The 144,179-nt window shown below is 46.5% G+C and overlaps 1 long non-coding RNA gene and 3 pseudogenes across 3 annotated transcripts; 1 reads left to right on the top strand and 3 right to left on the bottom strand.

The window, feature by feature from the left end:
* Window positions 1–32,289: 32,289 nt before the first annotated feature.
* Window positions 32,290–122,721, bottom strand: LOC136794360 (uncharacterized). Of its 3 annotated transcripts, XR_010841020.1 has the most exons (5): window positions 122,623–122,721; window positions 121,394–121,491; window positions 114,281–114,357; window positions 36,031–36,123; window positions 32,290–32,531 (listed from the first exon to the last, which is right to left on the bottom strand). It is a non-coding gene; the product is annotated as an uncharacterized lncRNA (long non-coding RNA). The 3 variants fall into 3 exon arrangements; XR_010841019.1 differs by lacking the exon at window positions 114,281–114,357; XR_010841021.1 differs by lacking the exons at window positions 114,281–114,357; window positions 121,394–121,491; window positions 122,623–122,721 and adding an exon at window positions 106,426–106,473.
* A 6,480-nt stretch (window positions 122,722–129,201) lies between these two features.
* Window positions 129,202–139,261, top strand: LOC136794377 (cytochrome c oxidase subunit 2-like; annotated as a pseudogene).
* A 48-nt stretch (window positions 139,262–139,309) lies between these two features.
* Window positions 139,310–139,821, bottom strand: LOC136794422 (cytochrome c oxidase subunit 2-like; annotated as a pseudogene).
* A 3,545-nt stretch (window positions 139,822–143,366) lies between these two features.
* Window positions 143,367–144,179, bottom strand: part of LOC136794421 (NADH-ubiquinone oxidoreductase chain 1-like) — an 840-nt pseudogene continuing 27 nt past the window's right edge.

Genomic DNA, 144,179 nt, shown 5'->3' with positions numbered 1-144,179 from the left:
GCCGCTAGAGGGCACAGAGTTCTCTAAAACACCTTGAGCATTTATTCTTTGTAGACTCTGTGGCTGATGATCATTCTGACGACGGTGGGTGAACGTTTCTGTCGACTGGATTTGCATGGCTTTATTAATTCCTGATGTTGAGCATTTTTCCATGCCCTTTTATTTATCACAAGAGAAAGAAAGAAAGAGGAGACAAAATGTGCACAAAATATGCCTCTTGAAATTGTCGTTTTGAAATGTGCACGTCTTTTGAGTTTTTTTCCTAGATTGACGACCCAAGAATCGTTTTTGAGGGCAGGTGTCATTTATAGGCCTGCAATGATTTTGAATATCAAGTGACCATTAGCACTGGGTTTAAAGCTGCTGTTTTGAGAAACGGCCACAAGGCGGCAGCAGGTCTCCTTTACCAAACCTGGTTACTCGGGCAACAGAGCCTCCGTGGAAGTCGTATTCTCGGTTGTCAATTAGAATGGACTGTGCCAGGAAAAAGCCCCTTATGTTTGTGCCTCACGACTGACTTGTTCGTTTTTTAATTCAATGTTTATTGTTTCTCACAGCAAGTTTGATTACAATGTTTTGCTTGTTGTAGGTGTGAAAGATGTGGCTCTTTTACACATAAACATGTATCTAGTCTTCTTTGGATCCTTTTCCCATGTAGCTTATGACACAATGTTGAGTACTCTTCTCTTGGTATTCCGTAGGCCTTTGGTGATTTTGTATTTCACCTGTGTTTGTATCTCTCTCTTAAACCCAATTTCCTAATGTACACAATTCTCACACCTGTCCATGGGTGAACCATAAATCTGTTTATTGCATCTGTGATTGCCTTTCTCTGTGGAAATATCTTCAGTGATATCAATTTTTAGGGAACACCTATAACTGATATCGTAGGCTATGTATCTTTCGCTCTGTGACTTACTGCAAGGTGCGTGATGAACTCTAGCCTCACCGATGGTGCTGTTGATGGCATTGTTTCCTTTTGTTCCTTGGCTAATATGCCATCTGTACAGGTCCCTGTTCTTCTTTGTCCACTCATCTGTTGATGGGCTTTCTGCTTGCTTCCATGTCCTGGCTATTGTAATACTCCTGCAATGCAGATTTGCCTGCCTGTGTCTTTCCACTTCTGTCTTCTTTCTTAGGTTATAGGCCCAGGAGTGGGCCTGCTGGATCATATCGTAACTCAGTGTTTACCTTGTAAAGGCACCTCCATTCTGTTCCCATTAGTGCCTCTTACCAGGTGAAGTCCTGTGGCGAGCATTGCCCTCTGAGGAAGGCGCCACTAAGACCCTCCTAAGCCTCAGGGCCCGACTGTACTCTCCTTGGTATGCATCCTGGACTTTATGGTATGAACATACAAAAGGAGATGGTCTTTGGCCAAATCGCTCCAGGGACCTGCTCAGTTACTGGGAGTCCCTGGTTGTTCCCTAAAGCTAGGAAAAGCAACCCTGGAGGGGAAATTGGTGCCTTTGAGGGAGAAGCCGAGCAGCCAACCAACCAGCTGATGCTGATAAGGTGTGACTAAGCCGAGAAGCCAACCAACCAGCTGATGCCGATAAGGCGTGACGAAGCAAAGTCCCTGCTTTAGGGGTATATATACGGCTAGGCTTTGTTATTAAACTTGCCTTGCAAGCGTCAGTTGCTTGTGCCCTTCTGATCCCATACCTTGGTGCGTTCAGTTCCCTACCCCCTCTCGTCGGTTGTTGCTACACTTTGAGGACCCGCCGCGGCTGGCGGCAAAGTCCCACTTAACCTAGAGGGTATGCACTTCTCCACAACCCCTTCAGCATGAATTGTTGGTAGTTTTGTTGCTGATGGTTCTTCTGACTGGTGTGAGCCCATACCTCTGTGGTTGGATTTGCATGCGTCTCATAAAGCCTTGAAATTGAGCTTTCAGGGATGTCCTTTTTTCTTCAAACTGTGTGTGTAGCTTACCTCATCACATTCTTTTCTTGAAGTATGTGCCACCTTTTGAAATATTTTGGCCACTACCTCCCTCAAGACATTTTGAGGGCAGGTTTCATTGACAGCCCTCCAGAACTTGTGCACATGAAGTGACCATTAGCACGGGTTTTCAAGCTGCCGTTGCACGTAACGGCCAGAGGGCTGCAGCATTTCTGCGTTTCCCACTCTGGTAACTAGTGAAGCAGACCTTCCTGCCAGTGGTGTTCCTCGGTTATCAATGACGGTGGGATGTGTCTGGAGAAACCCCCCAAAGCTGATGTCTCCTTACTTATATCTGTTTTTAAAATGGAATTTCTACTTTTCACTGGAGCACTCTTCCATTGTGTCCATGGACCACTTCTCCTTTCTGCATTCCTCTGTGGCTGGGCATTTTCATTGCTTCCAAGTGTTGGCTACGGTAAACATTGCTGGATTGCAGGATTGCCAGCCCGTGTCTTTTTTGATTCTCATCCTCTCAGGTGATAGACCCAGCAGTGGCTATGCTTGATTGAACGGTCGCTCAATGTTGACCCTTTCCAGGCAACTCCACTGTGTTTTCCTTAGGGGCTCTTAACACGTCCCACTTAGAACCGAGGGTACGCATTTCTTCACCACCCCGTCAGCATTTCTTGTTTGCAGAAGTTTTGCTGCTGGCCATGCTGAGTCGTGTGACATGATAGGTTTTTGTAACGTGTATTTTCGTGTCTAATAATTCCTAAGGTTCAGCATTTTTCCACGCCTTTTTTTATTCTGTTAAACAAAAACAGAAAAAAAAAAAACCGTGAGTACAATAAACCTCTCGAAATTGTCTTCTTGGAAGGTTGCCCTCTTTGGACTTTTTTGGTCGATTTTCGACCCCAGGATTTTGTTTTGGAGGGCAGGTGTCATTTACAAGTCTGCAATGGGTGTGAATATTGAGTGACCATTAGCACTGACTTTAAAGCTGCTGCTGTGGGAAACGGCCACAAGGCGTCAGCATTGCTACATTCCCACATCTGGTTACTAGGGCAGCAGAGCCTTCTGGAAGTCCTGTTCCCAGGTTGTCAATTAGAATGGAATGTGCCAGGAAAAAACCCCAGATGTGTATGTCACATTACTTCTTCTTCGCTCTTTTAATTTGTTTAAATCGGGGTAATGATTAGAATACAGTTGGTCCTATATGTACAGAATCTGGTTCATTTGTACGTTTTATATATATATATATATATATATATATATATATATATATATATATATATTCTTGTACAGATCCTCTTCCCATGTAAATTATTGCAGAGTGTTCTGGTGACCTCCCTTGCTATATGGTCGGTCTGTTTGATATATATATTTAATACGTATTTGTACACATATGGTGACACTAATCTTAATTTATCCATTCCCCCCACCTTTCATTTTACTTTAGCTTAGTTTGTTTTCTAAGTGTGTGAGTGTCTTTCTTTGTGGAAATATGTTCATTTGTGTCAGCTGTTAGATAACGCCTATACGTGATGTCATACGGTATGCCTTTTGCTTTCCGACTTAACTCATGTTCTGTGATGATCTCTAGGCTCATCTCGGGTGCCTCAAAGAGCAGTGTTTCCTTGTTTTCCATGGCTAATAGTCCACTGTGTCCACGGACCAGCTCTTCTTATCCATTCATCTGTTGATGGACATTTGGGTTGCTTCGGTGTCTTGGCTACTGTGAAAACTCGTGGAGTGCAGCTCTTGCAGCCTGTCTTCTCAGGTGAGAGGCTCGGCTGTGGGTGTTCTGGATGGAAGGGTGGCTCAATTTTTAATTGAAAACGCAGCTCCTTTCTGTTCTCATTATTGGCTGTTACAACTAGACATGTCCTCCGGAGACAGAGGGAGCAGAGTTCTCTAAAACCCCTTCAGCATTTATTGTTTGTAGTCTTTTGGCTGACGGTAGTTAACTTGGGTGAGCTGAAAGCTTTTTGTAGCTTAGAGGAGTCTGATCATTCCTGAGGTTGAGCTTTTCTCCATTTTGCTTTTTTTGATAAAGAGTGAGTAAAACTTACCTCTTCATACTATCTCTTTGACACATTTGCCTGCTTTGAATTTTTTTCGCCACTGCCGAGCTCAGGACATTTTTTTTTTTGAGGGCAGGTGTCTTTTAGAGGCCTGAGTCCTTGTGAATGTTAAGTGACCCATAGCTATGAGTTTGAAGCCGCTCTTGCGGGAAACGGCCACAAGGCGGCAGCATTTCTCCATTTCCAACTCTGGGTTTTCCTGCAACAGAGGCTTCCTGGAAATTGTGTTCGTAGGCTGCAAATGAGAGTGCAGTGTGCCAGGGCAAACCCCCAAGAGCTTATATCTCCTTACTTCTTGTGTGTTTTTTAAAATTTAATTGTTATCTAGTATCACAGCCAATTGGATAAAAATGTGGTGTGTGTTCTAGGTGTACTGCATCTGGTTCATCATATGTATGTATCAATCTATTCATCTTTGGATCCTTTCCCGTGTAGGATATTACAGAGTGTTGAGTCGACCTCTCTTGGTATTCCTTAGGTATTTTGTGATTATATATTTCATATGTATCAGTACATGTCTGTAAACCCCCATATCCAAATTCATACATTCCTTACACCTTTCCACTTGGTTAAGCATAGTTGGTTTTCTGCATCTATGCACGGCCTTCTCTTGGAAATGACTTCATGGGTATCAATGTTGAAGTAACAGCTATAAGTGATGTCATAGGATATTTCTATTTCGGTTTCTTTCGTACTTCCTTTTGGGTGGGTATCTCTAGATCCTTCTACGGTGGTGCCAGCGGCACTGTTGCATGCTCTTCCGTGGCTCATGTTCCATTGTGCGCATGGGCCCCCTTCTTCTTGGTGCATTGTTCTGTTGATGGACATTTGGGTTTCTTCCAAGTCTTGGCGATGGTACATGTTGCTGCAGTGCAGGATGGCCAGCCTGTGTCTTTTTGATTTTGGTCTACTCGGGAGATAGGCCCATCAGGGGGCCTACCCGATTACAGGTTAGCTCAATTTTTACCTTTCAACGCACCTCCACGGTGTCCTCACTACTAGCTGTTCCCAGGTTACGTCCCAGCGGCAGCTAGAGGGCACAGAGTTCTCTAAAACACCTTGAGCATTTATTCTTTGTAGACTCTGTGGCTGATGATCATTCTGACGACGGTGGGTGAACGTTTCTGTCGACTGGATTTGCATGGCTTTATTAATTCCTGATGTTGAGCATTTTTCCATGCCCTTTTATTTATCACAAGAGAAAGAAAGAAAGAGAAGACAAAATGTGCACAAAATATGCCTCTTGAAATTGTCGTTTTGAAATGTGCACGTCTTTTGAGTTTTTTTCCTCGATGGACGACCCAAGAATCGTTTTTGAGGGCAGGTGTCATTTATAGGCCTGCAATGATTTTGAATATCAAGTGACCATTAGCACTGGGTTTAAAGCTGCTGTTTTGAGAAACGGCCACAAGGCGGCAGCAGGTCTCCTTTACCAAACCTGGTTACTCGGGCAACAGAGCCTCCGTGGAAGTCGTATTCTCGGTTGTCAATTAGAATGGACTGTGCCAGGAAAAAGCCCCTTATGTTTGTGCCTCACGACTGACTTGTTCGTTTTTTAATTCAACGTTTATTGTTTCTCACAGCAAGTTTGATTACAATGTTTTGCTTGTTGTAGGTGTGAAAGATGTGGCTCTTTTACACATAAACACGTATCTAGTCTTCTTTGGATCCTTTTCCCATGTAGCTTATGACACAATGTTGAGTACTCTTCTCTTGGTATTCCGTAGGCCTTTGGTGATTTTGTATTTCACCTGTGTTTGTATCTCTCTCTTAAACCCAATTTCCTAATGTACACAATTCTCACACCTGTCCATGGGTGAACCATAAATCTGTTTATTGCATCTGTGATTGCCTTTCTCTGTGGAAATATCTTCAGTGATATCAATTTTTAGGGAACACCTATAAGTGATATCGTAGGCTATGTATCTTTCGCTCTGTGACTTACTGCAAGGTGCGTGATGAACTCTAGCCTCACCGATGGTGCTGTTGATGGCATTGTTTCCTTTTGTTCCTTGGCTAATATTCCATCTGTTCAGGTCCCTGTCCTTCTTTGTCCACTCATCTGTTGATGGACTTTCTGCTTGCTTCCATGTCCTGGCTATTGTAATACTCCTGCAATGCAGATTTGCCTGCCTGTGTCTTTCCACTTCTGTCTTCTTTCTTAGGTTATAGGCCCACGAGTGTGCCTGCTGGATCATATCGTAACTCAGTGTTTACCTTGTAAAGGCACCTCCATTCTGTTCCCATTAGTGCCTCTTACCAGGTGAAGTCCTGTGGCGAGCATTGCCCTCTGAGGAAGGCGCCACTAAGACCCTCCTAAGCCTCAGGGCCCGACTGTACTCTCCTTGGTATGCATCCTGGACTTTATGGTATGAACATACAAAAGGAGATGGCCTTTGGCCAAATCGCTCCAGGGACCTGCTCAGTTACTGGGAGTCCCTGGTTGTTCCCTAAAGCTAGGAAAAGCAACCCTGGAGGGGAAATTGGTGCCTTTGAGGGAGAAGCCGAGCAGCCAACCAACCAGCTGATGCTGATAAGGTGTGACTAAGCCGAGAAGCCAACCAACCAGCTGATGCCGATAAGGCGTGACGAAGCAAAGTCCCTGCTTTAGGGGTATATATACGGCTAGGCTTTGTTATTAAACTTGCCTTGCAAGCGTCATTTGCTTGTGCCCTTCTGATCCCATACGTTGGTGCGTTCAGTTCCCTACCCCCTAACGTCGGTTGTTGCTACACTTTGAGGACCCGCCGCGGCTGGCGGCAAAGTCCCACTTAACCTAGAGGGTATGTATGCACTTCTCCACAACCCCTTCAGCATGAATTGTTGGTAGTTTTGTTGCTGATGGTTCTTCTGACTGGTGTGAGCCCATAACTCTGTGGTTGGATTTGAATGCGTCTCATAAAGCCTTGAAATTGAGCTTTCAGGGATGCCCTTTTTTTCTTCAAACTGTGTGTGTAGCTTACCTCATCACATTCTTTTCTTGAACTATGTGCCGCCTTTTGAAATATTTTGGCCACTACCTCCCTCAAGACATTTTGAGGGCAGGTTTCATTGACAGCCCTCCAGGACTTGTGCACACGAAGTGACCATTAGCACGGGTTTTCAAGCTGGCGTTGCAGGTAACGGCCACAGGGCTGCAGCATTTCTGCGTTTCCCACTCTGGTAACTAGTGAAACAGGCCTTCCTGCCAGTGGTGTTCCTTGGTTATCAATGACGGTGGGATGTGTCTGGAGAAACCCCCCAAAGCTGATGTCTCCTTACTTATATCTGTTTTTAAAATGGAATTTCTACTTTTCACTGGAGTACTCTTCCATTGTGTCCATGGACCACTGCTCCTTTCTGCATTCCTCTGTGGCTGGGCATTTTCATTGCTTCCAAGTGTTGGCTATGGTAAACATTGCTGGATTGCAGGATTGCCAGCCCGTGTCTTTTTGATTCTCATCCTCTCAGGTGATAGACCCAGCAGTGGCTATGCTTGATTGAACGGTCGCTCAATGTTGACCCTTTCCAGGCAACTCCACTGTGTTTTCCTTAGGGGCTCTTACCACGTCCCACTTAGAACCGAGGGTACGCATTTCTTCACCACCCCGTCAGCATTTCTTGTTTGCAGAAGTTTTGCTGCTGGCCATGCTGAGTCGTGTGACATGATAGGTTTTTTTAACGTGTAGTTTCGTGTCTAATAATTCCTAAGGTTCAGCATTTTTCCACGCCTTTTTTTATTCTGTTAAACAAAAACAGAAAAAAAAAACCGTGAGTACAATAAACCTATCGAAATTGTCTTCTTGGAAGGTTGCCCTCTTTCGACTTTTTTGGTCGATTTTCGACCCCAGGATTTTGTTTTGGAGGGCAGGTGTCATTTACAAGCCTGCAATGGGTGTGAATATTGAGTGACCATTAGCACTGACTTTAAAGCTGCTGCTGTGGGAAACGGCCACAAGGCGTCAGCATTGCTACATTCCCACATCTGGTTACTAGGGCAGCAGAGCGTTCTGGAAGTCCTGTTCCCAGGTTGTCAATTAGAATGGAATGTGCCAGGAAAAAACCCCAGAAGTGTATGTCACATTACTTCTTGTTCGCTCTTTTAATTTGTTTAAATCGGGGTAATGATTAGAATACTGTTGGTCCTATATGTACAGAATCTGGTTCATTTGTACGTTTTATATATATATATATATATATATTCTTGTACAGATCCTCTTCCCATGTAAATTATTGCAGAGTGTTCTGGTGACCTCCCTTGCTATATGGTCGGTCTGTTTGATATATATATTTAATACGTATTTGTACACATATGGTGACACTAATCTTAATTTATCCATTCCCCCCACCTTTCATTTTACATAAGCTTAGTTTGCTTTCTAAGTCTGTGAGTGTCTTTCTTTGTGGAAATATGTTCATTTGTGTCAGCTGTTAGATAACGCCTATAGGTGATGTCATACGGTATGCCTTTTGCTTTCCGACTTAACTGATGTTCTGTGATGATCTCTAGGCTCATCTCGGGTGCCTCAAAGAGCAGTGTTTCCTTGTTTTCCATGGCTAATAGTCCACTGTGTCCACGGACCAGCTCTTCTTATCCATTCTTCTGTTGATGGACATTTGGGTTGCTTCGGTGTCTTGGCTACTGTGAAAACTCGTGGAGTGCAGCTCTTGCAGCCTGTCTTCTCAGGTGAGAGGCTCGGCTGTGGGTGTTCTGGATGGAAGGGTGGCTCAATTTTTAATTGAAAACGCAGCTCCTTTCTGTTCTCATTATTGGCTGTTACAACTAGACATGTCCTCCACAGACAGAGGGAACAGAGTTCTCTAAAACCCCTTCAGCATCTATTGTTTGTAGTCTTTTGGCTGACGGTAGTTAACTTGGGTGAGCTGAAAGCTTTTTGTAGGTTAGAGGAGTCTGATGATTCCTGATGTTGAGCTTTTCTCCATTTTCCTTTTTTTGATAAAGAGTGAGTAAAACTTACCTCTATCATACTATCTCTTTGACACATTTGCCTGCTTTGAATTTTTTTGGCCACGGCCGAGCTCAGGACATTTTTTTTTTTTGAGGGCAGGTGTCTTTTAGAGGCCTGAGTCCTTATGAATGTTAAGTGACCCATAGCTATGCGTTTGAAGCCGCTCTTGCGGGAAACGGCCACAAGGCGGCAGCATTTCTCCATTTCCAACTCTGGGTTTTCCTGCAACAGAGGCTTCCTGGAAATTGTGTTAGTAGGCTGCAAATGAGAGTGCAGTGTGTCAGGGCAAACCCCCAAGAGCTTATATCTCCTTACTTCTTGTGTGTTTTTTAAAATTTAATTGTTATCTAGTATCACAGCCAATTGGATAAAAATGTGGTGTGTGTTCTAGGTGTACTGCATCTGGTTCATCATATGTATGTATCAATCTATTCATCTTTGGATCCTTTCCCGTGTAGGTTATTACAGAGTGTTGAGTCGACCTCTCCTGGTGTTCCTTAGGTATTTTGTGATTATATATTTCATATGTATCAGTACATGTCTGTAAACCCCCATATCCAAATTCATACATTCCTTACACCTTTCCACTTGGTTAAGCATAGTTGGTTTTCTGCATCTATGCACGGCCTTCTCTTGGAAATGACTTCATGGGTATCAATGTTGAAGTAACAGCTATAAGTGATGTCATAGGATATTTCTATTTCGGTTTCTTTCGTACTTCCTTTTGGGTGGGTATCTCTAGATCCTTCTACGGTGGTGCCAGCGGCACTGTTGCATGCTCTTCCGTGGCTCATGTTCCATTGTGCGCATGGGCCCCCTTCTTCTTGGTGCATTGTTCTGTTGATGGACATTTGGGTTTCTTCCAAGTCTTGGCGATGGTACATGTTGCTGCAGTGCAGGATGGCCAGCCTGTGTCTTTTTGATTTTGGTCTACTCGGGAGATAGGCCCATCAGTGGGCCTACCCGATTACAGGTTAGCTCAATTTTTACCTTTCAGTGCACCTCCACGGTGTTCTCACTACTAGCTGTTCCCAGGTTACGTCCCAGCGGCCGCTAGAGGGCACAGAGTTCTCTAAAACACCTTGAGCATTTATTCTTTGTAGACTCTGTGGCTGATGATCATTCTGACGACGGTGGGTGAACGTTTCTGTCGACTGGATTTGCATGGCTTTATTAATTCCTGATGTTGAGCATTTTTCCATGCCCTTTTATTTATCACAAGAGAAAGAAAGAAAGAGAAGACAAAATGTGCGCAAAATATGCCTCTTGAAATTGTCGTTTTGAAGTGTGCACATCTTTTGAGTTTTTTTCCTCGATTGACGACCCAAGAATCGTTTTTGAGGGCAGGTGTCATTTATAGGCCTGCAATGATTTTGAATATCAAGTGACCATTAGCACTGGGTTTAAAGCTGCTGTTTTGAGAAACGGCCACAAGGCGGCAGCAGGTCTCCTTTACCAAACCTGGTTACTCGGGCAACAGAGCCTCCGTGGAAGTCGTATTCTCGGTTGTCAATTAGAATGGACTGTGCCAGGAAAAAGCCCCTTATGTTTGTGCCTCACGACTGACTTGTTCGTTTTTTAATTCAATGTTTATTGTTTCTCACAGCAAGTTTGATTACAATGTTTTGCTTGTTGTAGGTGTGAAAGATGTGGCTCTTTTACACATAAACACGTATCTAGTCTTCTTTGGATCCTTTTCCCATGTAGCTTATGACACAATGTTGAGTACTCTTCTCTTGGTATTCCGTAGGCCTTTGGTGATTTTGTATTTCACGTGTGTTTGTATCTCTCTCTTAAACCCAATTTCCTAATGTACACAATTCTCACACCTGTCCATGGGTGAACCATAAATCTGTTTATTGCATCTGTGATTGCCTTTCTCTGTGGAAATATCTTCAGTGATATCAATTTTCAGGGAACACCTATAAGTGATATCGTAGGCTATGTATCTTTCGCTCTGTGACTTACTGCAAGGTGCGTGATGAACTCTAGCCTCACCGATGGTGCTGTTGATGGCATTGTTTCCTTTTGTTCCTTGGCTAATATTCCATCTGCTCAGGTCCCTGTTCTTCTTTGTCCACTCATCTGTTGATGGACTTTCTGCTTGCTTCCATGTCCTGGCTATTGTAATACTCCTGCAATGCAGATTTGCCTGCCTGTGTCTTTCCACTTCTGTCTTCTTTCTTAGGTTATAGGCCCAGGAGTGGGCCTGCTGGATCATATCGTAACTCAGTGTTTACCTTGTAAAGGCACCTCCATTCTGTTCCCATTAGTGCCTCTTACCAGGTGAAGTCCTGTGGCGAGCATTGCCCTCTGAGGAAGGCGCCACTAAGACCCTCCTAAGCCTCAGGGCCCGACTGTACTCTCCTTGGTATGCATCCTGGACTTTATGGTATGAACATACAAAAGGAGATGGTCTTTGGCCAAATCGCTCCAGGGACCTGCTCAGTTACTGGGAGTCCCTGGTTGTTCCCTAAAGCTAGGAAAAGCAACCCTGGAGGGGAAATTGGTGCCTTTGAGGGAGAAGCCGAGCAGCCAACCAACCAGCTGATGCTGATAAGGTGTGACTAAGCCGAGAAGCCAACCAACCAGCTGATGCCGATAAGGCGTGACGAAGCAAATTCCCTGCTTTAGGGGTATATATACGGCTATGCTTTGTTATTAAACTTGCCTTGCAAGCGTCAGTTGCTTGTGCCCTTCTGATCCCATACCTTGGTGCGTTCAGTTCCCTACCCCCTCTCGTCGGTTGTTGCTACACTTTGAGGACCCGCCGCGGCTGGCGGCAAAGTCCCACTTAACCTAGAGGGTATGCACTTCTCCACAACCCCTTCAGCATGAATTGTTGGTAGTCTTGTTGCTGATGGTTCTTCTGACTGGTGTGAGCCGATACCTCTGTGGTTGGATTTGCATGCGTCTCATAAAGCCTTGAAATTGAGCTTTCAGGGATGCCCTTTTTTTCTTCAAACTGTGTGTGTAGCTTACCTCATCACATTCTTTTCTTGAACTATGTGCCGCCTTTTGAAATATTTTGGCCACTACCTCCCTCAAGACATTTTGAGGGCAGGTTTCATTGACAGCCCTCCAGGACTTGTGCACACGAAGTGACCATTAGCACGGGTTTTCAAGCTGGCGTTGCAGGTAACGGCCACAGGGCTGCAGCATTTCTGCGTTTCCCACTCTGGTAACTAGTGAAACAGGCCTTCCTGCCAGTGGTGTTCCTTGGTTATCAATGACGGTGGGATGTGTCTGGAGAAACCCCCCAAAGCTGATGTCTCCTTACTTATATCTGTTTTTAAAATGGAATTTCTACTTTTCACTGGAGTACTCTTCCATTGTGTCCATGGACCACTGCTCCTTTCTGCATTCCTCTGTGGCTGGGCATTTTCATTGCTTCCAAGTGTTGGCTATGGTAAACATTGCTGGATTGCAGGATTGCCAGCCCGTGTCTTTTTGATTCTCATCCTCTCAGGTGATAGACCCAGCAGTGGCTATGCTTGATTGAACGGTCGCTCAATGTTGACCCTTTCCAGGCAACTCCACTGTGTTTTCCTTAGGGGCTCTTACCACGTCCCACTTAGAACCGAGGGTACGCATTTCTTCACCACCCCGTCAGCATTTCTTGTTTGCAGAAGTTTTGCTGCTGGCCATGCTGAGTCGTGTGACATGATAGGTTTTTTTTAACGTGTAGTTTCGTGTCTAATAATTCCTAAGGTTCAGCATTTTTCCACGCCTTTTTTTATTCTGTTAAACAAAAACAGAAAAAAAAAACCCGTGAGTACAATAAACCTCTCGAAATTGTCTTCTTGGAAGGTTGCCCTCTTTCGACTTTTTTGGTCGATTTTCGACCCCAGGATTTTGTTTTGGAGGGCAGGTGTCATTTACAAGCCTGCAATGGGTGTGAATATTGAGTGACCATTAGCACTGACTTTAAAGCTGCTGCTGTGGGAAACGGCCACAAGGCGTCAGCATTGCTACATTCCCACATCTGGTTACTAGGGCAGCAGAGCCTTCTGGAAGTCCTGTTCCCAGGTTGTCAATTAGAATGGAATGTGCCAGGAAAAAACCCCAGAAGTGTATGTCACATTACTTCTTGTTCGCTCTTTTAATTTGTTTAAATCGGGGTAATGATTAGAATACTGTTGGTCCTATATGTACAGAATCTGGTTCATTTGTACGTTTTATATATATATATATATATATATTCTTGTACAGATCCTCTTCCCATGTAAATTATTGCAGAGTGTTCTGGTGACCTCCCTTGCTATATGGTCGGTCTGTTTGATATATATATTTAATACGTATTTGTACACATATGGTGACACTAATCTTAATTTATCCATTCCCCCCACCTTTCATTTTACATAAGCTTAGTTTGCTTTCTAAGTCTGTGAGTGTCTTTCTTTGTGGAAATATGTTCATTTGTGTCAGCTGTTAGATAACGCCTATAGGTGATGTCATACGGTATGCCTTTTGCTTTCCGACTTAACTCATGTTCTGTGATGATCTCTAGGCTCATCTCGGGTGCCTCAAAGAGCAGTGTTTCCTTGTTTTCCATGGCTAATAGTCCACTGTGTCCACGGACCAGCTCTTCTTATCCATTCATCTGTTGATGGACATTTGGGTTGCTTCGGTGTCTTGGCTACTGTGAAAACTCGTGGAGTGCAGCTCTTGCAGCCTGTCTTCTCAGGTGAGAGGCTCAGCTGTGGGTGTTCTGGATGGAAGGGTGGCTCAATTTTTAATTGAAAACGCAGCTCCTTTCTGTTCTCATTATTGGCTGTTACAACTAGACATGTCCTCCACAGACAGAGGGAACAGAGTTCTCTAAAACCCCTTCAGCATCTATTGTTTGTAGTCTTTTGGCTGACGGTAGTTAACTTGGGTGAGCTGAAAGCTTTTTGTAGGTTAGAGGAGTCTGATGATTCCTGATGTTGAGCTTTTCTCCATTTTCCTTTTTTTGATAAAGAGTGAGTAAAACTTACCTCTATCATACTATCTCTTTGACACATTTGCCTGCTTTGAATTTTTTTGGCCACGGCCGAGCTCAGGACATTTTTTTTTTTTGAGGGCAGGTGTCTTTTAGAGGCCTGAGTCCTTATGAATGTTAAGTGACCCATAGCTATGCGTTTGAAGCCGCTCTTGCGGGAAACGGCCACAAGGCGGCAGCATTTCTCCATTTCCAACTCTGGGTTTTCCTGCAACAGAGGCTTCCTGGAAATTGTGTTAGTAGGCTGCAAATGAGAGTGCAGTGTGTCAGGGCAAACCCCCAAGAGCTTATATCTCCTTACTTCTTGTGTGTTTTTTAAAATTTAATTGTTATCTAGTATCACAGCCAATTGGATAAAAATGTGGTGTGTGTTCTAGGTGTACTGCATCTGGTTCATCATATGTATGTATCAATCTATTCATCTTTGGATCCTTTCCCGTGTAGGTTATTACAGAGTGTTGAGTCGACCTCTCCTGGTATTCCTTAGGTATTTTGTGATTATATATTTCATATGTATCAGTACATGTCTGTAAACCCCCATATCCAAATTCATACATTCCTTACACCTTTCCACTTGGTTAAGCATAGTTGGTTTTCTGCATCTATGCACGGCCTTCTCTTGGAAATGACTTCATGGGTATCAATGTTGAAGTAACAGCTATAAGTGATGTCATAGGATATTTCTATTTCGGTTTCTTTCGTACTTCCTTTTGGGTGGGTATCTCTAGATCCTTCTACGGTGGTGCCAGCGGCACTGTTGCATGCTCTTCCGTGGCTCATGTTCCATTGTGCACATGGGCCCCCTTCTTCTTGGTGCATTGTTCTGTTGATGGACATTTGGGTTTCTTCCAAGTCTTGGCGATGGTACATGTTGCTGCAGTGCAGGATGGCCAGCCTGTGTCTTTTTGATTTTGGTCTACTCGGGAGATAGGCCCATCAGTGGGCCTACCCGATTACAGGTTAGCTCAATTTTTACCTTTCAGTGCACCTCCACGGTGTTCTCACTACTAGCTGTTCCCAGGTTACGTCCCAGCGGCCGCTAGAGGGCACAGAGTTCTCTAAAACACCTTGAGCATTTATTCTTTGTAGACTCTGTGGCTGATGATCATTCTGACGACGGTGGGTGAACGTTTCTGTCGACTGGATTTGCATGGCTTTATTAATTCCTGATGTTGAGCATTTTTCCATGCCCTTTTATTTATCACAAGAGAAAGAAAGAAAGAGAAGACAAAATGTGCGCAAAATATGCCTCTTGAAATTGTCGTTTTGAAGTGTGCACATCTTTTGAGTTTTTTTCCTCGATTGACGACCCAAGAATCGTTTTTGAGGGCAGGTGTCATTTATAGGCCTGCAATGATTTTGAATATCAAGTGACCATTAGCACTGGGTTTAAAGCTGCTGTTTTGAGAAACGGCCACAAGGCTGCAGCAGGTCTCCTTTACCAAACCTGGTTACTCGGGCAACAGAGCCTCCGTGGAAGTCGTATTCTCGGTTGTCAATTAGAATGGACTGTACCAGGAAAAAGCCCCTTATGTTTGTGCCTCACGACTGACTTGTTCGTTTTTTAATTCAATGTTTATTGTTTCTCACAGCAAGTTTGATTACAATGTTTTGCTTGTTGTAGGTGTGAAAGATGTGGCTCTTTTACACATAAACACGTATCTAGTCTTCTTTGGATCCTTTTCCCATGTAGCTTATGACACAATGTTGAGTACTCTTCTCTTGGTATTCCGTAGGCCTTTGGTGATTTTGTATTTCACGTGTGTTTGTATCTCTCTCTTAAACCCAATTTCCTAATGTACACAATTCTCACACCTGTCCATGGGTGAACCATAAATCTGTTTATTGCATCTGTGATTGCCTTTCTCTGTGGAAATATCTTCAGTGATATCAATTTTCAGGGAACACCTATAAGTGATATCGTAGGCTATGTATCTTTCGCTCTGTGACTTACTGCAAGGTGCGTGATGAACTCTAGCCTCACCGATGGTGCTGTTGATGGCATTGTTTCCTTTTGTTCCTTGGCTAATATTCCATCTGCTCAGGTCCCTGTTCTTCTTTGTCCACTCATCTGTTGATGGACTTTCTGCTTGCTTCCATGTCCTGGCTATTGTAATACTCCTGCAATGCAGATTTGCCTGCCTGTGTCTTTCCACTTCTGTCTTCTTTCTTAGGTTATAGGCCCAGGAGTGGGCCTGCTGGATCATATCGTAACTCAGTGTTTACCTTGTAAAGGCACCTCCATTCTGTTCCCATTAGTGCCTCTTACCAGGTGAAGTCCTGTGGCGAGCATTGCCCTCTGAGGAAGGCGCCACTAAGACCCTCCTAAGCCTCAGGGCCCGACTGTACTCTCCTTGGTATGCATCCTGGACTTTATGGTATGAACATACAAAAGGAGATGGTCTTTGGCCAAATCGCTCCAGGGACCTGCTCAGTTACTGGGAGTCCCTGGTTGTTCCCTAAAGCTAGGAAAAGCAACCCTGGAGGGGAAATTGGTGCCTTTGAGGGAGAAGCCGAGCAGCCAACCAACCAGCTGATGCTGATAAGGTGTGACTAAGCCGAGAAGCCAACCAACCAGCTGATGCCGATAAGGCGTGACGAAGCAAATTCCCTGCTTTAGGGGTATATATACGGCTATGCTTTGTTATTAAACTTGCCTTGCAAGCGTCAGTTGCTTGTGCCCTTCTGATCCCATACCTTGGTGCGTTCAGTTCCCTACCCCCTCTCGTCGGTTGTTGCTACACTTTGAGGACCCGCCGCGGCTGGCGGCAAAGTCCCACTTAACCTAGAGGGTATGCACTTCTCCACAACCCCTTCAGCATGAATTGTTGGTAGTCTTGTTGCTGATGGTTCTTCTGACTGGTGTGAGCCGATACCTCTGTGGTTGGATTTGCATGCGTCTCATAAAGCCTTGAAATTGAGCTTTCAGGGATGCCCTTTTTTTCTTCAAACTGTGTGTGTAGCTTACCTCATCACATTCTTTTCTTGAACTATGTGCCGCCTTTTGAAATATTTTGGCCACTACCTCCCTCAAGACATTTTGAGGGCAGGTTTCATTGACAGCCCTCCAGGACTTGTGCACACGAAGTGACCATTAGCACGGGTTTTCAAGCTGGCGTTGCAGGTAACGGCCACAGGGCTGCAGCATTTCTGCGTTTCCCACTCTGGTAACTAGTGAAACAGGCCTTCCTGCCAGTGGTGTTCCTTGGTTATCAATGACGGTGGGATGTGTCTGGAGAAACCCCCCAAAGCTGATGTCTCCTTACTTATATCTGTTTTTAAAATGGAATTTCTACTTTTCACTGGAGTACTCTTCCATTGTGTCCATGGACCACTGCTCCTTTCTGCATTCCTCTGTGGCTGGGCATTTTCATTGCTTCCAAGTGTTGGCTATGGTAAACATTGCTGGATTGCAGGATTGCCAGCCCGTGTCTTTTTGATTCTCATCCTCTCAGGTGATAGACCCAGCAGTGGCTATGCTTGATTGAACGGTCGCTCAATGTTGACCCTTTCCAGGCAACTCCACTGTGTTTTCCTTAGGGGCTCTTACCACGTCCCACTTAGAACCGAGGGTACGCATTTCTTCACCACCCCGTCAGCATTTCTTGTTTGCAGAAGTTTTGCTGCTGGCCATGCTGAGTCGTGTGACATGATAGGTTTTTTTAACGTGTAGTTTCGTGTCTAATAATTCCTAAGGTTCAGCATTTTTCCACGCCTTTTTTTATTCTGTTAAACAAAAACAGAAAAAAAAAACCCGTGAGTACAATAAACCTCTCGAAATTGTCTTCTTGGAAGGTTGCCCTCTTTCGACTTTTTTGGTCGATTTTCGACCCCAGGATTTTGTTTTGGAGGGCAGGTGTCATTTACAAGCCTGCAATGGGTGTGAATATTGAGTGACCATTAGCACTGACTTTAAAGCTGCTGCTGTGGGAAACGGCCACAAGGCGTCAGCATTGCTACATTCCCACATCTGGTTACTAGGGCAGCAGAGCCTTCTGGAAGTCCTGTTCCCAGGTTGTCAATTAGAATGGAATGTGCCAGGAAAAAACCCCAGAAGTGTATGTCACATTACTTCTTGTTCGCTCTTTTAATTTGTTTAAATCGGGGTAATGATTAGAATACTGTTGGTCCTATATGTACAGAATCTGGTTCATTTGTACGTTTTATATATATATATATATATATATATTCTTGTACAGATCCTCTTCCCATGTAAATTATTGCAGAGTGTTCTGGTGACCTCCCTTGCTATATGGTCGGTCTGTTTGATATATATATTTAATACGTATTTGTACACATATGGTGACACTAATCTTAATTTATCCATTCCCCCCACCTTTCATTTTACATAAGCTTAGTTTGCTTTCTAAGTCTGTGAGTGTCTTTCTTTGTGGAAATATGTTCATTTGTGTCAGCTGTTAGATAACGCCTATAGGTGATGTCATACGGTATGCCTTTTGCTTTCCGACTTAACTGATGTTCTGTGATGATCTCTAGGCTCATCTCGGGTGCCTCAAAGAGCAGTGTTTCCTTGTTTTCCATGGCTAATAGTCCACTGTGTCCACGGACCAGCTCTTCTTATCCATTCATCTGTTGATGGACATTTGGGTTGCTTCGGTGTCTTGGCTACTGTGAAAACTCGTGGAGTGCAGCTCTTGCAGCCTGTCTTCTCAGGTGAGAGGCTCAGCTGTGGGTGTTCTGGATGGAAGGGTGGCTCAATTTTTAATTGAAAACGCAGCTCCTTTCTGTTCTCATTATTGGCTGTTACAACTAGACATGTCCTCCACAGACAGAGGGAACAGAGTTCTCTAAAACCCCTTCAGCATCTATTGTTTGTAGTCTTTTGGCTGACGGTAGTTAACTTGGGTGAGCTGAAAGCTTTTTGTAGGTTAGAGGAGTCTGATGATTCCTGATGTTGAGCTTTTCTCCATTTTCCTTTTTTTGATAAAGAGTGAGTAAAACTTACCTCTATCATACTATCTCTTTGACACATTTGCCTGCTTTGAATTTTTTTGGCCACGGCCGAGCTCAGGACATTTTTTTTTTTTGAGGGCAGGTGTCTTTTAGAGGCCTGAGTCCTTATGAATGTTAAGTGACCCATAGCTATGCGTTTGAAGCCGCTCTTGCGGGAAACGGCCACAAGGCGGCAGCATTTCTCCATTTCCAACTCTGGGTTTTCCTGCAACAGAGGCTTCCTGGAAATTGTGTTAGTAGGCTGCAAATGAGAGTGCAGTGTGTCAGGGCAAACCCCCAAGAGCTTATATCTCCTTACTTCTTGTGTGTTTTTTAAAATTTAATTGTTATCTAGTATCACAGCCAATTGGATAAAAATGTGGTGTGTGTTCTAGGTGTACTGCATCTGGTTCATCATATGTATGTATCAATCTATTCATCTTTGGATCCTTTCCCGTGTAGGTTATTACAGAGTGTTGAGTCGACCTCTCCTGGTATTCCTTAGGTATTTTGTGATTATATATTTCATATGTATCAGTACATGTCTGTAAACCCCCATATCCAAATTCATACATTCCTTACACCTTTCCACTTGGTTAAGCATAGTTGGTTTTCTGCATCTATGCACGGCCTTCTCTTGGAAATGACTTCATGGGTATCAATGTTGAAGTAACAGCTATAAGTGATGTCATAGGATATTTCTATTTCGGTTTCTTTCGTACTTCCTTTTGGGTGGGTATCTCTAGATCCTTCTACGGTGGTGCCAGCGGCACTGTTGCATGCTCTTCCGTGGCTCATGTTCCATTGTGCACATGGGCCCCCTTCTTCTTGGTGCATTGTTCTGTTGATGGACATTTGGGTTTCTTCCAAGTCTTGGCGATGGTACATGTTGCTGCAGTGCAGGATGGCCAGCCTGTGTCTTTTTGATTTTGGTCTACTCGGGAGATAGGCCCATCAGTGGGCCTACCCGATTACAGGTTAGCTCAATTTTTACCTTTCAGTGCACCTCCACGGTGTTCTCACTACTAGCTGTTCCCAGGTTACGTCCCAGCGGCCGCTAGAGGGCACAGAGTTCTCTAAAACACCTTGAGCATTTATTCTTTGTAGACTCTGTGGCTGATGATCATTCTGACGACGGTGGGTGAACGTTTCTGTCGACTGGATTTGCATGGCTTTATTAATTCCTGATGTTGAGCATTTTTCCATGCCCTTTTATTTATCACAAGAGAAAGAAAGAAAGAGAAGACAAAATGTGCGCAAAATATGCCTCTTGAAATTGTCGTTTTGAAGTGTGCACATCTTTTGAGTTTTTTTCCTCGATTGACGACCCAAGAATCGTTTTTGAGGGCAGGTGTCATTTATAGGCCTGCAATGATTTTGAATATCAAGTGACCATTAGCACTGGGTTTAAAGCTGCTGTTTTGAGAAACGGCCACAAGGCTGCAGCAGGTCTCCTTTACCAAACCTGGTTACTCGGGCAACAGAGCCTCCGTGGAAGTCGTATTCTCGGTTGTCAATTAGAATGGACTGTGCCAGGAAAAAGCCCCTTATGTTTGTGCCTCACGACTGACTTGTTCGTTTTTTAATTCAATGTTTATTGTTTCTCACAGCAAGTTTGATTACAATGTTTTGCTTGTTGTAGGTGTGAAAGATGTGGCTCTTTTACACATAAACACGTATCTAGTCTTCTTTGGATCCTTTTCCCATGTAGCTTATGACACAATGTTGAGTACTCTTCTCTTGGTATTCCGTAGGCCTTTGGTGATTTTGTATTTCACGTGTGTTTGTATCTCTCTCTTAAACCCAATTTCCTAATGTACACAATTCTCACACCTGTCCATGGGTGAACCATAAATCTGTTTATTGCATCTGTGATTGCCTTTCTCTGTGGAAATATCTTCAGTGATATCAATTTTCAGGGAACACCTATAAGTGATATCGTAGGCTATGTATCTTTCGCTCTGTGACTTACTGCAAGGTGCGTGATGAACTCTAGCCTCACCGATGGTGCTGTTGATGGCATTGTTTCCTTTTGTTCCTTGGCTAATATTCCATCTGCTCAGGTCCCTGTTCTTCTTTGTCCACTCATCTGTTGATGGACTTTCTGCTTGCTTCCATGTCCTGGCTATTGTAATACTCCTGCAATGCAGATTTGCCTGCCTGTGTCTTTCCACTTCTGTCTTCTTTCTTAGGTTATAGGCCCAGGAGTGGGCCTGCTGGATCATATCGTAACTCAGTGTTTACCTTGTAAAGGCACCTCCATTCTGTTCCCATTAGTGCCTCTTACCAGGTGAAGTCCTGTGGCGAGCATTGCCCTCTGAGGAAGGCGCCACTAAGACCCTCCTAAGCCTCAGGGCCCGACTGTACTCTCCTTGGTATGCATCCTGGACTTTATGGTATGAACATACAAAAGGAGATGGTCTTTGGCCAAATCGCTCCAGGGACCTGCTCAGTTACTGGGAGTCCCTGGTTGTTCCCTAAAGCTAGGAAAAGCAACCCTGGAGGGGAAATTGGTGCCTTTGAGGGAGAAGCCGAGCAGCCAACCAACCAGCTGATGCTGATAAGGTGTGACTAAGCCGAGAAGCCAACCAACCAGCTGATGCCGATAAGGCGTGACGAAGCAAATTCCCTGCTTTAGGGGTATATATACGGCTATGCTTTGTTATTAAACTTGCCTTGCAAGCGTCAGTTGCTTGTGCCCTTCTGATCCCATACCTTGGTGCGTTCAGTTCCCTACCCCCTCTCGTCGGTTGTTGCTACACTTTGAGGACCCGCCGCGGCTGGCGGCAAAGTCCCACTTAACCTAGAGGGTATGCACTTCTCCACAACCCCTTCAGCATGAATTGTTGGTAGTCTTGTTGCTGATGGTTCTTCTGACTGGTGTGAGCCGATACCTCTGTGGTTGGATTTGCATGCGTCTCATAAAGCCTTGAAATTGAGCTTTCAGGGATGCCCTTTTTTTCTTCAAACTGTGTGTGTAGCTTACCTCATCACATTCTTTTCTTGAACTATGTGCCGCCTTTTGAAATATTTTGGCCACTACCTCCCTCAAGACATTTTGAGGGCAGGTTTCATTGACAGCCCTCCAGGACTTGTGCACACGAAGTGACCATTAGCACGGGTTTTCAAGCTGGCGTTGCAGGTAACGGCCACAGGGCTGCAGCATTTCTGCGTTTCCCACTCTGGTAACTAGTGAAACAGGCCTTCCTGCCAGTGGTGTTCCTTGGTTATCAATGACGGTGGGATGTGTCTGGAGAAACCCCCCAAAGCTGATGTCTCCTTACTTATATCTGTTTTTAAAATGGAATTTCTACTTTTCACTGGAGTACTCTTCCATTGTGTCCATGGACCACTGCTCCTTTCTGCATTCCTCTGTGGCTGGGCATTTTCATTGCTTCCAAGTGTTGGCTATGGTAAACATTGCTGGATTGCAGGATTGCCAGCCCGTGTCTTTTTGATTCTCATCCTCTCAGGTGATAGACCCAGCAGTGGCTATGCTTGATTGAACGGTCGCTCAATGTTGACCCTTTCCAGGCAACTCCACTGTGTTTTCCTTAGGGGCTCTTACCACGTCCCACTTAGAACCGAGGGTACGCATTTCTTCACCACCCCGTCAGCATTTCTTGTTTGCAGAAGTTTTGCTGCTGGCCATGCTGAGTCGTGTGACATGATAGGTTTTTTTAACGTGTAGTTTCGTGTCTAATAATTCCTAAGGTTCAGCATTTTTCCACGCCTTTTTTTATTCTGTTAAACAAAAACAGAAAAAAAAAACCCGTGAGTACAATAAACCTCTCGAAATTGTCTTCTTGGAAGGTTGCCCTCTTTCGACTTTTTTGGTCGATTTTCGACCCCAGGATTTTGTTTTGGAGGGCAGGTGTCATTTACAAGCCTGCAATGGGTGTGAATATTGAGTGACCATTAGCACTGACTTTAAAGCTGCTGCTGTGGGAAACGGCCACAAGGCGTCAGCATTGCTACATTCCCACATCTGGTTACTAGGGCAGCAGAGCCTTCTGGAAGTCCTGTTCCCAGGTTGTCAATTAGAATGGAATGTGCCAGGAAAAAACCCCAGAAGTGTATGTCACATTACTTCTTGTTCGCTCTTTTAATTTGTTTAAATCGGGGTAATGATTAGAATACTGTTGGTCCTATATGTACAGAATCTGGTTCATTTGTACGTTTTATATATATATATATATATATTCTTGTACAGATCCTCTTCCCATGTAAATTATTGCAGAGTGTTCTGGTGACCTCCCTTGCTATATGGTCGGTCTGTTTGATATATATATTTAATACGTATTTGTACACATATGGTGACACTAATCTTAATTTATCCATTCCCCCCACCTTTCATTTTACATAAGCTTAGTTTGCTTTCTAAGTCTGTGAGTGTCTTTCTTTGTGGAAATATGTTCATTTGTGTCAGCTGTTAGATAACGCCTATAGGTGATGTCATACGGTATGCCTTTTGCTTTCCGACTTAACTGATGTTCTGTGATGATCTCTAGGCTCATCTCGGGTGCCTCAAAGAGCAGTGTTTCCTTGTTTTCCATGGCTAATAGTCCACTGTGTCCACGGACCAGCTCTTCTTATCCATTCATCTGTTGATGGACATTTGGGTTGCTTCGGTGTCTTGGCTACTGTGAAAACTCGTGGAGTGCAGCTCTTGCAGCCTGTCTTCTCAGGTGAGAGGCTCAGCTGTGGGTGTTCTGGATGGAAGGGTGGCTCAATTTTTAATTGAAAACGCAGCTCCTTTCTGTTCTCATTATTGGCTGTTACAACTAGACATGTCCTCCACAGACAGAGGGAACAGAGTTCTCTAAAACCCCTTCAGCATCTATTGTTTGTAGTCTTTTGGCTGACGGTAGTTAACTTGGGTGAGCTGAAAGCTTTTTGTAGGTTAGAGGAGTCTGATGATTCCTGATGTTGAGCTTTTCTCCATTTTCCTTTTTTTGATAAAGAGTGAGTAAAACTTACCTCTATCATACTATCTCTTTGACACATTTGCCTGCTTTGAATTTTTTTGGCCACGGCCGAGCTCAGGACATTTTTTTTTTTTGAGGGCAGGTGTCTTTTAGAGGCCTGAGTCCTTATGAATGTTAAGTGACCCATAGCTATGCGTTTGAAGCCGCTCTTGCGGGAAACGGCCACAAGGCGGCAGCATTTCTCCATTTCCAACTCTGGGTTTTCCTGCAACAGAGGCTTCCTGGAAATTGTGTTAGTAGGCTGCAAATGAGAGTGCAGTGTGTCAGGGCAAACCCCCAAGAGCTTATATCTCCTTACTTCTTGTGTGTTTTTTAAAATTTAATTGTTATCTAGTATCACAGCCAATTGGATAAAAATGTGGTGTGTGTTCTAGGTGTACTGCATCTGGTTCATCATATGTATGTATCAATCTATTCATCTTTGGATCCTTTCCCGTGTAGGTTATTACAGAGTGTTGAGTCGACCTCTCCTGGTATTCCTTAGGTATTTTGTGATTATATATTTCATATGTATCAGTACATGTCTGTAAACCCCCATATCCAAATTCATACATTCCTTACACCTTTCCACTTGGTTAAGCATAGTTGGTTTTCTGCATCTATGCACGGCCTTCTCTTGGAAATGACTTCATGGGTATCAATGTTGAAGTAACAGCTATAAGTGATGTCATAGGATATTTCTATTTCGGTTTCTTTCGTACTTCCTTTTGGGTGGGTATCTCTAGATCCTTCTACGGTGGTGCCAGCGGCACTGTTGCATGCTCTTCCGTGGCTCATGTTCCATTGTGCACATGGGCCCCCTTCTTCTTGGTGCATTGTTCTGTTGATGGACATTTGGGTTTCTTCCAAGTCTTGGCGATGGTACATGTTGCTGCAGTGCAGGATGGCCAGCCTGTGTCTTTTTGATTTTGGTCTACTCGGGAGATAGGCCCATCAGTGGGCCTACCCGATTACAGGTTAGCTCAATTTTTACCTTTCAGTGCACCTCCACGGTGTTCTCACTACTAGCTGTTCCCAGGTTACGTCCCAGCGGCCGCTAGAGGGCACAGAGTTCTCTAAAACACCTTGAGCATTTATTCTTTGTAGACTCTGTGGCTGATGATCATTCTGACGACGGTGGGTGAACGTTTCTGTCGACTGGATTTGCATGGCTTTATTAATTCCTGATGTTGAGCATTTTTCCATGCCCTTTTATTTATCACAAGAGAAAGAAAGAAAGAGAAGACAAAATGTGCGCAAAATATGCCTCTTGAAATTGTCGTTTTGAAGTGTGCACATCTTTTGAGTTTTTTTCCTCGATTGACGACCCAAGAATCGTTTTTGAGGGCAGGTGTCATTTATAGGCCTGCAATGATTTTGAATATCAAGTGACCATTAGCACTGGGTTTAAAGCTGCTGTTTTGAGAAACGGCCACAAGGCGGCAGCAGGTCTCCTTTACCAAACCTGGTTACTCGGGCAACAGAGCCTCCGTGGAAGTCGTATTCTCGGTTGTCAATTAGAATGGACTGTACCAGGAAAAAGCCCCTTATGTTTGTGCCTCACGACTGACTTGTTCGTTTTTTAATTCAATGTTTATTGTTTCTCACAGCAAGTTTGATTACAATGTTTTGCTTGTTGTAGGTGTGAAAGATGTGGCTCTTTTACACATAAACACGTATCTAGTCTTCTTTGGATCCTTTTCCCATGTAGCTTATGACACAATGTTGAGTACTCTTCTCTTGGTATTCCGTAGGCCTTTGGTGATTTTGTATTTCACGTGTGTTTGTATCTCTCTCTTAAACCCAATTTCCTAATGTACACAATTCTCACACCTGTCCATGGGTGAACCATAAATCTGTTTATTGCATCTGTGATTGCCTTTCTCTGTGGAAATATCTTCAGTGATATCAATTTTCAGGGAACACCTATAAGTGATATCGTAGGCTATGTATCTTTCGCTCTGTGACTTACTGCAAGGTGCGTGATGAACTCTAGCCTCACCGATGGTGCTGTTGATGGCATTGTTTCCTTTTGTTCCTTGGCTAATATTCCATCTGCTCAGGTCCCTGTTCTTCTTTGTCCACTCATCTGTTGATGGACTTTCTGCTTGCTTCCATGTCCTGGCTATTGTAATACTCCTGCAATGCAGATTTGCCTGCCTGTGTCTTTCCACTTCTGTCTTCTTTCTTAGGTTATAGGCCCAGGAGTGGGCCTGCTGGATCATATCGTAACTCAGTGTTTACCTTGTAAAGGCACCTCCATTCTGTTCCCATTAGTGCCTCTTACCAGGTGAAGTCCTGTGGCGAGCATTGCCCTCTGAGGAAGGCGCCACTAAGACCCTCCTAAGCCTCAGGGCCCGACTGTACTCTCCTTGGTATGCATCCTGGACTTTATGGTATGAACATACAAAAGGAGATGGTCTTTGGCCAAATCGCTCCAGGGACCTGCTCAGTTACTGGGAGTCCCTGGTTGTTCCCTAAAGCTAGGAAAAGCAACCCTGGAGGGGAAATTGGTGCCTTTGAGGGAGAAGCCGAGCAGCCAACCAACCAGCTGATGCTGATAAGGTGTGACTAAGCCGAGAAGCCAACCAACCAGCTGATGCCGATAAGGCGTGACGAAGCAAAGTCCCTGCTTTAGGGGTATATATACGGCTAGGCTTTGTTATTAAACTTGCCTTGCAAGCGTCATTTGCTTGTGCCCTTCTGATCCCATACGTTGGTGCGTTCAGTTCCCTACCCCCTCTCGTCGGTTGTTGCTACACTTTGAGGACCCGCCGCGGCTGGCGGCAAAGTCCCACTTAACCTAGAGGGTATGCACTTCTCCACAACCCCTTCAGCATGAATTGTTCGTAGTTTTGTTGCTGATGGTTCTTCTGACTGGTGTGAGCCGATACCTCTGTGGTTGGATTTGCATGCGTCTCATAAAGCCTTGAAATTGAGCTTTCAGGGATGCCCTTTTTTTCTTCAAACTGTGTGTGTAGCTTACCTCATCACATTCTTTTCTTGAACTATGTGCCGCCTTTTGAAATATTTTGGCCACTACCTCCCTCAAGACATTTTGAGGGCAGGTTTCATTGACAGCCCTCCAGGACTTGTGCACACGAAGTGACCATTAGCACCCGTTTTCAAGCTGGCGTTGCAGGTAACGGCCACAGGGCTGCAGCATTTCTGCGTTTCCCACTCTGGTAACTAGTGAAACAGGCCTTCCTGCCAGTGGTGTTCCTTGGTTATCAATGACGGTGGGATGTGTCTGGAGAAACCCCCCAAAGCTGATGTCTCCTTACTTATATCTGTTTTTAAAATGGAATTTCTACTTTTCACTGGAGTACTCTTCCATTGTGTCCATGGACCACTGCTCCTTTCTGCATTCCTCTGTGGCTGGGCATTTTCATTGCTTCCAAGTGTTGGCTATGGTAAACATTGCTGGATTGCAGGATTGCCAGCCCGTGTCTTTTTGATTCTCATCCTCTCAGGTGATAGACCCAGCAGTGGCTATGCTTGATTGAACGGTCGCTCAATGTTGACCCTTTCCAGGCAACTCCACTGTGTTTTCCTTAGGGGCTCTTACCACGTCCCACTTAGAACCGAGGGTACGCATTTCTTCACCACCCCGTCAGCATTTCTTGTTTGCAGAAGTTTTGCTGCTGGCCATGCTGAGTCGTGTGACATGATAGGTTTTTTTAACGTGTAGTTTCGTGTCTAATAATTCCTAAGGTTCAGCATTTTTCCACGCCTTTTTTTATTCTGTTAAACAAAAACAGAAAAAAAAAACCGTGAGTACAATAAACCTCTCGAAATTGTCTTCTTGGAAGGTTGCCCTCTTTCGACTTTTTTGGTCGATTTTCGACCCCAGGATTTTGTTTTGGAGGGCAGGTGTCATTTACAAGCCTGCAATGGGTGTGAATATTGAGTGACCATTAGCACTGACTTTAAAGCTGCTGCTGTGGGAAACGGCCACAAGGCGTCAGCATTGCTACATTCCCACATCTGGTTACTAGGGCAGCAGAGCGTTCTGGAAGTCCTGTTCCCATGTTGTCAATTAGAATGGAATGTGCCAGGAAAAAACCCCAGAAGTGTATGTCACATTACTTCTTGTTCGCTCTTTTAATTTGTTTAAATCGGGGTAATGATTAGAATACTGTTGGTCCTATATGTACAGAATCTGGTTCATTTGTACGTTTTATATATATATATATATATTCTTGTACAGATCCTCTTCCCATGTAAATTATTGCAGAGTGTTCTGGTGACCTCCCTTGCTATATGGTCGGTCTGTTTGATATATATATTTAATACGTATTTGTACACATATGGTGACACTAATCTTAATTTATCCATTCCCCCCACCTTTCATTTTACATAAGCTTAGTTTGCTTTCTAAGTCTGTGAGTGTCTTTCTTTGTGGAAATATGTTCATTTGTGTCAGCTGTTAGATAACGCCTATAGGTGATGTCATACGGTATGCCTTTTGCTTTCCGACTTAACTGATGTTCTGTGATGATCTCTAGGCTCATCTCGGGTGCCTCAAAGAGCAGTGTTTCCTTGTTTTCCATGGCTAATAGTCCACTGTGTCCACGGACCAGCTCTTCTTATCCATTCATCTGTTGATGGACATTTGGGTTGCTTCGGTGTCTTGGCTACTGTGAAAACTCGTGGAGTGCAGCTCTTGCAGCCTGTCTTCTCAGGTGAGAGGCTCAGCTGTGGGTGTTCTGGATGGAAGGGTGGCTCAATTTTTAATTGAAAACGCAGCTCCTTTCTGTTCTCATTATTGGCTGTTACAACTAGACATGTCCTCCACAGACAGAGGGAACAGAGTTCTCTAAAACCCCTTCAGCATTTATTGTTTGTAGTCTTTTGGCTGACGGTAGTTAACTTGGGTGAGCTGAAAGCTTTTTGTAGGTTAGAGGAGTCTGATGATTCCTGAGGTTGAGCTTTTCTCCATTTTCCTTTTTTTGATAAAGAGTGAGTAAAACTTACCTCTATCATACTATCTCTTTGACACATTTGCCTGCTTTGAATTTTTTTGGCCACGGCCGAGCTCAGGACATTTTTTTTTTTTTTGAGGGCAGGTGTCTTTTAGAGGCCTGAGTCCTTATGAATGTTAAGTGACCCATAGCTATGCGTTTGAAGCCGCTCTTGCGGGAAACGGCCACAAGGCGGCAGCATTTCTCCATTTCCAACTCTGGGTTTTCCTGCAACAGAGGCTTCCTGGAAATTGTGTTAGTAGGCTGCAAATGAGAGTGCAGTGTGTCAGGGCAAACCCCCAAGAGCTTATATCTCCTTACTTCTTGTGTGTTTTTTAAAATTTAATTGTTATCTAGTATCACAGCCAATTGGATAAAAATGTGGTGTGTGTTCTAGGTGTACTGCATCTGGTTCATCATATGTATGTATCAATCTATTCATCTTTGGATCCTTTCCCGTGTAGGTTATTACAGAGTGTTGAGTCGACCTCTCCTGGTATTCCTTAGGTATTTTGTGATTATATATTTCATATGTATCAGTACATGTCTGTAAACCCCCATATCCAAATTCATACATTCCTTACACCTTTCCACTTGGTTAAGCATAGTTGGTTTTCTGCATCTATGCACGGCCTTCTCTTGGAAATGACTTCATGGGTATCAATGTTGAAGTAACAGCTATAAGTGATGTCATAGGATATTTCTATTTCGGTTTCTTTCGTACTTCCTTTTGGGTGGGTATCTCTAGATCCTTCTACGGTGGTGCCAGCGGCACTGTTGCATGCTCTTCCGTGGCTCATGTTCCATTGTGCACATGGGCCCCCTTCTTCTTGGTGCATTGTTCTGTTGATGGACATTTGGGTTTCTTCCAAGTCTTGGCGATGGTACATGTTGCTGCAGTGCAGGATGGCCAGCCTGTGTCTTTTTGATTTTGGTCTACTCGGGAGATAGGCCCATCAGTGGGCCTACCCGATTACAGGTTAGCTCAATTTTTACCTTTCAGTGCACCTCCACGGTGTTCTCACTACTAGCTGTTCCCAGGTTACGTCCCAGCGGCCGCTAGAGGGCACAGAGTTCTCTAAAACACCTTGAGCATTTATTCTTTGTAGACTCTGTGGCTGATGATCATTCTGACGACGGTGGGTGAACGTTTCTGTCGACTGGATTTGCATGGCTTTATTAATTCCTGATGTTGAGCATTTTTCCATGCCCTTTTATTTATCACAAGAGAAAGAAAGAAAGAGAAGACAAAATGTGCGCAAAATATGCCTCTTGAAATTGTCGTTTTGAAGTGTGCACATCTTTTGAGTTTTTTTCCTCGATTGACGACCCAAGAATCGTTTTTGAGGGCAGGTGTCATTTATAGGCCTGCAATGATTTTGAATATCAAGTGACCATTAGCACTGGGTTTAAAGCTGCTGTTTTGAGAAACGGCCACAAGGCTGCAGCAGGTCTCCTTTACCAAACCTGGTTACTCGGGCAACAGAGCCTCCGTGGAAGTCGTATTCTCGGTTGTCAATTAGAATGGACTGTGCCAGGAAAAAGCCCCTTATGTTTGTGCCTCACGACTGACTTGTTCGTTTTTTAATTCAATGTTTATTGTTTCTCACAGCAAGTTTGATTACAATGTTTTGCTTGTTGTAGGTGTGAAAGATGTGGCTCTTTTACACATAAACACGTATCTAGTCTTCTTTGGATCCTTTTCCCATGTAGCTTATGACACAATGTTGAGTACTCTTCTCTTGGTATTCCGTAGGCCTTTGGTGATTTTGTATTTCACGTGTGTTTGTATCTCTCTCTTAAACCCAATTTCCTAATGTACACAATTCTCACACCTGTCCATGGGTGAACCATAAATCTGTTTATTGCATCTGTGATTGCCTTTCTCTGTGGAAATATCTTCAGTGATATCAATTTTCAGGGAACACCTATAAGTGATATCGTAGGCTATGTATCTTTCGCTCTGTGACTTACTGCAAGGTGCGTGATGAACTCTAGCCTCACCGATGGTGCTGTTGATGGCATTGTTTCCTTTTGTTCCTTGGCTAATATTCCATCTGCTCAGGTCCCTGTTCTTCTTTGTCCACTCATCTGTTGATGGACTTTCTGCTTGCTTCCATGTCCTGGCTATTGTAATACTCCTGCAATGCAGATTTGCCTGCCTGTGTCTTTCCACTTCTGTCTTCTTTCTTAGGTTATAGGCCCAGGAGTGGGCCTGCTGGATCATATCGTAACTCAGTGTTTACCTTGTAAAGGCACCTCCATTCTGTTCCCATTAGTGCCTCTTACCAGGTGAAGTCCTGTGGCGAGCATTGCCCTCTGAGGAAGGCGCCACTAAGACCCTCCTAAGCCTCAGGGCCCGACTGTACTCTCCTTGGTATGCATCCTGGACTTTATGGTATGAACATACAAAAGGAGATGGTCTTTGGCCAAATCGCTCCAGGGACCTGCTCAGTTACTGGGAGTCCCTGGTTGTTCCCTAAAGCTAGGAAAAGCAACCCTGGAGGGGAAATTGGTGCCTTTGAGGGAGAAGCCGAGCAGCCAACCAACCAGCTGATGCTGATAAGGTGTGACTAAGCCGAGAAGCCAACCAACCAGCTGATGCCGATAAGGCGTGACGAAGCAAATTCCCTGCTTTAGGGGTATATATACGGCTATGCTTTGTTATTAAACTTGCCTTGCAAGCGTCAGTTGCTTGTGCCCTTCTGATCCCATACCTTGGTGCGTTCAGTTCCCTACCCCCTCTCGTCGGTTGTTGCTACACTTTGAGGACCCGCCGCGGCTGGCGGCAAAGTCCCACTTAACCTAGAGGGTATGCACTTCTCCACAACCCCTTCAGCATGAATTGTTGGTAGTCTTGTTGCTGATGGTTCTTCTGACTGGTGTGAGCCGATACCTCTGTGGTTGGATTTGCATGCGTCTCATAAAGCCTTGAAATTGAGCTTTCAGGGATGCCCTTTTTTTCTTCAAACTGTGTGTGTAGCTTACCTCATCACATTCTTTTCTTGAACTATGTGCCGCCTTTTGAAATATTTTGGCCACTACCTCCCTCAAGACATTTTGAGGGCAGGTTTCATTGACAGCCCTCCAGGACTTGTGCACACGAAGTGACCATTAGCACGGGTTTTCAAGCTGCCGTTGCAGGTAACGGCCACAGGGCTGCAGCATTTCTGCGTTTCCCACTCTGGTAACTAGTGAAACAGGCCTTCCTGCCAGTGGTGTTCCTTGGTTATCAATGACGGTGGGATGTGTCTGGAGAAACCCCCCAAAGCTGATGTCTCCTTACTTATATCTGTTTTTAAAATGGAATTTCTACTTTTCACTGGAGTACTCTTCCATTGTGTCCATGGACCACTGCTCCTTTCTGCATTCCTCTGTGGCTGGGCATTTTCATTGCTTCCAAGTGTTGGCTATGGTAAACATTGCTGGATTGCAGGATTGCCAGCCCGTGTCTTTTTGATTCTCATCCTCTCAGGTGATAGACCCAGCAGTGGCTATGCTTGATTGAACGGTCGCTCAATGTTGACCCTTTCCAGGCAACTCCACTGTGTTTTCCTTAGGGGCTCTTACCACGTCCCACTTAGAACCGAGGGTACGCATTTCTTCACCACCCCGTCAGCATTTCTTGTTTGCAGAAGTTTTGCTGCTGGCCATGCTGAGTCGTGTGACATGATAGGTTTTTTTAACGTGTAGTTTCGTGTCTAATAATTCCTAAGGTTCAGCATTTTTCCACGCCTTTTTTTATTCTGTTAAACAAAAACAGAAAAAAAAAAACCCGTGAGTACAATAAACCTCTCGAAATTGTCTTCTTGGAAGGTTGCCCTCTTTGGACTTTTTTGGTCGATTTTCGACCCCAGGATTTTGTTTTGGAGGGCAGGTGTCATTTACAAGCCTGCAATGGGTGTGAATATTGAGTGACCATTAGCACTGACTTTAAAGCTGCTGCTGTGGGAAACGGCCACAAGGCGTCAGCATTGCTACATTCCCACATCTGGTTACTAGGGCAGCAGAGCCTTCTGGAAGTCCTGTTCCCAGGTTGTCAATTAGAATGGAATGTGCCAGGAAAAAACCCCAGAAGTGTATGTCACATTACTTCTTGTTCGCTCTTTTAATTTGTTTAAATCGGGGTAATGATTAGAATACTGTTGGTCCTATATGTACAGAATCTGGTTCATTTGTACGTTTTATATATATATATATATATATTCTTGTACAGATCCTCTTCCCATGTAAATTATTGCAGAGTGTTCTGGTGACCTCCCTTGCTATATGGTCGGTCTGTTTGATATATATATTTAATACGTATTTGTACACATATGGTGACACTAATCTTAATTTATCCATTCCCCCCACCTTTCATTTTACATAAGCTTAGTTTGCTTTCTAAGTCTGTGAGTGTCTTTCTTTGTGGAAATATGTTCATTTGTGTCAGCTGTTAGATAACGCCTATAGGTGATGTCATACGGTATGCCTTTTGCTTTCCGACTTAACTCATGTTCTGTGATGATCTCTAGGCTCATCTCGGGTGCCTCAAAGAGCAGTGTTTCCTTGTTTTCCATGGCTAATAGTCCACTGTGTCCACGGACCAGCTCTTCTTATCCATTCATCTGTTGATGGACATTTGGGTTGCTTCGGTGTCTTGGCTACTGTGAAAACTCGTGGAGTGCAGCTCTTGCAGCCTGTCTTCTCAGGTGAGAGGCTCAGCTGTGGGTGTTCTGGATGGAAGGGTGGCTCAATTTTTAATTGAAAACGCAGCTCCTTTCTGTTCTCATTATTGGCTGTTACAACTAGACATGTCCTCCTCAGACAGAGGGAACAGAGTTCTCTAAAACCCCTTCAGCATCTATTGTTTGTAGTCTTTTGGCTGACGGTAGTTAACTTGGGTGAGCTGAAAGCTTTTTGTAGGTTAGAGGAGTCTGATCATTCCTGATGTTGAGCTTTTCTCCATTTTCCTTTTTTTGATAAAGAGTGAGTAAAACTTACCTCTATCATACTATCTCTTTGACACATTTGCCTGCTTTGAATTTTTTTGGCCACGGCCGAGCTCAGGACATTTTTTTTTTTGAGGGCAGGTGTCTTTTAGAGGCCTGAGTCCTTATGAATGTTAAGTGACCCATAGCTATGCGTTTGAAGCCGCTCTTGCGGGAAACGGCCACAAGGCGGCAGCATTTCTCCATTTCCAACTCTGGGTTTTCCTGCAACAGAGGCTTCCTGGAAATTGTGTTAGTAGGCTGCAAATGAGAGTGCAGTGTGTCAGGGCAAACCCCCAAGAGCTTATATCTCCTTACTTCTTGTGTGTTTTTTAAAATTTAATTGTTATCTAGTATCACAGCCAATTGGATAAAAATGTGGTGTGTGTTCTAGGTGTACTGCATCTGGTTCATCATATGTATGTATCAATCTATTCATCTTTGGATCCTTTCCCGTGTAGGTTATTACAGAGTGTTGAGTCGACCTCTCCTGGTATTCCTTAGGTATTTTGTGATTATATATTTCATATGTATCAGTACATGTCTGTAAACCCCCATATGCTAATTCATGCATTCCTTACAGATGAAATGAGAATTCTCCACATTATACTAGTCATTTCAGAGAGTGGGAAAGGATGGCAAGTGGTAAAATATTATCTTTTCCCTTAATCTTTTTAAATTTCCCTTGTTACAACATAGGATTATTATCCCTGAATCATAATTCTGTCAGTACACCAGTATAGAGATTATTTCTTAATAGTTAGGTGAGAACCATTTCCTTCTGTTTTTGAGAAAAATTCTGTTACCTCCTTTCAGTAATGGCACTCTTCCCCAAATCAACGGTTTAACAAGGGAGATGGAAGCAGAATAATCATGCAAATACAAAACAATACAACAGCAAGAGAAAATGTGTAACTTCCAATAAGAGCTCAATTTAGAAGAGGGTTTATATCTTCAGAACAAAAGCATGCCTCCTTGACTTGCTAACCAGTCAAAATCTGTGTATTCTACAGAAAATCTGTGATGTTATTCCCATAAAACTACCCTTTACTGCTTCTGCCTCCAATAGATTTCCCAAGCACTAGTGTTTTAATGTACAGGTTACAAACAAAATCCTAATGAGATTTGGTTACAAACAAAATCCTAATGAGATTTATTTATAATGTGTGTGTTATTTGTCTTATCCTAGCGTCTATATTCTTCTCCATTCCTGGAGTCGAAATAATATTACTTTACCTGCTAAGTGATATCGGGAGAGTGGGAGAGGTTTCATAAATACCCCAACCCTAAAGCATACCCTAAACCTAACCCATACACTAACTCTAACCCATAGACATACCTTAAACTATACCCTAATCCTAACCCGTGCCCTAACCCTAAACTTAACTCTAACCTGTACGCTAATCCTAACTCGTACACTAACACGTATCCATACCCCAATCTTTACCCTAATCCTAACCTGTGCCCTAACCCTAACCCAAATGCTTAAACCTAAGCCATACCCTAATCCTAAACCATGCCCTAACCCTTAAAACCCTAACTGGTATCCATAGCCTAATCTTTACCCTAATCCTAACCTGTGCCCTAACCCTAACCCTAACTGACCCTTTCCCTAAGTAAGCCCTGACACTGTCCCGAAGTGAGGCCCTGAGGTTGTCCCTAACTCACATCCTCATGCTAGGCCTAACCCTGGCCTTGTCATTGTCCCTAACAAAGGCCCTGACCCTAGTCTTAGCCTAGGCCTTGATATTTGGTCTATCTCAGGTTCTGATGCTGTCCCTAACTAAGGCCCTAAAGCTGTCCCTAACATCAGCCTTGCTGCCGCCAATAACTAACGTGCTGACACTATCCTGAGCTAATATCTTGATCCATCTCTTACCATGGTCCTGACACTGTCCTTACTAAAGTCCTGATGCCATCCCAAAGTGTGCATCCCCTTAGGAATTCAGCAGAATAAGCCTGAAACCTGGTCTGGAACTGGCACTTCAGAGAGATTTCGTAGCAAGTTGTCTAATTCTACCTAAGTAGGTTTTAACTTCTGATGTAGTATTGACATATCCATAACAGGAGCTACTGAACACTACACATATGTCTCATCTTTCTAATAGTATCTGATCTAAAGTCACTGTTTGAAATTTAATAGTTAAGATAGGAGTCCTTGAAAACGTACGGTTGCAGCTACCAGCAGACATTGTTTTCAGAATGGCTAGTGGCATCCTGAGTCTGATGTAGCTCAGAAATTCAATTTCAACAATACAGTTATGCGGGGACTTACCTGGTGGCTCAATGGTTAAGACTTCGCCTTCTAACACAGAGGGTGCCGGTTTGAGCCCTGGGCAGGGAGCTAAGATCTCACATGCCTCGTGGCCTAAAAACCAAAACATGAAACAGAAACAATATTGTAACAAATTCAATAGACTTAAAAAATGGTCCACATCCAAAAAAAACTTAAAAAGAAAACAGAAAAAGAATTCAGGAATGCATCTAAATCACATCTACAAAGGTCACTTAGGTTTATCTTGGATGTCTGAACCATAGTTACTACTCCTTTTTGACTGTAAAATGCATTCCCTTCCTCAATGCCAAAGCAGATGTACAATTCGTATCTAAAAGGCCACAAAACAGGCCACTCTGGTCAGTATAATTTAAGTTAAACCATGTATAAGCCAGAGAGATTTCCTCACACCTCAATACGTGAAGTTTTTTTCCTTTTGATTCCAAGTCTTTCAATAGAAAGCACTGATGATCAAAATGTCAATCCCTCAGTGCCAGAATGATTCAGCTGTTTGGCCCTGGTGTAGATCATTTCCCTCAGTGCTAGGCCTCCTTGTTATTTGCCTAGTTAATCCACTTTGGGGGAATACTGATCAGGTATCGCGAACATGCTCAGAGGTATGTTAATGACAAAACGCTTTCTATAGGCCATACATTTTATTATTCATACCCAATTGTCACACAAGCATTGTACATGTGCTTTTAGCAGTAGACCTAAAGCAAACAGTGATACATCATGAGTCATTACATTCTGATAACTTCACTATGTAATTTTCCTTTCCTCTTAAACATCGGGGCAAAATGAAGCCAACACAGTAACTTTCATAAATACACACTTCAATACAGAGGTGTCATTTATCCAATTGCTCCAAGTCCTAAGTAGCTTGAGGGGAAGGACTTCCAATTTTACCAGGACATACTAGATTTTTAGGAATTCCATGTAATTTAATATACTAATCAAACATTTCTCTCTGAGATAGCTCAAGGGCCTTCTAAAGCATCCCAAAGTTAGCTGGAGATCAAAAGAACGGTTAGAATTGGCCAAAAAACACTTATTCACTGAACCAAAGTAAAGAGATTTCAAACAAAAATACAGATCACAGACACAGGCAAAGGAACTCACCAGCTGTTCACAATCAAAAGCAGCATTCTAAGAAAACTTTGGAGGGAGAAACAAAATGCAGGCTTGCCCTAACCCACTTCCAACAAAATCCATCTTAGAATATCGTGGTCAGGCACAACTCTTCCCTCCATGTTCCCTTTTCACAAATGTTCACCACCTTCTGTATCCATCTTATGTTGTCCCTTATTTTTTTCTGCATTCAGACACAACGAGCTCTAGTACAAAGTGACTTTCTTTTCTCTTTGTACCATCAGCCTGTTACCTAGCCGCTCACCTTCTTTATTACGTAGTTTCATAAATGCTTGAACGTATGGAATTTCTTTTGTCTTTCTCCTCCTGTGACAAAATAACTCTAGCTGAAGGGTAGTATAGTCATTTAGGCTATCATTCAAAGACCACCTTTCCTCATTTTTCAAGAATGTATCCATACATTGGCCAGACAAAATTACAATAGAATTTCATTCTTTTCTTACTCTTAGGTTTACAACTATAGGTTGACCAGTCTGCCAGGATTTTGCCCATTGGCTCTCAGATGGAACTGAAGAAGAAGCACTTCTTACGTTTGAACCATGGAACACTCACACCACGGACTAAGAACACAACAAAATCCTAAACACCAATGGAAGCCTCACACCAAAGGAACCAGAAACCAAAGAGAAACCAACAACCAAACAGCACAAGACTCAAATCAGCTTCCAAGTCTCAACTTAGCCTGTGACCTCTGTCCAAGTGGTTCAGCTTCCAAATGAGATTTCCTGGAATGAAAAGTCACCCAAATGGGAACCAAGGTTCCTCCAAATGTACAGGGCTAAAAGGACCTCAGACTGCTTGCCAGGGGAGTTACCACACACTGGCTGAGGTGCTGCAACATCCCAAATGCTATTTTTCTGGTTCCCCAAAATAATCCCTTGGAGTAGGACATTCAGGGCAGTCCAGGCAGGAGGAACAGAGGAACGTCCTCAAGGCAAAGACGGCCTCGGCAGCTGCTAGGGTGGTTCCTCTTCCACCATCTACTCCTGCCCTAGAGTTCTAACTGCTGGGATGACTGGGGCTTGGCCTTTCCAGGCAAGGGTCCCAGGTGGTTTGGCCTCTAAAGGAATTCTCCAACCTTACACTCTCTCGAAAGAGACTAGTGTGGAGAAAATCTCAGTGTCCGATCAAGTCAGGGGACCCACAGGGGGATCCCCAAGTCAGCCCCACATTGGGTACTAAATTTGATGTCGAAAACTCAACCTCTGTGCACCAGTGCCAAATCAAATCTCAGAGAGAGAGGTTTGCAGGAAGTAGAGAAGAATAGCTTTACTCCTTTGGCAGCCAAAGGGGGACACACAAAACTCCGACCCTCAAAAACCGTGTGTCCCAATGCAGGAGGATCTGGTGAGGAGTTTTACAGCAATGGTTTAAGGAGACAGGTGTCCTAAGGATTACTGTGTGTACAGGGCCTTAACTAAATATAACCTGACCTCAGATGGTCTCTTGAGGACCTTCTCTGGAATGAAGACTAAAATCTTCTATTTTGTGGGGGGGTTTAGGTTGCTAAAGAGCCCAAAGATGCTCTTAACTGTATCCCTTGAGGCAAAACCAGAATCTTGGCCCAAGGCTGCACTGTTCATTCTATTCTGTTCTTCTTTGGTCTGTGCAGTCCCTCCTTTCCATGATTAGCAACTGTTCGAATCAGCCCTTTAGAACTCAGGGAAGGTCTTGGAGTCTCTAGCATAACTAAGGCCCTGAAATTCTCCCTAACTCAGTCCCTGACGCTGTCATTAACTAAGGCCCAGATGCCAACAATATCTAAAGTCCTGACATTATCCTGAGCTAATATCCTGACCCAGGTCTTACCAAGCTCCTGAAACTGACCCAAAGTAAGCCTTGATGCTGTCCATAAATGGGGGCATGAGGCTATCCCTAATAGAATCCCTGATAATGTCTTCAAAGATCCTCACATTGATCCCACAGAGGCCCTTATGCTGCTCCTAAGACATGTCCTGACAGTGGCACTAACTCAGGCCCTAAAGACAGGCCTCACTTAGGCCCTTTAGCTGTACTTTAGATTGGCTCTGACGCTATCTGTATACAAAACGCTGGAAGACGTCCGGATTTAGGGCCCTGTCACTGGGCCTAACTAAGGTCCTGATGCTCTCAATAATTTTCTGGCACTATGCCTGGAACGGACCTAACTCTGTCCCAAGCTAATGTCCTGTCTTTTCCTAACTGAAACCCTAATACACTCCATGACAAAGGCACAGACTAATCCTAACTAAGGCCTTAACACTATATCTCACTACGGCCCAGAATCTGTCCCTAATGGTCCCTGCTGCAAACAATAACTAAAATGCGGACACTGTCCTGAGGTAATTTCCTGACACATTTCTATGCACCATCCTGACTGTCCCAAAAAAAGCCCTGTCGGTATCCTTAAGTGAAGACCTGAGGCTGTGCCTAACTCAGGCCCTGAAGCTTTCCTTAACCGAGGCCTTGATTCTGTGACTCACTCAAGCCCTGCTCATGTCTTTCACTATAACCTTTCGCTGACCCAACCAAGGCCCTGATGCTGCTCCTAAGTCATGCCCTGACAGTGTCTGCAGCTGGGGGGCTGACGCTAGGCCTCACTCAGGCCTTGACGTTCTACATAAGTCAGGTCTGAATCTGTCCCTGCCCAAAACACTGACCCAGATCCTAAATTAGGCCTTGATTCTCTAAGTAATTAAGGTCTTGACACCAAATCTAGGTCATTAACTGACACTACCCCTAGACCTTAATCTAATCTTGACTTTAGCTAATGTCAAGTTTAGGGAAAGAGATTCTTTACGATGAAATTCTTTCATCATATGAATATTGGTTTCTTAAAACAATAATTTTTAAACTCTTGTTAACCTTAAACAAAGTGTACTCAACTGCTGTGGAATATTCCTTCATAGCAGCGTGCATGGTTCACTTTTACATTCTTGTGTGTTGGCCTTCAGGGTTCTTGCAGGAATGGCTCCTCTTATGCTAACTAAATCATCCCTGATGCTGAACATAAATAAGGCGCTGAAATTACTCCCGATGCTCTGAACCTGTCCCTAACTACGGCCTGGAGACTCGTGCTAAACCAGGCCCTGACACTGTCCCAAACCAAGACCCTGACATTACACGTAACTCGGACCCTGACACTACTCCTAGCTCAGTCCCTGACACTATTACCTAACAAAGCCCATAATGATATTCCTAACTCAGACCCTGACACTGACTCTAACTAAGGCCCTACTGCCGCCAATATCTAAAGTCCTGATGCTATCCTGAGTTAATATCCTGACCCAGGTCTTACCAAGGTCCTGAAACTGACCCAAAGTAAGCCTTGATGCTGTCTGAAAATGAGGCCCTGAGGCTCTCCCTAACAGAGGCCCTGATAATGTCTTTAGTGAAGACCCTCACGCTGATCCCACAGAGGCCCTTCTGCTGCTCCTAAGTCATGCCCTGACAGTGTCCCGAACTCAGGCCCTAAACATAAGCCTCACTTAGGCCCTTTGGCTGTACCTTCCTTATGCTCTGACGCTGTCTGTATAGGAAGCCCTGGCAGTGGTCCTGATTTAGGCCCTCACGCTGGTCCTAAGTAAGGCCCTGAGGCTCTCAATAACGAAGGTCTTCACGCTTTTCCTGGGTCATTTCGTGACGCTATCCCTGGCCCGGAACCTGACTCTGTCCCAAGCTCATGTCCTGCATCTTATCCTAAATGAAACCCTAATAGTATCCCTAACTAAGCCCTGACTAATCCGAACAAAGGCCTTGACACTATCTCTCACTAAAGCCAAGAATCTGTCCCTAACATGGGACCTGTTGCAATCAATAACTAAAATCCGGACACTGTCCTGAGGTAATTTCCTGACACATTTCTATGCACCATCCTGACACTGTCCCAAACCTGTCGGTGTAATTAAATGAAGACCTGACGCTGTGCCTAACTCAGGCCCTGAAGCTTTCCTTAAGTGAGGCCTTGATTCTGTGACTCACTCAAGGCCTGCTCATGTCTTTCACTATGACCTTTCGCTGACCCAACCAAGGTGTTTCTGCTGCTCCTAAGTCATACCCTGACTGTGTCTGCAGCTAGGGGGCTGACGCTAGGCCTCACTCAGGCCTTGACGTTCTCCATAAGTCAGGTCTGAATCTGTCCCTACCGAAAATCTTGACGCAGGTCCTAAATTTTAGGCCTTGATTCTCTAAGTAACTAAGGTCTTGACACCAAATCCAGGTCATTAACTGACACTACCCCTAGACCTTAATCTAATCTTGACTTTAGCTAATGTCAAGTTTAGGGAAAGAGATTCTTTACGATGAAATTCTTTCATCATATGAATATTGGTTTCTTAAAACAATAATTTTTAAACTCTTGTTAACCTTAAACAAAGTGTACTCAACTGCTGTGGAATATTCCTTCATAGCAGCGTGCATGGTTCACTTTTACATTCTTGTGTGTTGGCCTTCAGGGTTCTTGCAGGAATGGCTCCTCTTATGCTAACTAAATCATCCCTGATGCTGAACATAAATAAGGCGCTGAAATTACTCCCGATGCTGTGAACCGCTCCCTAACTACGGCCTGGAGACTCGTGCTAAACCAGGCGCTGACACTGTCCCTAACCAAGACCCTGACATTACACGTAACTCGGACCCTGACACTACTCCTAGCTCACTCCCTGACACTATACCTGACAAAGGCCATAATGATATTCCTAACTCAGACCCTGACACTGACTCTAACTAAGGCCCTACTGCCGCCAATATCTAAAGTCCTGATACTATCCTGAGTTAATATCCTGACCCAGGTCTTACCAAGGTCCTGAAACTGACCCAAAGTAAGCCTTGATGCTGTCCGAAAATGAGGTCCTGAGGCTCTCCCTAACAGAGGCCCTGATAATGTCTTTAATGAAGACCCTCAGGCTGATCCCACAGAGGCCCTTCTGCTGCTCCTAAGTCATGCCCTGACACTTTCCCTAACTCAGATCCTAAAGATAGGCCTCACTTAGGCACTTGGGCTGTACCTTACTTAGGCTCTGATGCTGTCCTTATATGAAGCCAGGGCAGTGGTCGTGATTTAGGGCCTGACTCTGGTCCTAAGTCAGGCCCCGATGCTCTCAATAACTAAGGTTTTAACGCTTTCTCTTGGTCGTTTCCTGACACTATCCCTGGCCCGGAACCTGACTCTGTCCCAAGCTCATGTCCTGCATCTTATCCTAAATGAAACCCTAATAGTATCCCTAACTAAGCCCTGATTAAACCTAACAAGGGCCTTCACACTATCTCTCACCAACACCCAGAATATATCCCTAATGGTCCCTGCTGCAATCAATAACTAAAATCCGGACACTGTCCTGAGCTATTACCCTGACTCCTTTCTATCCACTGTCCTGATACTTTCCAAAAGAAAGCCTGTTGCCGTCCTTAGGTGAAGACCTGAGGCTGTGCCTAACTCAGGCCCTGAAACTTTCCCTAACTGAGGCCTTGATTCTGTGACTAACACAGGCCCTGCTCATTTCTTTCACTATGACCCGAATGCTGACCCAACAAAGGCCCTGATGCTATTCCTACGTCATGCCCTGTGTCTCCAGCTAGTGGGCTGACACTAGGCCGCACTCAGGCCTAGATGTTCTCCCTAAGTCAGGCTCTGACGCTGTCCCTACCCGAAACCCTGACACAGGTCCTAAATTAGGCCCTGATTCTCTAAGTAACTAAGGTCTTGACACCAACCCAGGTCATTGGCTGACACTATCCCTGGCTCGGATCGTGACTCTGTCCCAAGCTAATGTCCTGCATCTTATCCTAATTGAAACCCTAATACTCTCCCTAACTAAGTCGCTCACTGATCCTAACTAAGACTTTCACCCTATCTCTCACTAAGGCCCAGAATCTGTCCCTAACATGGGACCTTCTGCAGTCAATAATGAAAATCCGGACACTATCCTGAGCTAATATCCTGACACATTTCTATCCACCCACCAGACACAGTCCCAAAGAAAGGCCTGTCGCTGTCCTTAACTGAAGACGAGAGGCTGTGCCTAACTCAGGACCTCAAGATTTCCCTAACTGAGGCCTCGATTCTCTGACTCACTCAGGCCCTGCTCATGTCTTTCACCATGACCCGAATGCTGACTCCACAAACGCCCTGAATGCTGCTCCTAAGTCATGCCCTGACAGTGTCTGCATCTAGGGGCCTCACTCAGGCCCTCACCTTCTCCCTATATCAGGCTCTGACGCTGTCCCTACCCGAAGCCCTGGCACAGGTCTTAAATTAGGCCCTGATTCTCTAAGTACCTAAGGGCTTGATTCCAAACCTAGGTCATTACCTGACACTAGCCCTAGACCTGAATGTAACCTTGTCCGTTGCTAATGTCAAATTTATCTAAAGAGATTCTTTAGGATGAAATTCTTTCATCTTCTGAATAGAGTTTTCTGAAAAAAATAATGTTTAAACTCTTACTGACCTTAAACAAAATGTACTCAACTTCTGCGGAATATTCCTTTATACCAGCGTGTATGGTTTCCTTCTGCATCTGCGTGTGTTGGCTTAAAGGGTGCTTGTAGGAATGCCTACTGTTATGCTAACTAAATCCCTGATGCTGTCCCTAAATAACGTCCTGAAATTAGTCTCAAGGCTGTGAACCTGTCCCAAACTGAGGCCTGGAGGCTCATCCTAGCTCAGGCCCTGACACTGTCCCTAGCAAAGGCCCTCACACAACTCCGAGCTCAGTCCCTGACACTATACCTAACAAAGGCTATAATGCTAGTCCTAACTCAGGCCCTGACACTGTTTCTAACTAAAGCCCAGCTGCCGCCAATATCTAAAATCCTGATATTATCCTGAGTTAATATCCTGACCCAGGTCTTACCAAGGTCCTGAAACTGACTAAAACTAAGCCTTGATGCTGTCCATAAATAAGGCCCTGAGGCTCTCCCTAACAGAGGCCCTGATAATGTCTTTAATGAAGAACCTGACGCTGATCCCACAGAGGCCCTTCTGCTGCTCCTAAGTCATGCCCTGACAGTGTCCCGAACTCAGGCCCTAAAGATAAGCCTCACTTAGGCCCTTTGGCTGTACCTTCCTTATGCTCTGACGCTGTCTGTATAGGAAGCCCTGGCAGTGGTCCTGATTTAGGCACTCACGCTGGTCCTAAGTAAGGCCCTGAGGCTCTCAATAACGAAGGTCTTCACGCTTTTCCTGGGTCATTTCGTGACGCTATCCCTGGCCCGGAACCTGACTCTGTCCCAAGCTCATGTCCTGCATCTTATCCTAAATGAAACCCTAATAGTATGCCTAACTGACCAATCCGAACAAAGGCCTTGACACTATCTCTCACTAAAGCCCGGAATCTGTCCCTAACATGGCACCTGTTGCAATCAATAACTAAAATCCGGACACTGTCCTGAGATAATTTCCTGACACATTTCTATGCACGATCCTGACACTGTCCCAAACCGGTCGGTGTCTTTAAGTGAAGACCAGACACTGTGCCTAACTCAGGCCCTGAAGCTTTCCCTAAGTGAGGCCTTGATTCTGTGACTCACTCAAGGCCTGCTCATGTCTTTCACTATGACCTTTCGCTGACCCAACCAAGGTGTTTATGCTGCTCCTAAGTCATGCCCTGACTGTGTCTACAGCTACGGGGCTGACGATAGGCCTCACTCAGGCCCTGACATTCTCCATAAGTCAAGACTGACGCTGTCCCTACCGAAAATCTTGACGCAGGTCCTAAATTTTAGGCCTTGATTCTCTAAGTAACTAAGGTCTTGACACTAAATCTAGGTCATTAACTGACACTACCCCTAGACCTTAATCTAATCTTGACTTTAGCTAATGTCAAGTTTAGGGAAAGAGATTCTTTACGATGAAATTCTTTCATCATATGAATATTGGTTTCTTAAAACAATAATTTTTAAACTCTTGTTAACCTTAAACAAAGTGTACTCAACTGCTGTGGAATATTCCTTCATAGCAGCGTGCATGGTTCACTTTTACATTCTTGTGTGTTGGCCTTCAGGGTTCTTGCAGGAATGGCTCCTCTTATGCTAACTAAATCATCCCTGATGCTGAACATAAATAAGGCGCTGAAATTACTCCCGATGCTCTGAACCTGTCCCTAACTACGGCCTGGAGACTCGTGCTAAACCAGGCCCTGACACTGTCCCAAACCAAGACCCTGACATTACACGTAACTCGGACCCTGACACTACTCCTAGCTCAGTCCCTGACACTATTACCTAACAAAGCCCATAATGATATTCCTAACTCAGACCCTGACACTGACTCTAACTAAGGCCCTACTGCCGCCAATATCTAAAGTCCTGATGCTATCCTGAGTTAATATCCTGACCCAGGTCTTACCAAGGTCCTGAAACTGACCCAAAGTAAGCCTTGATGCTGTCTGAAAATGAGGCCCTGAGGCTCTCCCTAACAGAGGCCCTGATAATGTCTTTAGTGAAGACCCTCACGCTGATCCCACAGAGGCCCTTCTGCTGCTCCTAAGTCATGCCCTGACAGTGTCCCGAACTCAGGCCCTAAACATAAGCCTCACTTAGGCCCTTTGGCTGTACCTTCCTTATGCTCTGACGCTGTCTGTATAGGAAGCCCTGGCAGTGGTCCTGATTTAGGCCCTCACGCTGGTCCTAAGTAAGGCCCTGAGGCTCTCAATAACGAAGGTCTTCACGCTTTTCCTGGGTCATTTCGTGACGCTATCCCTGGCCCGGAACCTGACTCTGTCCCAAGCTCATGTCCTGCATCTTATCCTAAATGAAACCCTAATAGTATCCCTAACTAAGCCCTGACCAATCCGAACAAAGGCCTTGACACTATCTCTCACTAAAGCCCGGAATCTGTCCCTAACATGGGACCTGTTGCAATCAATAACTAAAACCCGGACACTGTCCTGAGCTAATATCCTGACTCATTTCTATCCACTGTTCTGATACTTTCCAAAAGAAAGCCTGTTGCCGTCCTTAAGTGAAGACCTGAGGCTGTGCCTAACTCAGGCCCTGAAGCTTTCCCTAACTGAGGCCTTGATTCTGTGACTAACACAGGCCCTGTTCATGTCTTTCACTATGACCTGCATGCTGACCCCACAAAGGCCCTGATGCTGTTCCTACGTCATGCCCTGACTGTGTCTCCAGCAGGTGGGCTGGCACTAGGCCTCACTCAGGCCTAGACGTTCTCCCTAAGTCAGGCTCTGACGCTGTCCCTACCCGAAGCCCTGACACAGGTCCTAAATTAGGCCCTGATTCTCTAAATAACTAAGGTCATGACACCAACCCAGGTCATTTTCTGACACTATCCCTGGCTCGGACCATGAGTCTGTCCCAAGCTCATGTCCTGCATCTTATCCTAAAAGAAACCCTAATAGTATCCCTAACTAAGCCCTGACTAATCCGAACAAAGGCCTTGATACTATCTCTCACTAAAGCCCGGAATCTGTCCCTAACATGGGACCTGTTGCAATCAATAACTAAAATCCGGAAACTGTCCTGAGGTAATTTCCTGACACATTTCTATGCACGATCCTGACACTGTCCCAAACCTGTCGGTGTAATTAAATGAAGACCTGACGCTGTGCCTAACTCAGGCCCTGAAGCTTTCCCTAAGTGAGGCCTTGATTCTGTGACTCACTCAAGGCCTGCTCATGTCTTTCACTATGACCTTTCGCTGACCCAACCAAGGTGTTTCTGCTGCTCCTAAGTCGTACCCTGACTGTGTCTGCAGCTAGGGGGCTGACGCTAGGCCTCACTCAGGCCTTGACGTTCTCCATAAGTCAGGTCTGAATCTGTCCCTACCGAAAATCTTGACGCAGGTCCTAAATTTTAGGCCTTGATTCTCTAAGTAACTAAGGTCTTGACACCAAATCCAGGTCATTAACTGACACTACCCCTAGACCTTAATCTAATCTTGACTTTAGCTAATGTCAAGTTTAGGGAAAGAGATTCTTTACGATGAAATTCTTTCATCATATGAATATTGGTTTCTTAAAACAATAATTTTTAAACTCTTGTTAACCTTAAACAAAGTGTACTCAACTGCTGTGGAATATTCCTTCATAGCAGCGTGCATGGTTCACTTTTACATTCTTGTGTGTTGGCCTTCAGGGTTCTTGCAGGAATGGCTCCTCTTATGCTAACTAAATCATCCCTGATGCTGAACATAAATAAGGCGCTGAAATTACTCCCGATGCTCTGAACCGCTCCCTAACTACGGCCTGGAGACTCGTGCTAACCCAGGCGCTGACACTGTCCCTAACCAAGACCCTGACATTACACGTAACTCGGACCCTGACACTACTCCTAGCTCACTCCCTGACACTATACCTAACAAAGGCCATAATGATATTCCTAACTCAGACCCTGACACTGACTCTAACTAAGGCCCTACTGCCGCCAATATCTAAAGTCCTGATACTATCCTGAGTTAATATCCTGACCCAGGTCTTACCAAGGTCCTGAAACTGACCCAAAGTAAGCCTTGATGCTGTCCGAAAATGAGGTCCTGAGGCTCTCCCTAACAGAGGCCCTGATAATGTCTTTAATGAAGACCCTCAGGCTGATCCCACAGAGGCCCTTCTGCTGCTCCTAAGTCATGCCCTGACTCTTTCCCTAACTCAGATCCTAAAGATAGGCCTCACTTAGGCACTTGGGCTATACCTTCCTTATGCTCTGACGCTGTCTGTATAGGAAGACCTGGCAGTGGTCCTGATTTAGGCCCTGACGCTGGTCCTAAGTAAGGCCCTGAGGCTCTCAATAACGAAGGTCTTCACGCATTTCCTGGGTCATTTCGCGACGCTATCCCTGGCCCGGAACCTGACTCTGTCCCAAGCTCATGTCCTGCATCTTATCCTAAATGAAACCCTAATAGTATCCCTAACTAAGCCCTGATTAAACCTAACAAGGGCCTTCACACTATCTCTCACCAACACCCAGAATATATCCCTAATGGTCCCTGCTGCAATCAATAACTAAAATCCGGACACTGTCCTGAGCTATTACCCTGACTCCTTTCTATCCACTGTCCTGATACTTTCCAAAAGAAAGCCTGTTGCCGTCCTTAGGTGAAGACCTGAGGCTGTGCCTAACTCAGGCCCTGAAACTTTCCCTAACTGAGGCCTTGATTCTGTGACTAACACAGGCCCTGCTCATTTCTTTCACTATGACCCGAATGCTGACCCAACAAAGGCCCTGATGCTATTCCTACGTCATGCCCTGTGTCTCCAGCTAGTGGGCTGACACTAGGCCGCACTCAGGCCTAGATGTTCTCCCTAAGTCAGGCTCTGACGCTGTCCCTACCCGAAACCCTGACACAGGTCCTAAATTAGGCCCTGATTCTCTAAGTAACTAAGGTCTTGACACCAACCCAGGTCATTGGCTGACACTATCCCTGGCTCGGATCGTGACTCTGTCCCAAGCTAATGTCCTGCATCTTATCCTAATTGAAACCCTAATACTCTCCCTAACTAAGTCGCTCACTGATCCTAACTAAGACTTTCACCCTATCTCTCACTAAGGCCCAGAATCTGTCCCTAACATGGGACCTTCTGCAGTCAATAATGAAAATCCGGACACTATCCTGAGCTAATATCCTGACACATTTCTATCCACCCACCAGACACAGTCCCAAAGAAAGGCCTGTCGCTGTCCTTAACTGAAGACGAGAGGCTGTGCCTAACTCAGGACCTCAAGATTTCCCTAACTGAGGCCTCGATTCTCTGACTCACTCAGGCCCTGCTCATGTCTTTCACTATGACCCGAATGCTGACTCCACAAACGCCCTGAATGCTGCTCCTAAGTCATGCCCTGACAGTGTCTGCATCTAGGGGCCTCACTCAGGCCCTCACCTTCTCCCTATATCAGGCTCTGACGCTGTCCCTACCCGAAGCCCTGGCACAGGTCTTAAATTAGGCCCTGATTCTCTAAGTACCTAAGGGCTTGATTCCAAACCTAGGTCATTATCTGACACTAGCCCTAGACCTGAATGTAACCTTGTCCGTTGCTAATGTCAAATTTATCTAAAGAGATTCTTTAGGATGAAATTCTTTCATCTTCTGAATAGAGTTTTCTGAAAAAAATAATGTTTAAACTCTTACTGACCTTAAACAAAATGTACTCAACTTCTGCGGAATATTCCTTTATACCAGCGTGTATGGTTTCCTTCTGCATCTGCGTGTGTTGGCTTAAAGGGTGCTTGTAGGAATGCCTACTGTTATGCTAACTAAATCCCTGATGCTGTCCCTAAATAACGTCCTGAAATTAGTCTCAAGGCTGTGAACCTGTCCCAAACTGAGGCCTGGAGGCTCATCCTAGCTCAGGCCCTGACACTGTCCCTAGCAAAGGCCCTCACACAACTCCTAGCTCAGTCCCTGACACTATACCTAACAAAGGCTATAATGCTAGTCTTAACTCAGGCCCTGACACTGTTTCTAACTAAAGCCCAGCTGCCGCCAATATCTAAAATCCTGATATTATCCTGAGTTAATATCCTGACCCAGGTCTTACCAAGGTCCTGAAACTGACTAAAACTAAGCCTTGATGCTGTCCATAAATAAGGCCCTGAGGCTCTCCCTAACAGAGGCCCTGATAATGTCTTTAATGAAGAACCTGACGCTGATCCCACAGAGGCCCTTCTGCTGCTCCTAAGTCATGCCCTGACAGTGTCCCGAACTCAGGCCCTAAAGATAAGCCTCACTTAGGCCCTTTGGCTGTACCTTCCTTATGCTCTGACGCTGTCTGTATAGGAAGCCCTGGCAGTGGTCCTGATTTAGGCACTCACGCTGGTCCTAAGTAAGGCCCTCACGCTGGTCCTAAGTAAGGCCCTGAGGCTCTCAATAACGAAGGTCTTCACGCTTTTCCTGGGTCATTTCGTGACGCTATCCCTGGCCCGGAACCTGACTCTGTCCCAAGCTCATGTCCTGCATCTTATCCTAAATGAAACCCTAATAGTATGCCTAACTAAGCCCTGACCAATCCGAACAAAGGCCTTGACACTATCTCTCACTAAAGCCCGGAATCTGTCCCTAACATGGCACCTGTTGCAATCAATAACTAAAATCCGGACACTGTCCTGAGATAATTTCCTGACACATTTCTATGCACGATCCTGACACTGTCCCAAACCGGTCGGTGTCTTTAAGTGAAGACCAGACACTGTGCCTAACTCAGGCCCTGAAGCTTTCCCTAAGTGAGGCCTTGATTCTGTGACTCACTCAAGGCCTGCTCATGTCTTTCACTATGACCTTTCGCTGACCCAACCAAGGTGTTTATGCTGCTCCTAAGTCATGCCCTGACTGTGTCTACAGCTACGGGGCTGACGATAGGCCTCACTCAGGCCCTGACATTCTCCATAAGTCAAGTCTGACGCTGTCCCTACCGAAAATCTTGACGCAGGTCCTAAATTTTAAGCCTTGATTCTCTAAGTAAGTAAGGTCTTGACACTAAATCTAGGTCATTAACTGACACTACCCCTAGACCTTAATCTAATCTTGACTTTAGCTAATGTCAAGTTTAGGGAAAGAGATTCTTTATGACGAAATTCTTTCATCATATGAATATTGGTTTCTTAAAAAAATAAATTTTAAACTCTTGTTAACCTTAAACAAAGTGTACTCAACTGCTGTGGAATATTCCTTCATAGCAGCGTGCATGGTTCACTTTTACATTCTTGTGTGTTGGCCTTCAGGGTTCTTGCAGGAATGGCTCCTCTTATGCTAACTAAATCATCCCTGATGCTGAACATAAATAAGGCGCTGAAATTACTCCCGATGCTCTGAACCTGTCCCTAACTACGGCCTGGAGACTCGTGCTAAACCAGGCCCTGACACTGTCCCAAACCAAGACCCTGACATTACACGTAACTCGGACCCTGACACTACTCCTAGCTCAGTCCCTGACACTATTACCTAACAAAGCCCATAATGATATTCCTAACTCAGACCCTGACACTGACTCTAACTAAGGCCCTACTGCCGCCAATATCTAAAGTCCTGATGCTATCCTGAGTTAATATCCTGACCCAGGTCTTACCAAGGTCCTGAAACTGACCCAAAGTAAGCCTTGATGCTGTCTGAAAATGAGGCCCTGAGGCTCTCCCTAACAGAGGCCCTGATAATGTCTTTAGTGAAGACCCTCACGCTGATCCCACAGAGGCCCTTCTGCTGCTCCTAAGTCATGCCCTGACAGTGTCCCGAACTCAGGCCCTAAACATAAGCCTCACTTAGGCCCTTTGGCTGTACCTTCCTTATGCTCTGACGCTGTCTGTATAGGAAGCCCTGGCAGTGGTCCTGATTTAGGCCCTCACGCTGGTCCTAAGTAAGGCCCTGAGGCTCTCAATAACGAAGGTCTTCACGCTTTTCCTGGGTCATTTCGTGACGCTATCCCTGGCCCGGAACCTGACTCTGTCCCAAGCTCATGTCCTGCATCTTATCCTAAATGAAACCCTAATAGTATCCCTAACTAAGCCCTGACTAATCCGAACAAAGGCCTTGACACTATCTCTCACTAAAGCCCGGAATCTGTCCCTAACATGGGACCTGTTGCAATCAATAACTAAAACCCAGACACTGTCCTGAGCTAATATCCTGACTCATTTCTATCCACTGTTCTGATACTTTCCAAAAGAAAGCCTGTTGCCGTCCTTAAGTGAAGACCTGAGGCTGTGCCTAACTCAGGCCCTGAAGCTTTCCCTAACTGAGGCCTTGATTCTGTGACTAACACAGGCCCTGTTCATGTCTTTCACTATGACCTGCATGCTGACCCCACAAAGGCCCTGATGCTGTTCCTACGTCATGCCCTGACTGTGTCTCCAGCAGGTGGGCTGGCACTAGGCCTCACTCAGGCCTAGACGTTCTCCCTAAGTCAGGCTCTGACGCTGTCCCTACCCGAAGCCCTGACACAGGTCCTACATTAGGCCCTGATTCTCTAAATAACTAAGGTCATGACACCAACCCAGGTCATTTTCTGACACTATCCCTGGCTCGGACCATGAGTCTGTCCCAAGCTCATGTCCTGCATCTTATCCTAAATGAAACCCTAATAGTATCCCTAACTAAGCCCTGACTAATCCGAACAAAGACCTTGATACTATCTCTCACTAAAGCCCGGAATCTGTCCCTAACATGGGACCTGTTGCAATCAATAACTAAAATCCGGAAACTGTCCTGAGGTAATTTCCTGACACATTTCTATGCACGATCCTGACACTGTCCCAAACCTGTCGGTGTAATTAAATGAAGACCTGACGCTGTGCCTAACTCAGGCCCTGAAGCTTTCCCTAAGTGAGGCCTTGATTCTGTGACTCACTCAAGGCCTGCTCATGTCTTTCACTATGACCTTTCGCTGACCCAACCAAGGTGTTTCTGCTGCTCCTAAGTCGTACCCTGACTGTGTCTGCAGCTAGGGGGCTGACGCTAGGCCTCACTCAGGCCTTGACGTTCTCCATAAGTCAGGTCTGAATCTGTCCCTACCGAAAATCTTGACGCAGGTCCTAAATTTTAGGCCTTGATTCTCTAAGTAACTAAGGTCTTGACACCAAATCCAGGTCATTAACTGACACTACCCCTAGACCTTAATCTAATCTTGACTTTAGCTAATGTCAAGTTTAGGGAAAGAGATTCTTTACGATGAAATTCTTTCATCATATGAATATTGGTTTCTTAAAACAATAATTTTTAAACTCTTGTTAACCTTAAACAAAGTGTACTCAACTGCTGTGGAATATTCCTTCATAGCAGCGTGCATGGTTCACTTTTACATTCTTGTGTGTTGGCCTTCAAGGTTCTTGCAGGAATGGCTCCTCTTATGCTAACTAAATCATCCCTGATGCTGAACATAAATAAGGCGCTGAAATTACTCCCGATGCTCTGAACCGCTCCCTAACTACGGCCTGGAGACTCGTGCTAACCCAGGCGCTGACACTGTCCCTAACCAAGACCCTGACATTACACGTAACTCGGACCCTGACACTACTCCTAGCTCACTCCCTGACACTATACCTAACAAAGGCCATAATGATATTCCTAACTCAGACCCTGACACTGACTCTAACTAAGGCCCTACTGCCGCCAATATCTAAAGTCCTGATACTATCCTGAGTTAATATCCTGACCCAGGTCTTACCAAGGTCCTGAAACTGACCCAAAGTAAGCCTTGATGCTGTCCGAAAATGAGGTCCTGAGGCTCTCCCTAACAGAGGCCCTGATAATGTCTTTAATGAAGACCCTCAGGCTGATCCCACAGAGGCCCTTCTGCTGCTCCTAAGTCATGCCCTGACTCTTTCCCTAACTCAGATCCTAAAGATAGGCCTCACTTAGGCACTTGGGCTATACCTTCCTTATGCTCTGACGCTGTCTGTATAGGAAGACCTGGCAGTGGTCCTGATTTAGGCCCTGACGCTGGTCCTAAGTAAGGCCCTGAGGCTCTCAATAACGAAGGTCTTCACGCATTTCCTGGGTCATTTCGCGACGCTATCCCTGGCCCGGAACCTGACTCTGTCCCAAGCTCATGTCCTGCATCTTATCCTAAATGAAACCCTAATAGTATCCCTAACTAAGCCCTGATTAAACCTAACAAGGGCCTTCACACTATCTCTCACCAACACCCAGAATATATCCCTAATGGTCCCTGCTGCAATCAATAACTAAAATCCGGACACTGTCCTGAGCTATTACCCTGACTCCTTTCTATCCACTGTCCTGATACTTTCCAAAAGAAAGCCTGTTGCCGTCCTTAGGTGAAGACCTGAGGCTGTGCCTAACTCAGGCCCTGAAACTTTCCCTAACTGAGGCCTTGATTCTGTGACTAACACAGGCCCTGCTCATTTCTTTCACTATGACCCGAATGCTGACCCAACAAAGGCCCTGATGCTATTCCTACGTCATGCCCTGTGTCTCCAGCTAGTGGGCTGACACTAGGCCGCACTCAGGCCTAGATGTTCTCCCTAAGTCAGGCTCTGACGCTGTCCCTACCCGAAACCCTGACACAGGTCCTAAATTAGGCCCTGATTCTCTAAGTAACTAAGGTCTTGACACCAACCCAGGTCATTGGCTGACACTATCCCTGGCTCGGATCGTGACTCTGTCCCAAGCTAATGTCCTGCATCTTATCCTAATTGAAACCCTAATACTCTCCCTAACTAAGTCGCTCACTGATCCTAACTAAGACTTTCACCCTATCTCTCACTAAGGCCCAGAATCTGTCCCTAACATGGGACCTTCTGCAGTCAATAATGAAAATCCGGACACTATCCTGAGCTAATATCCTGACACATTTCTATCCACCCACCAGACACAGTCCCAAAGAAAGGCCTGTCGCTGTCCTTAACTGAAGACGAGAGGCTGTGCCTAACTCAGGACCTCAAGATTTCCCTAACTGAGGCCTCGATTCTCTGACTCACTCAGGCCCTGCTCATGTCTTTCACTATGACCCGAATGCTGACTCCACAAACGCCCTGAATGCTGCTCCTAAGTCATGCCCTGACAGTGTCTGCATCTAGGGGCCTCACTCAGGCCCTCACCTTCTCCCTATATCAGGCTCTGACGCTGTCCCTACCCGAAGCCCTGGCACAGGTCTTAAATTAGGCCCTGATTCTCTAAGTACCTAAGGGCTTGATTCCAAACCTAGGTCATTACCTGACACTAGCCCTAGACCTGAATGTAACCTTGTCCGTTGCTAATGTCAAATTTATCTAAAGAGATTCTTTAGGATGAAATTCTTTCATCTTCTGAATAGAGTTTTCTGAAAAAAATAATGTTTAAACTCTTACTGACCTTAAACAAAATGTACTCAACTTCTGCGGAATATTCCTTTATACCAGCGTGTATGGTTTCCTTCTGCATCTGCGTGTGTTGGCTTAAAGGGTGCTTGTAGGAATGCCTACTGTTATGCTAACTAAATCCCTGATGCTGTCCCTAAATAACGTCCTGAAATTAGTCTCAAGGCTGTGAACCTGTCCCAAACTGAGGCCTGGAGGCTCATCCTAGCTCAGGCCCTGACACTGTCCCTAGCAAAGGCCCTCACACAACTCCTAGCTCAGTCCCTGACACTATACCTAACAAAGGCTATAATGCTAGTCTTAACTCAGGCCCTGACACTGTTTCTAACTAAAGCCCAGCTGCCGCCAATATCTAAAATCCTGATATTATCCTGAGTTAATATCCTGACCCAGGTCTTACCAAGGTCCTGAAACTGACTAAAACTAAGCCTTGATGCTGTCCATAAATAAGGCCCTGAGGCTCTCCCTAACAGAGGCCCTGATAATGTCTTTAATGAAGAACCTGACGCTGATCCCACAGAGGCCCTTCTGCTGCTCCTAAGTCATGCCCTGACAGTGTCCCGAACTCAGGCCCTAAAGATAAGCCTCACTTAGGCCCTTTGGCTGTACCTTCCTTATGCTCTGACGCTGTCTGTATAGGAAGCCCTGGCAGTGGTCCTGATTTAGGCACTCACGCTGGTCCTAAGTAAGGCCCTCACGCTGGTCCTAAGTAAGGCCCTGAGGCTCTCAATAACGAAGGTCTTCACGCTTTTCCTGGGTCATTTCGTGACGCTATCCCTGGCCCGGAACCTGACTCTGTCCCAAGCTCATGTCCTGCATCTTATCCTAAATGAAACCCTAATAGTATGCCTAACTAAGCCCTGACCAATCCGAACAAAGGCCTTGACACTATCTCTCACTAAAGCCCGGAATCTGTCCCTAACATGGCACCTGTTGCAATCAATAACTAAAATCCGGACACTGTCCTGAGATAATTTCCTGACACATTTCTATGCACGATCCTGACACTGTCCCAAACCGGTCGGTGTCTTTAAGTGAAGACCAGACACTGTGCCTAACTCAGGCCCTGAAGCTTTCCCTAAGTGAGGCCTTGATTCTGTGACTCACTCAAGGCCTGCTCATGTCTTTCACTATGACCTTTCGCTGACCCAACCAAGGTGTTTATGCTGCTCCTAAGTCATGCCCTGACTGTGTCTACAGCTACGGGGCTGACGATAGGCCTCACTCAGGCCCTGACATTCTCCATAAGTCAAGACTGACGCTGTCCCTACCGAAAATCTTGACGCAGGTCCTAAATTTTAGGCCTTGATTCTCTAAGTAACTAAGGTCTTGACACTAAATCTAGGTCATTAACTGACACTACCCCTAGACCTTAATCTAATCTTGACTTTAGCTAATGTCAAGTTTAGGGAAAGAGATTCTTTACGATGAAATTCTTTCATCATATGAATATTGGTTTCTTAAAACAATAATTTTTAAACTCTTGTTAACCTTAAACAAAGTGTACTCAACTGCTGTGGAATATTCCTTCATAGCAGCGTGCATGGTTCACTTTTACATTCTTGTGTGTTGGCCTTCAGGGTTCTTGCAGGAATGGCTCCTCTTATGCTAACTAAATCATCCCTGATGCTGAACATAAATAAGGCGCTGAAATTACTCCCGATGCTCTGAACCTGTCCCTAACTACGGCCTGGAGACTCGTGCTAAACCAGGCCCTGACACTGTCCCAAACCAAGACCCTGACATTACACGTAACTCGGACCCTGACACTACTCCTAGCTCAGTCCCTGACACTATTACCTAACAAAGCCCATAATGATATTCCTAACTCAGACCCTGACACTGACTCTAACTAAGGCCCTACTGCCGCCAATATCTAAAGTCCTGATGCTATCCTGAGTTAATATCCTGACCCAGGTCTTACCAAGGTCCTGAAACTGACCCAAAGTAAGCCTTGATGCTGTCTGAAAATGAGGCCCTGAGGCTCTCCCTAACAGAGGCCCTGATAATGTCTTTAGTGAAGACCCTCACGCTGATCCCACAGAGGCCCTTCTGCTGCTCCTAAGTCATGCCCTGACAGTGTCCCGAACTCAGGCCCTAAACATAAGCCTCACTTAGGCCCTTTGGCTGTACCTTCCTTATGCTCTGACGCTGTCTGTATAGGAAGCCCTGGCAGTGGTCCTGATTTAGGCCCTCACGCTGGTCCTAAGTAAGGCCCTGAGGCTCTCAATAACGAAGGTCTTCACGCTTTTCCTGGGTCATTTCGTGACGCTATCCCTGGCCCGGAACCTGACTCTGTCCCAAGCTCATGTCCTGCATCTTATCCTAAATGAAACCCTAATAGTATCCCTAACTAAGCCCTGACCAATCCGAACAAAGGCCTTGACACTATCTCTCACTAAAGCCCGGAATCTGTCCCTAACATGGGACCTGTTGCAATCAATAACTAAAACCCGGACACTGTCCTGAGCTAATATCCTGACTCATTTCTATCCACTGTTCTGATACTTTCCAAAAGAAAGCCTGTTGCCGTCCTTAAGTGAAGACCTGAGGCTGTGCCTAACTCAGGCCCTGAAGCTTTCCCTAACTGAGGCCTTGATTCTGTGACTAACACAGGCCCTGTTCATGTCTTTCACTATGACCTGCATGCTGACCCCACAAAGGCCCTGATGCTGTTCCTACGTCATGCCCTGACTGTGTCTCCAGCAGGTGGGCTGGCACTAGGCCTCACTCAGGCCTAGACGTTCTCCCTAAGTCAGGCTCTGACGCTGTCCCTACCCGAAGCCCTGACACAGGTCCTAAATTAGGCCCTGATTCTCTAAATAACTAAGGTCATGACACCAACCCAGGTCATTTTCTGACACTATCCCTGGCTCGGACCATGAGTCTGTCCCAAGCTCATGTCCTGCATCTTATCCTAAATGAAACCCTAATAGTATCCCTAACTAAGCCCTGACTAATCCGAACAAAGACCTTGATACTATCTCTCACTAAAGCCCGGAATCTGTCCCTAACATGGGACCTGTTGCAATCAATAACTAAAATCCGGAAACTGTCCTGAGGTAATTTCCTGACACATTTCTATGCACGATCCTGACACTGTCCCAAACCTGTCGGTGTAATTAAATGAAGACCTGACGCTGTGCCTAACTCAGGCCCTGAAGCTTTCCCTAAGTGAGGCCTTGATTCTGTGACTCACTCAAGGCCTGCTCATGTCTTTCACTATGACCTTTCGCTGACCCAACCAAGGTGTTTCTGCTGCTCCTAAGTCGTACCCTGACTGTGTCTGCAGCTAGGGGGCTGACGCTAGGCCTCACTCAGGCCTTGACGTTCTCCATAAGTCAGGTCTGAATCTGTCCCTACCGAAAATCTTGACGCAGGTCCTAAATTTTAGGCCTTGATTCTCTAAGTAACTAAGGTCTTGACACCAAATCCAGGTCATTAACTGACACTACCCCTAGACCTTAATCTAATCTTGACTTTAGCTAATGTCAAGTTTAGGGAAAGAGATTCTTTACGATGAAATTCTTTCATCATATGAATATTGGTTTCTTAAAACAATAATTTTTAAACTCTTGTTAACCTTAAACAAAGTGTACTCAACTGCTGTGGAATATTCCTTCATAGCAGCGTGCATGGTTCACTTTTACATTCTTGTGTGTTGGCCTTCAGGGTTCTTGCAGGAATGGCTCCTCTTATGCTAACTAAATCATCCCTGATGCTGAACATAAATAAGGCGCTGAAATTACTCCCGATGCTCTGAACCGCTCCCTAACTACGGCCTGGAGACTCGTGCTAACCCAGGCGCTGACACTGTCCCTAACCAAGACCCTGACATTACACGTAACTCGGACCCTGACACTACTCCTAGCTCACTCCCTGACACTATACCTAACAAAGGCCATAATGATATTCCTAACTCAGACCCTGACACTGACTCTAACTAAGGCCCTACTGCCGCCAATATCTAAAGTCCTGATACTATCCTGAGTTAATATCCTGACCCAGGTCTTACCAAGGTCCTGAAACTGACCCAAAGTAAGCCTTGATGCTGTCCGAAAATGAGGTCCTGAGGCTCTCCCTAACAGAGGCCCTGATAATGTCTTTAATGAAGACCCTCAGGCTGATCCCACAGAGGCCCTTCTGCTGCTCCTAAGTCATGCCCTGACTCTTTCCCTAACTCAGATCCTAAAGATAGGCCTCACTTAGGCACTTGGGCTATACCTTCCTTATGCTCTGACGCTGTCTGTATAGGAAGACCTGGCAGTGGTCCTGATTTAGGCCCTGACGCTGGTCCTAAGTAAGGCCCTGAGGCTCTCAATAACGAAGGTCTTCACGCATTTCCTGGGTCATTTCGCGACGCTATCCCTGGCCCGGAACCTGACTCTGTCCCAAGCTCATGTCCTGCATCTTATCCTAAATGAAACCCTAATAGTATCCCTAACTAAGCCCTGATTAAACCTAACAAGGGCCTTCACACTATCTCTCACCAACACCCAGAATATATCCCTAATGGTCCCTGCTGCAATCAATAACTAAAATCCGGACACTGTCCTGAGCTATTACCCTGACTCCTTTCTATCCACTGTCCTGATACTTTCCAAAAGAAAGCCTGTTGCCGTCCTTAGGTGAAGACCTGAGGCTGTGCCTAACTCAGGCCCTGAAACTTTCCCTAACTGAGGCCTTGATTCTGTGACTAACACAGGCCCTGCTCATTTCTTTCACTATGACCCGAATGCTGACCCAACAAAGGCCCTGATGCTATTCCTACGTCATGCCCTGTGTCTCCAGCTAGTGGGCTGACACTAGGCCGCACTCAGGCCTAGATGTTCTCCCTAAGTCAGGCTCTGACGCTGTCCCTACCCGAAACCCTGACACAGGTCCTAAATTAGGCCCTGATTCTCTAAGTAACTAAGGTCTTGACACCAACCCAGGTCATTGGCTGACACTATCCCTGGCTCGGATCGTGACTCTGTCCCAAGCTAATGTCCTGCATCTTATCCTAATTGAAACCCTAATACTCTCCCTAACTAAGTCGCTCACTGATCCTAACTAAGACTTTCACCCTATCTCTCACTAAGGCCCAGAATCTGTCCCTAACATGGGACCTTCTGCAGTCAATAATGAAAATCCGGACACTATCCTGAGCTAATATCCTGACACATTTCTATCCACCCACCAGACACAGTCCCAAAGAAAGGCCTGTCGCTGTCCTTAACTGAAGACGAGAGGCTGTGCCTAACTCAGGACCTCAAGATTTCCCTAACTGAGGCCTCGATTCTCTGACTCACTCAGGCCCTGCTCATGTCTTTCACTATGACCCGAATGCTGACTCCACAAACGCCCTGAATGCTGCTCCTAAGTCATGCCCTGACAGTGTCTGCATCTAGGGGCCTCACTCAGGCCCTCACCTTCTCCCTATATCAGGCTCTGACGCTGTCCCTACCCGAAGCCCTGGCACAGGTCTTAAATTAGGCCCTGATTCTCTAAGTACCTAAGGGCTTGATTCCAAACCTAGGTCATTATCTGACACTAGCCCTAGACCTGAATGTAACCTTGTCCGTTGCTAATGTCAAATTTATCTAAAGAGATTCTTTAGGATGAAATTCTTTCATCTTCTGAATAGAGTTTTCTGAAAAAAATAATGTTTAAACTCTTACTGACCTTAAACAAAATGTACTCAACTTCTGCGGAATATTCCTTTATACCAGCGTGTATGGTTTCCTTCTGCATCTGCGTGTGTTGGCTTAAAGGGTGCTTGTAGGAATGCCTACTGTTATGCTAACTAAATCCCTGATGCTGTCCCTAAATAACGTCCTGAAATTAGTCTCAAGGCTGTGAACCTGTCCCAAACTGAGGCCTGGAGGCTCATCCTAGCTCAGGCCCTGACACTGTCCCTAGCAAAGGCCCTCACACAACTCCTAGCTCAGTCCCTGACACTATACCTAACAAAGGCTATAATGCTAGTCTTAACTCAGGCCCTGACACTGTTTCTAACTAAAGCCCAGCTGCCGCCAATATCTAAAATCCTGATATTATCCTGAGTTAATATCCTGACCCAGGTCTTACCAAGGTCCTGAAACTGACTAAAACTAAGCCTTGATGCTGTCCATAAATAAGGCCCTGAGGCTCTCCCTAACAGAGGCCCTGATAATGTCTTTAATGAAGAACCTGACGCTGATCCCACAGAGGCCCTTCTGCTGCTCCTAAGTCATGCCCTGACAGTGTCCCGAACTCAGGCCCTAAAGATAAGCCTCACTTAGGCCCTTTGGCTGTACCTTCCTTATGCTCTGACGCTGTCTGTATAGGAAGCCCTGGCAGTGGTCCTGATTTAGGCACTCACGCTGGTCCTAAGTAAGGCCCTCACGCTGGTCCTAAGTAAGGCCCTGAGGCTCTCAATAACGAAGGTCTTCACGCTTTTCCTGGGTCATTTCGTGACGCTATCCCTGGCCCGGAACCTGACTCTGTCCCAAGCTCATGTCCTGCATCTTATCCTAAATGAAACCCTAATAGTATGCCTAACTAAGCCCTGACCAATCCGAACAAAGGCCTTGACACTATCTCTCACTAAAGCCCGGAATCTGTCCCTAACATGGCACCTGTTGCAATCAATAACTAAAATCCGGACACTGTCCTGAGATAATTTCCTGACACATTTCTATGCACGATCCTGACACTGTCCCAAACCGGTCGGTGTCTTTAAGTGAAGACCAGACACTGTGCCTAACTCAGGCCCTGAAGCTTTCCCTAAGTGAGGCCTTGATTCTGTGACTCACTCAAGGCCTGCTCATGTCTTTCACTATGACCTTTCGCTGACCCAACCAAGGTGTTTATGCTGCTCCTAAGTCATGCCCTGACTGTGTCTACAGCTACGGGGCTGACGATAGGCCTCACTCAGGCCCTGACATTCTCCATAAGTCAAGTCTGACGCTGTCCCTACCGAAAATCTTGACGCAGGTCCTAAATTTTAAGCCTTGATTCTCTAAGTAAGTAAGGTCTTGACACTAAATCTAGGTCATTAACTGACACTACCCCTAGACCTTAATCTAATCTTGACTTTAGCTAATGTCAAGTTTAGGGAAAGAGATTCTTTATGACGAAATTCTTTCATCATATGAATATTGGTTTCTTAAAAAAATAAATTTTAAACTCTTGTTAACCTTAAACAAAGTGTACTCAACTGCTGTGGAATATTCCTTCATAGCAGCGTGCATGGTTCACTTTTACATTCTTGTGTGTTGGCCTTCAGGGTTCTTGCAGGAATGGCTCCTCTTATGCTAACTAAATCATCCCTGATGCTGAACATAAATAAGGCGCTGAAATTACTCCCGATGCTCTGAACCTGTCCCTAACTACGGCCTGGAGACTCGTGCTAAACCAGGCCCTGACACTGTCCCAAACCAAGACCCTGACATTACACGTAACTCGGACCCTGACACTACTCCTAGCTCAGTCCCTGACACTATTACCTAACAAAGCCCATAATGATATTCCTAACTCAGACCCTGACACTGACTCTAACTAAGGCCCTACTGCCGCCAATATCTAAAGTCCTGATGCTATCCTGAGTTAATATCCTGACCCAGGTCTTACCAAGGTCCTGAAACTGACCCAAAGTAAGCCTTGATGCTGTCTGAAAATGAGGCCCTGAGGCTCTCCCTAACAGAGGCCCTGATAATGTCTTTAGTGAAGACCCTCACGCTGATCCCACAGAGGCCCTTCTGCTGCTCCTAAGTCATGCCCTGACAGTGTCCCGAACTCAGGCCCTAAACATAAGCCTCACTTAGGCCCTTTGGCTGTACCTTCCTTATGCTCTGACGCTGTCTGTATAGGAAGCCCTGGCAGTGGTCCTGATTTAGGCCCTCACGCTGGTCCTAAGTAAGGCCCTGAAGCTCTCAATAACGAAGGTCTTCACGCTTTTCCTGGGTCATTTCGTGACGCTATCCCTGGCCCGGAACCTGACTCTGTCCCAAGCTCATGTCCTGCATCTTATCCTAAATGAAACCCTAATAGTATCCCTAACTAAGCCCTGACTAATCCGAACAAAGGCCTTGACACTATCTCTCACTAAAGCCCGGAATCTGTCCCTAACATGGGACCTGTTGCAATCAATAACTAAAACCCAGACACTGTCCTGAGCTAATATCCTGACTCATTTCTATCCACTGTTCTGATACTTTCCAAAAGAAAGCCTGTTGCCGTCCTTAAGTGAAGACCTGAGGCTGTGCCTAACTCAGGCCCTGAAGCTTTCCCTAACTGAGGCCTTGATTCTGTGACTAACACAGGCCCTGTTCATGTCTTTCACTATGACCTGCATGCTGACCCCACAAAGGCCCTGATGCTGTTCCTACGTCATGCCCTGACTGTGTCTCCAGCAGGTGGGCTGGCACTAGGCCTCACTCAGGCCTAGACGTTCTCCCTAAGTCAGGCTCTGACGCTGTCCCTACCCGAAGCCCTGACACAGGTCCTAAATTAGGCCCTGATTCTCTAAATAACTAAGGTCATGACACCAACCCAGGTCATTTTCTGACACTATCCCTGGCTCGGACCATGAGTCTGTCCCAAGCTCATGTCCTGCATCTTATCCTAAATGAAACCCTAATAGTATCCCTAACTAAGCCCTGACTAATCCGAACAAAGACCTTGATACTATCTCTCACTAAAGCCCGGAATCTGTCCCTAACATGGGACCTGTTGCAATCAATAACTAAAATCCGGAAACTGTCCTGAGGTAATTTCCTGACACATTTCTATGCACGATCCTGACACTGTCCCAAACCTGTCGGTGTAATTAAATGAAGACCTGACGCTGTGCCTAACTCAGGCCCTGAAGCTTTCCCTAAGTGAGGCCTTGATTCTGTGACTCACTCAAGGCCTGCTCATGTCTTTCACTATGACCTTTCGCTGACCCAACCAAGGTGTTTCTGCTGCTCCTAAGTCGTACCCTGACTGTGTCTGCAGCTAGGGGGCTGACGCTAGGCCTCACTCAGGCCTTGACGTTCTCCATAAGTCAGGTCTGAATCTGTCCCTACCGAAAATCTTGACGCAGGTCCTAAATTTTAGGCCTTGATTCTCTAAGTAACTAAGGTCTTGACACCAAATCCAGGTCATTAACTGACACTACCCCTAGACCTTAATCTAATCTTGACTTTAGCTAATGTCAAGTTTAGGGAAAGAGATTCTTTACGATGAAATTCTTTCATCATATGAATATTGGTTTCTTAAAACAATAATTTTTAAACTCTTGTTAACCTTAAACAAAGTGTACTCAACTGCTGTGGAATATTCCTTCATAGCAGCGTGCATGGTTCACTTTTACATTCTTGTGTGTTGGCCTTCAGGGTTCTTGCAGGAATGGCTCCTCTTATGCTAACTAAATCATCCCTGATGCTGAACATAAATAAGGCGCTGAAATTACTCCCGATGCTCTGAACCGCTCCCTAACTACGGCCTGGAGACTCGTGCTAACCCAGGCGCTGACACTGTCCCTAACCAAGACCCTGACATTACACGTAACTCGGACCCTGACACTACTCCTAGCTCACTCCCTGACACTATACCTAACAAAGGCCATAATGATATTCCTAACTCAGACCCTGACACTGACTCTAACTAAGGCCCTACTGCCGCCAATATCTAAAGTCCTGATACTATCCTGAGTTAATATCCTGACCCAGGTCTTACCAAGGTCCTGAAACTGACCCAAAGTAAGCCTTGATGCTGTCCGAAAATGAGGTCCTGAGGCTCTCCCTAACAGAGGCCCTGATAATGTCTTTAATGAAGACCCTCAGGCTGATCCCACAGAGGCCCTTCTGCTGCTCCTAAGTCATGCCCTGACTCTTTCCCTAACTCAGATCCTAAAGATAGGCCTCACTTAGGCACTTGGGCTATACCTTCCTTATGCTCTGACGCTGTCTGTATAGGAAGACCTGGCAGTGGTCCTGATTTAGGCCCTGACGCTGGTCCTAAGTAAGGCCCTGAGGCTCTCAATAACGAAGGTCTTCACGCATTTCCTGGGTCATTTCGCGACGCTATCCCTGGCCCGGAACCTGACTCTGTCCCAAGCTCATGTCCTGCATCTTATCCTAAATGAAACCCTAATAGTATCCCTAACTAAGCCCTGATTAAACCTAACAAGGGCCTTCACACTATCTCTCACCAACACCCAGAATATATCCCTAATGGTCCCTGCTGCAATCAATAACTAAAATCCGGACACTGTCCTGAGCTATTACCCTGACTCCTTTCTATCCACTGTCCTGATACTTTCCAAAAGAAAGCCTGTTGCCGTCCTTAGGTGAAGACCTGAGGCTGTGCCTAACTCAGGCCCTGAAACTTTCCCTAACTGAGGCCTTGATTCTGTGACTAACACAGGCCCTGCTCATTTCTTTCACTATGACCCGAATGCTGACCCAACAAAGGCCCTGATGCTATTCCTACGTCATGCCCTGTGTCTCCAGCTAGTGGGCTGACACTAGGCCGCACTCAGGCCTAGATGTTCTCCCTAAGTCAGGCTCTGACGCTGTCCCTACCCGAAACCCTGACACAGGTCCTAAATTAGGCCCTGATTCTCTAAGTAACTAAGGTCTTGACACCAACCCAGGTCATTGGCTGACACTATCCCTGGCTCGGATCGTGACTCTGTCCCAAGCTAATGTCCTGCATCTTATCCTAATTGAAACCCTAATACTCTCCCTAACTAAGTCGCTCACTGATCCTAACTAAGACTTTCACCCTATCTCTCACTAAGGCCCAGAATCTGTCCCTAACATGGGACCTTCTGCAGTCAATAATGAAAATCCGGACACTATCCTGAGCTAATATCCTGACACATTTCTATCCACCCACCAGACACAGTCCCAAAGAAAGGCCTGTCGCTGTCCTTAACTGAAGACGAGAGGCTGTGCCTAACTCAGGACCTCAAGATTTCCCTAACTGAGGCCTCGATTCTCTGACTCACTCAGGCCCTGCTCATGTCTTTCACTATGACCCGAATGCTGACTCCACAAACGCCCTGAATGCTGCTCCTAAGTCATGCCCTGACAGTGTCTGCATCTAGGGGCCTCACTCAGGCCCTCACCTTCTCCCTATATCAGGCTCTGACGCTGTCCCTACCCGAAGCCCTGGCACAGGTCTTAAATTAGGCCCTGATTCTCTAAGTACCTAAGGGCTTGATTCCAAACCTAGGTCATTACCTGACACTAGCCCTAGACCTGAATGTAACCTTGTCCGTTGCTAATGTCAAATTTATCTAAAGAGATTCTTTAGGATGAAATTCTTTCATCTTCTGAATAGAGTTTTCTGAAAAAAATAATGTTTAAACTCTTACTGACCTTAAACAAAATGTACTCAACTTCTGCGGAATATTCCTTTATACCAGCGTGTATGGTTTCCTTCTGCATCTGCGTGTGTTGGCTTAAAGGGTGCTTGTAGGAATGCCTACTGTTATGCTAACTAAATCCCTGATGCTGTCCCTAAATAACGTCCTGAAATTAGTCTCAAGGCTGTGAACCTGTCCCAAACTGAGGCCTGGAGGCTCATCCTAGCTCAGGCCCTGACACTGTCCCTAGCAAAGGCCCTCACACAACTCCTAGCTCAGTCCCTGACACTATACCTAACAAAGGCTATAATGCTAGTCTTAACTCAGGCCCTGACACTGTTTCTAACTAAAGCCCAGCTGCCGCCAATATCTAAAATCCTGATATTATCCTGAGTTAATATCCTGACCCAGGTCTTACCAAGGTCCTGAAACTGACTAAAACTAAGCCTTGATGCTGTCCATAAATAAGGCCCTGAGGCTCTCCCTAACAGAGGCCCTGATAATGTCTTTAATGAAGAACCTGACGCTGATCCCACAGAGGCCCTTCTGCTGCTCCTAAGTCATGCCCTGACAGTGTCCCGAACTCAGGCCCTAAAGATAAGCCTCACTTAGGCCCTTTGGCTGTACCTTCCTTATGCTCTGACGCTGTCTGTATAGGAAGCCCTGGCAGTGGTCCTGATTTAGGCACTCACGCTGGTCCTAAGTAAGGCCCTCACGCTGGTCCTAAGTAAGGCCCTGAGGCTCTCAATAACGAAGGTCTTCACGCTTTTCCTGGGTCATTTCGTGACGCTATCCCTGGCCCGGAACCTGACTCTGTCCCAAGCTCATGTCCTGCATCTTATCCTAAATGAAACCCTAATAGTATGCCTAACTAAGCCCTGACCAATCCGAACAAAGGCCTTGACACTATCTCTCACTAAAGCCCGGAATCTGTCCCTAACATGGCACCTGTTGCAATCAATAACTAAAATCCGGACACTGTCCTGAGATAATTTCCTGACACATTTCTATGCACGATCCTGACACTGTCCCAAACCGGTCGGTGTCTTTAAGTGAAGACCAGACACTGTGCCTAACTCAGGCCCTGAAGCTTTCCCTAAGTGAGGCCTTGATTCTGTGACTCACTCAAGGCCTGCTCATGTCTTTCACTATGACCTTTCGCTGACCCAACCAAGGTGTTTATGCTGCTCCTAAGTCATGCCCTGACTGTGTCTACAGCTACGGGGCTGACGATAGGCCTCACTCAGGCCCTGACATTCTCCATAAGTCAAGACTGACGCTGTCCCTACCGAAAATCTTGACGCAGGTCCTAAATTTTAGGCCTTGATTCTCTAAGTAACTAAGGTCTTGACATTAAATCTAGGTCATTAACTGACACTACCCCTAGACCTTAATCTAATCTTGACTTTAGCTAATGTCAAGTTTAGGGAAAGAGATTCTTTACGATGAAATTCTTTCATCATATGAATATTGGTTTCTTAAAACAATAATTTTTAAACTCTTGTTAACCTTAAACAAAGTGTACTCAACTGCTGTGGAATATTCCTTCATAGCAGCGTGCATGGTTCACTTTTACATTCTTGTGTGTTGGCCTTCAGGGTTCTTGCAGGAATGGCTCCTCTTATGCTAACTAAATCATCCCTGATGCTGAACATAAATAAGGCGCTGAAATTACTCCCGATGCTCTGAACCTGTCCCTAACTACGGCCTGGAGACTCGTGCTAAACCAGGCCCTGACACTGTCCCAAACCAAGACCCTGACATTACACGTAACTCGGACCCTGACACTACTCCTAGCTCAGTCCCTGACACTATTACCTAACAAAGCCCATAATGATATTCCTAACTCAGACCCTGACACTGACTCTAACTAAGGCCCTACTGCCGCCAATATCTAAAGTCCTGATGCTATCCTGAGTTAATATCCTGACCCAGGTCTTACCAAGGTCCTGAAACTGACCCAAAGTAAGCCTTGATGCTGTCTGAAAATGAGGCCCTGAGGCTCTCCCTAACAGAGGCCCTGATAATGTCTTTAGTGAAGACCCTCACGCTGATCCCACAGAGGCCCTTCTGCTGCTCCTAAGTCATGCCCTGACAGTGTCCCGAACTCAGGCCCTAAACATAAGCCTCACTTAGGCCCTTTGGCTGTACCTTCCTTATGCTCTGACGCTGTCTGTATAGGAAGCCCTGGCAGTGGTCCTGATTTAGGCCCTCACGCTGGTCCTAAGTAAGGCCCTGAGGCTCTCAATAACGAAGGTCTTCACGCTTTTCCTGGGTCATTTCGTGACGCTATCCCTGGCCCGGAACCTGACTCTGTCCCAAGCTCATGTCCTGCATCTTATCCTAAATGAAACCCTAATAGTATCCCTAACTAAGCCCTGACCAATCCGAACAAAGGCCTTGACACTATCTCTCACTAAAGCCCGGAATCTGTCCCTAACATGGGACCTGTTGCAATCAATAACTAAAACCCGGACACTGTCCTGAGCTAATATCCTGACTCATTTCTATCCACTGTTCTGATACTTTCCAAAAGAAAGCCTGTTGCCGTCCTTAAGTGAAGACCTGAGGCTGTGCCTAACTCAGGCCCTGAAGCTTTCCCTAACTGAGGCCTTGATTCTGTGACTAACACAGGCCCTGTTCATGTCTTTCACTATGACCTGCATGCTGACCCCACAAAGGCCCTGATGCTGTTCCTACGTCATGCCCTGACTGTGTCTCCAGCAGGTGGGCTGGCACTAGGCCTCACTCAGGCCTAGACGTTCTCCCTAAGTCAGGCTCTGACGCTGTCCCTACCCGAAGCCCTGACACAGGTCCTAAATTAGGCCCTGATTCTCTAAATAACTAAGGTCATGACACCAACCCAGGTCATTTTCTGACACTATCCCTGGCTCGGACCATGAGTCTGTCCCAAGCTCATGTCCTGCATCTTATCCTAAAAGAAACCCTAATAGTATCCCTAACTAAGCCCTGACTAATCCGAACAAAGGCCTTGATACTATCTCTCACTAAAGCCCGGAATCTGTCCCTAACATGGGACCTGTTGCAATCAATAACTAAAATCCGGAAACTGTCCTGAGGTAATTTCCTGACACATTTCTATGCACGATCCTGACACTGTCCCAAACCTGTCGGTGTAATTAAATGAAGACCTGACGCTGTGCCTAACTCAGGCCCTGAAGCTTTCCCTAAGTGAGGCCTTGATTCTGTGACTCACTCAAGGCCTGCTCATGTCTTTCACTATGACCTTTCGCTGACCCAACCAAGGTGTTTCTGCTGCTCCTAAGTCGTACCCTGACTGTGTCTGCAGCTAGGGGGCTGACGCTAGGCCTCACTCAGGCCTTGACGTTCTCCATAAGTCAGGTCTGAATCTGTCCCTACCGAAAATCTTGACGCAGGTCCTAAATTTTAGGCCTTGATTCTCTAAGTAACTAAGGTCTTGACACCAAATCCAGGTCATTAACTGACACTACCCCTAGACCTTAATCTAATCTTGACTTTAGCTAATGTCAAGTTTAGGGAAAGAGATTCTTTACGATGAAATTCTTTCATCATATGAATATTGGTTTCTTAAAACAATAATTTTTAAACTCTTGTTAACCTTAAACAAAGTGTACTCAACTGCTGTGGAATATTCCTTCATAGCAGCGTGCATGGTTCACTTTTACATTCTTGTGTGTTGGCCTTCAGGGTTCTTGCAGGAATGGCTCCTCTTATGCTAACTAAATCATCCCTGATGCTGAACATAAATAAGGCGCTGAAATTACTCCCGATGCTCTGAACCGCTCCCTAACTACGGCCTGGAGACTCGTGCTAACCCAGGCGCTGACACTGTCCCTAACCAAGACCCTGACATTACACGTAACTCGGACCCTGACACTACTCCTAGCTCACTCCCTGACACTATACCTAACAAAGGCCATAATGATATTCCTAACTCAGACCCTGACACTGACTCTAACTAAGGCCCTACTGCCGCCAATATCTAAAGTCCTGATACTATCCTGAGTTAATATCCTGACCCAGGTCTTACCAAGGTCCTGAAACTGACCCAAAGTAAGCCTTGATGCTGTCCGAAAATGAGGTCCTGAGGCTCTCCCTAACAGAGGCCCTGATAATGTCTTTAATGAAGACCCTCAGGCTGATCCCACAGAGGCCCTTCTGCTGCTCCTAAGTCATGCCCTGACTCTTTCCCTAACTCAGATCCTAAAGATAGGCCTCACTTAGGCACTTGGGCTATACCTTCCTTATGCTCTGACGCTGTCTGTATAGGAAGACCTGGCAGTGGTCCTGATTTAGGCCCTGACGCTGGTCCTAAGTAAGGCCCTGAGGCTCTCAATAACGAAGGTCTTCACGCATTTCCTGGGTCATTTCGCGACGCTATCCCTGGCCCGGAACCTGACTCTGTCCCAAGCTCATGTCCTGCATCTTATCCTAAATGAAACCCTAATAGTATCCCTAACTAAGCCCTGATTAAACCTAACAAGGGCCTTCACACTATCTCTCACCAACACCCAGAATATATCCCTAATGGTCCCTGCTGCAATCAATAACTAAAATCCGGACACTGTCCTGAGCTATTACCCTGACTCCTTTCTATCCACTGTCCTGATACTTTCCAAAAGAAAGCCTGTTGCCGTCCTTAGGTGAAGACCTGAGGCTGTGCCTAACTCAGGCCCTGAAACTTTCCCTAACTGAGGCCTTGATTCTGTGACTAACACAGGCCCTGCTCATTTCTTTCACTATGACCCGAATGCTGACCCAACAAAGGCCCTGATGCTATTCCTACGTCATGCCCTGTGTCTCCAGCTAGTGGGCTGACACTAGGCCGCACTCAGGCCTAGATGTTCTCCCTAAGTCAGGCTCTGACGCTGTCCCTACCCGAAACCCTGACACAGGTCCTAAATTAGGCCCTGATTCTCTAAGTAACTAAGGTCTTGACACCAACCCAGGTCATTGGCTGACACTATCCCTGGCTCGGATCGTGACTCTGTCCCAAGCTAATGTCCTGCATCTTATCCTAATTGAAACCCTAATACTCTCCCTAACTAAGTCGCTCACTGATCCTAACTAAGACTTTCACCCTATCTCTCACTAAGGCCCAGAATCTGTCCCTAACATGGGACCTTCTGCAGTCAATAATGAAAATCCGGACACTATCCTGAGCTAATATCCTGACACATTTCTATCCACCCACCAGACACAGTCCCAAAGAAAGGCCTGTCGCTGTCCTTAACTGAAGACGAGAGGCTGTGCCTAACTCAGGACCTCAAGATTTCCCTAACTGAGGCCTCGATTCTCTGACTCACTCAGGCCCTGCTCATGTCTTTCACTATGACCCGAATGCTGACTCCACAAACGCCCTGAATGCTGCTCCTAAGTCATGCCCTGACAGTGTCTGCATCTAGGGGCCTCACTCAGGCCCTCACCTTCTCCCTATATCAGGCTCTGACGCTGTCCCTACCCGAAGCCCTGGCACAGGTCTTAAATTAGGCCCTGATTCTCTAAGTACCTAAGGGCTTGATTCCAAACCTAGGTCATTATCTGACACTAGCCCTAGACCTGAATGTAACCTTGTCCGTTGCTAATGTCAAATTTATCTAAAGAGATTCTTTAGGATGAAATTCTTTCATCTTCTGAATAGAGTTTTCTGAAAAAAATAATGTTTAAACTCTTACTGACCTTAAACAAAATGTACTCAACTTCTGCGGAATATTCCTTTATACCAGCGTGTATGGTTTCCTTCTGCATCTGCGTGTGTTGGCTTAAAGGGTGCTTGTAGGAATGCCTACTGTTATGCTAACTAAATCCCTGATGCTGTCCCTAAATAACGTCCTGAAATTAGTCTCAAGGCTGTGAACCTGTCCCAAACTGAGGCCTGGAGGCTCATCCTAGCTCAGGCCCTGACACTGTCCCTAGCAAAGGCCCTCACACAACTCCTAGCTCAGTCCCTGACACTATACCTAACAAAGGCTATAATGCTAGTCTTAACTCAGGCCCTGACACTGTTTCTAACTAAAGCCCAGCTGCCGCCAATATCTAAAATCCTGATATTATCCTGAGTTAATATCCTGACCCAGGTCTTACCAAGGTCCTGAAACTGACTAAAACTAAGCCTTGATGCTGTCCATAAATAAGGCCCTGAGGCTCTCCCTAACAGAGGCCCTGATAATGTCTTTAATGAAGAACCTGACGCTGATCCCACAGAGGCCCTTCTGCTGCTCCTAAGTCATGCCCTGACAGTGTCCCGAACTCAGGCCCTAAAGATAAGCCTCACTTAGGCCCTTTGGCTGTACCTTCCTTATGCTCTGACGCTGTCTGTATAGGAAGCCCTGGCAGTGGTCCTGATTTAGGCACTCACGCTGGTCCTAAGTAAGGCCCTCACGCTGGTCCTAAGTAAGGCCCTGAGGCTCTCAATAACGAAGGTCTTCACGCTTTTCCTGGGTCATTTCGTGACGCTATCCCTGGCCCGGAACCTGACTCTGTCCCAAGCTCATGTCCTGCATCTTATCCTAAATGAAACCCTAATAGTATGCCTAACTAAGCCCTGACCAATCCGAACAAAGGCCTTGACACTATCTCTCACTAAAGCCCGGAATCTGTCCCTAACATGGCACCTGTTGCAATCAATAACTAAAATCCGGACACTGTCCTGAGATAATTTCCTGACACATTTCTATGCACGATCCTGACACTGTCCCAAACCGGTCGGTGTCTTTAAGTGAAGACCAGACACTGTGCCTAACTCAGGCCCTGAAGCTTTCCCTAAGTGAGGCCTTGATTCTGTGACTCACTCAAGGCCTGCTCATGTCTTTCACTATGACCTTTCGCTGACCCAACCAAGGTGTTTATGCTGCTCCTAAGTCATGCCCTGACTGTGTCTACAGCTACGGGGCTGACGATAGGCCTCACTCAGGCCCTGACATTCTCCATAAGTCAAGTCTGACGCTGTCCCTACCGAAAATCTTGACGCAGGTCCTAAATTTTAGGCCTTGATTCTCTAAGTAAGTAAGGTCTTGACACTAAATCTAGGTCATTAACTGACACTACCCCTAGACCTTAATCTAATCTTGACTTTAGCTAATGTCAAGTTTAGGGAAAGAGATTCTTTATGACGAAATTCTTTCATCATATGAATATTGGTTTCTTAAAAAAATAAATTTTAAACTCTTGTTAACCTTAAACAAAGTGTACTCAACTGCTGTGGAATATTCCTTCATAGCAGCGTGCATGGTTCACTTTTACATTCTTGTGTGTTGGCCTTCAGGGTTCTTGCAGGAATGGCTCCTCTTATGCTAACTAAATCATCCCTGATGCTGAACATAAATAAGGAGCTGAAATTACTCCCGATGCTCTGAACCTGTCCCTAACTACGGCCTGGAGACTCGTGCTAAACCAGGCCCTGACACTGTCCCAAACCAAGACCCTGACATTACACGTAACTCGGACCCTGACACTACTCCTAGCTCAGTCCCTGACACTATTACCTAACAAAGCCCATAATGATATTCCTAACTCAGACCCTGACACTGACTCTAACTAAGGCCCTACTGCCGCCAATATCTAAAGTCCTGATGCTATCCTGAGTTAATATCCTGACCCAGGTCTTACCAAGGTCCTGAAACTGACCCAAAGTAAGCCTTGATGCTGTCTGAAAATGAGGCCCTGAGGCTCTCCCTAACAGAGGCCCTGATAATGTCTTTAGTGAAGACCCTCACGCTGATCCCACAGAGGCCCTTCTGCTGCTCCTAAGTCATGCCCTGACAGTGTCCCGAACTCAGGCCCTAAACATAAGCCTCACTTAGGCCCTTTGGCTGTACCTTCCTTATGCTCTGACGCTGTCTGTATAGGAAGCCCTGGCAGTGGTCCTGATTTAGGCCCTCACGCTGGTCCTAAGTAAGGCCCTGAAGCTCTCAATAACGAAGGTCTTCACGCTTTTCCTGGGTCATTTCGTGACGCTATCCCTGGCCCGGAACCTGACTCTGTCCCAAGCTCATGTCCTGCATCTTATCCTAAATGAAACCCTAATAGTATCCCTAACTAAGCCCTGACTAATCCGAACAAAGGCCTTGACACTATCTCTCACTAAAGCCCGGAATCTGTCCCTAACATGGGACCTGTTGCAATCAATAACTAAAACCCAGACACTGTCCTGAGCTAATATCCTGACTCATTTCTATCCACTGTTCTGATACTTTCCAAAAGAAAGCCTGTTGCCGTCCTTAAGTGAAGACCTGAGGCTGTGCCTAACTCAGGCCCTGAAGCTTTCCCTAACTGAGGCCTTGATTCTGTGACTAACACAGGCCCTGTTCATGTCTTTCACTATGACCTGCATGCTGACCCCACAAAGGCCCTGATGCTGTTCCTACGTCATGCCCTGACTGTGTCTCCAGCAGGTGGGCTGGCACTAGGCCTCACTCAGGCCTAGACGTTCTCCCTAAGTCAGGCTCTGACGCTGTCCCTACCCGAAGCCCTGACACAGGTCCTAAATTAGGCCCTGATTCTCTAAATAACTAAGGTCATGACACCAACCCAGGTCATTTTCTGACACTATCCCTGGCTCGGACCATGAGTCTGTCCCAAGCTCATGTCCTGCATCTTATCCTAAATGAAACCCTAATAGTATCCCTAACTAAGCCCTGACTAATCCGAACAAAGACCTTGATACTATCTCTCACTAAAGCCCGGAATCTGTCCCTAACATGGGACCTGTTGCAATCAATAACTAAAATCCGGAAACTGTCCTGAGGTAATTTCCTGACACATTTCTATGCACGATCCTGACACTGTCCCAAACCTGTCGGTGTAATTAAATGAAGACCTGACGCTGTGCCTAACTCAGGCCCTGAAGCTTTCCCTAAGTGAGGCCTTGATTCTGTGACTCACTCAAGGCCTGCTCATGTCTTTCACTATGACCTTTCGCTGACCCAACCAAGGTGTTTCTGCTGCTCCTAAGTCGTACCCTGACTGTGTCTGCAGCTAGGGGGCTGACGCTAGGCCTCACTCAGGCCTTGACGTTCTCCATAAGTCAGGTCTGAATCTGTCCCTACCGAAAATCTTGACGCAGGTCCTAAATTTTAGGCCTTGATTCTCTAAGTAACTAAGGTCTTGACACCAAATCCAGGTCATTAACTGACACTACCCCTAGACCTTAATCTAATCTTGACTTTAGCTAATGTCAAGTTTAGGGAAAGAGATTCTTTACGATGAAATTCTTTCATCATATGAATATTGGTTTCTTAAAACAATAATTTTTAAACTCTTGTTAACCTTAAACAAAGTGTACTCAACTGCTGTGGAATATTCCTTCATAGCAGCGTGCATGGTTCACTTTTACATTCTTGTGTGTTGGCCTTCAGGGTTCTTGCAGGAATGGCTCCTCTTATGCTAACTAAATCATCCCTGATGCTGAACATAAATAAGGCGCTGAAATTACTCCCGATGCTCTGAACCGCTCCCTAACTACGGCCTGGAGACTCGTGCTAACCCAGGCGCTGACACTGTCCCTAACCAAGACCCTGACATTACACGTAACTCGGACCCTGACACTACTCCTAGCTCACTCCCTGACACTATACCTAACAAAGGCCATAATGATATTCCTAACTCAGACCCTGACACTGACTCTAACTAAGGCCCTACTGCCGCCAATATCTAAAGTCCTGATACTATCCTGAGTTAATATCCTGACCCAGGTCTTACCAAGGTCCTGAAACTGACCCAAAGTAAGCCTTGATGCTGTCCGAAAATGAGGTCCTGAGGCTCTCCCTAACAGAGGCCCTGATAATGTCTTTAATGAAGACCCTCAGGCTGATCCCACAGAGGCCCTTCTGCTGCTCCTAAGTCATGCCCTGACTCTTTCCCTAACTCAGATCCTAAAGATAGGCCTCACTTAGGCACTTGGGCTATACCTTCCTTATGCTCTGACGCTGTCTGTATAGGAAGACCTGGCAGTGGTCCTGATTTAGGCCCTGACGCTGGTCCTAAGTAAGGCCCTGAGGCTCTCAATAACGAAGGTCTTCACGCATTTCCTGGGTCATTTCGCGACGCTATCCCTGGCCCGGAACCTGACTCTGTCCCAAGCTCATGTCCTGCATCTTATCCTAAATGAAACCCTAATAGTATCCCTAACTAAGCCCTGATTAAACCTAACAAGGGCCTTCACACTATCTCTCACCAACACCCAGAATATATCCCTAATGGTCCCTGCTGCAATCAATAACTAAAATCCGGACACTGTCCTGAGCTATTACCCTGACTCCTTTCTATCCACTGTCCTGATACTTTCCAAAAGAAAGCCTGTTGCCGTCCTTAGGTGAAGACCTGAGGCTGTGCCTAACTCAGGCCCTGAAACTTTCCCTAACTGAGGCCTTGATTCTGTGACTAACACAGGCCCTGCTCATTTCTTTCACTATGACCCGAATGCTGACCCAACAAAGGCCCTGATGCTATTCCTACGTCATGCCCTGTGTCTCCAGCTAGTGGGCTGACACTAGGCCGCACTCAGGCCTAGATGTTCTCCCTAAGTCAGGCTCTGACGCTGTCCCTACCCGAAACCCTGACACAGGTCCTAAATTAGGCCCTGATTCTCTAAGTAACTAAGGTCTTGACACCAACCCAGGTCATTGGCTGACACTATCCCTGGCTCGGATCGTGACTCTGTCCCAAGCTAATGTCCTGCATCTTATCCTAATTGAAACCCTAATACTCTCCCTAACTAAGTCGCTCACTGATCCTAACTAAGACTTTCACCCTATCTCTCACTAAGGCCCAGAATCTGTCCCTAACATGGGACCTTCTGCAGTCAATAATGAAAATCCGGACACTATCCTGAGCTAATATCCTGACACATTTCTATCCACCCACCAGACACAGTCCCAAAGAAAGGCCTGTCGCTGTCCTTAACTGAAGACGAGAGGCTGTGCCTAACTCAGGACCTCAAGATTTCCCTAACTGAGGCCTCGATTCTCTGACTCACTCAGGCCCTGCTCATGTCTTTCACTATGACCCGAATGCTGACTCCACAAACGCCCTGAATGCTGCTCCTAAGTCATGCCCTGACAGTGTCTGCATCTAGGGGCCTCACTCAGGCCCTCACCTTCTCCCTATATCAGGCTCTGACGCTGTCCCTACCCGAAGCCCTGGCACAGGTCTTAAATTAGGCCCTGATTCTCTAAGTACCTAAGGGCTTGATTCCAAACCTAGGTCATTACCTGACACTAGCCCTAGACCTGAATGTAACCTTGTCCGTTGCTAATGTCAAATTTATCTAAAGAGATTCTTTAGGATGAAATTCTTTCATCTTCTGAATAGAGTTTTCTGAAAAAAATAATGTTTAAACTCTTACTGACCTTAAACAAAATGTACTCAACTTCTGCGGAATATTCCTTTATACCAGCGTGTATGGTTTCCTTCTGCATCTGCGTGTGTTGGCTTAAAGGGTGCTTGTAGGAATGCCTACTGTTATGCTAACTAAATCCCTGATGCTGTCCCTAAATAACGTCCTGAAATTAGTCTCAAGGCTGTGAACCTGTCCCAAACTGAGGCCTGGAGGCTCATCCTAGCTCAGGCCCTGACACTGTCCCTAGCAAAGGCCCTCACACAACTCCTAGCTCAGTCCCTGACACTATACCTAACAAAGGCTATAATGCTAGTCTTAACTCAGGCCCTGACACTGTTTCTAACTAAAGCCCAGCTGCCGCCAATATCTAAAATCCTGATATTATCCTGAGTTAATATCCTGACCCAGGTCTTACCAAGGTCCTGAAACTGACTAAAACTAAGCCTTGATGCTGTCCATAAATAAGGCCCTGAGGCTCTCCCTAACAGAGGCCCTGATAATGTCTTTAATGAAGAACCTGACGCTGATCCCACAGAGGCCCTTCTGCTGCTCCTAAGTCATGCCCTGACAGTGTCCCGAACTCAGGCCCTAAAGATAAGCCTCACTTAGGCCCTTTGGCTGTACCTTCCTTATGCTCTGACGCTGTCTGTATAGGAAGCCCTGGCAGTGGTCCTGATTTAGGCACTCACGCTGGTCCTAAGTAAGGCCCTCACGCTGGTCCTAAGTAAGGCCCTGAGGCTCTCAATAACGAAGGTCTTCACGCTTTTCCTGGGTCATTTCGTGACGCTATCCCTGGCCCGGAACCTGACTCTGTCCCAAGCTCATGTCCTGCATCTTATCCTAAATGAAACCCTAATAGTATGCCTAACTAAGCCCTGACCAATCCGAACAAAGGCCTTGACACTATCTCTCACTAAAGCCCGGAATCTGTCCCTAACATGGCACCTGTTGCAATCAATAACTAAAATCCGGACACTGTCCTGAGATAATTTCCTGACACATTTCTATGCACGATCCTGACACTGTCCCAAACCGGTCGGTGTCTTTAAGTGAAGACCAGACACTGTGCCTAACTCAGGCCCTGAAGCTTTCCCTAAGTGAGGCCTTGATTCTGTGACTCACTCAAGGCCTGCTCATGTCTTTCACTATGACCTTTCGCTGACCCAACCAAGGTGTTTATGCTGCTCCTAAGTCATGCCCTGACTGTGTCTACAGCTACGGGGCTGACGATAGGCCTCACTCAGGCCCTGACATTCTCCATAAGTCAAGACTGACGCTGTCCCTACCGAAAATCTTGACGCAGGTCCTAAATTTTAGGCCTTGATTCTCTAAGTAACTAAGGTCTTGACACCAAATCCAGGTCATTAACTGACACTACCCCTAGACCTTAATCTAATCTTGACTTTAGCTAATGTCAAGTTTAGGGAAAGAGATTCTTTACGATGAAATTCTTTCATCATATGAATATTGGTTTCTTAAAACAATAATTTTTAAACTCTTGTTAACCTTAAACAAAGTGTACTCAACTGCTGTGGAATATTCCTTCATAGCAGCGTGCATGGTTCACTTTTACATTCTTGTGTGTTGGCCTTCAGGGTTCTTGCAGGAATGGCTCCTCTTATGCTAACTAAATCATCCCTGATGCTGAACATAAATAAGGCGCTGAAATTACTCCCGATGCTCTGAACCTGTCCCTAACTACGGCCTGGAGACTCGTGCTAAACCAGGCCCTGACACTGTCCCAAACCAAGACCCTGACATTACACGTAACTCGGACCCTGACACTACTCCTAGCTCAGTCCCTGACACTATTACCTAACAAAGCCCATAATGATATTCCTAACTCAGACCCTGACACTGACTCTAACTAAGGCCCTACTGCCGCCAATATCTAAAGTCCTGATGCTATCCTGAGTTAATATCCTGACCCAGGTCTTACCAAGGTCCTGAAACTGACCCAAAGTAAGCCTTGATGCTGTCTGAAAATGAGGCCCTGAGGCTCTCCCTAACAGAGGCCCTGATAATGTCTTTAGTGAAGACCCTCACGCTGATCCCACAGAGGCCCTTCTGCTGCTCCTAAGTCATGCCCTGACAGTGTCCCGAACTCAGGCCCTAAACATAAGCCTCACTTAGGCCCTTTGGCTGTACCTTCCTTATGCTCTGACGCTGTCTGTATAGGAAGCCCTGGCAGTGGTCCTGATTTAGGCCCTCACGCTGGTCCTAAGTAAGGCCCTGAGGCTCTCAATAACGAAGGTCTTCACGCTTTTCCTGGGTCATTTCGTGACGCTATCCCTGGCCCGGAACCTGACTCTGTCCCAAGCTCATGTCCTGCATCTTATCCTAAATGAAACCCTAATAGTATCCCTAACTAAGCCCTGACCAATCCGAACAAAGGCCTTGACACTATCTCTCACTAAAGCCCGGAATCTGTCCCTAACATGGGACCTGTTGCAATCAATAACTAAAACCCGGACACTGTCCTGAGCTAATATCCTGACTCATTTCTATCCACTGTTCTGATACTTTCCAAAAGAAAGCCTGTTGCCGTCCTTAAGTGAAGACCTGAGGCTGTGCCTAACTCAGGCCCTGAAGCTTTCCCTAACTGAGGCCTTGATTCTGTGACTAACACAGGCCCTGTTCATGTCTTTCACTATGACCTGCATGCTGACCCCACAAAGGCCCTGATGCTGTTCCTACGTCATGCCCTGACTGTGTCTCCAGCAGGTGGGCTGGCACTAGGCCTCACTCAGGCCTAGACGTTCTCCCTAAGTCAGGCTCTGACGCTGTCCCTACCCGAAGCCCTGACACAGGTCCTAAATTAGGCCCTGATTCTCTAAATAACTAAGGTCATGACACCAACCCAGGTCATTTTCTGACACTATCCCTGGCTCGGACCATGAGTCTGTCCCAAGCTCATGTTCTGCATCTTATCCTAAAAGAAACCCTAATAGTATCCCTAACTAAGCCCTGACTAATCCGAACAAAGGCCTTGATACTATCTCTCACTAAAGCCCGGAATCTGTCCCTAACATGGGACCTGTTGCAATCAATAACTAAAATCCGGAAACTGTCCTGAGGTAATTTCCTGACACATTTCTATGCACGATCCTGACACTGTCCCAAACCTGTCGGTGTAATTAAATGAAGACCTGACGCTGTGCCTAACTCAGGCCCTGAAGCTTTCCCTAAGTGAGGCCTTGATTCTGTGACTCACTCAAGGCCTGCTCATGTCTTTCACTATGACCTTTCGCTGACCCAACCAAGGTGTTTCTGCTGCTCCTAAGTCGTACCCTGACTGTGTCTGCAGCTAGGGGGCTGACGCTAGGCCTCACTCAGGCCTTGACGTTCTCCATAAGTCAGGTCTGAATCTGTCCCTACCGAAAATCTTGACGCAGGTCCTAAATTTTAGGCCTTGATTCTCTAAGTAACTAAGGTCTTGACACCAAATCCAGGTCATTAACTGACACTACCCCTAGACCTTAATCTAATCTTGACTTTAGCTAATGTCAAGTTTAGGGAAAGAGATTCTTTACGATGAAATTCTTTCATCATATGAATATTGGTTTCTTAAAACAATAATTTTTAAACTCTTGTTAACCTTAAACAAAGTGTACTCAACTGCTGTGGAATATTCCTTCATAGCAGCGTGCATGGTTCACTTTTACATTCTTGTGTGTTGGCCTTCAGGGTTCTTGCAGGAATGGCTCCTCTTATGCTAACTAAATCATCCCTGATGCTGAACATAAATAAGGCGCTGAAATTACTCCCGATGCTCTGAACCGCTCCCTAACTACGGCCTGGAGACTCGTGCTAACCCAGGCGCTGACACTGTCCCTAACCAAGACCCTGACATTACACGTAACTCGGACCCTGACACTACTCCTAGCTCACTCCCTGACACTATACCTAACAAAGGCCATAATGATATTCCTAACTCAGACCCTGACACTGACTCTAACTAAGGCCCTACTGCCGCCAATATCTAAAGTCCTGATACTATCCTGAGTTAATATCCTGACCCAGGTCTTACCAAGGTCCTGAAACTGACCCAAAGTAAGCCTTGATGCTGTCCGAAAATGAGGTCCTGAGGCTCTCCCTAACAGAGGCCCTGATAATGTCTTTAATGAAGACCCTCAGGCTGATCCCACAGAGGCCCTTCTGCTGCTCCTAAGTCATGCCCTGACTCTTTCCCTAACTCAGATCCTAAAGATAGGCCTCACTTAGGCACTTGGGCTATACCTTCCTTATGCTCTGACGCTGTCTGTATAGGAAGACCTGGCAGTGGTCCTGATTTAGGCCCTGACGCTGGTCCTAAGTAAGGCCCTGAGGCTCTCAATAACGAAGGTCTTCACGCATTTCCTGGGTCATTTCGCGACGCTATCCCTGGCCCGGAACCTGACTCTGTCCCAAGCTCATGTCCTGCATCTTATCCTAAATGAAACCCTAATAGTATCCCTAACTAAGCCCTGATTAAACCTAACAAGGGCCTTCACACTATCTCTCACCAACACCCAGAATATATCCCTAATGGTCCCTGCTGCAATCAATAACTAAAATCCGGACACTGTCCTGAGCTATTACCCTGACTCCTTTCTATCCACTGTCCTGATACTTTCCAAAAGAAAGCCTGTTGCCGTCCTTAGGTGAAGACCTGAGGCTGTGCCTAACTCAGGCCCTGAAACTTTCCCTAACTGAGGCCTTGATTCTGTGACTAACACAGGCCCTGCTCATTTCTTTCACTATGACCCGAATGCTGACCCAACAAAGGCCCTGATGCTATTCCTACGTCATGCCCTGTGTCTCCAGCTAGTGGGCTGACACTAGGCCGCACTCAGGCCTAGATGTTCTCCCTAAGTCAGGCTCTGACGCTGTCCCTACCCGAAACCCTGACACAGGTCCTAAATTAGGCCCTGATTCTCTAAGTAACTAAGGTCTTGACACCAACCCAGGTCATTGGCTGACACTATCCCTGGCTCGGATCGTGACTCTGTCCCAAGCTAATGTCCTGCATCTTATCCTAATTGAAACCCTAATACTCTCCCTAACTAAGTCGCTCACTGATCCTAACTAAGACTTTCACCCTATCTCTCACTAAGGCCCAGAATCTGTCCCTAACATGGGACCTTCTGCAGTCAATAATGAAAATCCGGACACTATCCTGAGCTAATATCCTGACACATTTCTATCCACCCACCAGACACAGTCCCAAAGAAAGGCCTGTCGCTGTCCTTAACTGAAGACGAGAGGCTGTGCCTAACTCAGGACCTCAAGATTTCCCTAACTGAGGCCTCGATTCTCTGACTCACTCAGGCCCTGCTCATGTCTTTCACTATGACCCGAATGCTGACTCCACAAACGCCCTGAATGCTGCTCCTAAGTCATGCCCTGACAGTGTCTGCATCTAGGGGCCTCACTCAGGCCCTCACCTTCTCCCTATATCAGGCTCTGACGCTGTCCCTACCCGAAGCCCTGGCACAGGTCTTAAATTAGGCCCTGATTCTCTAAGTACCTAAGGGCTTGATTCCAAACCTAGGTCATTACCTGACACTAGCCCTAGACCTGAATGTAACCTTGTCCGTTGCTAATGTCAAATTTATCTAAAGAGATTCTTTAGGATGAAATTCTTTCATCTTCTGAATAGAGTTTCCTGAAAAAAATAATGTTTAAACTCTTACTGACCTTAAACAAAATGTACTCAACTTCTGCGGAATATTCCTTTATACCAGCGTGTATGGTTTCCTTCTGCATCTGCGTGTGTTGGCTTAAAGGGTGCTTGTAGGAATGCCTACTGTTATGCTAACTAAATCCCTGATGCTGTCCCTAAATAACGTCCTGAAATTAGTCTCAAGGCTGTGAACCTGTCCCAAACTGAGGCCTGGAGGCTCATCCTAGCTCAGGCCCTGACACTGTCCCTAGCAAAGGCCCTCACACAACTCCTAGCTCAGTCCCTGACACTATACCTAACAAAGGCTATAATGCTAGTCTTAACTCAGGCCCTGACACTGTTTCTAACTAAAGCCCAGCTGCCGCCAATATCTAAAATCCTGATATTATCCTGAGTTAATATCCTGACCCAGGTCTTACCAAGGTCCTGAAACTGACTAAAACTAAGCCTTGATGCTGTCCATAAATAAGGCCCTGAGGCTCTCCCTAACAGAGGCCCTGATAATGTCTTTAATGAAGAACCTGACGCTGATCCCACAGAGGCCCTTCTGCTGCTCCTAAGTCATGCCCTGACAGTGTCCCGAACTCAGGCCCTAAAGATAAGCCTCACTTAGGCCCTTTGGCTGTACCTTCCTTATGCTCTGACGCTGTCTGTATAGGAAGCCCTGGCAGTGGTCCTGATTTAGGCACTCACGCTGGTCCTAAGTAAGGCCCTCACGCTGGTCCTAAGTAAGGCCCTGAGGCTCTCAATAACGAAGGTCTTCACGCTTTTCCTGGGTCATTTCGTGACGCTATCCCTGGCCCGGAACCTGACTCTGTCCCAAGCTCATGTCCTGCATCTTATCCTAAATGAAACCCTAATAGTATGCCTAACTAAGCCCTGACCAATCCGAACAAAGGCCTTGACACTATCTCTCACTAAAGCCCGGAATCTGTCCCTAACATGGCACCTGTTGCAATCAATAACTAAAATCCGGACACTGTCCTGAGATAATTTCCTGACACATTTCTATGCACGATCCTGACACTGTCCCAAACCGGTCGGTGTCTTTAAGTGAAGACCAGACACTGTGCCTAACTCAGGCCCTGAAGCTTTCCCTAAGTGAGGCCTTGATTCTGTGACTCACTCAAGGCCTGCTCATGTCTTTCACTATGACCTTTCGCTGACCCAACCAAGGTGTTTATGCTGCTCCTAAGTCATGCCCTGACTGTGTCTACAGCTACGGGGCTGACGATAGGCCTCACTCAGGCCCTGACATTCTCCATAAGTCAAGTCTGACGCTGTCCCTACCGAAAATCTTGACGCAGGTCCTAAATTTTAAGCCTTGATTCTCTAAGTAAGTAAGGTCTTGACACTAAATCTAGGTCATTAACTGACACTACCCCTAGACCTTAATCTAATCTTGACTTTAGCTAATGTCAAGTTTAGGGAAAGAGATTCTTTATGACGAAATTCTTTCATCATATGAATATTGGTTTCTTAAAAAAATAAATTTTAAACTCTTGTTAACCTTAAACAAAGTGTACTCAACTGCTGTGGAATATTCCTTCATAGCAGCGTGCATGGTTCACTTTTACATTCTTGTGTGTTGGCCTTCAGGGTTCTTGCAGGAATGGCTCCTCTTATGCTAACTAAATCATCCCTGATGCTGAACATAAATAAGGCGCTGAAATTACTCCCGATGCTCTGAACCTGTCCCTAACTACGGCCTGGAGACTCGTGCTAAACCAGGCCCTGACACTGTCCCAAACCAAGACCCTGACATTACACGTAACTCGGACCCTGACACTACTCCTAGCTCAGTCCCTGACACTATTACCTAACAAAGCCCATAATGATATTCCTAACTCAGACCCTGACACTGACTCTAACTAAGGCCCTACTGCCGCCAATATCTAAAGTCCTGATGCTATCCTGAGTTAATATCCTGACCCAGGTCTTACCAAGGTCCTGAAACTGACCCAAAGTAAGCCTTGATGCTGTCTGAAAATGAGGCCCTGAGGCTCTCCCTAACAGAGGCCCTGATAATGTCTTTAGTGAAGACCCTCACGCTGATCCCACAGAGGCCCTTCTGCTGCTCCTAAGTCATGCCCTGACAGTGTCCCGAACTCAGGCCCTAAACATAAGCCTCACTTAGGCCCTTTGGCTGTACCTTCCTTATGCTCTGACGCTGTCTGTATAGGAAGCCCTGGCAGTGGTCCTGATTTAGACCCTCACGCTGGTCCGAAGTAAGGCCCTGAGGCTCTCAATAACGAAGGTCTTCACACTTTTCCTGGGTCATTTCGTGACGCTATCCCTGGCCTGGAACCTGACTCTGTCCCAAGCTCATGGCCTGCATCTTATCCTAAAAGAAACCCTAATAGTATTCCTAACTAAGCCCTGACTAATCCGAACAAAGGCCTTGACACTATCTCTCACTAAAGCCCGGAATCTGTCCCTAACATGGGACCTGTTGCAATCAATAACTAAAATCCGGACACTGTCCTGAGATAATATCCTGACTCATTTCTATCCACTGTTCTGATACTTTCCAAAAGAAAGCCTGTTGCCGTCCTTAAGTGAAGACCTGAGGCTGTTCCTAACTCAGGCCCTGAAGCTTTCCCTGACTGAGGCCTTGATTCTGTGACTAACACAGGCCCTGTTCATGTCTTTCACTATGACCTGCATGCTGACCCCACAAAGGCCCTGATGCTGTTCCTACGTCATGCCCTGACTGTGTCTCCAGAAGGTGGGCTGGCACTAGGCCTCACTCAGGCCTAGACGTTCTCCCTAAGTCAGGCTCTGACGCTGTCCCTACCCGAAGCCCTGACACAGGTCCTAAATTAGGCCCTGATTCTCTAAATAACTAAGGTCTTGACACCAACCCAGGTCATTTTCTGACACTATCCCTGGCTCGGATCATGAGTCTGTCCCAAGCTCATGTCCTGCATCTTATCCTAAATGAAACCCTAATAGTATCCCTAACTAAGCCCTGACCAATCCGAACAAAGGCCTTGACACTATCTCTCACTAAAGCCCGGAATCTGTCCCTAACATGGCACCTGTTGCAATCAATAACTAAAATCCGGACACTGTCCTGAGGTAATTTCCTGACACATTTCTATGCACGATCCTGACACTGTCCCAAACCGGTCGGTGTCTGTAAGTGAAGACCTGACACTGTGCCTAACTCAGGCCCTGAAGCTTTCCCTAAGTGAGGCCTTGATTCTGTGACTCACTCAAGGCCTGCTCATGTCTTTCACTATGACCTTTCGCTGACCCAACCAAGGTGTTTATGCTGCTCCTAAGTCGTACCCTGACTGTGTCTGCAGCTAGGGGGCTGACGCTAGGCCTCACTCAGGCCCTGACGTTCTCCATAAGTCAGGTCTGACGCTGTCCCTACCGAAAATCTTGACGCAGGTCCTAAATTTTAGGCCTTGATTCTCTAAGTAACTAAGGTCTTGACACCAAATCTAGGTCATTAACTGACACTACCCCTAGACCTTAATCTAATCTTGACTTTAGCTAATGTCAAGTTTAGGGAAAGAGATTCTTTACGATGAAATTCTTTCATCATATGAATATTGGTTTCTTAAAACAATAATTTTTAAACTCTTGTTAACCTTAAACAAAGTGTACTCAACTGCTGTGGAATAGTCCTTCATAGCAGCGTGCATGGTTTACTTTTACATTCTTGTGTGTTGGCCTTCAGGGTTCTTGCAGGAATGGCTCCTCTTATGCTAACTAAATCATCCCTGATGCTGAACATAAATAAGGCGCTGAAATTACTCCCGATGCTCTGAACCTGTCCCTAACTACGGCCTGGAGACTCGTGCTAAACCAGGCCCTGACACTGTCCCAAACCAAGACCCTGACATTACACGTAACTCGGACCCTGACACTACTCCTAGCTCAGTACCTGACACTATTACCTAACAAAGCCCATAATGATATTCCTAACTCAGACCCTGACACTGACTCTAACCTAAGGCCCTACTGCCGCCAATATCTAAAGTCCTGATGCTATCCTGAGTTAATATCCTGACCCAGGTCTTACCAAGGTCCTGAAACTGACCCAAAGTAAGCCTTGATGCTGTCCATAAATGAGGCCCTGAGGCTCTCCCTAACAGAGGCCCTGAGAATGTCTTTAGTGAAGACCCTCACGCTGATCCCACAGAGGCCCTTCTGCTGCTCCTAAGTCATGCCCTGACAGTGTCCCGAACTCAGGCCCTAAAGATAAGCCTCACTTAGGCCCTTTGGCTGTACCTTCCTTATGCTCTGACGCTGTCTGTATAGGAAGCCCTGGCAGTGGTCCTGATTTAGGCCCTCACGCTGGTCCTAAGTAAGGCCCTGTGGCTCTCAATAACGAAGGTCTTCACGCTTTTCCTGGGTCATTTCGTGATGCTATCCCTGGCCCGGAACCTGACTCTGTCCCAAGCTCATGTCCTGCATCTTATCCTAAATGAAACCCTAATACTCTCCCTAACTAAGCCCTGACGAAACCTAACAAAGGCCTTCACACTATCTCTCACGAGCGCCCGGAATCTGTCCCTAATGGTCCCTGCTGCAATTAATAACTAAAAAAAGGACACTGTCCTGAGCTAATATCCTGACACATTTCTAGCCACTGTCCTGATACTTTCCAAAAGAAAGCCTGTTGCCGTCCTTAAGTGAAGACCTGAGGCTGTTCCTAACTCAGGCCCTGAAGCTTTCCCTAACTGAGGCCTTGATTCTGTGACTAACACAGGCCCTGTTCATGTCTTTCACTATGACCTGCATGCTGACCCCACAAAGGCCCTGATGCTGTTCCTACGTCATGCCCTGACTGTGTCTCCAGCAGGTGGGCTGGCACTAGGCCTCACTCAGGCCTAGACGTTCTCCCTAAGTCAGGCTCTGACGATGTCCCTACCCGAAGCCCTGACACAGGTCCTAAATTAGGCCCTGATTCTCTAAATAACTAAGGTCTTGACACCAACCCAGGTCATTTTCTGACACTATCCCTGGCTCGGATCATGACTCTGTCCCAAGGTAATGTCCTGCATCTTATCCTAATTGAAACCCTAATACTCTCCCTAACTAAGGCCCGGACTAATCCTAATTAAGGCATTGACCCTATCTCTCACTAAGGCCCAGAATCTATCCCTAACATGGGCCCTGCTGCAATCAATAATGAAAATCCGGACACTATCCTGAGCTAATATGCTGACACATTTCTATCCACGGACCTGACACAGTCCCAAAGAAAGGCCTGTCGCTGTCCTTAAATGAAGACCTGAGGCTGTGCCTAACTCAGGCCCTGAAGCTTTCCCTAACGGAGGCCTCTATTCTCTGACTCACCCAGGCCCTGCTCATGTCCTTAACTATGACCCGAATGCTGACCCAACAAAGGCCCTGATGCTGCTTCGACGTCATGCCCTGACACTGTCTCCAGCTAGGGGCCTGAAGCTGGGCCTCACTCAGGCCCTGTTTCTTGCCCAATTCCGGCCCTGATGCTGGTCCTAAATAAGGCCCTCAGGTTCTCAGTAACTAAGGTCTTGACACTATCCCGAGGTCATTTGCTGACACAATCCCTAGACTTTACCCTAACCCTGTCCCTAGCTAATGTCCTGCCTCTTATGCTAACTGAAGCCCTTATGCTGTGCCCATGTCAGGACCTGAATTGAGTCCCCATGCCGTGACACTGTCCCTAACTAAGGCCTGGATGTTAGGCCTAACTCAAGGCCTGACACTGTCCCTAACTAAGGCCCTGATGCCATCAATATCTAAAGTCCTCACACTATCCTCAGCTAATTTACTATCCCATCTCTTACTAAGGTCCTGAAAATGTCGCTAAGTAAGCCGTGACGCTGTCCCTAACAGAAGGCCTGCTCATGTCTTTAACGAAGACCATAATGCTGATCCAACAACGGCACTGATGCTGCTCCTGTGTCATGCCCTGACAGTGTCCCCACCTACAGGAATGACGCTAGGCCTCACTCAGGCCCTGTCGCTCACCCCAAGCCAGTCCGGGATGCGATTTTTACATGAAGCCCTAACATTGCTTCTAAAGAAGGCCCTGATGCTCTCAGTAACTAAGGTCTTGACACTATCTCTCACTAAGGCCTGGAATCTGTCCCTAACATGGGTCCTGCTGCAATCAATAACTAAAATCCGGACACTATCCTGAGCTAATATGCTGACACATTTCTATCCAAGGTTCTGACACTGTCCCAAAGAGAGCCCTGTCGCTCTCCTTAACTGAAGACGTGAGGCTGTGCCTAACTCAGGCCCTGAAGCTTTCCTTAACCCAGGCCTTGATTCTGTGACTCACTCAAGCCCTGCTCATGTCTTTCACTATGACCCGAATGCTGACTCCACAAACGCCCTGATGTTGCTCCTAAGTCATGCCCTGACAGTGTCTGCATCTAGGGGCCTGATGCTAGGCCTCACTCAGGCCCTCACTTTCTCCCTATACCAGGCTCTGACACTGTCCCTACCCGAAGCCCTGGCACAGATCCTAAATTAGGCCCTGATTCTATAAGTAACTAAGGGCTTGATTCCAAACCTAGGTCATTACCTGACACTAGCCCTAGACCTGAACGTAAACTTCTCTTTTGCTAATGTTAAATTTAGCTAAAGAGATTCTTTAGGATGAAATTCTTTCATCTTCTGAATAGAGTTTTCTGAAAAAAATAATGTTTAAACTCTTACTGAACTTAAACAAAATGTACTCAACTTCTGTGGAATATTCCTTTATACCAGCCTGCCTGGTTTACTTCTGCATTTGCCTGTGTTGGCTTTCAGGGTGCTTGTAGGAATACCTCCTCTTATGCTAACGAACTAACTCTTATTATGCTAAATCCCTGATGTTTTCCCTAGTTAAATTCAGGAAACTCCTCCCAAGGCTGTGAACCCCTCCCAAACTGAGGCCTGGAGGCTCATCCTAGCTCAGGCCCTGACACAACTCCTAGCTCAGTCCCTGACACTATACCTAACAAAGGCTATAATGCTAGTCCTAACTCAGGCCCTGACACTGTTTCTAACTACAGCCCAGCTGCCGCCAATATCTAAAATCCTGATACTATCCTGAGTTAATATCCTGACCCAGGTCTTACCAAGGTCCTGAAACTGACCCAAAGTAAGCCTTGATGCTGTCCATAAATGAGGCCCTGAGGCTCTCCCTAACAGAGGCCCTGATAATGTCTTTAATGAAGAACCTGACCCTGATCCCACAGAGGCCCTTCTGCTGCTCCTAAGTCATGCCCTGACAGTGTCCCGAACTCAGGCCCTAAAGATAAGCCTCACTTAGGCCCTTTGGCTGTACCTTCCTTATGCTCTGACGCTGTCTGTATAGGAAGCCCTGGCAGTGGTCCTGATTTAGGCCCTCACGCTGGTCCTAAGTAAGGCCCTGAGGCTCTCAATAACGAAGGTCTTCACGCTTTTCCTGGGTCATTTCGTGACGCTATCCCTGGCCGGGAACCTGACTCTGTCCCAAGCTCATGTCCTGCATCTTATCCTAAATGAAACCCTAATAGTATCCCTAACTAAGCCCTGACCAATCCGAACAAAGGCCTTGACACTATCTCTCACTAAAGCCCGGAATCTGTCCCTAACATGGCACCTGTTGCAATCAATAACTAAAATCCGGACACTGTCCTGAGATAATTTCCTGACACATTTCTATGCACGATCCTGACACTGTCCCAAACCGGTCGGTGTCTTTAAGTGAAGACCAGACACTGTGCCTAACTCAGGCCCTGAAGCTTTCCTTAAGTGAGGCCTTGATTCTGTGACTCACTCAAGGCCTGCTCATGTCTTTCACTATGACCTTTCGCTGACCCAACCAAGGTGTTTCTGCTGCTCCTAAGTCGTACCCTGACTGTGTCTGCAGCTAGGGGGCTGACGCTAGGCCTCACTCAGGCCTTGACGTTCTCCATAAGTCAGGTCTGAATCTGTCCCTACCGAAAATCTTGACGCAGGTCCTAAATTTTAGGCCTTGATTCTCTAAGTAACTAAGGTCTTGACACCAAATCCAGGTCATTAACTGACACTACCCCTAGACCTTAATCTAATCTTGACTTTAGCTAATGTCAAGTTTAGGGAAAGAGATTCTTTACGATGAAATTCTTTCATCATATGAATATTGGTTTCTTAAAACAATAATTTTTAAACTCTTGTTAACCTTAAACAAAGTGTACTCAACTGCTGTGGAATATTCCTTCATAGCAGCGTGCATGGTTCACTCTTACATTCTTGTGTGTTGGCCTTCAGGGTTCTTGCAGGAATGGTTCCTCTTATGCTAACTAAATCATCCCTGATGCTGAACATAAATAAGGCGCTGAAATTACTCCGGATGCTGTCAACCGCTCCCTAACTACGGCCTGGAGACTCGTGCTAACCCAGGCCCTGACACTGTCCCTAACCAAGACCCTGACATTACACGTAACTCGGACCCTGACACTACTCCTAGCTCACTCCCTGACACTATACCTGACAAAGGCCATAATGATATTCCTAACTCAGACCCTGACACTGACTCTAACTAAGGCCCTACTGCCGCCAATATCTAAAGTCCTGATACTATCCTGAGTTAATATCCTGACCCAGGTCTTACCAAGGTCCTGAAACTGACCCAAAGTAAGCCTTGATGCTGTCCGAAAATGAGGTCCTGAGGCTCTCCCTAACAGAGGCCCTGATAATGTCTTTAATGAAGACCCTCAGGCTGATCCCACAGAGGCCCTTCTGCTGCTCCTAAGTCATGCCCTGAAACTTTCCCTAACTCAGATCCTAAAGATAGGCCTCACTTAGGCACTTGGGCTGTACCTTACTTAGGCTCTGATGCTGTCCTTATATGAAGCCAGGGCAGTGGTCGTGATTTAGGGCCTGACTCTGGTCCTAAGTCAGGCCCCGATGCTCTCAATAACTAAGGCTTTAACGCTTTCTCTTGGTCGTTTCCTGACACTATCCCTGGCCCGGAACCTGACTCTGTCCCAAGCTCATGTCCTGCATCTTATCCTAAATGAAACCCTAACACTCTCCGTAACTAGGGCCCTGAATAATCCTGCCTAAGGCCTTGAAACGACTTCTCACTAAGGCCCGGAACCTGACATTGTCCCTAGAAAAGGCCCTGACTATACCTAACAAAGGCTATAATGCTAGTCCTAACTCAGGCCCTGACACTGTTTCTAACTAAAGCCCAGCTGCCGCCAATATTTAAAATCCTGATATTATCCTGAGTTAATATCCTGACCCAGGTCTTACCAAGGTCCTGAAACTGACCCAAAGTAAGCCTTGATGGTGTCTGAAAATGAGGCCCTGAGGCTCTCCCTAACAGAGGCCCTGATAATGTCTTTAGTGAAGACCCTCACGCTGATCCCACAGAGGCCCTTCTGCTGCTCCTAAGTCATGCCCTGACAGTGTCCCGAACTCAGGCCCTAAAGATAAGCCTCACTTAGGCCCTTTGGCTGTACCTTCCTTATGCTCTGACGCTGTCTGTATAGGAAGCCCTGGCAGTGGTCCTGATTTAGACCCTCACGCTGGTCCTAAGTAAGGCCCTGAGGCTCTCAATAACGAAGGTCTTCACGCTTTTCCTGGGTCTTTTCGTGACGCTATCCCTGGCCTGGAACCTGACTCTGTCCCAAGCTCATGTCCTGCATCTTATCCTAAATGAAACCCTAATAGTATCCCTAACTAAGCCCTGACCAATCCGAACAAAGGCCTTCACACTATCTCTCACTAAAGCCCGGAATCTGTCCCTAACATGGCACCTGTTGCAATCAATAACTAAAATCCGGACACTGTCCTGAGGTAATTTCCTGACACATTTCTATGCACGATCCTGACACTGTCCCAAACCGGTCGGTGTCTGTAAGTGAAGACCTGACGCTGTGCCTAACTCAGGCCCTGAAGCTTTCCCTAAGTGAGGCCTTGATTCTGTGACTCACTCAAGGCCTGCTCATGTCTTTCACTATGACCTTTCGCTGACCTAACCAAGGTGTTTATGCTGCTCCTAAGTCGTACCCTGACTGTGTCTGCAGCTAGGGGGCTGACGCTAGGCCTCACTCAGGCCCTGACGTTCTCCATAAGTCAGGTCTGACGCTGTCCCTACCGAAAATCTTGACGCAGGTCCTAAATTTTAGGCCTTGATTCTCTAAGTAACTAAGGTCTTGACACCAAATCTAGGTCATTAACTGACACTACCCCTAGACCTTAATCTAATCTTGACTTTAGCTAATGTCAAGTTTAGGGAAAGAGATTCTTTACGATGAAATTCTTTCATCATATGAATATTGGTTTCTTAAAACAATAATTTTTAAACTCTTGTTAACCTTAAACAAAGTGTACTCAACTGCTGTGGAATAGTCCTTCATAGCAGCGTGCATGGTTTACTTTTACATTCTTGTGTGTTGGCCTTCAGTGTTCTTGCAGGAATGGCTCCTCTTATGCTAACTAAATCATCCCTGATGCTGAACATAAATAAGGCGCTGAAATTACTCCTGATGCTCTGAACCTGTCCCTAACTACGGCCTGGAGACTCGTGCTAAACCAGGCGCTGACACTGTCCCAAACCAAGACCCTGATATTACACGTAACTCGGACCCCGACACTACTCCTAGCTCACTCCCTGACACTATTACCTAACAAAGGCCATAATGATATTCCTAACTCAGACCCTGACACTGACTCTAACTAAGGCCCTACTGCCGCCAATATCTAAACTCCTGATGCTATCCTGAGTTAATATCCTGACCCAGGTCTTACCAAGGTCCTGAAACTGACCCAAAGTAAGCCTTGATGCTGTCCATAAATGAGGCCCTGAGGCTCTCCCTAACAGAGGCCCTGAGAATGTCTTTAGTGAAGACCCTCAGGCTGATCCCACAGAGGCCCTTCTGCTGCTCCTAAGTCATGCCCTGACACTTTCCCTAACTCAGATCCTAAAGATAGGCCTCACTTAGGCACTTGGGCTGTACCTTACTTAGGCTCTGATGCTGTCCTTATATGAAGCCAGGGCAGTGGTCGTGATTTATGTCCTGACTCTGGTCCTAAGTCAGGCCCCGATGCTCTCAATAACTAAGGTTTTAACGCTTTCTCTTGGTCGTTTCCTGACACTATCCCTGGCCCGGAACCTGACTCTGTCCCAAGCTCATGTCCTGCATCTTATCCTAAATGAAACCCTAACACTCTCCGTAACTAGGGCCCTGAATAATCCTGCCTAAGGCCTTGACACGACTTCTCACTAAGGCCCGGAACCTGACATTGTCCCTACAAAAGGCCCTGACTACACCTAACAAATGCTATAATGCTAGTCCTAACTCAGGCCCTGACACTGTTTCTAACTAAAGCCCAGCTGCCGCCAATATCTAAAATCCTGATATTATCCTGAGTTAATATCCTGACCCAGGTCTTACCAAGGTCCTGAAACTGACCCAAAGTAAGCCTTGATGCTGTCTGAAAATGAGGCCCTGAGGCTCTCCCTAACAGAGGCCCTGAGAATGTCTTTAGTGAAGACCCTCACGCTGATCCCACAGAGGCCATTCTGCTGCTCCTATGTCATGCCCTGACAGTGTCCCGAACTCAGGCCCTAAACATAAGCCTCACTTAGGCCCTTTGGCTGTACCTTCCTTATGCTCTGACGCTGTCTGTATAGGAAGCCCTGGCAGTGGTCCTGATTTAGGCCCTCACGCTGGTCCTAAGTAAGGCCCTGAGGCTCTCAATAACGAAGGTCTTCACGCTTTTCCTGGGTCATTTCGTGACGCTATCCCTGGCCCGGAACCTGACTCTGTCCCAAGCTCATGTCCTGCATCTTATCCTAAATGAAACCCTAATACTCTCCCTAACTAAGCCCTGAAGAAACCTAACAAAGGCCTTCACACTATCTCTCACGAGTGCCCGGAATCTGTCCCTAATGGTCCCTGCTGCAATTAATAACTAAAAAAAGGACACTGTCCTGAGCTAATATCCTGACACATTTCTAGCCACTGTCCTGATACTTTCCAAAAGAAAGCCTGTTGCCGTCCTTAAGTGAAGACCTGAGGCTGTTCCTAACTCAGGCCCTGAAGCTTTCCCTAACTGAGGCCTTGATTCTGTGACTAACACAGGCCCTGTTCATGTCTTTCACTATGACCTGCATGCTGACCCCACAAAGGCCCTGATGCTGTTCCTACGTCATGCCCTGACTGTGTCTCCAGCAGGTGGGCTGGCACTAGGCCTCACTCAGGCCTAGACGTTCTCCCTAAGTCAGGCTCTGACGATGTCCCTACCCGAAGCCCTGACACAGGTCCTAAATTAGGCCCTGATTCTCTAAATAACTAAGGTCTTGACACCAACCCAGGTCATTTTCTGACACTATCCCTGGCTCGGATCATGAGTCTGTCCCAAGCTCATGTCCTGCATCTTATCCTAAATGAAACCCTAATAGTATCCCTAACTAAGCCCTGACTAATCCGAACAAAGGCCTTGACACTATCTCTCACTAAAGCCCGGAATCTGTCCCTAACATGGCACCTGTTGCAATCAATAACTAAAATCCGAACACTGTCCTGAGGTAATTTCCTGACACATTTCTATGCACGATCCTGACACTGTCCCAAACCGGTCGGTGTCTGTAAGTGAAGTCCTGACACTGTGCCTAACTCAGGCCCTGAAGCTTTCCTTAAGTGAGGCCTTGATTCTGTGACTCACTCAAGGCCTGCTCATGTCTTTCACTATGACCTTTCGCTGACCCAACCAAGGTGTTTATGCTGCTCCTAAGTCGTACCCTGACTGTGTCTGCAGCTAGGGGGCTGACGCTAGGCCTCACTCAGGCCCTGACATTCTCCATAAGTCAGGTCTGACGCTGTCCCTACCGAAAATCTTGACGCAGGTCCTAAATTTTAGGCCTTGATTCTCTAAGTAACTAAGGTCTTGATACCAAATCTAGGTCATTAACTGACACTACCCCTAGACCTTAATCTAATCTTGACTTTAGCTAATGTCAAGTTTAGGGAAAGAGATTCTTTACGATGAAATTCTTTCATCATATGAATATTGGTTTCTTAAAACAATAATTTTTAAACTCTTGTTAACCTTAAACAAAGTGTACTCAACTGCTGTGGAATATTCCTTCATAGCAGCGTGCATGGTTTACTTTTACATTCTTGTGTGTTGGCCTTCAGGGTTCTTGCAGGAATGGCTCCTCTTATGCTAACTAAATCATCCCTGATGCTGAACATAAATAAGGCGCTGAAATTACTCCCGATGCTCTGAACCTGTCCCTAACTACGGCCTGGAGACTCGTGCTAAACCAGGCCCTGACACTGTCCCAAACCAAGACCCTGACATTACACGTAACTCGGACCCTGACACTACTCCTAGCTCAGTCCCTGACACTATTACCTAACAAAGCCCATAATGATATTCCTAACTCAGACCCTGACACTGACTCTAACCTAAGGCCCTACTGCCGCCAATATCTAAAGTCCTGATGCTATCCTGAGTTAATATCCTGACCCAGGTCTTACCAAGGTCCTGAAACTGACCCAAAGTAAGCCTTGATGCTGTCCATAAATGAGGCCCTGAGGCTCTCCCTAACAGAGGCCCAGAGAATGTCTTTAGTGAAGACCCTCACGCTGATCCCACAGAGGCCCTTCTGCTGCTCCTAAGTCATGCCCTGACAGTGTCCCGAACTCAGGCCCTAAACATAAGCCTCACTTAGGCCCTTTGGCTGTACCTTCCTTATGCTCTGACGCTGTCTGTATAGGAAGCCCTGGCAGTGGTCCTGATTTAGGCCCTCACGCTGGTCCTAAGTAAGGCCCTGAGGCTCTCAATAACGAAGGTCTTCACGCTTTTCCTGGGTCATTTCGTGACGCTATCCCTGGCCCGGAACCTGACTCTGTCCCAAGCTCATGTCCTGCATCTTATCCTAAATGAAACCCTAATACTCTCCCTAACTAAGCCCTGACGAAACCTAACAAAGGCCTTCACACTATCTCTCACGAGCGCCCGGAATCTGTCCCTAATGGTCCCTGCTGCAATTAATAACTAAAAAAAGGACACTGTCCTGAGCTAATATCCTGACACATTTCTAGCCACTGTCCTGATACTTTCCAAAAGAAAGCCTGTTGCCGTCCTTAAGTGAAGACCTGAGGCTGTTCCTAACTCAGGCCCTGAAGCTTTCCCTAACTGAGGCCTTGATTCTGTGACTAACACAGGCCCTGTTCATGTCTTTCACTATGACCTGCATGCTGACCCCACAAAGGCCCTGATGCTGTTCCTACGTCATGCCCTGACTGTGTCTCCAGCAGGTGGGCTGGCACTAGGCCTCACTCAGGCCTAGACGTTCTCCCTAAGTCAGGCTCTGACGATGTCCCTACCCGAAGCCCTGACACAGGTCCTAAATTAGGCCCTGATTCTCTAAATAACTAAGGTCTTGACACCAACCCAGGTCATTTTCTGACACTATCCCTGGCTCGGATCATGACTCTGTCCCAAGGTAATGTCCTGCATCTTATCCTAATTGAAACCCTAATACTCTCCCTAACTAAGGCCCGGACTAATCCTAATTAAGGCATTGACCCTATCTCTCACTAAGGCCCAGAATCTATCCCTAACATGGGCCCTGCTGCAATCAATAATGAAAATCCGGACACTATCCTGAGCTAATATGCTGACACATTTCTATCCACGGACCTGACACAGTCCCAAAGAAAGGCCTGTCGCTGTCCTTAAATGAAGACCTGAGGCTGTGCCTAACTCAGGCCCTGAAGCTTTCCCTAACGGAGGCCTCGATTCTCTGACTCACTCAGGCCCTGCTCATGTCCTTAACTATGACCCGAATGCTGACCCAACAAAGGCCCGGATGCTGCTTCGACGTCATGCCCTGACACTGTCTCCAGCTAGGGGCCTGAAGCTGGGCCTCACTCAGGCCCTGTTTCTTGCCCAATTCCGGCCCTGATGCTGGTCCTAAATAAGGCCCTCAGGTTCTCAGTAACTAAGGTCTTGACACTATCCCGAGGTCATTTGCTGACACAATCCCTAGACTTTACCCTAACCCTGTCCCTAGCTAATGTCCTGCCTCTTATGCTAACTGAAGCCCTTATGCTGTGCCCATGTCAGGACCTGAATTGAGTCCCCATGCCGTGACACTGTCCCTAACTAAGGCCTGGATGTTAGGCCTAACTCAAGGCCTGACACTGTCCCTAACTAAGGCCCTGATGCCATCAATATCTAAAGTCCTCACACTATCCTCAGCTAATTTACTATCCCATCTCTTACTAAGGTCCTGAAAATGTCGCTAAGTAAGCCGTGACGCTGTCCCTAACAGAAGGCCTGCTCATGTCTTTAACGAAGACCATAATGCTGATCCAACAACGGCACTGATGCTGCTCCTGTGTCACGCCCTGACAGTGTCCCCACCTACAGGAATGACGCTAGGCCTCACTCAGGCCCTGTCGCTCACCCCAAGCCAGTCCGGGATGCGATTTTTACATGAAGCCCTAACATTGCTTCTAAAGAAGGCCCTGATGCTCTCAGTAACTAAGGTCTTGACACTATCTCTCACTAAGGCCTGGAATCTGTCCCTAACATGGGTCCTGCTGCAATCAATAACTAAAATCCGGACACTATCCTGAGCTAATATGCTGACACATTTCTATCCAAGGTTCTGACACTGTCCCAAAGAGAGCCCTGTCGCTCTCCTTAACTGAAGACGTGAGGCTGTGCCTAACTCAGGCCCTGAAGCTTTCCTTAACCCAGGCCTTGATTCTGTGACTCACTCAAGCCCTGCTCATGTCTTTCACTATGACCCGAATGCTGACTCCACAAACGCCCTGATGCTGCTCCTAAGTCATGCCCTGACAGTGTCTGCATCTAGGGGCCTGATGCTAGGCCTCACTCAGGCCCTCACTTTCTCCCTATACCAGGCTCTGACACTGTCCCTACCCGAAGCCCTGGCACAGATCCTAAATTAGGCCCTGATTCTATAAGTAACTAAGGGCTTGATTCCAAACCTAGGTCATTACCTGACACTAGCCCTAGACCTGAACGTAAACTTCTCTTTTGCTAATGTTAAATTTAGCTAAAGAGATTCTTTAGGATGAAATTCTTTCATCTTCTGAATAGAGTTTTCTGAAAAAAATAATGTTTAAACTCTTACTGAACTTAAACAAAATGTACTCAACTTCTGTGGAATATTCCTTTATACCAGCCTGCCTGGTTTACTTCTGCATTTGCCTGTGTTGGCTTTCAGGGTGCTTGTAGGAATACCTCCTCTTATGCTAACGAACTAACTCTTATTATGCTAAATCCCTGATGTTTTCCCTAATTAAATTCAGGAAACTCCTCCCAAGGCTGTGAACCCTTCCCAAACTGAGGCCTGGAGGCTCATCCTAGCTCAGGCCCTGACACAACTCCTAGCTCAGTCCCTGACACTATACCTAACAAAGGCTATAATGCTAGTCCTAACTCAGGCCCTGACACTGTTTCTAACTACAGCCCAGCTGCCGCCAATATCTAAAATCCTGATACTATCCTGAGTTAATATCCTGACCCAGGTCTTACCAAGGTCCTGAAACTGACCCAAAGTAAGCCTTGATGCTGTCCATAAATGAGGCCCTGAGGCTCTCCCTAACAGAGGCCCTGATAATGTCTTTAATGAAGAACCTGACGCTAATCCCACAGAGGCCCTTCTGCTGCTCCTAAGTCATGCCCTGACAGTGTCCCGAACTCAGGCCCTAAAGATAAGCCTCACTTAGGCCCTTTGGCTGTACCTTCCTTATGCTCTGACGCTGTCTGTATAGGAAGCCCTGGCAGTGGACCTGATTTAGGCCCTCACGCTGTTCCTAAGTAAGGCCCTGAGGCTCTCAATAACGAAGGTCTTCACGCTTTTCCTGAGTCATTTCGTGACTCTATCCCTGGCCCGGAACCTGACTCTGTCCCAAGCTCATGTCCTGCATCTTATCCTAAATGAAACCCTAATAGTATCCCTAACTAAGCCCTGACCAATCCGAACAAAGGCCTTGACACTATCTCTCACTAAAGCCCGGAATCTGTCCCTAACATGGCACCTGTTGCAATCAATAACTAAAATCCGGACACTGTCTTGAGATAATTTCCTGACACATTTCTATGCACGATCCTGACACTGTCCCAAACCTGTCGGTGTCTTTAAGTGAAGACCTGACACTGTGCCTAACTCAGGCCCTGAAGCTTTCCCTAACGGAGGCCTTGATTCTGTGACTCACTCAAGGCCTTCTCATGTCTTTCACTATGACCTTTCGCTGACCCAACCAAGGTGTTTATGCTGCTCCTAAGTCGTACCCTGACTGTGTCTGCAGCTAGGGGGCTGACGCTACGCCTCACTCAGGCCTTGACGTTCTCCATAAGTCAGGTCTGAATCTGTCCCTACCGAAAATCTTGACGCAGGTCCTAAATTTTAGGCCTTGATTCTCTAAGTAACTAAGGTCTTGACACCAAATCTAGGTCATTAACTGACACTACCCCTAGACCTTAATCTAATCTTGAATTTAGCTAATGTCAAGTTTAGGGAAAGAGATTCTTTTTTTTTTTTTTTTTTTTTTTTTTTTTTGTGGTACGCGGGCCTCTCTCTGTTGTGGCCTCTCCCTTTGCGAGGCACAGGCTCCGGACGCGCAGGCTCAGCGGCCATGGCTCACGGGCCCAGCCACTCCGCGGCATGTGGGATCTTCCCGGACCGGGGCACGAACCCGTGTCCCCTGCATCGGCAGGCGGACTCTCAACCACTGCGCCACCAGGGAAGCCCCAGGAAAGAGATTCTTTACGATGAAATTCTTTCATCATATGAATATTGGTTTCTTAAAACAATAATTTTTAAACTCTTGTTAACCTTAAACAAAGTGTACTCAACTGCTGTGGAATATTCCTTCATAGCAGCGTGCATGGTTCACTTTTACATTCTCGTGTGTTGGCCTTCAGGGTTCTTGCAGGAATGGTTCCTCTTATGCTAACTAAATCATCCCTGATGCTGAACATAAATAAGGCGCTGAAATTACTCCCGATGCTGTGAACCGCTCCCTAACTACGGCCTGGAGACTCGTGCTAACCCAGGCGCTGACACTGTCCCTAACCAAGACCCTGACATTACACGTAACTCGGACCCTGACACTACTCCTAGCTCACTCCCTGACACTATACCTGACAAAGCCCATAATGATATTCCTAACTCAGACCCTGACACTGACTCTAACTAAGGCCCTACTGCCGCCAATATCTAAAGTCCTGATGCTATCCTGAGTTAATATCCTGACCCAGGTCTTACCAAGGTCCTGAAACTGACCCAAAGTAAGCCTTGATGCTGTCTGAAAATGAGGCCCTGAGGCTCTCCCTAACAGAGGCCCTGATAATGTCTTTAGTGAAGACCCTCACGCTGATCCCACAGAGGCCCTTCTGCTGCTCCTAAGTCATGCCCTGACACTTTCCCTAACTCAGATCCTCAAGATAGGCCTCACTTAGGCACTTGGGCTGTACCTTACTTAGGCTCTGATGCTGTCCTTATATGAAGCCAGGGCAGTGGTCGTGATTTAGGGCCTGACTCTGGTCCTAAGTCAGGCCCCGATGCTCTCAATAACTAAGGTTTTAACGCTTTCTCTTGGTCGTTTCCTGACACTATCCCTGGCCCGGAACCTGACTCTGTCCCAAGCTCATGTCCTGCATCTTATCCTAAATGAAACCCTAACACTCTCCGTAACTAGGGCCCTGAATAATCCTGCCTAAGGCCTTGACACGACTTCTCACTAAGGCCCGGAACCTGACATTGTCCCTAGAAAAGGCCCTGACTATACCTAACAAAGGCTATAATGCTAGTCCTAACTCAGGCCCTGACACTGTTTCTAACTAAAGCCCAGCTGCCGCCAATATCTAAAATCCTGATACTATCCTGAGTTAATATCCTGACCCAGGTCTTACCAAGGTCCTGAAACTGACTAAAAGTAAGCCTTGATGCTGTCCATAAATAAGGCCCTGAGGCTCTCCCTAACAGAGACCCTGATAATGTCTTTAATGAAGAACCTGACACTGATCCCACAGAGGCCCTTCTGCTGCTCCTAAGTCATGCCCTGACAGTGTCCCGAACTCAGGCCCTAAACATAAGCCTCACTTAGGCCCTTTGGCTGTACCTTCCTTATGCTCTGACGCTGTCTGTATAGGAAGCCCTGGCAGTGGTCCTGATTTAGGCCCTCACGCTGGTCCGAAGTAAGGCCCTGATGCTCTCAATAACGAAGGTCTTCACGGTTTTCCTGGGTCATTTCGCGACGCTATCCCTGGCCCGGAACCTGACTCTGTCCCAAGCTCATGTCCTGCATCTTATCCTAAATGAAACCCTAGTACTCTCCCTAACTAAGCCCCGACTAAACCTAACAAAGGCCTTCACACTGTCTGTCACCAACACCCAGAATCTATCCCTAATGGTCCCTGCTGAAATCAATAACTAAAATCCGGACACTGTCCTGAGCTATTACCCTGACTCATTTCTATCCACTGTCCTGATACTTTCCAAAAGAAAGCCTGTTGCAGTCCTTAAGTGAAGACCTGAGGCTGTGCCTAACTCAAGCCCTGAAACTTTCCCTAACTGAGGCCTTGATTCTGTGACTAACACAGGCCCTGCTCATGTCTTTCACTATGACCCGAATGCTGACCCAGCAAAGGCCCTGATGCTGTTCCTACGTCATGCCCTGACTGAATCTCCAGCTAGTGGGCTGGCACTAGGCCTCACTCAGGCCTAGACGTTCTCCCTAAGTCAGGCTCTGATGCTGTCCCTACCCGAAGCCCTGACACAGGTCCTAAATTAGGCCCCGATTCTCTAAGTAACTAAGGTCTTGACACCAACCCAGGTCATTGGCTGACACTATCCCTGGCTCGGATCATGAGTCTGTCCCAAGGTAATGTCCTGCATCTTATCCTAATTGAAACCCTAATACTCTCCCTAACTAAGGCGCTCACGGATCCTAACTAAGACTTTCACCTTATCTCTCATTAAGGCCCAGAATTGGTCCCTGACATGGGCCGTGCTCCAGTCAATAATGAAAATCCCGACACTATCCTGAGCTAATATCCTGACACATTTCTATCCACGGACCTGACACAGTCCCAAAGAAAGGCCTGTCGCTGTCCTTAAATGAAGACGAGAGGCTGTGCCTAACTCAGACCCTGAAGCTTTCCCTAACGGAGGCCTCGATTCTCTGACTCACTCAGGCCCTGCTCATATCTTTAACTATGACCCGAATTCTGACCCAACAAAGGCCCTGATGCTGCTTCGACGTCATGCCCTGACACTGTCTCCAGCTAGGGGCCTGAAGCTGGGCCTCACTCAGGCCCTGTTTCTTGCCCAATTCCGGCCCTGATGCTGGTCCTAAATAAGGCCCTCAGGTTCTCAGTAACTAAGGTCTTGACACTATCCCGAGGTCATTTGCTGACACAATCCCTAGACTTTACCCTAACCCTGTCCCTAGCTAATGTCCTGCCTCTTATGCTAACTGAAGCCCTTATGCTGTGCCCATGTCAGGACCTGAATTGAGTCCCCATGCCCTGACACTGTCCCTAACTAAGGCCTGGATGTTAGGCCTAACTCACAGCCTGACACTGTCCCTAACTAAGGCCCTGATGCCATCAATATCTAAAGTCCTCACACTATCCTCAGCTAATTTACTATCCCATCTCTTACTAAGGTCCTGAAAATGTCGCTAAGTAAGCCGTGACGCTGTCCCTAACAGAAGGCCTGCTCATGTCTTTAACGAAGACCATAATGCTGATCCAACAACGGCACTGATGCTGCTCCTGTGTCACGCCCTGACAGTGTCCCCACCTACAGGAATGACGCTAGGCCTCACTCAGGCCCTGTCGCTCGCCCGAAGCCAGTCCGTGATGCTATTTTTACACGAAGCCCTAACATTGCTTCTAAAGAAGGCCCTGATGCTCTCAGTAACTAAGGTCTTGACACTATCTCTCACTAAGGCCTGGAATCTGTCCCTAACATGGGTCCTGCTGCAATCAATAACTAAAATCCGGACACTATCCTGAGCTAATATGCTGACACATTTCTATCCAAGGTTCTGACACTGTCCCAAAGAGAGCCCTGTCGCTCTCCTTAACTGAAGACGTGAGGCTGTGCCTAACTGAGGCCCTGAAGCATTCCTTAACCGAGGCCTTGATTCTGTGACTCACTCAAGCCCTGCTCATGTCTTTCACTATGATCTGAATGCTGACTCCACAAACGCCCTGATGCTGCTCCTAAGTCATGCCCTGACAGTGTCTGCATCTAGGTGCCTGACGCTAGGCCTCACTCAGGCTCTCACATTCTCCCTATATCAGGCTCTGACACTGTCCCTACCCGAAGCCCTGGCACAGGTCCTAAATTAGCCCCTGATTCTCTACGTAACTAAGGGCTTGTTTCCAAACCTAGGTCATTACCTGACACTAGCCCTAGACCTGAACGTAAACTTCTCATTTGCTAATGTTAAATTTAGCTAAAGAGATTCTTTAGGATGAAATTCCTTCATCTTCTGAATATAGTTTTCTGAAAAAAATAATGTTTAAACTCTTACGCACCTTAAACAAAATGTACTCAACTTCTGTGGAATATTCCTTTATACCAGCGTGCATGGTTTACTTCTGCATCTGAGTGTGTTGGCTTAAAGCGTGCTTGTAGGAATTCCTCCTGTTATGCTAACTAAATCCCTGATGCTGTCCCTAAATAACGCCCTGAAATTAGTCCCGAGGCTGTGAATCTGTCCCAAACTTAGGCCTGGAGGCTCCTCCTAGCTCAGTCCCTGACACTATACCTAACAAAGGCTATAATGCTACTCCTAACTCAGGCCCTGACACTGTGTCTAACTAAGGCACTAGTGCCGCCAATATCTAGAGTCCTGATACTATCCTGAGTTAATATCTTGACCCAGGTCTTACCAAGGTCCTGAAACTTACCCAAAGTTAGCCTTGATGCTGTCCATAAATGAGGCCCTGAGGCTCTCCCTAACAGAGGCCCTGATAATGTCTTTAATGAAGAACCTGACGCTGATCCCACAGAGGACCTTCTGCTGCTCCTAAGTCATGCCCTGACAGTGTCCCGAACTCAGGCCCTAAAGATAAGCCTCACTTAGGCCCTTTGGTTGTACCTTCCTTATGCTCTGACGGTGTCTGTATAGGAAGCCCTGGCAGTGGTCCTGATTTAGGCCCTCACGCTGGTCCTAACTACGGCCCTGAGGCTCTCAATAACGAAGGTCTTCACGCTTCTCCTGGGTCATTTCGTGACGCTATCCCTGGCCCGCAACCTGACTCTGTCCCAAGCTAATATCCTGCATCTTATCCTAACTGAAACCCTAATAGTCTCCCTAACTAAGCCCTGACTAACCCTAAATAAGTCCTTCACACTCGCTCTCACTAAGGCCCGGAATCTGTCCCTAACATGGGACCTGTTGAAATCAATAACTAAAATCTGGACACTCTCCTGAGATAATTTCCTGCCACATTTCTATGCACGTTCCTGACTCTGTCCCAAAGAAAGCCCTGTCAGTGTCCTTAAGTGAAGTCCTGAGGCTGTGCCTAACTCAGGCCCTGAAGCTTTTCCTAAATGAAGCCTTGATGTTCTTAGTAACTCAGGTTCTGATCATATCTTTCACTGAGACCATAATGTTGACCCAACAAAGGCCCTGATGCTGCTCTTAAGTCATGCCCTGACAGTTTCTCCAGCTAAGATCCTGTTAATGTACACATTCAACGCAATCCTTACCAAAAGTCCAATGACATTTTCCATAGAAACAGGACGAACCATCTTAGGTTGTGTGTGGAACCACAAAGGACCCAGAAGAACCAAAGCGACCCTGAGGCAGGGGAATGTGTGGAGGCATCTCGTTCCCTGACTTCACACTTCATTATGAAGCTAGTCCCCCAAAATTGTGGCATTGGCAGAAAAACAGGCACACAGACCAGAGGAATAGAGCAGAGAGCCCAGGAATCAACCTACAGGTATGTGATCAGTTAATTCACAAGAAAGGAGCCAAGAACATACACCAGGGAAAGGACAGGCCCCTCAATAAACGGTGCTGGGAAAACCAGACACTACACGCCAAAGAACGACATTCAACTGTCTACACCCCACACAAAATGGGCCAAAAACCCAGTTTTCCACATCAAGCCCTTCCTCTCCTGGGTCCTCTGGAGACAGACACCCACAGCGGTCAGCCCTGCACAGGAACCTTCTCCCCACTTTTCCTCACCTTCTCCCTCAGCGGCATCACCTCCTAGCAGGTCCTGAGGAGATCAGGCTCATGTCAGCCTGAACTGGACCCCCCAGTGTCCCAGAGCTGAAGCCTCGGCGGGTCCTGAGGAGACCCGGTTTCCGTTAGTGTGGACTTGACCCCGGGTTGTACCGAAGCCAGGCCATCAGCGTGGACTCAGCCCCGCGTGTTCCTGAAGCCAAAGCCCCAGCAGGTCCCGAGGAGACAGGGCTCCTCCCAGCATGAACATGAACAGCGTGATCTGAACAGACATCCTGCCAAAAAAGTTACAGATAGTAAAAGTCATACAGAAAAAAGCTCAACATCATATACCATTAGGGAACTACAAATTAAAATCATGAGACACCATAGCACACCAATTGGGACTGCTAAGCTCCAAAAATATGACAATACCAATTGCTAGAGGGTGAGGAACAAAAGGAACTCTCCCTCATAGCTGGGGGGATGCCTGTGCAGCCACTTTGTAAGACAATTTGGCAGTTTTTTCCAAAGCTAAACAAGTCTCACGTTGGGATCCAACAATCATACTTCCAGTATTTAGGCAACTGCTTTGAAAATCTATGTCCAAATGCAAACAAGGATGCAATTATGCACAGCAGCACTTCCATAATGGCTAAAAACTTGAAATCAGGATATCCTTCAAAAGATGAATGCATAAGCAAATTGGGATACATCCATGTCAAGGCGAGTAGAATATGCCACCTCAAAATATGTCTCTCTGGCATAAGGGTTATTGGTCTGCTTTAAAAAGAATAGGGCTTCCCTGGTGGCTCAGTGAGTAAGAGTCCACCTGCCGATTCAGGGGACACAGGTTCGAGGCCCGGTCCGGGAAGATCCCACATGCCGCAGAGCAACTAAGCCTGTGCGCCACAACTACTGAGCCTGTGCTCTAGAGCCCGCGAGCCACAACTACTGAGCCCGTGTGCCACAACTACTGAAGCCTGCATGCCTAGAGCCTGTGCTCCGTGACAAGAAAAGCCACCACAATGAGAAGCCCCTGCTCGCCAACACCCAGAGAAAAGACTGCACGCAGCAACGAAGACCCAATGAAGCCAAAAATAAAATAATAAATTTATTTTTTAAAAAAATCTCAGAAAACTGAGATTGCCGTTTTATGAAGGGCATTTACAATAGAGAAATCTCCATTTATAAGGGTATGTCCCTCTTTGCACCAAACATAGAAGGATAATTAAATCTTAAGTAACTCTTTTCAATGGGGAAGTCCTGACTTAAATGTGCACACAGCCATACCCTTGTTTACTGTGCTTTGCATGATAACCTTCCATAACTGGCCTTCCCCCCTTCCCCAGCATCTTTTCTGTTTTTAGCTGAAGACGGTATTGAAGGGGATGGTTTGGGGAGTGACTTAGTTTTCCGTGGTATCCCCCCTCTATTCAGAAGGTATACATGTTATTAAACTTCTGCTTTTCTCCTGGTAATCTGTCTTTTATTACAGGGGCGGGGGGGGGCCTCAACCAAGAACCTAGAAAAGTAGAGGGAAAATTGTTTTTCCTCCCATACACATGCAGTGGAATACTACTCAGCAGAAAGGAATGCACCATCCACCTATGGAAAGACATGGATAAACCTTCAGCGTGTACTGCTAAGTGAAAAATCCAGCCTGAGCAGGCTGCACACAGTATGACCCCATTGATGACATCCCGGGAAAGGCAAAGCTACATAGATGATAAGCAGATCATGGGGTGGGGGGTTTGAAGTAGTCCATGTGATACTCTAGGATGGATACCTGTCACTATGCATTTGTCTAAGCCCATAGATGTGTGTAGCCCAAGGGGCCAATCATAATCTACTCAAATTTAGTTATTTAGGGTGTAGGATGTTGCACGATGGAATACGTCATGTGACAGAATCTAACTGTATTAGAAATATATGGAAACAACTCACTGTAGGGGATGGGGTAAAAGCTGCTGACTTAAGTTACCTTTGGAAATGAATGGAATCTGTAGGCTAAAGGCAAAATGGCCCGTATATATACAGTGGGCTTTGTTTTATGAAGTTCTTTCCAGGGTGTAGTAGCTAACAATTCTGAAACCTCTGCACATGTAATGTGGAAAGGAGCAATGCATAGATAAATGGCAGATGGTGGGAGCCAGGCTCCTTGCTGTGGGAGTGCGAAGTTACAGGTACGCAAGGGGAGAGCCTCTGCCCTCGTAATCCTGGATCTGGGCTTCCTGGGAGGATGCCGACTGGCCGGGGGGAACACACAGATCTTCACGCCGGGAAGACCCTGCAGACATAGGAACTTCGCACCCCATCTTTCCATCCACACCTGCTGGAAACACTCAGCACTCCGTAATCAGTCAACTGCAGCGTTTAAGACATTCTCACCCCTAAGCAAATAAAGGAGCGTGAGGGTCTTGCTTACCCCTAAGCTGTCCCAGAATCTAGGCCCTGGGTGGAGACAGTTTGGGGATTCCTGGGACACTGAATCCAGGCTCTGGGGGTGGAGCCAAGTTGGGGGCTCCTGGGCCTCTGAATCCAGGCCCTGGGGGTGGAGCCAGGTTGGGGGTTCCTGGGCCTCTGACCAGCAGGTGAGAGGAAGGAGGAAGACCAGTCCTGAGGACAGAGGTGCCCTGAAGTCTGTGAGCCCAGGAGCCCCGATGGGACTCATTCCCAGGGAGGACATGGGCGGGGCCTGCAGTGGTTCTGTGTTCCCCCTGGGCCCTTTGATGAAGCCATGGCAGCACTGGGCCCAGACGTCTCCTGGCGGCGTCTCAAACTCTGACACAGTGGTTTTACAAAGGAACAAGAGAATGGAGCTGAGCCCCTGACGGCCACTCCTTTCTGGCTCTGAGTTGCTTCCAACAAGACCGCAGTCACCTGCATTAGTCTGCTGTGACCCATCTGCCCCCACTTTGCCTTTCCTCTCCCTCCCTGCCATGATTCCAGTGACATTTCCAGCCCGGACCCCTCTCCCAGGCCAGACGCCTCCGTCCAGTCACTGCACACCCATCTCACCTTGGGGGCTTAGCAGGGTTTCAGAGGACTGGGATCCTGCAGCTCCCCACACCCAGGAGCAGCCCCACCTTCCCAGGTTGCTGAGCCCAGGCACCAGGTGTAACCGAGCAGGACCCTGTGGGGCCTTCGCAGGACAGAGCCCTCCCCCACACCCTCTGCTGTAGCTCCTCTCTGAAGTACCTGGATAACAGTGCCCGATGCATGCTTCCTCCACCACCAAGTGGAAGAAATTAACTACTTGATGATCAGGAACAGGTAACCCCGGAGCTCCTGGTGCTTAAGAATTTATAACGTTAACCGCCCGTTACCTCACCATCAATCAGAGAATTGTGCACCAGCTGATCACATACCCTGCGACCCCCCTCCTTCACTTGGCCTTGAAAATTGCTTTGCTGAAATCCTTCAGGGAGCTCGGGGTTTTAGAGCACAGGCCACCTGGCCTCCTTGTATCGGCACTTTGACAATTTAGGCTGCACCTTCCTCCACCACCCCCGGTGTCAGTAGACTGGCTCTGCTGCCCTCGGGCGAGCGGACCCACGTTCGGTTCGGTAACACTGGGGCCTCCCAGGCTCCCACTCGCCTTGTGCCCCAGTGACTGTCAGCTCCTCCTCCACAGTCTTGTTGCAGCAAAAACAGAAACGAAGTTTCCCTGCCCTGAGAACAAGGGGACAGCGAAAAGACTAGAGAAGAAACGTAACCTGGCCTGAAAGAGCTCATCACTCCTTGTTTCACTTTGTCATTCATTTGTAGTAACTAGATTTGTACTCTACAAAGCTAACCTCACTCCGACACTATGGAATTTACCTTCGGCACCCATCACCCCTCACTGTGTGTGTTACAGCCCCTGCTTCTCACTCCCTAACCTTATTATGTAACGCACTTAGATTCTATACGCTCCTCATAACAAATCACCCCCTAGTTTTTCATTTCAGAAACAAGGTCACTGGCCAATAAACCAGAGGCAAACGGACGCAATTACCAGTCTGCTGGACCCCAATTACCGGCGACCTGATGCCAGCGATGACTGTTTTGAAATAATGCAAAGGAAAGGAGGAATGCAAGACCTTCACTACTTTGATCCTTATCCTCTACCCTGGACTGCAGAAGCCCCACATATAAAATCTTCCCTGATTCTCAAAGAGGGGTGCCCAGTTCTTGAGGTGCTAGCCAGCTGTGTCTTCCCTGCTGCCTGGCAGAAAAATAAAGCCATCTGTCTCTTCCTCCAAAACCCCTGTCTCCGTATTTCTGTTCGGCCTCGGTGCACAGGGAAACCGATATTTTGACAACAGCCTGTGGCCAGTTCCCACACTAATTCCCCTCTACGCCCACAGCCGTGGCCCAAGCCCGATCTTGTGCCTGGTTCCTCCATCAGACCTGACAAACCTCCCTGCCCCACGGTGCGTCTCACATCCCACCCCAACGTGGTCTTTCTGAAGCATAAACGAGACTGTGACTCTCTCCCTCCTGTAATCCCCCAAAGTTTCCCCACTTTCGCTAGGGTATCTGCCAAGGCCCTGAGAGTCCCCGGCAGCCCCACTAGGCTGCTGACTCCTGGGTTCCCAGACACTGAGCACCTCAGCAGGCCAGGTGACACGGCAGGAAACCCCAGAACTGCTCACCTCAGGAGGGGGCTGGCACTGCCACTGCCTGATCAAAGAGAGCAGAGAAGGGTTCCCCAGCTGGGACACAAACTCTGCACGAGTGGCCTCTCCTTGAGCCATTAGCTCACCTCGTATGACTTGAGGGAAGGAAGGACCGAGGCACACTTGGTTCCTAAGGAGGATGCTATAGGCTCAGTCATGTCTCCCCAAATCCACATGCTGAATGCCTAACCCCCAGGACCCCAGGATGTGTCTGTATTTGGAGATGGGATTTTTAAAGAGATGATCAAAGTAAAAATGACGTCACTAGGGTGGATCCTAATCCAATAGGATTGATGTCCTACAAGAAGAGATTAGGGGGGCTTCCCTGGTGGCGCAGTGGTTGAGAATCTGCCTGCCGATGCAGGAGACACGGGTTCGTGCCCTGGTCCGGGAAGATCCCACATGCCGCGGAGCAACTAAGCCCGTGAGCCATGGCCGCTGAGCCTGTGCGTCCGGAGCCTGTGCTCCGCAACGGGAGAGGCCACAACAGTGAGAGGCCCGCATACCGAAAAAAAAAAAAAAAAAAAAAAAAAGAAGAGATTAGGACACAGATAGGCACAGGGGGAGACCATGTGAGGACCTGGGGAGAAGGTGGCTGTCTAAGCACCAAGGAGCGAGGCCTCAGGAGAAGCCAGTGTGCAGACACCTTGATCTCCGACAGCATCCAGGACTGGGAGATAGGCCTGTTATTCAAGCTGCGCAGTCTGTGGTATTTGTTACGGTGGTCCCGAGCAGACTCACAGGGTAACTCAGGGCTCAGACTGGACAGACCCCGCTCTCCATCCCCTTGTACGTGAGTTACAGGAGCCCCAGGCACTGAGGAGGGGGTCCCTGAGGAGGCACAAGATAGAAGATGCTAGGCATTAACACGACTGCATTCATGTTAAACGTGCCTGAAGTCCATTCACCTGAGATGGTTTTGTCCTGCATGTACATCGGCACCTTTAGTCTGAACTGCAGACCTTTGGCTTCACCACCTCCACTGCGAGCATTAGCTTCACCTGCTGTGGACCATCTCCTATAGGATTTCCAGAACCACAGAGCATCGAAGCTTCACAGAACCCAGAATCTGTGCGCTAGTGTCTGGGCGACCCTCACAACAGAGCCTCACAGCTGCCCATCAGAACCCATTTCCCTTTTTCCTGTGCACAGCTACCCTGCACATCCCAGCCTTCCCACCCCTTACAGCTGGGGCACAGTGTCTCGTGTTACCAAGGGGAAGGGGTGGAGGTGGTGAGGGCCTTGGCCAGCCTGCATCCTAGGACGGAGGGCACGATGTCCCTGTGGTCACCCCACCCCGCTGGTTGAAACACTCACCTGGAAGCAGGGAGGAGAAACAAAGTGGGGGCAGAGCCTGGGAACTGACACCCACCTGCCCTGGACTCTCACAGGAAGGGGACAGAGACATCTTGAGCTTCAGCCCAGTCTTGGGAGACACTATGTTCCAGCAACAAACTTGGCCTTAAACGCTAAGTTGCTTTACAAACCCCTCCCCAGCTGTCACAGAAAGTCAGGCTTCATCTCATCACACGTTTCTCAAACACCAGCTCACGCTGAGACCACCTCTCAGGTGATGGTGTTTCAGAGCAGCCCCTTTAAAAGATCCCTGGATTTCAGCTCTCCCAGCCCTGCCTTCAGTTTAAACGAGAAGTTTCCTTGACAACCTTGACAAACCTGCTCAGTTTCCTTAACAACCAAGCTTCGCAATCTCCCAAACTCTTCTCCTTCAAACATTCCTATTCTAAGCTTGATGAGCCTAAAGTGACAGTGCTGTCATCACGTGCCACAGGGTGACTCCTCCAAGCCCGTAGTTACTGGTTACATGATGCTACTGATGATGACATCCCAGAAGAGCCAGCTTTGCAATATCACCATTTCTGGACTCGGCACTGGGTCCCTTTCCACGGACAGAGTGGAGTGGCTGTTTCCACGGGCCCCGTGGTGGAAGAGCTCACCTAATGCAGCCAGGACTTCATCCTTTCCAGGTGATTCCAGGGTCCTCATTCTCCCCAGACCCCCACCCACATGGCTGCTGGCTGCTATCTATACGGGACCTTGGTAATCTCCTAAAATTAGGGTTATTTTATACACAGGTAATGGGTTGAATGCTGGTCCCAAAATATGTTCCCCCCAGAACACAGGAACCGGACCATATCTGGGAAAAGCGTCTTTGTATATGTAGTTAAGGGTCTCAAGGTGAGGCCATCTGGGGTTAGCGTGGCCCCCAATCCAATTGAGAGAGTCCTTATGAGACAAAAGAGGAGAAACACAAACATAGAGGAGAAGCCACGTGAAGGCAGAGACAGGAGGGCTGCAGCCGCAAGCCTGGGGATGCCTGGAGCCCCCCAAAGCTGGAAAAGGCAGGAAGAGCCCTATCCTGGAGCCTCTGGAGGGACGTCCATCCTGGAACACCTTGATCTCAGATGTCTGGTCTCCAGGACTGGGGGAGGATGAATTCCTGTTGTTTTAAACCACCCAGCTTGTGGTCATTTGTTACAGAAGCCACAGAACAGTCACACGGACCCTGCTCTGTGGGACCCTGGAAGTGCGGGTCTCATTAAAGACCAACAGAGGCTGGGTTACAGAACCCTTAGAGTCAGCACTGGGCCCCAGAAATTCTAAAGCAGTGGCTGGACACCAGAACGTTGAGGGGTCAGTCGGAAGCCAATCCCTAAGGGTGCCGGCTGCACACGGCCTCCCCAGGTTTTTATGCCTGCCTGTACAAGTTGGGGATAAGTATTTCCATCCTGATTCGGGACCTCTGATATCACCGTTCACGCTGCCAATTAAGAACCCACTAGTTACACAGAGGAAAACCCTATCAGGAAAACCCTTGCTCCAGTGGTAAACAATTCTGAAGTTGGTCAGAGGTGGGGAATCATCTCTCATGCAGCCAGCAGCCCCCCCGCAAGGAACGTCCTCATTGCAAAGCTGGGAGACCATGTCAAGGCGTCCCTGAGTAAACATGAGCTGACCCCCAGGCCAGCTGCTGCTGAACTGTTCCCACCCTTCCCAGCTAAAACACCTGAATGTGTGCAAGGACTTGAAAGCCTAGAGGAAGGGCCATGGAGCCACACCAGCACGGAGGCCGACTTGGGGCCTGCAGGCCAGCCAGCATGGTCCTGGCCCCGGGCGCTCTTCTGGAAGCTTTCCATCTCCCTGCCCAATGTACCCCTCCTGTCCCGGCCCCCACCGCTTTTCTCCGTCCTCACCTCTGCCCGGGGAGAAATTCCAGCGGCAGGTATGGGTGACACATCCTCTTCTTTAGCAGGTGGCAGCGCGGCAACTCCTGCAGAAAGTCCACCAGAGCCCCACTCGCACCGGGCCACGCACAGAGCCGTGGGCCCTACTCCCTCCCACCAGCCCAGCCCCGAGACTGCCGATGGGGCAGAGAATATGGCGTCAGGCACAGCTGCAGGGGCTCTTGCTGCCTGGAGCGGTGTTTATATTGACCTCAGCCCAGGCACACCTGGGGAGGACTGGCCGGCCGGGTCAGACTGCCCAGGTCAGCCACTCCTCGCCCCTCAGGGGCTCACAGTTGCATAAAATGGACCTTGCTGCACCGGTCAGTTCCAAGGAACACGTGTAGGTCCTGAGGGCCAGGATAGACAAGGGGCTGCAGCCCTGGCTTGTTTTCTAACCATTTTATCTGGCCCATGAGTGGGAGACAACTTCAAGAAGACCCTCTCCTAATAAGAGGAACCCAGGAGTCAGGGAGAGGAGGGGTGGTGGGTGGAGACAGAGACCTGGTGCCCCGGCTGCAGTGGAAGTCTCTGGAAGACCAGGCGGAGGGAGGCCACACAGAGTGAAGCCCAGGGTCACAGACCTGTCGGAGCTGCTGTTTGTTAGTTCAAGTCCTGCTCTGAGGTGCTCTGTGTCAGCTCTGAGGGACAGGTGAGATGGGGGTGCTCTGCAATGAGGGCTATGCGCACGGTTCCTGTGTGCCCAGCCCTGCCGTGGTACCTGCACAAGGGTGTTCCGTATCCAAGGAGGGGCCTGACCACGAGAGCCCCGTGGGCTGCTGGGTAGCTGCACAGGTGAGCTCCATATCCTGGGAGGGGCCTGACCACGAGAGCCCCGTGGGCTGCTGGGTACCTGCCCAGGTGAGCTGTATATCCTGCGAGGGGCCTGACCACGAGAGCCCCGTGGGCTACTGGGGAACTGGTAAAGATGTCGGGACAGTCAGTGAAGCCACTGAGGATATGCATCCAATAGTTCCTAATTCCTACACCCTGCTGGTCATTGTACCATCCCCCAGGACATAGTATTCTGTATGAGACGTACATGATGCTTTCTTCTGTATTCCATTAGTCCCAGAGGTCACAGAAATTTTGGCTTGTGACTGGCAGGACTCAACATACAAGGAAGACAGTACTGCTGGGCCGTCCTCCCCCAAGGGTTCAAAACTTCCCGCACCACCTTTGGGGAAACTTAACTAAAACCTCAAAGATCTACCTCTGGAGAAGGGAACCCTCCTTCAATATGCAGACGACATTCTGATCCCCAGCCCTACTAAGGAGGCCTCTGAACTACCTAGCCAATAAAGGATAGAAGGTGTCCAAGACAAAGGCTCAAATATCACAGACTAAGGTGACCTGCCTGGGCTTCATTCTCACAGAAGGTCAGAGAAGCCCATCCCAGGAAAGGGAAGAAGTCATTTGCAGCCTTACCCCTTCTAAACCTAGAAGACAGCTTAAGGGTTCCTAGGGAGGTCGGGGTTTGCTGCATCTGGATCCCTAACTACAGTCTAATAGCTGGGCCTCTATAGGAAACATTGAAAGGAAAAGATGATGATCTGTTCGAATAGAATCCAGAAGCGGTCTTTCAAGAATGGAAAGAGCAGTTAATTCAGACCCTTGCCCTGGACCTCCCTAATTTAGCTAAACCCTTTGACCTTTACATTCTGGGTAGAAAGTGAATCGCCCTTGGAGTATTAGTGCAAAAACTGGGACCTCTTGAAATGGAACAATGCAAGAATGCCCTCCAGGTAGGAGAAAGTACGGTCACCAAGGGCTTGGCCCGCCGCCCCATCCAGCCAAGATACTGGGGGTATCTAAAAACCTGGAATCCGCAGCCCGCAAGGCCAACTCCCTCCTAAGGGGAAAGGACCGCACACGGTGATCCTAACCACCCACCATGCCCTGAAGTTGCAGGCATCGCTCCGTGGGCACACTGACCTCGAGTGAGGAAGCCCTCCAACTCCAACCTCCAGAGGGACAACTGGGGGCAACGGGTCCCCATGATGACCCGTGTGACCATCACTTGACGTGGATCTTCTCTCAGAAAACAACAAGAGCGTGCCCCAAAAGAGCAGACTACTGCTTGCAGGACTTACTGCACCCAGAGCGGAGCTCATAAGCTTGGCGGGGGAACCCTAAATAACGCTGTCACCATAGAAACGCCTACAGACACCGCGGTGACGGCGGCGGCCGATGAGACCGGCTGCACTCCTGGCTACTTGAAAAGGCCGTTGACTCAGTGGCCGTCATGGGTCTGGATCACCACCGGCCCTGGACTGTGTGGGAGTTGAGCAGGCAGGGTTCTGACACCTGGTGCTGTTTGTACGTTAATTCAGGGGCCTAATTGAAGAAAGCGCAGACTACTGGTCAGAGCATCTAGGCTGGCAGAAACCGTCTGCCTAAGGTGGCCGAACAAATGTGGGCGGGGTAAAACCGGCCCCCCCAGCGTCTCTGCGCATCTCTTTCCTGCACCCTTAAAGGTCATTAGAATCTATAACACTTCAAATGCTGGGGCTCAGGCGGACGAGCAGTGAGGGAAGAGCCCTGGGGACAGTCAACCTCACCTGGAGGCTGCTGGGGAGAAGTTCTGCCCCTCCCCCCGGGTATGAGGCCTCCCGACTCAGCACGAAGCAGTTACAGAAGCGGGGTCTGCACCCTCAGCGCCCCAACAATGAGGAATGGGACAAAAGGCAGAGGAGGGGTTTGTCACCGGCAGAGCCCATGAAAAAATCCTGGGAGATAAAAATAGAATCCGGGCAATAAAGTAAAGTCTAACGTTGATTCCTTTGTGCTTTGTCTAATTTCACTTGCTCCTAGGTTTCCACATGCAGAGGTCCCACACCCGGCACTTCAGAACCTATTTCCTGGTGCAAAATGGCTGGGCCGACACCTCAGCTCGCGGGGCCCCATGCAGACTCCGCGACATGGAGCCTGAGCTCCAGCCAACCCGGCCCTCGAGACTCCGCCCCTTCCGTCCCGCTGACGCTGCCGGGATCCCCACACAGCAGCCCCGCCCACAGCCCTCGGGGGAGCGCACGCTCTCACCTCTCCCCGTTCTCTGATCAGAATCTAAAGTTTCCTTTGCTTCTGAACCAAACTCAGTCTCGTTCTCTTGGCTCCAATGACACGGGGCAGGGGACCCTTGTTGGGGCCCACTCTGCAGGATCAGTGACAGAAATTGAGAACATTGTAACTTCAATGAACAGATGTGTGAGCCAAACTGTAATTAACCTAGAGCCGTGTATAAGGCTCGGGTAAAATAAGATGTTTCCAACACTTCCATTTGATATTTCCATCACTTTAGTATAGGCAAGTTCAGTGAAGGGGATTGTCTTATTTGTCAGGTCAACATTGGAGAAATGAAGTGATTTCTTTCCAAGGATGTACATCGAATAATCTTGACTGAAGCTTCAATATAGTTTTGAATGCTTTTCCATTGAAAATGATACCTCTCTTTCAGCTCCCCCATTTCTGAGAAGCATAAAATCTTATAATTTATTATTACCAAAGGGGAAAGGTGCAGGGAGGGATAAATGAACAGTTTGGGATTAACACGTACACACTGCTATGTATAAATAGATCATCAACACAGAACTACTGTACAGCACAGGGAACTACACTCAATATTTTGTAATAACCTAGAAGCGGAAATAATCTGAAAACGAATAGATATTTTTATTGACATCATCTATCAATGACAGATACAATGTACCCTAAGGGAGGCCGATGGTCAGCGCTTCTGACCCTGAAGACTTTAATCATCTTAAGTTCGGACTCTGCCTACTGCCCAAGGCCCTTAATGAACATACGTGTAGCCATAGCGTAAAATTCCCCAGTTTAGGGTTCAGGGAGACACTGATTTGGAAACATCCCTGGTGTTCTCTTACCATGCACGGGACCCTTCCTACAGCTAAAACATGACTCTGACACCCAGAAGGTGGTACACCATTTGATCGGGAAGAGTTTGGAAAAGGCATCTCATCTCCTCATCTCCAGGGAGTCGGGTTCACCCCTCCAGCGTCTTTCCTAACAATCTCCCCACTTGGGGATGTCGGCACCTTCAACCTCCTGTTGCGCACAGTTTGGAATTTGTCCAGAGGATGAAGCGGAAGGATGAGAAACAATGAGAGAAAAGTCCTAGGTGTTCGGACAGGCACATGTCACTCTCATTTCCAATCAGGAAGACGAAATGACCAAAGGCTAAGATTGCCCATGGAAAAAGAATACGGTTTGAGGAAATCCCACTATTTTGTGGCCAGTTCCAAAAAACACAAGTTGAAAAATGGAACTCAGGATCACTAAAATTCACGAAACTGCAGAGTTGAAAATATCTATCATTGAAAAATGTCTTGAGGGAAGTCACCGAAAAGGAATTGTAAACAAGGGAGAATGGCAGGAAAGGGATTTGAAGAGGTAAAAAGGACTCATCATGAAAGCACAAAAACGGGGCTGAACATCGCCAACGGTGCAGTTAGCCAAAAAGGGCGTATGCTTTTTTCCTGAATATATTAAAGAAAAGGGCATACACCCTTTTTAGCCAACCAAACAGTGGGCATTGCAAATCAATACTACAAAAAGTATCACACTTCGCATCAGTCAGAAGAGCCATCCTCATAAAGTGTAAACACCAGAAATGCAGGACAGGGCGAGGAGTGAAGGGAGCCCTGTGAGGCTGATAGTGGAAATGTAAATTGCCAACGGGCACACTGAAGAAGTGTACTGTGTTTACTAAAACATCTAAACAGATGAGCTACAGAGCATAGGGCACTTGCACTCATGGGCGAATATCTTGGGAAAAACAAAAATCGTCAGGATACAGGCACCCCAACGTTTACCGCCTCTCTGTTTAAAAGAGCCTCGACTTGGATAAAACCTAAATATACCTGGAAGGAAAAAATGGATAAAAGAGATGTGGTACATATGTAGAGTGGAATATAACTCAGCCAGGAAATCAATGAAATAAGGCCAGTTGCATCAACTCAGGAGGAGTTATGTAAGATCATTCTAGGTAACATAAGTCAGAAAGAAAAAGACACATATCGTAAGATATAACTTAAAGGTAGAATCAACAATGGCTACACATGAAACAAATTACAAAACAGAAACATAGTCAAATATGTAGAAAACACACATAAGGCTGCCAAAGGGGAAAGGTGGGGAGGGGTGAGGCATTATCCAGGAGGTTGAAATTAGCAAAGATACCGTTCCAAATACCAAATTGATAATAGACGAGGTCTACACAGAACCTCAAAGAACTGCACTCAGCACACTCAAGTCACCAGAAAAAATTCTATACGACTGTTAAGAATCTGAAAAAGAATTTATTGATGTCTGTTTCTATGTGAATCAAGTGGATGTAGAACAGCAACAAACAGCGTTGAAAATCAGCTGTAACCAATATAACAATAGTAGAAAAAGACAGTGACAGACATAAAAACCCTTATAACTTTTGCTCAGGGGCTATGATGCAACATGGATTGAACACACCTAGACACACAGCAGGATGAGACATAAGGTTGGACACTCTTGGGACTGAGAGGATTGGTGAGGTTGAGTGAGCAAATGCAGACCCTTTAAAGTAATACTGTGTGCTACCCATTCCATGGGTCCCAACTCTCCAGGTGCAACGCAACCTTCCTACAGCTAAAAGCTGCATGGGAAGCCCAGAGGATGATACACCGTGTGATCATGAAAGGTTTCGACAGCGCACCTCATTTTTCATCTCCTGGTGCTCGGGTTCACCATTCCAGCCGCTTTACTAACAATCTCCCCACTTGGAGAATCAGCACCTTTAACCTCCTGTTTCGAACAGTTTGCAATATGTGCCGAGGATGAACGGGAAAAGGGGGAACCAATGAGAGACTCGCTGGAGGTGTTTGGTCGGGCACATGTTACTCTCATTTCCCATCACGAAGAAGAATTCACCAAAGGCTCAGCCTGACGCCCCGAAACCAGGATAGGGCCTGAGGCGATGCTGTGGTTTTCTGGGCCAGCTCACAAAAAGGGCAGTTGAAACATGGAGCTCAGGGGCACTGCAACTCACAAACCTGCACAGTGATAAATGACAACTACCATCCAAAAATACATTGAGTTAAGGCAACGAAGAGGATTTGAAAGCAAGGCAGAATTGCAGGAAACAGATTTCAAGAGGTAGATTGGAGTTTCCTTGAAAGCACATGAAAAGCGGCAGAACTTGGACAATGATGCAGTTGGCCAAAAAGGGAGTATGTGTTCCTTCCTGAATATATTCAGGTAAAAAAGCATACACACGTTTTGGCCAACCAAGCAAGCTGGGAGAGCAAATCAGCACTACAAAGAAGTCTCACTTCCCCCCGGTCAAAACGGCCATCTGAAAAAAGTGTAAAAAACCACAAATGCAGGACAGGCCATGGAGAACAGGAAACCTTGTTATGCTGACGGGCGGGATGAAAATTGCCGCAGACACTCTACAAAAGTGTATGGTGTTTCCTAAAACATCTAAACAACAGAGCTACAGAGCATAGGGCACTTCCACTCATGGGCGTATATCTTGGGAAGACTAAAAATCAACAAGACACAGGCACCCCAAAGCTTAGGGCTGCTCTGTTTACAAGAACCTCGACTTCGGTACCCGTTCCATATCCCAGGAAAGAGAAAAATGCATACAGAAGTTGTGAAACTTATGTACAATGGAATATCACTCAGCCATGAAATCAATGTCATAAGGCTAGTAGCAGCATAATGAGTGGATTTAGGTACGATAATTCAAAGTGAAAAAGGTCACACAGAAAAAGAAATTTATCAAAACATATCACTTATAGAGGGAATGTAAACATGGCTACAAAGAACTGAATTAAAACAGAACAGAGTCACGCTTTTAGAAAACACACTTATGCCTGCTTCAGGGGAAAGGTGAGGGGGGGTTTTCATAAAACAAGAGTTTGAAATTAGCACAGATACCGTTCCAAAAACCAAATATGTAATAGACAAGACCTACTCCTTGCTCAATGAACTGGACTCAACAGCTCCTATTCATCGCAGAAGAAAAATTCCAGCCCTTGTTTCTCAGGAGCTCTGGGGTCTACCTGCGAGGTAAACTTAACTCACCTGGCACAAGGCGGCCATCCCGGGTTTCACATCAACATGATCTCAGGCACAAACCTCCTGGCTTTTCCATTGTGTCTTTAAGTTACTTGTTGAAACAACTGCACAAATATGACAAAGATATAAAATCAGGCATCTTCTGCCCCAGTGCCTGCTCATAAATGATTTTCTGCCACTTTAAAGTGATAGAAAGATAGAACATTTCAACATTCTGCTGCCCTTATTATTTGTCATTTTTCTTGATATTTCTATTGAATACTCTTTCAATATTTTAACAATGGAACATTTATTTACCTTGTTCCAGACCCAGCCTGTAGTGGTAAAGGTTTTGTTGTTATATTTCTATTATGTTTCCTTTAAAAATCATTATGCTATTTAACTGGATTAAGTCAATTCTACAGGCATTTATCTTATGATATTGATGAAATTAATACATAGAGGGCAGTAGTACAAGTTGATTGTACTCCAGAGCCTCTCTCTATTAGCACAGTTAAGTAAGTATAACTATTATCTATATGTAAACCAAAGTACATGCCAAGTGAGACTCTCCGACGCTTCTTCACTGTCTGCCCCTCAAGCCTGTGAGAAATGGAATATTTCTTGCCACCTCAGTAAACAAAAGATGCCACAGTCATCCTCTCCAATGTGAGCGGGCAGGCTGAGGAACTCAGGATATGCAAATACAGGATGCAGGCCCCAGAGAGCTGAGGTGCATATCAAAGGAAGGAATTCGTGAGCCTGACTCCAGCATCTTCGCATAAGGAAAGCCCTGCATTCCTGTAGAACCTGGGAGAGCAGGTTCTCCTTAGCTGACAATCACCTTTTCACGTCCCCCATCACCTCCGCCAGCCCCCTGCCCTGTCCCCTCCCCCCCCCCGGGTGCTTTAGCTCAGGGAGGAAGGGGCGCACAGGGCCTCGGCTGAACAAGAGGCCTGGGAGCCTCGGGAGGAACTTTCGGCCGCTTTCCCCGCCGTCGGGAGGAGGGTCGCTGACGCTGCGGCCGGACCCTGCGCCTCCCTCGCCCCGTGTCCCCTCAGGACGTTCAGCCGCCCTCTCCCCACGCCCCCCGGGCCCCGCGAGCCAGGCCGAGGGCAGGGACGAGAGGAGGGGCCGAAGTTCCCCGGGACCAGACCCCGAGGCCGCTCGTTCTGCACAGCAGCGGCGGGTGGCCGCGAAACCCTTCCCCTCAGAAGCTGCTCTTGCGCGGCCGCCCGGGCACCAGACCCACTTACCCGGCCCGCCGTCCCCACGACTGTCGCGGCTTCGGCCGCCGGGGCCCCTCCGCAGCCGGCAGCGTCAGTGAGGCCGCCCTCCCCTGGGGCTCCGGGGCAGCTCCGTGACGGCGGAGGGAAGAGACCCCGAGCCGGGAGCTCCAGCTCTGAGGAAACGCGGGCTCCGTTCTGGGCGCTGCGGGTGGGGCCGCTCTGCCTGAGGCCTCCTGGGAGGGAGCGGGGCGCCGGGGGAGGAGCCGCCAGGAGCTCAGGGCCCCGTCGGGGGTCCTGGAGGGGCGGCCCGGCCTGAGGGCCCCGCCCACTGTGGCCGCAGCGCAGGCCTTTTTCCTGCAATCCTACACAAAAAGTCAGAAAGATACACACGGTCTACAGTGAATGTTCACAAATGGTAGTTGCTGCTGTGCTTACTATCCTATTAAACGTGGGAAATCCATAACACACTTGAAGTTAGAAGTTAACTATGAATGTTTACCTTTCCTTATTATGTCTCTGCTATTCACAATTGTCGTTAATGAATCAGAGACTGTGGCATCACTAGTTAAAAATGAGCTCGTTTAAAAAATAGAACTCAGGCCCACCGGCCCTACTGTATCAGAATCTGCAATTTTACACTCTCTCCAGTGTACTTGTGGACCCATGAATAGTTGAAAGGTACATTTCTACCTCGACATGTCTCTTCTGTCTGAGAAATACGCACATTTTATCCAGTTTGATATAAATAAAACACTCAAAAATGCATATGTCCGTGTTGAAACCACCATTTTATCATTTCCTTTCCAGATGACTATAGTCTCTATACTGGTTTTATGGATCACATGACATACTCTTTTTTGTAGTTAGAAATAGAGAAAGTTACTTTGTGAAAAAAAAAATATATGTATATATATATATTAGTGGATGATTGAAGACACTCTTCTAAATTAAAACCAGTTCTCTTAATTTGCTCTTTTCTTCTTGCGTCACATTATGAACTCTTCCCGTGGCCACATGTCATGTGTACTTTTAATTTCAGGGACTGCTGACATCCCAGGATGTGCCCATAGATTTCTCTCAAGAGAACTGGGAATGCCTGGACCGAGATCAATGGGAATTGTACAGGGATGTGATGTGACTAAAGTATAGGATCATGCTCTCCTTGAGTGAGGATACCTTCCTTCCAGAATTCCTTATCCACCCACAGGGTTTAGAGGCCTTCATTTGTAGAATGTCTCCTGGAATGTTCTGCTTCCTACAATAGGGTTTCAGATTGCAACGATTCAGGAAATATTGGGAGTTTGTGGGTATAATTTATGTTATTCTTTGAAAATTGCAGCCTTCTTTATAATATACTTTGTAACTGCTTGGGATGTGTCTATATGAACAGTGTACTATATGCTTCTGTTATAGTCCTTACAATATTTTATTCTCTTATTATCTGTAACAATCTTCCATGGATTCTTTGGGCTTAAGGTGTATTAAAAGGGAGACGGCGATTCTGGGACTTCCCTGGTGATGCAGTGGTTAAGACTGCGCCTGCCAATTCAGGGGACACGGGTTCGATCCCTAGTCTGGGAAGATCCCACGTGCAACGGAGCAACTAACCCAGTGGGCCACAACTACTGAGCCTGCGTGCCACAACTACTGAAGCTGGTGCACCTTGAGCCCGTGTGCCATTTATTTTTAGAGAATAAAATCACCTCTGAGTGATTACAATTTAGACCAGCTAGTCAAAATTCTTTATCACCTGTTCTTCTCAAACACTGATCAATGGAACAAGTTTTACTAGGGATAAGAGTGTAATTGTATTCTAGAGTTCATATCGGCAATATGGTTTTTGACCTTGATGCTGGATCACGACATTTCAATGGTATAACTGCTATTAATTGTCTCTTTGTTCAATGATTAAAGTCTCACATGATCTGAGTTCAGACTGGAGCCATCCTGCTTGGTTTCTGTCTATTGCAGATTTCTTCCAGTATGAAAGGACAAGAGCAATACGGCTTACTTTACACAATGTCTTCAAACTAAATGATGACATAATCTACATTCAATTAATTTATACATACCCTACTGTAGAGCAGGGTTTGTTACGGTGGCAGAGCCCGGTAATTATGTAAAACTGAAACTTTTATCTGCACTGGTTCAAGTCCTCTTCCTAAGAATATGTTTATAATCAACACTCTTTCACAAGTTACCCAATTTAATTCACCATAGCATTCCTCATATTAACTAAATGGAAAATCCTAAGCTATATACAAATCCAGAAAGGGCCAAAAATCATCTGCCCACATGGATTATTACAACCCATTGCTGAGGCATTCAAATTACTTATTAAATACCCACTATGTCCATCAACAGCATCAATTTATATATTATTGCCCCAATGCTAGCCTTAACCCTGGCTCTCACAACATGAATTCCTCTTCCCATATCTTAGCCACTAATTAATATAAATGTAGGCATACTCTTTATATTAGCCATATCACACCTAGCCATTTATTCCATCCTCAGTTCTGGATGAGCTTCACATTCAACATACTCACTCACTGGAGCTCTAGGGACAGTAGCATAGACAATCTCATATGAAGTAATGTAGCAGTTATTCTATCCTCAGTCTTACTGATAAATGGATCATTTACACTTTCAACAGTAATTATTACACAGGAACACCTATGACTATTTTCTTCTGACCCCTACTCAGAATTTTATTATCTCCGCAGTAGCAGAAATTCAATGAAGCCCCACTTGATTCAACAGAAGTAGAATCAAAACCTGTATATGACTTCAATGTAGAAGATGTAGCAGGCCCATTCACCTCTTCCTTGCTAGACAATATGTCAATTTCCTTATAATAAACATTTCCACAACAATCCATTTGTAGGAGCATTCGACAATCCCTAGGTGCCAGAATTATATACACCCCAAGTCATCATTAAAACACATCTAACAATCTCCTTTCTATGAATTTGAGCATCCTACCCACAATTTTGATATGATCAACGTCTACATCTCGTATAAAAATTTTTTTTCTACTAACATTAGCCCGATGTATATGAGAGTTTTCACCACCTGTCATCATACCAGCAACCCACCACAAACTTAAGAAATATGTCTGACAAAAGAGTTACTGTGATAGAGTAAATTATAGAGGTTTCAATGCTCTTATTCCTGGAATTGAATTCTTCCTAAGAATTTTATATTCTCCATGTTACCACATTACAGCACATGCTATATACTAAGCTTCACTAGGTAAGCTTCAGGCCCATACCCCCAACATGTTGTCGTAGATCCTTCCTGTACTAATAAACTCTCATTGTTTTTACTATCATTCTACTGACCATTATCACAGGAAATATAATTGTATAAGAAGCTCACACTGGTTAATGGTATCCCCATTCTAATAAAAAACACAAACCCATAAGCTACAGAAGCATCCAACAAATATTTCCTAAAACAATCCACCACACCAATACTACTTATAATGGCTAGTATCATTAATCTAATATACTCTGGTCATGGAACACAATGAATAACAAAAATCTTTCATCCAGCAGCATCCACCCTCATGACAATCGCCCTTGTCACAAAAGTAGGACTTTCCCCATTTCACTTCTGAGTGCCTCACGTCACACAAGGCGTCCCATGAAGAGCAGGCCTGATGCTATTAATATGACAAAAGTGCACCCCTGTCAGTTTTATACCACATGTCACCATCCATCAACCTAAATATACTATTAATCATAGTGATATTATAAATCATAGCTGGAGGCTGAGGGAGATTTAGTCAGACTCACCTGGAAAAAATTACACCCTCCTCATCAAGTGCCCATATAGGATGAATAACAGCCGTTATAAAGTATATTCCGATTATAACAATCCTAAACATACTAATTTATATCATAACAACACTCTCTTCTTATTATTTATGCCCAGAGCCTGTACTACAAGAGTGTCATTATCACACACATGAGGTAAAACACCTCCCATCACAATCCTTTTCCTCACCATTATAGTATCATTAGGACATAGTCCATCACTATCAGGGTTTTTACCCAAATGAATACTTATCCAAGAGATAACGAAAATGACAACATCATTCTACCAACATTAATAGCCATCACAGCAGTGCTCAGCATATATTTCTACTTGCAGCTAACATACTCCACATCACTAACTGTATTCCCTTCATGAAACAACACAAAAACAAATCACATTGAACATTCAAAGAAATAACCTTCCTATCATTACTAATCATAAAACCCAGACAATTATTCCACATAACACCCATTCCATCCGTGCTGGACTAGGAATTTAGGTTAGTTCAGACCAAGAGCTTTCATAACCCCAAACAAGTAAAATTTACTTAATTTCTAAAAATAAGGATTGAAAGACTTCATCCTACATCAATTGAATGTAAAGCAAACATTGTAGTTAAGCCAAATCTTTACGAGACTGATGAGTTTTAACCCCAGGAAACTTTAGTTAACAGGCAAATCCTCTAGTCAACTGGCTTCAATCTGCTTCTTCTTCATTTGAGAAAGAAAAAAAGAAAAAAGGCAGGAAAATCTCTGGCAGAATTGAAGCTGCTTCTCTGAAATTACAATTCAATTTGTTGATTCACCACAGGGTTTGTGAGAAAGAGGGCTCAATCTCTGTCTTCAGATTTACAGTCGAATGCTAGCTCAGTCATTTTACCTCTGTTCATACACTGTTGATTATTTTCAACAAATCACAAAGATATCAGCATCTTATAATTACTATTTGGTGCTTGAGCTGGAGTAGCAGGCAGCACCTTAAGAATATTAATCCAGGCTGAGCTATGCTAACCTGGAGCGCTACTTGGAGATGCACAAATCTGTAACGTGGTCATAACAGTCCCTGCACTTGTAATAATTTTCTTTATTGTTGTACCCCTTATATTGCAGGGTTTGAAAACTCACTTGGGCCACTAATAACTCGCACACCTGAGGTAGCATTTCCCCGAGTAAACCATGTAAATTTTTGACTACTTCCCCCATCGTTCTTACTCCTACTCATGTCACCAATAGTAGAAGCTTGTTCTGGTACCAGTGGACCGTGTATTCAGCTCTAGCCTGCAACCTGGCCCACGCAGGAGCCTCTGTCGACATAACCATTTCCTCCTTACATTTATCAGGTGTCTCCTCAATTCTTGGTGCTATTGCTTTTATTACTATAGTCTTTCATACAAAACCAGCAGTCATAACCCAATACCAAACACCATTATTTGTTTAATCTTCACCAACTATAGCCATATTACTATAATTACCACTCTCAGTCCGAGCAGCCAGAATTGCCATACTCTTAAGAGATAGAAATCTCAACACTACTTTCTCTGACCCTGCAGGAGGAGGCTGAATCCTATACCAACACCTATTTTGATTCTTTGGTCACCCTGAAGTCTGTATTCATGGCCTACCAGGGTTTGTTATAAATTCACACATCATTACACACTATTTAGGACAAAAGGTGCCTTTCAGCTATTTAGGAATAGTATGAGTCATGCCCACTGGCTTTTTAGGATTTCTCTTGTGGGCCCATCATATATTTACCATAGGGAGAGCTGTCCACTCAGGAGCATACTTTGCAAAAGCTACCATAATTGCTTCTATCCCTACAGGAGTGTGTTTCTCTGGTTGCAGTGAGCAGTAGCGACTCTACGCTGCGGTGCATTGCCTTTTCACTGAAAAGGCTTTCTTTATTGCAGAGCATGGCTTTCACGCTCTAGAGGGCAGGCTCAGTAGTTGTGGCACATGGGCTTTTTGCTCCACGGCAGGTGGAATATTCCCACACGATGGCTCGAACCCGTGTCCCCTGCATTGGCAGGCAAATTCTTAACCACTGCACCACCAGGGAAGTCCCTGGTTAGCAACTGTTCACGGAGGTAATATTATATGACCTCCAATATATTATGAGTTTTAGGCTTTAGTTTTTCTTTTTACAGTAGGAGGTTTCACAGGAATCATCTTAGTGAACTCATCCCCGGACACTATCCTCCAGGATACATACTATGTAGCAGCACACTTCCATGACCTAATGTCCATGGGAGCGGGCTTCACTATTACGGGAGGCTTCCTACACGGATTCCCACTATTCTCAGGTTACACAGTGAACTCAGCATGAGCAAAAAGTCACTTCACGCGTATATTTGTAGTAGTAAATATGACTTCCCGCAGCACTTTCTGGCCTCTCAGGAATGTCATTACTTTAGTCTCACTACTCGGAGGCACACACAACATGAAATATTGTGTCTTTTGGCTCACTCATCTCAATAGCAGCAGTAATGCTAATCATAATCTTCATACTTTGAAAAGCATTTGCATCTAAACAAGAAGGCTAAGCACTAGAAACGGATACTCCTAACCTAGAATTGTTACATAAATGTCCTCCACCATATCCTATGTTTCAAGATCCTACCTATGTAAATATAAAATAAGGAAGGTCTCAAGTCCTTTTCAACCACTTTCAAGCCAACACCATAACAATTATGTCTTTCTCAATAAATGAGAGAAAAGTAAAAAGTGATGTATCTTTGTCAAACTTAAATCAGAGGCTAAAATCCTGTATATCACGAAGGCATATCAATTTCATCTAGGATCTCAAGATATAACATCACCGATTATGGAAGAACATTTACATTCTCATCATCACACATTAATAGTGATTTTTGAAACTAGTTCTCTATATTATTTCTCTAACATTGACAACTAAACTAACTCATATACATATAATAGATGCACAGGTAGAGAAAATGTGAACAGTTTACCAGCCATTATTGTAATCTTAATTGCTCTATCATCATTGTGAATCCTTTACATGATACATGAAATCAATAACTCTTCCCAAACCATAAAATCGATGGGTCAGTAATGATACTGAAGCTACAAATACACAGATTATGAAGATTTAAATGTTGGCTCCTCTGTAATCCCCACATCAGGGCTAAAACCAGGAGAATAATGACTAATAGAAGTCAACAACCACGGAGTTAGAGAGAGTCATAGAATATTAGTTTCATCTGAAATTGTTGTACACTCCTGAGCTGTTCCTTCTCAGGCCTAAAAAGGGCTGCTATCCCAGGACGCCTAAATTAAAGAATCCTAATACCAACAGGACCAGGCCTATGTTGTAGACAAGAGAGCTCATTTTCCTGAGTTCAAAGACGGGCCAGAGGGATATGGCTGAGATGAGGGGTGAATCTGGAGCCCATGGGGATGCACTCTCCAAGCTCCAGGATAGGAATGGGCCATTATTGGTTTAATGGACGTCTGGGGTCCCAGGCCACCCACACCACACCCTCCCGAGCAGGATCTTGGCAACATTCCCTGTCAGTGATGAGGCAACCTAGCACTTGTCACGCCCCGATGTTGTGTCCTATGTGGGCACCATGCTGTGGGGACCACACCCACACTCTGCAGGTCCATGCTACAGGGTCCTTCTTGCCTCAGGAGTAGAGACCACCCAGCAAGCAGTTCGCTCCCCAACCAGCAGGAGGAGGGGAGGAGAGCAGGGGCACCAGGGGAATCTCACTCAGACAACAACACCCAGGGGTGCCAGCGGGGACAGTGATGATGCAGATGAGGCCCAGACCAAGAGATGCGACCAGAGGACACAAAAGGCAGCTGATCAGGTCCTGACTCAACTGCATCCCGGACACCTTTGTCCCTCCTACGCCCCTTCCTCATACATCCCCTCCTGAAATGCAGATTCTTCAGATGCAAACAGGCAGAGCCTCAGACTGAAAGTCAGCTCTTCCAAAATGACCCGTCAGCAAACACTGCAGGATTGTGCTCCAGTGGGGGCCCTGGAGTCCACAACTCAGGGACTGAAGGGGACATCGGTGCCAGGGCCAGTGTGAGGGGATGGGGAGTGAGACTTTCATGGTTGTGGAATGTTGGTTTTGCAAGATGAAAAGTTCTAGGCGTTGTGGTGATGGCTCCACGAGAAAGTGAATAGATCTGATGCCTCAGAAACGTGCACTTAAAATGGTGACGATGGTAAAGGGTATGTGACGTGTGTTTTATTTCACTTAAATTCATAAAATAATGTCTTTTTAAATCAGAGTCCATTTCGACTCCCGTTCATCACAAATGTCGGAGACCCAAACACATTCCCCTACCTTAGGGGCCATCACGGTGCCCTCACATGGCACATGGGAGACCGTTCTCACGGGGGCCTAGTCTGTGCTCACCTCACCTCTGTCCAGGGAGACCCAGGCAGTGGTGACCCCCATAGATTAGACATATGATATGCTATGATATTCATATGACACCACCGAACATTGTCACTCAGCAGCACACAGAGCAGCACCCCACTCAAACATGCATGACCTCATATGAATGCGACAAGATTAAGGGAAGAAAAGGAACCACCGGTTAATCAGGGCAACACCCTTAACGCAGAGGTTGGAAATGTCAAAGGGGTAAAGACACACTGCAGGCAAAGAGCACATAGGGGTCTCCCCATACATGTGATCCTGACCCATGCAGATGTGGTGAGACCCATACAGTGCCCGTACCCTATAGCTGGTGTAGCACATCCACACTCACCAGGGTGACCCACCTCCCCAGACCCTGCACCTAAAGTCACACGTTCTCTCTCAACACGTGACCCCACCTCCTCAGACCGCTCCACCTGGGTCACATGTCCACAGTCCCAGGGTGAACCGCCCTCTGCAGACGTCCCCAACTGGGGTCACACGTGCACATCCTCCAGGGTGACCTCACCTCACCAGACCGTGCACCTGGGGTCACATGTCCCCTTGGTCAGGGCACCATGGCTCTGCTGCTTGCTCCCCTAATGTAGAAACAACCTGGGTTCCTGGGCTCTGCTGGGATGAGAAAAAGTGTAAGGTGGGTCTCCTGTCCCCACACTTGTCCCACAGAAGTCCTCCTCTTTTCACTTTGGTTCTGTGTGATTTTACCTCTTTTTAAAGCTTTCATGCTAGAGTTGAACATATTACTTGGTTCTGGCAGGCACAGTCTCACTTTCTTGTCTCACTTACTTGTTGAGAAAACTCACAGGACAGCAGGGCTGAAAGCCGAAGGGCAGCTCTGGACGCTGCTGACTAGGGACGGCAGACAGGAAGGAGAGCTCAGCAGCAGCCTCAGCTGTTACCCATCGGCCTTTTGCCCGATCTGCGTGCCCTGCAATCAATTCACCAGCTAAACCTGCCTCCCTTCGCACCATGCACGTGCTGGTAAATTGGAATAATCAGCAGGTAGCCCTCCTGAGGATTATCCACGAGCCCCAAGGAAGGTGAACCTTGCAGGAATAAAGACAAAGGCCCTGCCCATAGCACTGCCCTTGGGAGGACCAGGTCACCACACTCAGAAGAGAGGGTGTTACCTAGACAAGCCCACCTCGGCTCCAGACCCAGACATCTAAGCACTGACTTTCAAATGCAGGCACGGAGCTTCCCAGTACTGAGGCCAGGCCGGCTCTCTTCCCAGCTCTCCATACTCTTAGCGTACACGGAACATGGTCAGGTCTAAATCTTCTTATTATAGACAACACATGGTCAGCTCTAAACATAAACAGTAGTCAGCACATGGAGAGGTCTAAATTTACCGTGTAGACAGAACTTGATCATGTTTCAACTAGCTTAGGGCTGAGCTCATAGGAGGTACAGATCACACATATGGGTCTCTCATCTTTGGACACCCACATCAGGAAACTGAACGATATCATTGTCATTAAACATTTCAACAGGCAAAACAGAAATGTTACCAGTGTCTCTGGCCACCTGGTGGTCAGGATCCACATGTGATGCAAGAACTTCTTAGAGTGCAGCCCAGTCTGCGGCCAGGCCAGACAAGAAGTGGCCTGATTCCAGCCTCCCAGGCTTCCAGAAGGAGGCGGCCGCACAGGAGGCCCAGGCAGGACAGTTCTGCATGGTGCGGGCCAGGAGAGCCTGTCTGTCCATTCCACTGGCCGATTCCGCGTGGGGTGCTCAGGGCTGCTGAGAGCCCCGCGCTCAAGTCCTGCCTCCCTGAAGCATGTGCGTGTGCGTGTGCGTGTGCGTGTGCGTGTGTGTGTGTGTGTGTGTGTGTGTGTGTGTGTGTAGAGGGGGCAGTGGCTGACGGCTCCCACGGCTCCCGTCCCGGGCACCGTGCTGTCTTCGACGGGAGGCACGGGGAGAGGTAGGGGCACAGAAGCCGTTGGAGAGGAGAACCCACCGTGGAAACGCTTGCACACTGGCTGGCCCCACCCGGGGACCCGAGAGCCCATCGTGGGCCAAATGTCCCCCCAAGCCCCCACCCCCGAGGGCAGGGCACCTGCTCTTTCAACAGCACAGGGTCTCACATGAAGTAGACTCAGTGGGGACTTCACCCCTCCCACTCCTAATGCTCAGTTTGGGGAGAATGAACCCCCTTGACTGGGCGATGGGACCCTGTGATGAAACATGTGGTGCCCCATCCAAGTCGGGGTCTGGCTGACAGATGGGAACACAGGAGCCACGTGCATGGCCTGGAGGCCAGGCCAACAGGACGAGCACCTCCAGCCTTGGTCTAGCTCTCCAACTGTGACATTGTAGTTTATAGGGGACCTGGGGCAGGTGACTGAATGTAATGGGGGCCTCAGGTGGACCCTGAATGGGACTTAGAGAAGGTGGGAAGGATGTCACTCAGACAGTGACAGTCATTGGAAGACAGACCCTGTGTCAGGACATCCTGCTTCATCCATTTAAATCCCTGACAGCTCTGATCTTTATGTGGAAAAGCAGGAATGTTAGAGCAGATGCGTGCGGACATATCTGGGGCACAATTCAGTCTGCAACCAACTTCCAAGTGGTTGCAGAAAACACACAGGTGTGCACACAGGTAGACACAGCACACACACAAACATACGCACGTGCACAGCACAAATATATTCACACACTAGCATATGAACACACACGCACGCATGTACCCATGCACACACTAACGTGTGCCAGTGCACATACCTATGCACATGCACAGCATATGTAGGCAAACAGGCACATGCACACACGTAGCACACACACAGGGAATAAAGTGAATCCGTAAAGCATTAATTCCTGAACACAGGTGAAGCTGACATGTATTTTCCCTTTTTCTTAGCTTTGATGTTGTTCACAGTAAAAAGTTTAAGAAAAGAGTTAATGGCAGATGACTTTAGATTCAAAGGACTTTCTGACGTTATTCCACAATTATTATGACATGAGAAATGAATGTAGATATTACACGTGTCCACTAATGGATGAATGGAGAAGAAAAACACGGTCCATCGATACAAGGGAATGTTGTTCAGCCTAAAAAGGAAGGCAATTCTGACACAGCCTTCAGCAGGGATGAGCCTCGAGGGCATTATGCTCAGTGATGTAAGCTAGACACAAAACAACACGCAGTGCTGGCTTCATTCACACGAGGCCCCTAGAGCAGTCAGAAACATAGAGACAGAAAGTAGCATGTTGAGTGCCAGGGGCTGAGGGAGGGTGCATGGGGAGTGCGTGTTTAATGGGGACTGTTTCAATGTTGCAAGATGAGAAAGTTCTGGAGGACGATGGCGGTAAGGTTTGCACAACAGCACCAATTACTTCTTGACCCTGAAATGGCATTTAAAAATGGTTAAGATACTAAATTTTATGTTATGTGTATTGAACCACAATTTTTAAAACTTTTTAAAAACGAACAGGAAATAGTGTATGAATACTACTAGATGCACAACTTCACTAACCACCGAGGGATTAAAACCATAAGAAAAATACTGTGCATACACCTACCAGAATGCAGACATGAAAGACATAGTATCAATTATCAGCAGGCTGTGGGGCAATGGAAAGCCTGGCAAGCAGCGGGCCGATGCAACCGCTTCTGAAACAATCGGGCCTCAAAGAGCGAAGTCCGCGCACGCACGCAGACCCGCAGGGCTCCTCCCAGCTGAACACAAACCTACCGGCACTGCACCAGGACACACGGACATGGACTCCGCAGCCACAGGAGCCAAACTGGAAAGAACATGAAGGCCATCACAAGCGGATGCAGAAATGAACCATGCACGCTCCTATGAAGGAATATTCCACAGCAATGGAGTACATTTTGTTTAAAGTTCGTAAAACTATAAAAATTATTTTTTAAAAATCTCTATTCACAAGGTGAAGGAATCCCATGGACACGATGCTGCGCCATCAAGAGCAATAAGGCAGCATGCAGGGTACACGCATTTACCGACTTTGGAACTAGGCAAAGCTGGGCTGCGTTGCGCAGAGATGCGTCCCTGGGCGAAAACTCTGAGGACAAGTCACTGGCACAAAATCAGGAGAACAGCTCCCTCACGCTGGGGAGGAGGCTGTGACGAGGGAAGGGCACTCCTGGCTGTCCACTCATCGTGTTCTGTTCCTTGATCTTTATGATTATTCTTTACATGTATATAACCTAAACCTTAATATGTACTTACAGCTTATCATTTTTGTTTAGTAAAAAGGGAGTCTCCCCAACAAAGTAGAAGGAGACCTGCTCCTCCCAGGGAAGAAAAGGAATAGTTTCTACCAGTGAAATCTAGATACCATGGCTGCTTCGACCATCAAGGCTGACAGCAACTCCCGTGAGAGGGACACCGGGGCCACGACCCTCAGAAGGACGCTCGGGGGCCTCAGTCCTGGGTCACTGCCTCTGAGGAGTCCGCGACACCTGTGCAAAAAAAAAAAGTCATTCGCCATTAACTCTTTTCTTAAAGTTTTTATTGTGAAAAACATCAAAGCTAAGAAAAAGGGAAAAATACATGTCAGCTTCACTTGCTTTCAGGAATTAATGCTTTATGGATTCACTTTATTCCCTGTGTGTGTGCTACGTGTGTGCATGTGCCTGTATGCGTACATGTGCTGTGCATGTGCATAGGTATGTGCACTGGCACACGTTAGTGTGTGCGTGGGTACACGCGAGCGTGTGTGTTCATAGGCTAGTGTGTGAATATATTTGTGCTGTGAGCATGCGTATGTTTGTGTGTGTGCTGTGTCTACCTTTGCGCACACCTGTGTGTTTTCTGGAACCACTTGCAAGTTGATTGCAGACTGAATTGTGCCCCAGATATGTCCGCACGCACCTGCTCTAACAATCCTGCGTAGCCACGTAAAGTTCAGAGATCGCAGGGATTTAAATGGATGGAGCAGGATGTCCTCACACAGCGTCTGTCTTCCAGTGACTGTCACTGTCTGAGTGACATCCTTCACACGTTCTTTAAGCCCCATTCAGGGTCCAGTTTAGACCCCATTACATTCAGTCACCTGCCTCAGGTCCCTTAATGCTACAATGTCACAGTTGGAGAGCTAGACCAAGGCTGGAGGTGCTTGTCCTGTTGGCCTGGCCTCCAGGCCCTGCACGTGGCTCCTGTGTTCCCATCTCTCAGGCAGGCCCTGACTTGGATGGGGCACCACATGTTTCTTCACAGGGTCCCATCGCCCAGTCAAGGGGGTTCATTCTCCCCAAACTGAGCATCAGGAGTGGGGGAGTGGGTGACATTCCCCACTGAGTCTCCTTCATGTGAGACCCTGTGCTGTTGAAAGAGCAGGCGCCCTGCCTTTGGGGGTGCGGGGCTGGGGGGTGGCATGTGGCCCACGATGGGTAGGCTGGTCCCCGGGTGGGGCGAGCCAGTGTGCAAGGAGCTCCGTGGTGGGTTCTCCTCTCCAATGGCTTCTGTGCCCCTACCTCTCCCCGTACCTACCCTCGAAGACATCACGGTGCCCGGGACGGGAGCCGTGGGAGCCGTCAGCCACTGCCCCCTCTACACACACACACATACACACACACACACACACGCACACGCACATGCTGCAGGGAAGCAGGGCCTGAGCGCGGGGCTCTCAGCGGCCCTGAGCACCCCGCCCGGAATCGGCCAGTGGAATGGACAGACAGGCTCTCCTGGCCCGCACCATGCAGAACTGTCCTGCCTGGGCCTCCTGTGCGGCCGCCTCCTTCTGGAAGCCTGGGAGGCTGGAATCAGGCCACTTCTTGTCTGGCCTGGCCGCAGACTGGGCTGCACTCTAAGAAGTTCTTGCATCACATGTGGATCCTGACCACCAGGTGGCCAGAGACACTGGTAACATTTCTGTTTTGCCTGTTGAAATGTTTAATGACAATGATATCGTTCAGTTTCCTGATGTGGGTGTCCAAAGATGAGAGACCCATATGTGTGATCTGTACCTCCTATGAGCTCAGCCCTAAGCTAGTTGAAACATGATCAAGTTCTGTCTACACGGTAAATTTAGACCTCTCCATGTGCTGACTACTGTTTATGTTTAGAGCTGACCATGTGTTGTCTATAATAAGAAGATTTAGACCTGACCATGTTCCGTGTACGCTAAGAGTATGGAGAGCTGGGAAGAGAGCCGGCCTGGCCTCAGTACTGGGAAGCTCCGTGCCTGCATTTGAAAGTCAGTGCTTAGATGTCTGGGTCTGGAGCCGAGGTGGGCTTGTCTAGGTAACACCCTCTCTTCTGAGTGTGGTGACCTGGTCCTCCCAAGGGCAGTGCTATGGGCAGGGCCTTTGTCTTTATTCCTGCAAGGTTCACCTTCCTTGGGGCTCGTGGATAATCCTCAGGAGGGCTACCTGCTGATTATTCCAATTTACCAGCACGTGCATGGTGCGAAGGGAGGCAGGTTTAGCTGGTGAATTGATTGCAGGGCACGCAGATCGGGCAAAAGGCCGATGGGTAACAGCTGAGGCTGCTGCTGAGCTCTCCTTCCTGTCTGCCGTCCCTAGTCAGCAGCGTCCAGAGCTGCCCTTCGGCTTTCAGCCCTGCTGTCCTGTGAGTTTTCTCAACAAGTAAGTGAGACAAGAAAGTGAGACTGTGCCTGCCAGAACCAAGTAATATGTTCAACTCTAGCATGAAAGCTTTAAAAAGAGGTAAAATCACACAGAACCAAAGTGAAAAGAGGAGGACTTCTGTGGGACAAGTGTGGGGACAGGAGACCCACCTTACACTTTTTCTCATCCCAGCAGAGCCCAGGAACCCAGGTTGTTTCTACATTAGGGGAGCAAGCAGCAGAGCCATGGTGCCCTGACCAAGGGGACATGTGACCCCAGGTGCACGGTCTGGTGAGGTGAGGTCACCCTGGAGGATGTGCACGTGTGACCCCAGTTGGGGACGTCTGCAGAGGGCGGTTCACCCTGGGACTGTGGACATGTGACCCAGGTGGAGCGGTCTGAGGAGGTGGGGTCACGTGTTGAGAGAGAACGTGTGACTTTAGGTGCAGGGTCTGGGGAGGTGGGTCACCCTGGTGAGTGTGGATGTGCTACACCAGCTATAGGGTACGGGCACTGTATGGGTCTCACCACATCTGCATGGGTCAGGATCACATGTATGGGGAGACCCCTATGTGCTCTTTGCCTGCAGTGTGTCTTTACCCCTTTGACATTTCCAACCTCTGCGTTAAGGGTGTTGCCCTGATTAACCGGTGGTTCCTTTTCTTCCCTTAATCTTGTCGCATTCATATGAGGTCATGCATGTTTGAGTGGGGTGCTGCTCTGTGTGCTGCTGAGTGACAATGTTCGGTGGTGTCATATGAATATCATAGCATATCATATGTCTAATCTATGGGGGTCACCACTGCCTGGGTCTCCCTGGACAGAGGTGAGGTGAGCACAGACTAGGCCCCCGTGAGAACGGTCTCCCATGTGCCATGTGAGGGCACCGTGATGGCCCCTAAGGTAGGGGAATGTGTTTGGGTCTCCGACATTTGTGATGAACGGGAGTCGAAATGGACTCTGATTTAAAAAGACATTATTTTATGAATTTAAGTGAAATAAAACACACGTCACATACCCTTTACCATCGTCACCATTTTAAGTGCACGTTTCTGAGGCATCAGATCTATTCACTTTCTCGTGGAGCCATCACCACAACGCCTAGAACTTTTCATCTTGCAAAACCAACATTCCACAACCATGAAAGTCTCACTCCCCATCCCCTCACACTGGCCCTGGCACCGATGTCCCCTTCAGTCCCTGAGTTGTGGACTCCAGGGCCCCCACTGGAGCACAATCCTGCAGTGTTTGCTGACGGGTCATTTTGGAAGAGCTGACTTTCAGTCTGAGGCTCTGCCTGTTTGCATCTGAAGAATCTGCATTTCAGGAGGGGATGTATGAGGAAGGGGCGTAGGAGGGACAAAGGTGTCCGGGATGCAGTTGAGTCAGGACCTGATCAGCTGCCTTTTGTGTCCTCTGGTCGCATCTCTTGGTCTGGGCCTCATCTGCATCATCACTGTCCCCGCTGGCACCCCTGGGTGTTGTTGTCTGAGTGAGATTCCCCTGGTGCCCCTGCTCTCCTCCCCTCCTCCTGCTGGTTGGGGAGCGAACTGCTTGCTGGGTGGTCTCTACTCCTGAGGCAAGAAGGACCCTGTAGCATGGACCTGCAGAGTGTGGGTGTGGTCCCCACAGCATGGTGCCCACATAGGACACAACATCGGGGCGTGACAAGTGCTAGGTTGCCTCATCACTGACAGGGAATGTTGCCAAGATCCTGCTCGGGAGGGTGTGGTGTGGGTGGCCTGGGACCCCAGACGTCCATTAAACCAATAATGGCCCATTCCTATCCTGGAGCTTGGAGAGTGCATCCCCATGGGCTCCAGATTCACCCCTCATCTCAGCCATATCCCTCTGGCCCGTCTTTGAACTCAGGAAAATGAGCTCTCTTGTCTACAACATAGGCCTGGTCCTGTTGGTATTAGGATTCTTTAATTTAGGCGTCCTGGGATAGCAGCCCTTTTTAGGCCTGAGAAGGAACAGCTCAGGAGTGTACAACAATTTCAGATGAAACTAATATTCTATGACTCTCTCTAACTCCGTGGTTGTTGACTTCTATTAGTCATTATTCTCCTGGTTTTAGCCCTGATGTGGGGATTACAGAGGAGCCAACATTTAAATCTTCATAATCTGTGTATTTGTAGCTTCAGTATCATTACTGACCCATCGATTTTATGGTTTGGGAAGAGTTATTGATTTCATGTATCATGTAAAGGATTCACAATGATGATAGAGCAATTAAGATTACAATAATGGCTGGTAAACTGTTCACATTTTCTCTACCTGTGCATCTATTATATGTATATGAGTTAGTTTAGTTGTCAATGTTAGAGAAATAATATAGAGAACTAGTTTCAAAAATCACTATTAATGTGTGATGATGAGAATGTAAATGTTCTTCCATAATCGGTGATGTTATATCTTGAGATCCTAGATGAAATTGATATGCCTTCGTGATATACAGGATTTTAGCCTCTGATTTAAGTTTGACAAAGATACATCACTTTTTACTTTTCTCTCATTTATTGAGAAAGACATAATTGTTATGGTGTTGGCTTGAAAGTGGTTGAAAAGGACTTGAGACCTTCCTTATTTTATATTTACATAGGTAGGATCTTGAAACATAGGATATGGTGGAGGACATTTATGTAACAATTCTAGGTTAGGAGTATCCGTTTCTAGTGCTTAGCCTTCTTGTTTAGATGCAAATGCTTTTCAAAGTATGAAGATTATGATTAGCATTACTGCTGCTATTGAGATGAGTGAGCCAAAAGACACAATATTTCATGTTGTGTGTGCCTCCGAGTAGTGAGACTAAAGTAATGACATTCCTGAGAGGCCAGAAAGTGCTGCGGGAAGTCATATTTACTACTACAAATATACGCGTGAAGTGACTTTTTGCTCATGCTGAGTTCACTGTGTAACCTGAGAATAGTGGGAATCCGTGTAGGAAGCCTCCCGTAATAGTGAAGCCCGCTCCCATGGACATTAGGTCATGGAAGTGTGCTGCTACATAGTATGTATCCTGGAGGATAGTGTCCGGGGATGAGTTCACTAAGATGATTCCTGTGAAACCTCCTACTGTAAAAAGAAAAACTAAAGCCTAAAACTCATAATATATTGGAGGTCATATAATATTACCTCCGTGAACAGTTGCTAACCAGGGACTTCCCTGGTGGTGCAGTGGTTAAGAATTTGCCTGCCAATGCAGGGGACACGGGTTCGAGCCATCGTGTGGGAATATTCCACCTGCCGTGGAGCAAAAAGCCCATGTGCCACAACTACTGAGCCTGCCCTCTAGAGCGTGAAAGCCATGCTCTGCAATAAAGAAAGCCTTTTCAGTGAAAAGGCAATGCACCGCAGCGTAGAGTCGCTACTGCTCACTGCAACCAGAGAAAGCACACTCCTGTAGGGATAGAAGCAATTATGGTAGCTTTTGCAAAGTATGCTCCTGAGTGGACAGCTCTCCCTATGGTAAATATATGATGGGCCCACAAGAGAAATCCTAAAAAGCCAGTGGGCATGACTCATACTATTCCTAAATAGCTGAAAGGCACCTTTTGTCCTAAATAGTGTGTAATGATGTGTGAATTTATAACAAACCCTGGTAGGCCATGAATACAGACTTCAGGGTGACCAAAGAATCAAAATAGGTGTTGGTATAGGATTCAGCCTCCTCCTGCAGGGTCAGAGAAAGTAGTGTTGAGATTTCTATCTCTTAAGAGTATGGCAATTCTGGCTGCTCGGACTGAGAGTGGTAATTATAGTAATATGGCTATAGTTGGTGAAGATTAAACAAATAATGGTGTTTGGTATTGGGTTATGACTGCTGGTTTTGTATGAAAGACTATAGTAATAAAAGCAATAGCACCAAGAATTGAGGAGACACCTGATAAATGTAAGGAGGAAATGGTTATGTCGACAGAGGCTCCTGCGTGGGCCAGGTTGCAGGCTAGAGCTGAATACACGGTCCACTGGTACCAGAACAAGCTTCTACTATTGGTGACATGAGTAGGAGTAAGAACGATGGGGGAAGTAGTCAAAAATTTACATGGTTTACTCGGGGAAATGCTACCTCAGGTGTGCGAGTTATTAGTGGCCCAAGTGAGTTTTCAAACCCTGCAATATAAGGGGTACAACAATAAAGAAAATTATTACAAGTGCAGGGACTGTTATGACCACGTTACAGATTTGTGCATCTCCAAGTAGCGCTCCAGGTTAGCATAGCTCAGCCTGGATTAATATTCTTAAGGTGCTGCCTGCTACTCCAGCTCAAGCACCAAATAGTAATTATAAGATGCCGATATCTTTGTGATTTGTTGAAAATAATCAACAGTGTATGAACAGAGGTAAAATGACTGAGCTAGCATTCGACTGTAAATCTGAAGACAGAGATTGAGCCCTCTTTCTCACAAACCCTGTGGTGAATCAACAAATTGAATTGTAATTTCAGAGAAGCAGCTTCAATTCTGCCAGAGATTTTCCTGCCTTTTTTCTTTTTTTCTTTCTCAAATGAAGAAGAAGCAGATTGAAGCCAGTTGACTAGAGGATTTGCCTGTTAACTAAAGTTTCCTGGGGTTAAAACTCATCAGTCTCGTAAAGATTTGGCTTAACTACAATGTTTGCTTTACATTCAATTGATGTAGGATGAAGTCTTTCAATCCTTATTTTTAGAAATTAAGTAAATTTTACTTGTTTGGGGTTATGAAAGCTCTTGGTCTGAACTAACCTAAATTCCTAGTCCAGCACGGATGGAATGGGTGTTATGTGGAATAATTGTCTGGGTTTTATGATTAGTAATGATAGGAAGGTTATTTCTTTGAATGTTCAATGTGATTTGTTTTTGTGTTGTTTCATGAAGGGAATACAGTTAGTGATGTGGAGTATGTTAGCTGCAAGTAGAAATATATGCTGAGCACTGCTGTGATGGCTATTAATGTTGGTAGAATGATGTTGTCATTTTCGTTATCTCTTGGATAAGTATTCATTTGGGTAAAAACCCTGATAGTGATGGACTATGTCCTAATGATACTATAATGGTGAGGAAAAGGATTGTGATGGGAGGTGTTTTACCTCATGTGTGTGATAATGACACTCTTGTAGTACAGGCTCTGGGCATAAATAATAAGAAGAGAGTGTTGTTATGATATAAATTAGTATGTTTAGGATTGTTATAATCGGAATATACTTTATAACGGCTGTTATTCATCCTATATGGGCACTTGATGAGGAGGGTGTAATTTTTTCCAGGTGAGTCTGACTAAATCTCCCTCAGCCTCCAGCTATGATTTATAATATCACTATGATTAATAGTATATTTAGGTTGATGGATGGTGACATGTGGTATAAAACTGACAGGGGTGCACTTTTGTCATATTAATAGCATCAGGCCTGCTCTTCATGGGACGCCTTGTGTGACGTGAGGCACTCAGAAGTGAAATGGGGAAAGTCCTACTTTTGTGACAAGGGCGATTGTCATGAGGGTGGATGCTGCTGGATGAAAGATTTTTGTTATTCATTGTGTTCCATGACCAGAGTATATTAGATTAATGATACTAGCCATTATAAGTAGTATTGGTGTGGTGGATTGTTTTAGGAAATATTTGTTGGATGCTTCTGTAGCTTATGGGTTTGTGTTTTTTATTAGAATGGGGATACCATTAACCAGTGTGAGCTTCTTATACAATTATATTTCCTGTGATAATGGTCAGTAGAATGATAGTAAAAACAATGAGAGTTTATTAGTACAGGAAGGATCTACGACAACATGTTGGGGGTATGGGCCTGAAGCTTACCTAGTGAAGCTTAGTATATAGCATGTGCTGTAATGTGGTAACATGGAGAATATAAAATTCTTAGGAAGAATTCAATTCCAGGAATAAGAGCATTGAAACCTCTATAATTTACTCTATCACAGTAACTCTTTTGTCAGACATATTTCTTAAGTTTGTGGTGGGTTGCTGGTATGATGACAGGTGGTGAAAACTCTCATATACATCGGGCTAATGTTAGTAGAAAAAAAATTTTTATACGAGATGTAGACGTTGATCATATCAAAATTGTGGGTAGGATGCTCAAATTCATAGAAAGGAGATTGTTAGATGTGTTTTAATGATGACTTGGGGTGTATATAATTCTGGCACCTAGGGATTGTCGAATGCTCCTACAAATGGATTGTTGTGGAAATGTTTATTATAAGGAAATTGACATATTGTCTAGCAAGGAAGAGGTGAATGGGCCTGCTACATCTTCTACATTGAAGTCATATACAGGTTTTGATTCTACTTCTGTTGAATCAAGTGGGGCTTCATTGAATTTCTGCTACTGCGGAGATAATAAAATTCTGAGTAGGGGTCAGAAGAAAATAGTCATAGGTGTTCCTGTGTAATAATTACTGTTGAAAGTGTAAATGATCCATTTATCAGTAAGACTGAGGATAGAATAACTGCTACATTACTTCATATGAGATTGTCTATGCTACTGTCCCTAGAGCTCCAGTGAGTGAGTATGTTGAATGTGAAGCTCATCCAGAACTGAGGATGGAATAAATGGCTAGGTGTGATATGGCTAATATAAAGAGTATGCCTACATTTATATTAATTAGTGGCTAAGATATGGGAAGAGGAATTCATGTTGTGAGAGCCAGGGTTAAGGCTAGCATTGGGGCAATAATATATAAATTGATGCTGTTGATGGACATAGTGGGTATTTAATAAGTAATTTGAATGCCTCAGCAATGGGTTGTAATAATCCATGTGGGCAGATGATTTTTGGCCCTTTCTGGATTTGTATATAGCTTAG

The sequence above is a fragment of the Kogia breviceps genome, chromosome 6, assembly GCF_026419965.1.
Source record: "Kogia breviceps isolate mKogBre1 chromosome 6, mKogBre1 haplotype 1, whole genome shotgun sequence".
In the NCBI taxonomy this organism is placed as follows: domain Eukaryota; kingdom Metazoa; phylum Chordata; class Mammalia; order Artiodactyla; family Physeteridae; genus Kogia; species Kogia breviceps.
This window is presented reverse-complemented; position numbering and strand designations above follow the sequence as displayed.